The sequence below is a fragment of the Paramisgurnus dabryanus genome, chromosome 21 (genome assembly GCF_030506205.2).
Source record: "Paramisgurnus dabryanus chromosome 21, PD_genome_1.1, whole genome shotgun sequence".
Classification (NCBI taxonomy): Eukaryota; Metazoa; Chordata; class Actinopteri; order Cypriniformes; family Cobitidae; genus Paramisgurnus; species Paramisgurnus dabryanus.
This window is the reverse complement of record NC_133357.1, coordinates 20,058,316-20,202,494: the sequence shown is the minus strand read 5'-3', so window position 1 is coordinate 20,202,494 and position 144,179 is coordinate 20,058,316. Positions and strand designations below refer to the sequence as shown.

Sequence of the window (144,179 nt, the reverse complement as noted above, 5' to 3'; positions counted from 1 at the left end):
GTGGTGGGCGAGCCGTTAGAAGGTAAATCCAAACAGCCACTGCAACGAGACTTATTTTGGTCGTATTTTCCATCGCCCCTATCTCAGCCCAAGCGCAGTGGAGGACACCGGGCGCTTCCCTTGTTGTGTTGCACTTATAGTGTGGTGAGTGAGACTTGCAATTAAATAAGCTTTTCACGTTGGAGTGGTGCTGTGTATTTGCTGTGGGTTGCTGTGTGTCTTATTAGACGAAGCCCCGCATCATCCATTTTCTTCTACTGGGCAGAGGACGGAGAGGCTAACGACCTCAGAAATTACTGTTACCACACGTAGTGTGCTGTTTCGGAGTACGAAGGAACGCAGACCAAGAGCTGTCAGTGACTGTGAGTAGAACATTGGAAAGATACGTGGTGTAAACTTACCTGTGTCTGTTTTGTCGCAGAGTCAGAGGCGAAAGGGTCCGCCGCCCCCGCGGTCTCTACAAAGGGGCGCCCCTGTCCAGGATTCGATCGGCCTACGGGCAGTGGAGATAGGGCAGCGCTCGACCCGGTGAGGTGGTGTGTGACCTTCGCCCCTCTGCTGACCTACGGAGGAAAACCATACCTACCCAGAAAGCTGTAAACAGCAGAGCCGGTGAGAAATACTCGAAGTCTCAGTAACGGTGTCTTTGTGTCCTAGCGGCCACCTGTGGAGAGAGAGAAGAACGAGAGTGAATAATTGAAGAACAGACCGTGAACGTGATACCTACCCAGGAAGCTGTAAACAGCAGAGCCGGTGAGAAATACTCGAAGTCTCAGTAACAGTGTCTTTGTGTCCTAGCGGCCACCTGTGGAGAGAGAGAAGAACGAGAGTGAATAATTGGAGAGCAGACTGTGAACGTGATACCTACCCAGAGAGCTGTAAGCAGCAGAGCCGGTGAGAAATACTCGAAGTCCAAGTAACAGTGTCTTTGTGTCTTAGTGGCCGCCTGTGGAGAGAAAGGAAAACGAGAATGAACATGAGGAGAGTGGACTGTGTGAAGATACAGTTGGTGGTGGAGGAGAGCCTAGAGTGGCCATTATTTTAAGTCCCCCGTTTTCCCTTCCCTATATATCTTTTTAAGTAAATTAAATAAAGTACCTTTTTAATATTATGCTTACCTTGTGTGTCTGGTCATTGGGGTGGCTTTGGGAATCTCCTCGAGGTGGAGAAAGGGGCGTGACCTTATTTACATCTGGGTCCACCCCTACCTGTGACATATACTTGCTAAACAAGCAGTGGACTCCGACATAATATAGTTTGCGTCCATATAAACTCATAATTACTCCCGCTCGGGTTTGAATGACAGCAGAGAGACTCGCCCACCGTCTCACAGACCGTCCCCTCACAGTATTCAGGACAGATGCGGTCGAAAGTGGACAAAAGAGACGGATTTAAATACCAGGTGTAAACGTTATGTGTCTCTCTCGTCCACTTGTGATCCGATCGATGAAAACGCATGTTAATGCCAAGTGTAAACAGACAGGGTTAGAACAACTTTTTGTTATATAAAAATGACATCCTAACCCAAACCCCAACTCTAACCCCAACTCCAAGTGACCATGGCTTAAATATGGATAAAAACTTAGAGAAACCTGTATATTAAATAACCTGCTTAAACAAATGTGAAATATAACCCTAAACCCAAGCGAAAATGGTTTAAAAAACAGAAAACAAATGAGAAAACAATAAATAAAACGTCACGAAACGATTCGCCATATAAGTGAATGGGAAGGACTGGCGTATCATATGCACGCAAAATCGGAATTTGGCGTATCTATTGCACGATAATCCCACTGCGTGTCATTTGTACGCATCTTGGTGAGAACGGGTAGCTGTGCCAGTGGATGTTAAGCAATCACATATCTTTCATTTTAAATCAATTAATTTCTGCTCTTTGTTTTCTCTCGGACGTTCATACGCGCTTTAGCCTGCGATAAAAATCGGATTATTAATATGAAATGAATGTATTTTATTTAGTCTACAATAAAACTGTAGAACTGCATTAATATTTATTATATGTCATTTAAATTATTTTTTAAAGTAAATTCTTTCATTTTTATAAATCAATGTAGAACGTTTACAGCAGCATCACAGTGCTTCATAAAAACTATCAGAAAACGTGCACATGTGGATAATTTTAGAGGTTTAATTATTCTTTAGCATCGGGATCACTAGACGAGAGCTTAATAGCCTTATTTTTGTGAAAACCGACATTTCTTAAATGTGTTCGTAGTTAGCCCGTGCGCATTCATTCCGACAAATTTTCCGTCACAAATGGAGAGAATTCCAATTGGAAGTACTCATCCCTATGCCCTTTTTATTCCCTTAGAAGATCAGAGCTGTGCAGAGAGTTGCGCAATTGTGTCTCATTGCGTGACTGTGACCGTTAAAATACATTTGGAGAATAGAGCAATGAAAGCAACGTCATTTTCATTTTATCTGGAGTGAGTTTAAGCGGCGTTCCCTTACCGAAGTGCCCTTCAAGGGCGCAAAAACGCAGTTTTGAATTCGACCATGCTCTCTCTCATCAGGCTTGTCTGTGCAAGTGCGATTCCAGGTTTTTAATAATACATTATTTTAGGGACTGATTTCAATGGGGTTTTTTTTAAATAATATTATTGGATTTTATACTAACCTTAATGCAGTATTTAATTGTATTAAAATATGCGTATAACATCTGTGTGCATTTACTGACTGCCTTTAATATATTTTGTACATGACTGCATTTTCCTCTAACGCAACATCCACACAACGTTCCATTAAATGAACATAATGACCAAGAACTTTAGATAAACGAGGTTGATTTTTTTACTGTGGCTTGGAAATCTTCTATTGTTTTTGCTCCCGCATCACAGTATGTAAACTGTTTTTATAATAGCCTATTGAACATATGCCGTCAGCTCTTGTTCAGATTTCAACTGAGCGCGAGGTGACAAATTCGCTGGACAAAGATTAACTTATCAGGGCATTCTTAACACTCAAACACAGAAGGGTGGATTTCTAAAAAGGGTTCAGGTGAAATCTACGCCCGCCGCCAGGTGAGCTGTCTATGGTGCTGAAAAAACGCGGAGCCCATCGTTATTTATAAGTTCGGTTCAGTGTCAGTCAGACACTTCTTTGCTTTTGTTAAATAATTCAAGTTGAGGGAATGTTTGAGATGTTTTTTTTTAAGTCAGCCCAGACAGCTGAAAATATACTGCGCAAATCAATTAAGCAGAGAAGTTAGCGTCCATGAAGGGTAAGGGCGAGGCTTATTCCAAATATAATTGTATAGTTAATTAAATAAGGTTGGAAAATTTCTGTTGAGCTGCCTGTTCGTGAAGCTGAAAGTGCACGTAATAAAATAATATACCATTGATGCAAACCAACAGGAATCCTTGCTTTTTGCTCTATTATGCTTATGTTTAGGGCCCCGTATTAGTTATTGAAACGGGCCACCAGATGCTTAAGGCCGGCTCTGCATTAGCATATAGCATTAACTAGCTTATAGCGCTAACTCAGCAGTCACGACTTTGATTTAGCATTTAAACAACATTGAACTTAATTTAATGTGTAATTTAATGTTGGGGCGTTGATCTCGTTAACCTGTTAACATAGGGATTTGAAAATAAGTGAAAATTTCCGAACCCCCATTGGCAGATTGTTTTAAGCACAAATTCTCTGAAATTGTATTTTATTTTATTTTGTCTAAAAACTAGACTTATTTAGATTTTTGTTTTTAGATAAAGTCACTTTTGCAATGTATACCTTGGGCCCTATCTTGCACCCAGCGCAATTGACTTTGTCAGTGACACATGTATCATTCGTATTTTGCACCGGCACACAGCAGGTTTTTCCCTGCACAGACGCACGTCGGCAAACTAGGGAATGAACTTGCGCACCCTGGGCGGTTCAGCGCAAAAAAGGAGGCATGTTCCGGCGCAAACCATCCCTGATGCTATTTTGCAGTTTCAAAAAACAATTTCGCCACTGACCAGAAAAAAATAGTCTAAAGTCAGTGGCGTACACACTTTGCTTATCTAATCAACACAGATGCAACAGTTATTTTTGCAAATCATAAATTGTTAAAATAAAAAATATTAACACATGAGATAAGGGGAATCATAGTGGTGAGCATTGTGGTGATCATAAATTGTTAAAATAAAAAATATTAACACATGAGATAAGGGGAATCATAGTGGTGAGCATTGTGGTGATAGTTTTTATTTATTTTGTGTGGCTGCGTTAAAAAACTATCATGCAAATAACGATTAAAATATTTTCATAAGTTTGTTGTGTGGCTGTATTACGTTTATTTTATGTAAATAATAATTAAAATGTTTTCATAAGAAACCTTAATGTATGTGAACTTGATTTGTAAGTGTACTTTGGGGTTGGACTGCTTGCGTTTTTTGGCTTTCAGCGGTGAGGGTGGACGCAGCGATGTCCTCTGCTGGCGTCAGGTCCTGTGTAGAGGCAGATCCACCTCCCGTTACACGGCGTGGCCGATTTATGCTGGCAAGCTTGGGATTCCCCCGTCTCCTGACATCATTGTAGCGCTTGGCGCAACGATGGGGATGCCAGCTGATGAGACAATTGTGGCTATTTCCTCTCACTCCTGTTTAACCGACGCTGATTTGGGCGGGTTTCTCCCATCCCCATACAAAACAACTTCTCTGCCTTTGACTGCTCTTACAAGAACGTGGGTCTCCTCGGCTGTGAACCGCTCCTGGCGTGCGCCTGGTAAATCCGTCATAATTATAGCAACCCGCCATGGAACTTGCGCACTTGCGTTTAAAGGGAATGTTGGATGACGTTCTGATTGGTTTATTTGACGTTACGCCCAAACCACACCTATGAATAATGAACCTACTTTAGACCAACCCCTTATTGATTTGCGCCTGGCACAAGAGTTATTTCTCCCGCCGGGAAAATAGCAACAGTGCCCAAGATCCGCCCACAAAGTCACTTGCGCTTCGCACTTGCGTTTCAGATCGTTAAAATAGGTCCCATTGTATCATTGTTTGTATGGCTCACTTGCATCTGCAAGTGACTTGTTATACACATAGGTCACAGGCATTGCATTCCTTAACAGTTTCTGAGTTAAGTAGTTGCGAAAAAAGCAATGGTTCCTTACAATCAAAGTTATAAAAAATGCAAACCCAGCACATTAGTAATGCACGTGGCGGTTGTAGCTTTGCGTGAGGCTCATCATCCTCCACCCATCCTCTGGAAGCTTTTCTTCTTCTGCTTTACCAGAGGTGAATTTAGCAAGCATCAAATACGGGCAGTGGGATTTTTATAGAAAGACTAAAAATATAGGAGAAATACGGGGAATTATTTAATCGAGTGATGGCAGGATAGAATGGTAAAATACGGGAGAATCCCGGGAAAGACGGGGGAGTTGACAGTGCACAGTGAGGTACACTGTATTGCCATAAGTTTTGGGACACTCCTTCAAATAACTGAATTTAGGTGTTCCAATCACTTCCAGTGAAATACACTTTTACAGTAATGCTTAATCATACCAAGACATATTGGACAATTTCATGCTTTCAACTTTGTGGGAACAGTTTGGGGATGGCCACTTCCTGTTCCGACATGACTGCATCAGTGCACAAAGCAAGGTCCATAAAGACATGGATGAGCGAGATTGGTGTAGATGAACTTGACTGGCCTGCACAGAGTTCTGACCTCAACCTAATAGAACAAGGCAAGGCCTTCTCGTCCAGCATCAGTGTCTGGCCTTACAAATGTGCTTTTAAAAGAATGGTCAAAAATTCCCATAAACACACTCCTAAACCTTGTTGAAAGTCTTCAAAGAATAGTTGAAGCTATTAAGCTGGGCCAACTCCATTTTAAACCATATGGATCAAGAATGGGATGTCATTCAGGTTCATGTGCATCTAAAGGTAGGTGTCCCAAAACTTTTACCAATATAGTGTATGTGTTATGTTGAGATTGGTCTGTTTTCCAGTGGTTTTTGCATGCACAAGGTTTACATAAGAAGGAGAAAACAGTCGGGTTTGAGGCTTACGATACGTCATTGCCATGTACATAACTCCTATTACTCTATGCTTAGTTAAATACAGTTTAACATTCTATGCTTATTCAGTCGACACAAGTTTAAATCTAGTTTGCATAATGGTCAAATAATACATACATAATACATAATACAATACATAATACATACATACAACTTTAGTGTCTCCAACACAATCTCATGACAGTTTGTAACTATTATATGAGGTTGCCAATTCATGTAAATTTGTATGATCTAATTTACGTTTTAATACAATCTCGTCACAATGTATTGTGTATTTTTCTAATACTCATAAGTTTTTGTATGATTCACAAAGTAACATAAAAATATGTATGCACATTTTTTACAGTGTATGAATTAGCTGGCTTGTAATAATTGCATATTTCCAATGTAATCACATAGCAATTTGGACGTATTTTATGAGGCGGTTAATATGTACGACCACACTCGTACATTTTTGTAAGATTTGCTTTTGCACCTGTGACATTGGGGTTAGGAGTGGGGTTGTATTATGTTAACGTTTTTGTACGATTCACTTCAACCTAATTCATATGAATTAGCCGTGAGATCAGGCTGGTATTTATAAAAAAATCATGTTGGTCTGCCTTTGAAAGCGTTCACAGATAACAGTGTCACAGATATTGACTGCCACTATTAAAATGATGCAATCAACAAGACTCTTAAAGGACTTCAAGTAGTTCTTCGAGTGAATTTAGAGGTTGGGCAGTTACGAAGCTGATAAATGGTTTGTTGTTTAAATAAAGGTCAGATCATAATGACAGAAACACAAATGGAGAAGGGCTAATGATGGTAAAGCGTGCATGAAGGAGAAAAAGAGAGAGTAAATCAAGAAACGCTATTGCTGCAGGCTGTATCCGGGCAGACCCTTGTCATATAATTAGATCTTGTCTCTTGCAGACCCAGACCAGTGCACAATTTGATGGTATTTCCTCACTAATCCAGGGAAAGGCAGAGTGTGGGTCAGGTTTTTGTGAGATCAAAACTAAAATTACTACGGTAATGCAGCAGCCAATTGATCGCACAAAACAGAGGGTGATTTTTTTTACCAAAGTAAGTCATGAAAAGAATGGAAAGGACATTTTTAAATCCTTATAAATCTGGTGACCCAAATGGTGGTGTTACATTAACAATGCAAAGGTTATGGGTTTAATCCAAGTTTAAAAAAATGCTTGAATGCATTGTAAGTCACATTGGAAAAAAAAAACTTTTGCCAAATGCATGAAAAAAAATCTATCAAATTATGTTTTGCCCTAAATCTACCACTGTCAAAATGTTTGTGTGATTGTTAGGATTAAGGTACATTAATTATCATTATCTTACTATGAAAACCATTGTATCTTTAAACATCTTCGCTAAAGACCAATGCACAATGATATGTGCAGTGTTACTTAGACTTTTCACCTCATTTACAGTTTGTTTGTAGCATAAAGTATTTCAGTGCCTGCCACTTTACTGTAATTCTTATCCTCATACATAAAAAAACACTAAGGACTGTTTCAAATTTGGTGCGATTGCCTGGTCCGAACCCGAGTTCGATTGCTTCCCCCTCCCCATGCCCCCCATGGACTGTGTTCACATATTATTTTTGCATCCGAACCGCGGTACGCTTGCATCATCAAGCTGCAGCCGGCGCGTTCTCATGTTGCTTGGCAACCACTGTAAACGAGAAGACGACAAGTGTGATTGACGAACTCCAAGCAAAGAGATGATTTCTGAATGCCTCCGCAAAAATTGACGTCGGCGGACAGACCGTTGTCATCGAAACGACTTTAGTATGTTTGGGGCAGAGTCGTATAATAATAGAGTTACGACACTCACATAGACGTCCGTTGTAAGAATGGAATGCGGAAGTAACAGCGTTTCATGTAGTGACCGGTAGTGATGCATAGTTCCAAACGCAGCACTGAAGCCCATTCATTTCAATGGCACCTGCTGGTAAATCGATGAAATTACCGTTTCTCTTGACATTTTCGGACATTTCATTAATATAGTCAACAGTGATATTTTATGAACTCTGCTGTAGGTAATGATTATCGTTAAGAATAACTAGTAAAAAATTTATATTTTAATGAGTTGTGTATAATTTGTGAATAATATAGATTTAATGGTTTAATATTTTATTACTGGTGGCCATCTACTTTATTCTTATCTTTTTTTATATATTACGAGTAACACTAGGGGGCAACAGCGACAAGCTAAATGCCTTATAAGAAAGTCACACTGCTTACAATGCTGCTATGTGTTTCATTGTGTTTGGTAAGTAATACGAGTGATGTATCCTCGAAAATCATGTATGATTATATTAACATTTAATGTGTGTACTATAAATACAATTAAATATTAATTTAGTGTGTTTATGTTATGCTTCACTGTTACAAATAACCGCGTTGGCGATCTTTTTTGTGATTTTAATATAGTAAAAGTGTAGGAATTATGTTTTTAGCAGATTGATAGCCATTTATATAGCCATATGTTTGCTACAAAAATAAAAGATAAACTGTGCTGCTGTAGTTGGTATAGATAACCACAGTTATCTTTGGGCCACAATTAACTGTTTATCTTTATTAACTGTTTTACTGTATTTCCATCACTCCCTAGTAAAAAAACGTTATAAACATAGTAAGTATTGATCAATTCACATTACAAGCTAATATTTATCTAAAATAGCTGAAAACCTATGCAAACAGATTGACAGCCCTGCTTGGTTTGGAACTGCAGAACGTTACATGAATCACGTGACCACACGGCGGCGAGATCAAAGCGTTTCGTAACTCTGTTATTATACGACTCTGGTTTGGGGCAGACAGACGCAAGGGCGTTTCTGTATTATTTCTTTGAAAACAAAACCAAAGATTTAAAAAAATAAGAACAATGTCAAGCAAGCATTCTATGCATTTTCTTGTCAAGGTAAGTGCACACAAACACACACGTCTGTTTTGGTGGGACATTCCATATAATACGTAATTAACAGTGGTTCACTTCCGCGATTTGGTGCGATTGCGCTCAAATTAGCAGCGAACCGATCTGGAGTTCACATGAACCGGACCCCAGACCACCCTTTTTCAGCGGACTCGAGTACGTTTCGCGGGTGCGCACCCGAGTTCAGAAGACAGCGTTCACATCATCCAAATGTACCGAACTCTGATGTCAATCGAACCCGGGTGCGCAACAAAAGTGCTAATGTGAAAACGCCCTAAAGATGCTAACTTGCTTAACATACAACCCAAAGAAAACCATATGATTTCGAGTTATTAGATGCGTTATATATCCTTAGATGTCACTTCACACCCCAAATTTAAGCACTCCTATCCTTGAAAAGCCACTACAATGAGCCTCTGTGCTGACTGGTTGGCTTTGAATTCTTTAAAAAGGATTTTTTTGTGTGCATAAAAAGAATGGGAACCCAAGATAGCATAAAATGCAGACACCATTGCACTTTATTGCTGTCATTATTTAATGCTGAAGATTTGAACAAACCCCTATCCACAGTGTTAAGCTTCAGCCAACCTCTTGCCCTTTGTGCCATGGTCATAAATAAAACGTCCCATTATTCAGACCTATTGAGGATGGCGTTGTTTTGATTGGACTGATGATGTGTTAGCGGTGCAAAGGTCATGGATTCGATTCCATGGGAATGCACATACTGATACAACACATTCAATGCTTTGTAAATCGCTTTTAATAAAAGCATCTGCCAAATGCATAAATGCAGTGTTTGGTTAAAAACAATACAGTGGAGGACCTGGGGTGACCTGATAGTCAGCAACTGCCCACAAAACCTTGCCTACCACATTGAAGTGCCCAGATGACAATCCATAATACCTCCTGTACTAATGAAGGATTAGTTTAGATCGACAGCGTGATATTTTTTGTGAGCTTTAAACTTCATTGCAGTGCGGACAGCAGCACGATGACATTCAAGAGGTTTAATTAACAGTGGGATGGGGATGATCCATTGTGTGCCACTTGGGGGGGGGATAAACCAGAAAGGTCAGTAGTTTATTTCACCACGGTAAATCCTGTGAAAGAAATTATTCCAATTACGTTCACTCACACCTGTAATAGATCTGCATAAGAGGTCAATACAGGAATCACAGTAAGCAATTAGAGATTAAAAATATATCATAAGGGTATATATCAAAATTGCATCCAAGGACCTGTAAGAGGGGGTGCATGTAATTGGACTAGGTTGAACTGATTACCAGCTTTTAGTTACCACCATGGTTAGATCCTTCCACAAGCAGAACATGTATGCATTTAGCAGATGCTTTAATCCTAACCGACTTACAAATGAGGGAGCATTTAAAATTTTGACTAAGAAGTCAACAAAAGTGTATGTTTTTACTGAAGTAGATATCTACAAAGCTATGTATGCTAAAGTAGGACTTAACCCTCCTATTATCTTTGGGGTCAATTTGGCCCCATTCAAAATTTTTACATAGTGTACACGTACTGTACGGTATCGCCACAGTTTTTAATCTTTGCATAGATTGTACACATAGGTTGTGCATGTGCCTACAGGAGAAAGTAGTATGTAGGCCAAGAAATGCATTGGATTTTGTCGTAATGCGCATGCTTCGAACGTCTGTGACACGTATTAGTCAAATGGCCTATACTTTGCAAGGCTGTGCATACGACTGTGCGAATAAGTTCGCATACATGTACAAACAGACTTTACATGAATATCAGCTGACGTCGCTCACTTGTCTTCCACAATTTTGAGTACCTGAAGTGGTCGCAAAAGAATTAGAAGCTATGCCTTCAATATGTTGTGAGCATCAAAATCGCTATTTTTACAACACTAAGAAGGCTCGACACAACATGATACTTTGCTCGAAGTATCACCTGTGGCTCTACACGTGAACTCGAGCATTGAGAACATTGTTTGTTTACACAGAGTTTACTAAAAAGAAGGTTTTGAACAACTGACTTTGGATGATTTGGCGTCCACTCGCCGCCTTCTTCCCAGTCAAGATGTATCGATCTCCGAATGCGACGTAAGGAGGGAGGAGAGTAAAGATGGATAGCTCCTAAAGCATAGTTTCATATAAATGCACGGATAATTTGTTGTTTTGTCGCAAGTGACAAACAATATTGACCTTCTAGTTGAAAAAGGAGCCTCATATGAGATTCATTCATTCGCATTCGGAAATCGATTATTTATGTCTGGCAGAGATGACGAGCGGACAACATAACAGCCAAAGTCAGTTGTACAAAACCTTTCTTTTTAGTAAACTCCGTGTACACAAACAATGTTCTCAATGTTCGCGTTCATGTGTAGAGATCCAGGTGATACTTCCAGCAAAGTTTCATGTTGTGTCGCGCCTTCTTAGTGTTGTAAAAAAGTGGTAGTTCGGTAGCAGCGAACAGCAGCTGGAAGAACACATCAGGGATCGAGTAGGCATCACACCCTAACCAAGATATATTTTTTAAAGTAGCGTTTCTTTTCATGACAGTCGAGGTGCGACATGTTGTCTTTCGTAGCCATTTACTGTATCTGTAATAATCATAGACAGTAAAAGATAAGAAATCCGTAAATCGTAGCCAATGCTTGTCAATAGCCTACTGGTACTCGGTAGGTCCTCAAGATGGCGGCATGACGTAAAAGGTCACATGACTGAAATCCATCTATACTTGGGCTTTGGCACGGAAGGCTATAGTGTGAGCGCAATCGCGCCTGAACCTGATTCAAAAGGTGAAGATGTCAATTGCGAGACCACTCACCTTCATCTGCCTCCGTAAAAACCTTTTGATGTGTGCAGCGAGGTTACGTGAATGTCCGAGCTGCACACAAGACTAAACAAGACACAACTAAGCAATATGATGACATGTGCAGTGTTGGGGGTAATGCCTAACAAATAACGTAATAACATTATTTTTCTGAAGTAACAAGTAAAGTAACGCATTACTTTTTAAACGTACACATTGATATTTGAGTTACTTTTTTTAAAAAGTAATGCAAGTTACTTTTTTAGTTTAATTAATCTGATAAAAAAATTATGTACTGAATTAAACTGAACGTAGTCACATTATTCACTCTATGCATACATGCCTGTGTGGGAACAGTTAAAAACTCAGAAACTGAGATGGCAGACCAGAGCTCGACATTTTTGTGATGAAATATGCAATTTCTGAATGCAGAACTTTCCCAGCTAGCAAAAATTGCGCGGGCCGAAATCGGAACGATTAATGCTGGAACACTCGGCCGATCCTCGGCATGAATCTAGGTCCGATTGCTCTGCGAGCGCTCGGTTTTCACGCGCCCCGAGGACACGGCCGAGCACTCAGTTTTAACGCGGCCCGATTGCGGAACCCCGAGTGAGAGGACGTAAGCTCCCCTCCAATCCTGTTCCTTATTTGGGCTTGTTTAATTTATTGATTTTATTGATTGGTTAATACTAAAATTGCTAAGCAACCATTATGCAACATTAACTGAAAATAAAACACACAAGGAAGAACAAGGATTTCACGTTTAATGCATTTTTTATTCACTTGAACACACATTCTTTCTCTCTCGTACACACAAACAGGTTTCCATGTTTTGTGGGGACATTCCATAGACGTAATGCATTTTATACCATACAAACTGTATATTTTATTCCCCTTACCTACCCCATTCCCTAAACCCAACCATCACAGAAACCCTTCTCCTACTTCACATTTACAAGAAACATCATTTTGTTTGATTTATAAGCTTGTTTCCTCATGGGGACACAAGGTCACAAAAATACTGGTATTCCTATCTTTGTGGGGACACAACGTGATAATTACCAGGTGCACACACACACACAATCAGTTCAAATACAAATTTTCCAAAAATCAACATTTTTAAATTTAAAACATTTTAATTCATTGTCTGTCTATTGTCTGGATTCGGCCACCATCCCTGTCATATGCTAGCACCGACCACCTGGTGATGAGGAGCTCTATCTCCTTTTCTGTGTTATCTTTGGTCAGGGCATTCCGGCGGACTGCATCTGAAAAAAAAACAAAGATAGAAGAGGTCAGCATGACCATGTGATGTTACTCATAAAACCACCAAAACTTATTTTGGATGCAGGGCTCTACGCTTACATTTCTTTTTAGTTTAGGAGCACATTCAAAAATTTAGGAGCACATTCTGATCAATGACAAAATCATCTTCCCATTATAAGGAGATATTTGACTATAAAATTTTAACCTTATTAAATTTCAAATTCATAAATTGAGTTAGAATAATAAGAGGCAATCAGGAAGAATAAGTTACCAATCAAATGAAATCAGTAGCAACACAATTCATCTTTGCACTGCAGAGGTGGCATATAACAGAAATGTGGGATTTAGTTATATTTACAGACTGTTTAATGAGGCTCAGAAGTAGCATTAATGCATTTCAATTTATGATAATGTTATGATGTTAATGTTTTAAATAGAGTTTGAGTATAGAAATACAATTATGATCAGTCTTGAAGAAAAAAAAATGACTAACTTTTAAGACTAGTCTTAAAGGTTTATGCAACCAGCCACTGATCGAGTCAGTCGCACTGTAGAGCCCTGGGATGTCACTACAGTGCCGTTTCCAGCACTGACACTCACCCAAAACCACACTTTTCAAAGTGAGCCCTTTGAATGCAGGCGTTCAGTTGACCCCACTTCAATTGATGAGTCTCACCACGAAGAGTTCATAGTTTTTTTCAGGACCCACCCCACGGTGTCTTTAAGAGTCTTGTCTCCGACCATTCCAGGAAAAACAGTCTGAAACAAAAAGACATGTACCTTATTAGTTATTTAAGGAATATAGCATGAGTGAAAATGAGGACTGACTTTTAGGAATGATCTGATTAAACCATAATTTACCTCACCAAATTCTTCTTCTCATCTGGATTATTTAATGTCTCCTACAAACATTGTAGCTCCTCAATAGTTGAAAGTGGGAGCCCAAAATGTGTTGGGTCTGGGGTGAAGTCTGCAACTGCTGCTCTCTAATAAAATCGAGCTGGATGAGGATCTCCTTAGCAATAGGCTTTAAGCTCCTTGTTTCCTGTCTGCCATTACTGGACAAACTGATAAATCCAGGTGTGTCTGATTATTGTTGTTGTGACTACTAAGCTCAGGCACACCTGGATTAATCAGTTTGTCCAATAATGGCAGACAGGAAACAAGGAGCTGGCTGAAGTTCAGGAAGTAGTGCAGCTGGGCATAAAGCCTATTGCTGTAGAACACAAGAAAAAGCAGGCATAGCAGATTACTAGCAAAACATTGTACGTAGATATGTCAGAGTAAACCGAGAGAGATCACTTTGTATAATTCCTACCTGTAGGCACAGCCTCCTGAGAAGACCTGTGTTGTGTGTCATATACTTGTGTGCCATGTAAGGGTGGGGTGTGCTAAAAGAAAAGAAAAATATGTTTTAATCTCATCACATATACCAAATAGGAATAGGCAAAAAAAAGTGAAATTTTTTTTTTTAAATGTGGTCAATTCAATATCAATTCTCATCGTTTTTCTGTATTTATTTTCATTACATTATATCTGAAAAGCATTCCGGTTGAAGGAACTGTCAATGTCCCGATTGGGCCAGTGCTGCATGATCATAAAAGTTTACATTTTGCACGCATTTTTAAGCCTTGTCAATTTAAGCATTCAAGCGAAAGAGAACTTGCATGCGCTATGTGAGAAGAGCACACACTGGAAGCGCTTACAGCTGTGCGACAGCGTGCAAATTACGAAATTAATTCTAGTTCTCTACTTGCAAATTCACAATTTTTTTTAAAAATGCCGGCCTTTGCGAGTAAACAGACGGTTATGAGAAGAAGTAGAAAAGGAATGCATTCATTGCCTATCATAATTTGATCCGTGCATTAGTCTTAAAGTGGTAGTAACCTTCACCTGTCTGTGTTTTTAAATGTTAATCAAACTACAAAAGAGGAAGTCACTCCCTGCTTTTCACTGAATAACGATTTGTAACTTTGTGCAGATTAAATAAAGGTTAATCCTAATTAGTGAAGATATGCAGTGTTATTTTACATTTGATTACTTTTTCAATTTCTGTATCTGAAAAATACTGTTAGACCTACCTGAAATGCACAGATTTCTTCATTTGTATCTTTGTTCTATTGTACTTATATTGCATTGCTTGCATTTAATTTTTATTAACAACTATTAACTTGTCTTTAATCTATGAAATTTATATTAGTAGTTTTAGCTGTAGTATCAAAAATAGAATTGATAATTGTTAATTTTCACTGGTATTTAAAATATTGGGTGTCATAACCTTATTACAAGAATAAATGGGTAAAAACTACAAAAACTATTTCATTCATTTATTACTTTTTTTGTGGTGGGGCCAGTGAAAATGTAATCATTGAATCGAAAATCGCAATCCAATCAATTTGAGATCTAATGTATCTGAATCGATTTGAGACATCTGAAACAATACCCAGCCCTAATACCAAAGTGATTTTTTTCTCTCCATGGGCTATCTCGCCCTTCTTACTTGAAATCCAGTTTGGCCTGATGTCTGACTTCTGCCAGCTGCTGCATGGGTTGGGGTGTCTGTAGGTGTAGCACTCAGGCTGTTGGTAATGGAGATTGGAGACCACGATGGTGGACTAAGCGCTGTGATGTTCGCTGAAAGGGGAGAAGCCCGTGGACCTACAGAATTTCTACCTGTGGGCACAGCCCCCTCACAAGACCTGTTTTGTGTGCCATGTATGGGTGGTGTGCTAAAAGAAAAGTTGTTTTAATTAGGGCTGGGTATTGGCAAGGGCCTCCCGATACGATACGTGTCACGATACATGGGTCATGATAAGATACGTATCACAATACAATCAAAAATGTAAAAAATAGAGCTGAACACCTGCAGCTCTTTGAAAGATGCAGGTGTTTTTAAATTTTCTGCCATTTTCTCACTCCCTCTAACTTCTGAGACATTGGCCGAATGGCCGTATATGGCAGACAACTGGACAGTGACAACTATAGCAGCGGCGAGGAGGTCGTTTGACGCACACAGAGGGATTTGATGTTTTTTTAAAATATCGACAGTAGAAATTGAAATATCGATACACTATCGATACAGCTAACTATCATGGTAGTTAGCTGTATCGATTTTTTTGCACAGCCATAGTTTTAATCTCATCACACATATCAGTCATCAGTCAGATCATCGTCAACAAGCTTACTGTCGTTCTTAATACCTTGCAGCAAATTAGACAACGATTTAACTGCTTTGTGTCTCAGATTAGATTTAAAATAATGCATTTGATCAGCCATTCTTACCTAAGAGCAGTGTTTATTTTAGAACAGCAAAAGCAAGATTACCTGAGGAAAAAAGAAAAAAAGATTAGCATTGTACAAAACCATACATAATGTCTTATTATACTAAACCATTACAATTTCCCTTTTTTAGTCCAAGCCCAACCCAATAACCATTATGACATTACCCAACTACCAGCATAACTGCACAGTGCATAAATTAGGGTCCATCAAGACATGTTTAAGTTTACATACAAATCTATAATTGTGACATTCCATACACTGGTATATATTAATCCGCGAATCACATGCGAGCCGAACCGTGGTTCGGATCAACTGCGATTTGTCACAGCACTACCAGCTAACATTTTGTTCCACTTAATTTTCTTCCAAAGAACACTATGCTTGTAAATATTAATCACGTAAATTGCATTTAATAAAAATTGCGTCCCATTATTTAACATCCCAGCTAGTCAATGCTAGCTTCGTTCGCGCCATAAAAGTTGGAGCCACTTTCATATTATCCAAAATTTGCACTACTTTTCTCAGACATGATAAATAATTTGATGTTGTCCTAATTAATAATTCTTAAATGAATTATGAATTCTTTATGTTTGTTTCATCTGGAAAAAAGTACATGAACATGTCAAAGGAACATGAACGAATCAATAATAACCAACATGTAATCAGCAACAGTTCGAAATAGAGTTAATATATGATGTGACGGGAATTCGATTGAAACTATGCTTAGCGTGAATGTTGATGCTTTTTAAGGAAACTGAACACAAGACTTACCTCAAGTTTAACGTATGGCGTAGGATCGAAAAGGGAATGGATGATTCAGTCAGGCGTTGAGTTTTATCTCACCCGTTGTACAGACGTTACTCCAGTGATGAGCTAAGCGTGCTGACGCTTTCTGCAGTTACCGTTGAAATCGGCTTCATACTGGCAAAAGGGTCGGAGCCGAGCACCCAGTTTAAAACAGCCGCCAACGTACGGGATTCATCTTAAAATGAATTTTTTGTATTTATCAGCTTACCCCGAGGCCATCCAAGATGTATGTGATTTTGTTTCTTCAGTACAACACAAATGTAGAAACTCCAACCGTTTCAGTCTGTATGCATGTGAATAGTAACAAAATCTCAGACAGTAAAAACATGCACAGACAAATCCAAATTAAACCCTGCCGCTCGTGACGACACATTGATATCCTAAGAAACGAAACGATCGGTTTGTGCGAGAAGCCGAACAGTATTTATATAATTTTTTTTTTACCTCTAATACAGTACTATGCGTAGTCAAATGAGCCCGTGCACAGCACCTTCTTCTTTAGAGTTTTAATGGCGGGTTGCGAAGCAACTTCATAGGTGCATACCGCCACCTACGGTTTCGGGTGTCCCTGTATAGCCCTAATGCCGTGCATCCGATACAGTAGATGGCAGTATGCAACTATGACGTTGCTTCGCAACCCGCCATTAAAACTCAAAAGAAGAAGAAGGCGCCGTATTAGAGGTATAAATTATATAATACAGTTCGGTTTCTCACAGAAACCGATCGTTTCGTGTCTTAGGACATCAACGAGCAGCAGGGTTTAATTTGGATTTGTCTGACCATGTTTTGTTTTTTACTGTCTTTTGTTATGGACAGACTAAAACGGTTGGAGTTAAAAATCTACATTTGTGTTAAAGAAAGTCGCCTACATTGAATGGCATCCATTAAAACCATCCTTGATTTAACATAAGCCGAGTCATTTCCAAAAGTGGTCCAGATCATATAGCCAGAGCTGGGTTACCAGTTACGGTGAACATGAATCGGCCCAGTGCTTACAGCCAGAACAAAAATGAATGTGCCAGAGCGAGCTGCGGGGCACAATCGGCTCGGTTAACACACGCCGATGCCGAGTCTGAGCCGCAGCTGCCGCAGGGCAGCCGAGCTCGGGCCGATTATACATGCTAGCTGGGTTTCAGTCATAAAAACACCTGCAAAGCATTAAAGTGATCAAGCCTCAGCCAAGAAAAAGTAACGCTAAAGTAAAAAGCAACGTAAGCATTACTTTCCATGAAAAGTAACTAAGTAATGCATTTAGTTACTTTTTTGGGGAGTAACTTAATATTGTAATCAGAGGCGTCATGCCCATTGAAACTGAGGGGGCACGTGCCCCCTCGGATTTTTGAGCCAAACGGATTTTGCAAGCAACCTCACAAATAAAAAAAACGTCCATTAATCTTTTAATCTGTTTAAAATGCCCAAATTATCAATTTTCTGCTGCATCCGTGTCACTTTTCAGAGTTTTGATAGTGTTTTGATTGTGTACATTACTTTATTCTGGCGGCAGTCGGCGCAGCCGCAGACGTCAGCGTCTGAGCGCGCTCACGAGCTTAGCTGTTGCTGCTCGACCTTATTAGCAGGGGCGGCGTTTGCGTATGGCAGTTGCCATACCCTAGCATTCAGACAAAACACCAGAAATCAACAGGCTATAATGATGCTCATTAAAGATAATTTAAAATATTTTCAGTAGAACATATCTAAACATTGGTACATCACTAATAAGTATCATTTACACGTGTGTTCGACTTCATGCTATGACACTGGAACCGACAAGCGCATGACATCAACGTGCCGCGACAGCGGTTTGAAATCAAACTCTTCCGATGATTCCTCGAGTCACCCTCGCGGTACTTTGACGTCAACAGCCTGTCGTTCTTACAGTGCAGCTTGAAGTCGAACACAATCTATAGTGGGGGTCGCGCTGCAGGAGGTCTCATGATGACCGCTGCTTTTATAATCTTTATTTTTGCAAGCAAAATCCTTTTTGTTTTAACATTTAAACAGACTCATGGTTCTCCCCCACACTCGCGCTTTGCATATTGCATACATTATTCCAGAAGTAAAATGATTTGCTCTGTGGATAAATAAATATGTTCTCTTCCACTGGGGATTGTAACGCAGCCGAAGTGAATTGTATTAATTTTTTGCGCGCATTTTTGAATATGGCAACTTGTGGAATAAAAACTGCACGACGACAAAAGGTAAGACTTGTTTTTGCATTTAGCTCTGTTTTACTAAGAATTTTATTTAGTGTTGGATAACTATGTGTGCTCTATCACATCATTTAAAAGTCTTTATTGTGTGTTTATAAGTGATTTTGGCGGTTGTCGTGACAAGATTTGTGAAGGGATGTCACAGTATGTTTTGTTTTGATATTATCTTGTTTTAGTTTATCTGTTGCTGGAGTTGTGCTTAGTTAAGAATTATTTGAAAAGCATTTTAAATAATCATGATTTCTTTGTTCTATTGTTGTTGTTGTTTCATTTGTATTGCTTCCGTATTGTTGTCAGTAGTGTACATCCGTGCAGTCAGGTTGGTGGAATATGTACACATATGTGGTTTTATAGATTAGTTATTTGAGAATGGCCTTCTTGTACGAAGAATTTTTGCCATACCATAGCCTAGGTTTTCGTGAAACGCCGCCACTGATTAGTAGAGATTTCTAGATTCATCTTCTTGGCACAACGCCAAAGTTCGCCAGAGTTCACGGGGGCGCGGAATCACACATGTTCACATATAAGGTAAAATTTAATGCAAAGATCCGTTCCTCTAATAATTGTATCTAAAAATATTTTTTTAAATCATTATTGAACATTAAAATCAATCACGTGGCTATAGCTTATGGCATTTTCGTTGTTTATATACTTTATGGATGTAAATTACATTAATTTCATAGGATAATGCAGTTGTTGTGCAAAATGCATTAATGACAGAATTAAACAAGTCATTAAACAAAACGTAAATAGAACACATGCCGTTTCAGATGTAAATATGATGCCAATATGTCATTAATCCGATTGAATAGTATTTGAAATGAAAGTTAGTCAACACTTTTATTTTGGAGGTTTTTGCACTATGGCAGGGGCGTTTAGAATGTTAGAAATGTAAGTGCCATGGAAAAGATTGAAAGCTCTATAATATAATTCGTTTGATGTATGTGTATGCGCAAATTTCTGTGAGCTTTGCACACTGTGCCCCCTTAAAAAAAATTGGTGCATGACGCCCCTGATTGTAATGGATGGATAGTTTATGGTTATTTTCAGCCCAGCCTTGAGTCAAAGAAGGAAGAAACCAACCCGTTGGGTTGTTGATTCAACTTGTTGGATCAAATATAATCATTTTCTAGGTTAATTTAACCCAAATGTTAGGTTTGTTTCTTTTTGACACACCTGGGTTAAGATTAACCCAGCATTTTTTTTAACGTGAGCTCTTAAACTTTAGATAAGCAAAATAAAAAGTGTTTCATTAATCTGCCAGTTAAAGAAATATATAGATCATCATTTATCTCTAAATTTAAAGGGACTATTTACAAAAAATATCCCAACATTTACTCACTATTCAACACAAATAAAGATATTTTGATAAATGATGTTATGCACAGAATTTGGTAAAACAAATACTACAAAAGTCAGTGGGTACAGTCAACTGTGTGCTTATACTGTACCATAATTTATCAAAATACCTTCTTTTTTATCAACAGAATAAAGAAAGGGAGTGAAGATTGAGAATGGGTGAATTATCCCTTTATAGGTCTGAAAAGAACAATGCTATTAATTTAACATTATTAAAAAGTATGCAAACTGTTTTGTTGGTTTTTCTATATTTTCATCAGTGGCGGCAGGTCACTTATTTTTCGAATGTGCCCGATGCAAAGCTCATCACACCATGTACGTATGTAGTCCGTCATGTGTGTGGTTCGTCATTTTGAAATATGTGTTTGGCGCATATGTTTGGCGCGTCATCTCGGGTTTATGATAAAAGAGATGCTTGTGTTTGCAGATACTCGCATAATCTCATGCGTAATCAGAGTTTATAGTGTTAAGTGATTGTCTTGCTAGTTTTTTGTGAATGTGAGCGTCTCTTTTATTATAACGGTTTGGATGCATGTGCAGCAGGCACTTATTTTGACAAGACACGTTATGCACATGGTTCACATGATGCAACAAACACATATTTTTAATTTGCGCCCCTCAGAAGAGCAGTCACCAGTCACCACTGATTGTCATTTGTTAAAAAGCAGCTCATTTAGTTTTCCAAAACTTGAGTCCTTATATTAATTTCTTATTCAGTAAACGTTCAGCAAATGAAATTAATGATATCTTTGAACAACACATTGAGAAATGATCCAAGGAACAATGTCACACACTTTCTTTTCCTCAAGCTAAACATTTTTTCTAGCTCTTTGAATCCTTAAATTGCAGTCCATTTAACAATTATATAGTTATTATTCACAAAATCAGGTCCATAATTATCACCATTTGTAATGCTCACAATTATTCCAGCCCGATGTATACATATAACATTTTTCACACCCACCCAGACACTCAAATCAGAGATCCCACACTATTGTTCTCTTCTAGATGTGCTGTTCTGTGTGGCAAGCTTAGATTGAGAAAACACTGTCTGTGCGAGTGTGTGTTTTTTGCACATTTGTGTTGCAGATTGGCATTTTGACCTTCACGGCTGTCCGTCAAGCTCTGCGTCAGTGTAATTGCCTGTCTGTTCGATCTCTCTCTCTCCCTACACGTCTCTCCAACAGGTCAGGCAGATGGGCAGAGGCCGACCTGCCCACACGAGTGACGTGCGGTAGATCTGTACGTGACTGTCTGGGTTCGGGAGGGTTTGTGATTCTCCATGTGTGCCTGTATCAATGTGACATACACACTAACAATCGGGAGGATGAGAAGCTTTTAAATGCTTTTCTTTCTGTTGCTTATATCTGTCCATCGGTTAATTTACACTCCAAATAGTCCCTTCTCCTAATCACTGTTTAGTGTACCTCTCCAAAACAGAAGCCACTCAATTTTATGATAAGGGACCAACGAGACGTAAAAGACGTTTAGGGGTTTAGTTACTTTTCCAGGAATATCAAGGGATCTGTACAACACACAGTTAACCAAAGAGGGCTGTAATACCTGGAGAAAGCTATTCATTGATATGTCCTTTCATCACAATGGCAGCTGTCGATTCCGTTTGCAAGTGACAGCCTTGAAAGTTCCAAAGCTGGATATTGTCGTCTTAGGCCACGTGCACATTTTTTTTCAGCCAATCACCTGAGGCACAAGAAAATCAATATCTGCAATCATGCAGGCAAGGGAAGTATGTATGGATGCAGTTAGATTTATTAAATGTAAACAAGAAAGCAGGTAATTTGGAGATTGTCATTCATGTTTTTATACGAGAAGTGAAAGTGTGACAAGTTTGTCAAGGATGAAACACATACTCAAAATGTGACCTCTGCATTTTACCCATACACTGAGTAGTGAACAAGTCGTGAACAGTGTTGGGAGTAACGCATTACAAAATATAATATATTACAGTAATATATTAGTTTTTGCTGTAACGCAGTAATATAACGCATTACTAATAAAATTTTGGTAATATTTTACTCGTTACAGTCTTAGTAACGAGCGCGTTACAACAATGCATTTCAAAAATAGACGACCATTTTGACCAATGCGCGCGACCAGCATCCACACAGGAAAAAGCTGCGGGTAAAATAGTAATGGCTGCGTCCCAAACAGCATACTTCCATACTATATAGTAGGCGAAAAGCACTACTTATCGTACTCTTTGCCTACTATATAGTATGGAAGTAGGCGGTTTGGGACGCAGCGTATGTCTGTTTCCAGGTGCTGTATGCAGCATGTTCATTTTTACTTTAATTTTGTATTTGCCGAATCTGGGAAGTCCGCGGCTGTATAAGCATTGACTAAAGTGGTCGCAATCAGGTCCGGTAGCGCGGCACACGCAAAATTCTTCGACTGAGAGCACTAAGTAAAAGCAACAGAAAGTTTCTATCGGTCTCCTGTGCTGCTTGAACCTCAGAAGTAAAGAGACTTTTAGAAATCTTGCCAGTAAAATCCATTTCACCACACCAGCAATGACAAGGTAAGCTAACGTTGCTATGGTTACAGTCCATATACATAATAGATTGCTAGGTTATTCCTATGCTATCTACAGTTTTATTACAAACAGCAACCTAAACTACAACATAACAATAATGTAGACTTAAACATGGTTATTTAAATAGTACATTTAAACATCACTGGTTAAAGTTTTTACCAGCCTTTGTATGGGAGCCTATATTCATTGTTTGGCAAAAAGCAGTGTTCCTCTGTTTGTCTGTGTTTTATTAAGCAATTTGTTAGTCTACATGTAATCCTTATATTGTACTGAAATGAGCTGTATTCCTTGAGGCCTGATCCTCCAATAGCACTTTTTGATAAGTTGTGTCAACCCAGTGCATGCCAGGTTTGTGCTGTGATTCTGAATTTAAAGTGAATTAAAGAATAGAAATGAAAAGAGGTTGCGTGTCTTGCCATGTTATTAGTCTATAGGTTGCATTATAGTGGGCTCTAGCTTTATTGTGTTTGGTATGTGTACCATCATTTACCAGACTTTTACCAGATCATTTGTCTATGTTTATGATTCTGACAGTCATTTTTACTGTATTTTGCCATAAGTCTTCACTGTGCCTATTCAAAGCTTGATGGCCAACACATAACTTCTAGATTTATAAGCATCAATAAACTACATTTTAACATTTTAAAATGCCTAGTCATACTTCTGTTATTTTGATGAAAGTAACTCAAAAGTAGTGTAACTCATTACAGTTCAGAGTCAGTAATATTGTAATGTAACTAATTACTTTCAAATGACAGTAATTTGTAATATATAATGTATTACACTTTGGAAGTAACTTGCCCAACACTGGTCGTGAACACATACACAAAGCAGCTATTTCTTTAGCGCCCGGGGAAGAATTGGGGTTAAGGTGCCTTGCTCAAGGTCATCACATTCACAACCTGCCTGCTGTGAGATTTGAACCGGCAATTCTCAGATTATTAAACTTCTATCTTTGAGATTATCCCCATGTTTGGATACTTAAAAAAAAATAAAGACTTTTCTATTTTCTCATGCTGTTGATGTTTGATTGGCCTGAATTTTTGGAAACTTGGCAAACTATGTATACACAAGAAGATTGTCAGAGTACAAATGATTTCCTATGGTAACTAAAAATTGTGGGTCAGTGATGACAAACAAGGGAGAAGAGGAACACAGAAACAATAAGGTGAAACTGAAGACCAGGATGGTGCAAAAAAAGTAATTTTACGGATGTCTGTATTTTGTTACAGCATTTCTCATATTATACACTGAAATTCTGTTATTTTGCAGATATTTTCTGTAATTTAATGTTTTACCATTAAAATAACAGATCAAAAATCGTAATGTTACGTTTTTAACAGACAATTAAATGTATTTGTTTTTACAATTATTTTGTGTAGAAAGACGGGCTTCAAATTTTACAGATAAGTAAAATATAAGTAATTTAAATTAAAGTAATTTAACCCTCTGGGGTCTAAGGGGTTTTTAGGGCCCTGGAGAAGTTTTGACCTGCACTGACATTTGTGCTTTTTTCAGTTGCTACTTAAAAACATACTAATGGCAAAAGTCTCATAACACTGTGTTCAGCACAAACTGGGCTACAATATTATATAATCAATGTCACAGGTAGGGGTGGACCCAGATGTTAATAAGGTCACGCCCCTTTCTCCACCTCGAAGAGGTTCCCAAAGCCACCCCAATGACCAGACACACAAGGTAAGCATAATATTAAAATGTACTTTATTTAATTTACTTAAAATAGTCAATAGGGGAGGGGAGAGGGGGGACTTAAAATAACGGCCTCTTCAGGCTCTCGTTCTTCGCAGGCTGGGTTTCCACACAATTCCTTCTCGTGTCGCTCATCCTCTCTCTTTCTTCACAGGCAGCGGCTGGGACACAAGACACAGTTAGTTCAACTTGGCTTTCTCACCTCTTCGCTGCATACAGCCTACGGTAAGTATGAGGTTTGTTTTGTTCGTTTTCTCTGGCTTTCACTTTCTCTCTTTCTCTCTCCACAGACAGCAGCTGGGACACAAGACACAGTTAGTTCAACTTGGCTTTCTCACCTCTTCGCTGCATACAGCCTACAGTAAGTATGAGGTTTCCTCTGCTCGTTTTCTCTGGCGTTCACTTTCTCTCTTTCTCTCTCCACAGACAACAGCTGGGTGCGCTGCCCTCCTGTTCGAAATAGATAACAGACCTGGGGTTATTTAGTTGAATCAGGTAAGCTCGGCGGACTTACGGTACTGGATTTCTCTCAATGGGTCAGATGGGACATGGGGTTTCCCAGGCAACGTCGGGGGCGAACCCTCTCGACGGGCGCGTTAATCACAGAGGGGTGTACACGTCGCACCGTCACACCAAGGCCGAGCGCTGCCCTCTCACGTCACCATAAGGCGATCTTCCACCGGACAGGGGCGCCCCTTTGTAGAGACCTCGGGACGGGCGGGATTCCCTACACCACGTTCTCTGCACAGTAAGTATTTCGTAGGTCAAGATATCCACAATGACATCCACACTCACAACGTACAGTATAATAATGTTCCACCAGGGCCGACAGCCTCTTCGTTCTCCCAGACAAAATGTATGAAGGCGGGGGTTTGTCTGACAAGACACACACAGCAATACACAGCAGAATACACAGCACCACGCTAAAGTGAAAGTTCCCACAGCACAAAGACTCACCCACTACAATCGTGTGCACACAAAGGACGCCCGTCTTCACCCACTTTGCCCGAGTCCGATTGGCGATGGATCTCGCGGCCTCAGTGGTGGTCTCGTCACTGTGGCTGGCTTCAAACCAAAATCTCCTCGGCTCACCCACCACGCTTCCTTAGGGGTAGGGCCACTCTCCTTTCCCCGGAGGTATTTGCTAGAAGACAGGTTAGTAAATAGTGTCTGTACAACAATATGATTACTCACTCGATACTTTAAAGTGTTTGTCTCTCTCCTTTTTCTCTAATCCCCTCAACCAGCAACGTCGATACTGCAACAGTATGTCTCTTCCAAATGCTTCCACAATTTCTTCACAGGTCGTACTCACACAACTCCGTGTCTTCTCCTCTTAACGTATCTTCATTTGCATAGTTTACGTTCGTCTTTCAGCCCTTAAGGTTTACACTTACTTCCAATGTATAACTTTGACTTGAGAGAGAGAGAGTCCGACCGCCACCAGTAGCGTGTCGAGTGAACCCACACAATAACAACAGTCACAACGCCCAACAGTCACAACAAGCTCATCCGCTCCAAAAGCACTTTTCGGGGTGCTCCTTTAAAGATCCACAGCTGTCTTTCTTTCGCCTCCTGTGGCTCCGTCTTCTTTCCGCGCGCTTCCTAGCGCAGCCCGGATCAACAGAGCCTTCGGCTCTTCAAAAGGTGCGTGTCTTTCTCTGCCTTTGGCAAAGGAGCTTTCCCCGTGTCGAACGCTTCTCGTGTCTGACGTGCCTCTCGTTCATGTTTCTGCAGAGCCTTTTATGTGGTTCATCCTTCCATGGCCTCCAATCACCATCCGCTTCTTAAATATTTAACACCTGTGGCTCGTAAGCCCTGGTTGCGTTGCCCTGGAAACCAGGAAGTGAGCGAGTGCGTCGTCGAATATGGCCTGGGCGGAAACCATCTTCGAGCGGAACCGAGTTTCGCCAATTTCGGTTCCGCTCTATAAAAGTCACCCTATGACATCAACATGTATGTACATGTTTGTATTTTTAAGAGAAAAATAGTACGTGTACTTACCTTGTACATATATGGTAAATAAGTTGTACTTACCGACAAATGTGTGGTACTTACTTTTAGGTATCTACATGGTAATTAATTGGTATCATTACTGTACTTACCAGTGGTACATACTTGGTAGTTATTATGTAAATCTAGATAAGTACTGGGTAATAACAGATACATACTTATAGTGTAGGTATACTGTAACTAACGGGAACATTACTGTACTTACAAATAAATGTACAATATAAGTATTTAGTATTTACAGGCAAGTTAGGGTAAATGACAGATATTTATAGTGTACATATATGATAACTAATATCAAACACTTCTGTACTTAAAAATTGTATATACACAATAAGTGTGTACTAGTGAATGTACCCAGTAGTTAATGCGTATTATAGTCAATGGTTGGGTTTGCCTCAGAGTGACATGTATATGATGCTATATCTAAGGTGGTAGGTCCTATGTAATAACTGTGTAAAAAGCAACACTTTATTTTACAGTCCTGTTTCCATGCAGTTACCATGGATGTACTAGTGAATGTACCCAGTAGTTAATGCGTATGATAGTCAACGGTTGGGTTTGCCGGACAGTGACATGTATATGATGCTATATCTTAGGTGGTAGGTCCTATGTAATAACTGTTTAAAAAGCAACACTTTATTTTACAGTCCTGTATCCATGCAGGTACCATGGATGTACTAGTGAATGTACCCAGTAGTTAATGCGTATTATAGTCAATAGTTGGGTTTGCCTCACAGTGACATGTACAGTATATGATGCTATATCTAAGGTGGTAGGTCCTATGTAATAACTGTTTAAAAAGCAACACTTTATTTTACAGTCCTGTATCCATGCAGGTACCATGGATGTACTAGTGAATGTACCCAGTAGTTAATGCGTATTATAGTCAATAGTTGGGTTTGCCTCACAGTGACATGTATATGATGCTATATCTAAGGTGGTAGGTCCTATGTAATAACTGTTTAAAAAGCAGCACTTTATTTTACAGTCCTGTTTCCATGCAGTTACCATGGATGTACTAGTGAACGTACCCAGTAGTTAATGCGTATTATAGTCAATAGTTGGGTTTGCCTCACAGTGACATGTATATGATGCTATATCTTAGGTGGTAGGTCCTATGTAATAACTGTGTAAAAAGCAACACTTTATTTTACAGTCCTGTTTCCATGAAGTAACCATGGACATACTACTGAATGTAACCAGTAGTTAATGCATACGGTTATTTAATGCTTGGTTAAAAGGACAAATATACTGAGTACCAAAATGGCATATCAGTAATGTTTGTTCTTAGTTATAATATACGTATGGTATAAGTATGGTATAAGTATAACTTACCACACACTTATTTGTAAGTACAGTAGTGTTTCTTGTTAGTTACAGTATACATACACCATATGTGCTGGTAATTAGCTTACACTGGCCTACAGGTACAGGGGTGACCCCGAATAGTCGAAGATTCGATGCATCGATAGGAGAAGCTTGATTCGACTACCAATCTCACAGTCGAATCGTCGCAGATGTGTTATGAAATGAGGATCATTCAATTTTGGCCGTATATGGGTGCACACATTATCTGATTTCACATATAACAGCTTTCTCACAATATATTAATATACAGCATATTATGATAATGCTGCAAATAATATGTGAAGTAGCAGCTTTCAATAAATATTTTTAAAATGCGTTAATAAATCCAACAACCCCTGTGACCGGGCTACACGTCCATAAGAGGTTTATATGTTAATAAACCATTGCCTCTTTGTTTCTACATTTAAAAGACAAAGCTGGCAAATTATATTATGCCTTTCGTTCTTTTAATAATTTCTATATTTTATTTTATTTATAAATCACTTTGGGTTATCTGATTTAACTATTTGGCTTGTGTTTTGTTTCCGTGCACTTGAGGCATTTTGCATATTTGTTCTGCACTTTGTAACTTCTGACCTTATTTTATTTAAAAAAAAATATTTATTATAAACGTAAATTCTGATCTAATTTACATTTTGGATTGCTTTTCGTTGTATCGATGTTGCGCTATTGCGTGCTGGCCATGCTTGCGTATGTAATTTAGCCGAACGGGCTAGGTGCTCTGTCATATTTAGGAGTTCATCAAACTAAACATTAAAAAACGGATGTTTTTCGACGAGTATAAGTTTTTAAAATGTATTTAAAAATAGTGGTTATCTTGTCAAAACAGGTAAGCCGTTTTTTTTTATTTCGGTGATGAAACGGAAACTATCTGCACCGAACCTATTTCTGCCTGACACGAATGTCTTTCTTGTGATTTAATATTATGGTCAGTCGGTGTTCACTTTCAAATGATAGCAAAGAGATTCCTAAAATAAATAATATCATCCGGTCTTTCTGTATCTAAAGTTAATACAGATGATGATCAAAGTCAAAGCAAGCAAGCAGGTATTTCTGTGCTAAATAATAATGCGTAGTGTCTATAAAATCATTAATTTCAGTGTTTTTCTTGTTATAAATTAAAGTTTAATGAATTGTATATAAAGATTAGTTTTTATCATTTACAGTAACAATCACAAAATATTTGTCAATTCTCATTTGTCGTTTTTTTTTTGGTCATGACTGCTTGGACGCGCTATCTCCAAATTAAATAAAAACACTTAATTGTAGCCGGAGTTTGCAAGGCAGGATCACCTTTGTTATTTTTTTAGGTTTAGCTATCAAAATGTATTTTTGTGTGATGTTCTGTAGATCGTGGCTTTAAAATATTATGAGGAATAATTAAACAAATGTTGCTTTACATTTGACCTTAAAAAAAATATATAAATGTATCGTCAGTTTTGTCTTCGTTTATTACTTGAAAGACAGTTTTGGTCACTTTATCAGAAAGTTCTTTATGTGTGCTGCTTGTGAAAGAAAATAAAAGTTACCAATTTGTACCTGGTCTGACCCCCTCCCAACCCATGCACACAAACATAGATGATTCGACTATCGGTCGACTATGGAAAGATTCGACAATTCTGATTCGAATATGTAAATCCTTAGTCGAGGACACCCCTAGGTACCACACACTTATCATGTATATACAATTTGTAAGTACAGTAGTGTTTCTGGTTAGTTACAGTATACATACACTATGTATGTATCTGTTATTACCCAGTACTTATCTAAAGTTACATAATAACTACCAAGTATGTACCACTAGTAAGTACAGTAATGATACCAATGAATTACCATGTAGATACATAAAAGTAAGTTCCACACATTTGCGGGTAAGTACAACTTATTTACCATATATGTACAAGGTAAGTACACGTACTGTAAAATAAAGTGCTACCAAAATGTTTATGCGTGGTTTTTAAAAAAGCAAATTTTTAAGTCACCTCTAAGTCCACAAAACTCATTCTAAACATGTTTTCCCAAGACTTTTCAAAACAGAATCTAGTTGTCTAGAGTTTTTTCTTCAAAATGATGTGAAAATAATTCTGCCTACTTATTCACATAAAACAATATATTGATCTACAATTTCCAAGACACTTTTGCCTGGGAAAGGCTTTATGCGAAGAGACATGAAAGCTCCTGAATAATCTGTGATTGACAGCGTAGGAAACAAAAGACTTGCATAATGAGCCACATAATGAGCCTTGAACGTAACTTTCTCTGTAGTAAATCCATGGTAAGGTTTATTTGGGAATTTATAACAAACAATTCAAAAGAATGTAAACACACACACACACACACACCAAATGATCCATGTTAGATGCATTGTAAACACGAACAATACAATGAACTCCTTTAAAATAACTGTACTGAAAACTTGTAAAATGTTAATTTAACTTAAAGGGACAATAAGTAGTGTTGAAATTTTATTTTGCATTCAAATGAATAGTGCTCTCTAGTGCCTCGCTTTTCCAAATGCGTGCAAATAAAATGAGTTAACGAACTTAGCTAACTAAAAAAAGTTTTACCTCCTAACAGAGTAATTTCAATACCACAGCCTCATTTTAACACACACTGCAAATATTTGCAAGCTTTTGGTGGTTGTGATGAGGTTTATGGCGTTCAATTTGCCAGATAAGCAAAAAGGAGCAAATTTACTTTAGTTAAACATTAAATCAACAAGACCGGTTGAGGAGGCTTTCCAGTTCCCAGCATGTTTTGTATGAGCCTGCATTACGAGAGCATTTTTTTTTAAATAAGTGATATTTTATGTGGTTTTCAGTAAAAAATAAAGACTTGATAGTGTTAAACATTTATTTATGTTGGAGATTTAGAAGAGTTTGCTATTTTTCATTTTGTGACATTGTTCAGAAGTGTAGTGCCTTAGGCTGTAGGTTGGATATGTGTTGCTTTATCATGTAAACAATAACTGTGTGAAAGTCAGCGCTGAGCTCTGTCTTTTTACACTTACACTGGTTTTAAGTTTTCATGAGTCACATGATCTCTTTCTGGGATTGGTGAACAAAAACTAAATGGTAAAAAGTAGTTTTAAGTACAGTATAAAAAAATATATGTAAAGCAGTAATTATGGTTAACAGTGGTAAAATGGTAAAGTTTTTTTTTTTTTTTAAGTTAATTTCTTTAAAAGGGCAAAACAGCTTCATAAGCTAACTGATAAAATCTCTGTAATGTACTTTAGTTTTTATATGATATTTCTCAGTTATTGAACATAAAAAAATATAAATTTTAAAGTAAATTTCTGTAAAAACTGCAGAACAGCTTCATAAACCAACTGATAAAAGTCGTACATTTACAGGGATTTACCATACAAAGATACACATCTGTATAAATTGCAGCTGGGTTGCCGGTAATTTACAGTAGATTTAAATTTATGTTAATTACTGGCAAAATTTGGTTCAAAGTTGAATGAACATTTAACATTTACAAGTCTTTATCTTTACAGAGTAAAACTAAAAAAACAGCATCAAGCAAAACATTCTGGGAAACAAAATCTGAAGCAAAAAACAGAAAAAGGTTTATGATGATTTCTGGTTCCCAGAATGCTTTGCATGAGACTGTTATAGTATAGTTTTATTCTGTAAAGATAAAGACTTGTTAATATTTAAAATGTATTTAACTTTGAACAAAATCTTGCCAGTAAATAACATAAATTTAAATCTACGGTAAATTACCGGCAACCCAGCTGCAATAACATTGTAATTTCTACGGATTTTTTTTACAGTGTATTATTGTTATGCTTTTTTACATTCATGATTTGTTTTTAGGGTTTAAGGGATATTAATCAAACGGTAATATTCAATACTTTAATTAATTTTGACAGTAACATCATCTCTGTATTTTTACAGTTTATTGCACATAATTTTGAAAAATAATTTTTTCCCCGTAATTTGACAGAATTCGTCTGACAACTCTGCTGCCAGACTTTTACCCATTTATTTATAGATTTTTTTGACAGTGCAGGGCAGAGCTGGTGGCAATAGGAACCAAGGAGAAGCTAGGGATTTATGCATGGTAAACTTGGCCAGGGCAGACTTGGCTCTGGAGAGGCAACCATGTTGTGAACTGGCTCTAAAGATAAAGCTGCCACAAACACACTATTAATGTGGAACACTCAAGCTTCCACAATCAGCTTGACTCCGTGGCCCACGCCGCCTGATACCTACAGTACTCCCCCCCCCCCCCAAAAAAAAAAATGTTTTTAGGGTTGACATGCTCATCTGCCACTCCTACAGTGAATGACAGAGAATCTGCGAGACACATGGCATAGTCCATGAACTGAGCTAACGACCCCTCGAGGACCATAATGGGTTATATGATCTTTCAGAGGCTGGATCAGTCCATAACAGAAAAAGTCCATTAAGGCAAAATCTGGGAGATCTGTTATATTAGCAGTGTCCAAAAATATCTAAATGTGGTCCTCGAGGTAGCAAGTTCCTGGCTGAGACAAACAAGAGCAACTGCTAGAACCATTTGCGTTGAGGCATTTTGTAACATGGTGGATTGTAACAGGCAGGCAAGGGAAGCGGATCTAGATGCAGTTAGATTTATTAAAAGTAAACAAGAAACCAGGTAATCCAGGACATAGGCAGATGAACATAACAGGAGACAGGAGCCGCAAGGTACATCCAAAGAGTAGACATAACATACATTCATTTAATGACTCATAGAGGGCAACTGAAACCCAAGGGCAATTTACTGTACACAGGAGGAGAGTAGCATAGACGGCACACTTAAAACAGGGGAGAGATAGACAGGGATCATAACACACATGCATGCACACAGTCCTAAACATTTGACTAGCAGCTACAGAGAGCAGTGACATCAAAAATTGGTGCCATGGCTCCAGCATTTCCGCTATTCTGGATTTTCATTGAATCAGCTACCTTTGAAAGCCATATCCTCCTGAACTGAACATTTCTATTAGCCGCAAAAACAAATGCTCAGTGTAGCATGATGCTTTATATACAGTATGATGGAGATAATTAGCAATTGCTTTTCAGTCAATCTCGCTCGTGTCCTCCATTAGCGCGTCCCAGTGATTGTTTCTCGTTTTAGTTTCAGGGACCTGACATAGACAATTTTCAAAAGCTTAAAGCATTGCTGTGTGGTACAAGTGGGACACATTATTTGCTGTGCGTTGTAAATGTAAAATGTGAGGTGTGTGTGTCAAACAGGATCAGTGGTAAATGAGGCTCAGGGCTGCCAGTTGCATTGTTGGTGATGTGGGACTCATTAGTGTGGAGTCAGTCCTCTTTGTTTATGAAAAGGCCACCCATCGGCAGACTGGCTGTTTTGTTTGTCTTGTTTATGATTAGTTTAAAAGGCACGAGTGTGTGTTGGTGTGTCCACGTGTGTCTCTGGATGAGTTTGCGTAGGTGTGTTTGTAATTAGCTGAAACGGAACGAAAGCAACATCGCCTGGCGTCTGCATGACCCGTCTGACCATGGCCATAGAGATGATATCATTTGAAAATGAGCCAAACACGATACAGTCTCTGCCTGTTGTACTTCTGGGAGTGATTATACTTTGGTCATAAGGGAAAATGTGGATCTGGTCCTGAATCAGATTTGAAAGGAATAGTTCACCCTAATATGCAAATTCTCCTATAATTTACTGTACTAACCCTCATGCCATCTCAGATGTATATGACTTGTTTTCTTCAGATGAACACAATTTTTTATATCAAAATCAGTAATGTAATCCATATGTTCGACTTATTTAGCAAGCGTGTGTCGTTTATTATTGTCAATGAAGATCAGTAAGTATAAATGTAGTGTCACTGCAAATCTCATTGATTCTTGTCATAGACTGTAAAAAAAGATGGACGACGCCCGTTCGCTCTCTTCCATTGGTGAAAAGTGAAGCCACCAGGGTCCAGCTACGGCGCTCATAGATATGTATAATAAAGGCTAGATGTCGCACACGTGCTGCTGGCCAATTAAGTGGAAAGTCAGCATTTGGCGGCCATCTTACCACAGGGCGCTCGCTCACTCGTAGCATTGTGTTTAATGGAGCATGTCCTTTTAAATGACCATAACTTGCTCAATTTTCTACCGATTTTCAAACGGTTTGGTTTGTTATAAACGTCAGAGATGTACATATGAAACTGCATACTTATGAATAATGTTCAAGATGTAAAAGCATCCAGAATTATAGCCACGTTAATGACAATTGTAAGAAACCAAACCATTTGAAATTGAGCAAGTTATGGTCATTTAAATGTACATTCACCATTAAATACAATGCTACGAGTGAGCGAGCTGTCTGAGGTAAGATGGCCGCTGTAACACATCTAGCCTTTATTATACATATCTATGACGGTGTTGACATTTTGGGTCTTGAAACTGCGCAGTAGCATTCAATACTAAATTCACTCAATACTTAAAACAACATTGTGTAATTTTTAATGGCTCTGATTCTGATCTCTTACAAAAGTTATTTACAAAAATTGAATTTTCTCCGCTTTTAGCTGAAGATTTGAGAGGTGATAAGAGAACAAATAAAGGTTGGATGAAACTTTTTTGTTGTTGTCTGAAAGCGGATGGTGTGTTCTTTCAATGGATATTTTATGTTTATTTAAAGAGGATAATTTTTCTGTAAGGCATTAAACTAAAACTGGGTGGCAACTTAAAAAAAAACGCTGATGGGGAAAGAGTTAAGCATGCTTCCAAGCATATTTGATCATCACTTCAACAGTTGCACAATATAAATGTTAATGTATAAATTAGATGAATGTTGATTTATAAAATAAACACCACAGTCTTAAATCATATTTTCATTGTGTCTTTGCTGCATCTGTGTTGGTTGGGAACTGCGCTCTTGCAACAGCCACACTTGATTCTGAGGAACTACTTTGTTTGGTGGAAGAGTAATATTTGTACTAATATAATTAACTAACTTATTGTGTTTTATTTTATGAAATCCTGCTAACGTTATGCATATCAAGTAACCGTTTTATAAAAGCAATAAACCCCGCAAAGCAGTGTGGTTACAGTGCATTTTATAACAGCTAAGGGGGTTTTAGGCACTCCGCTGTCGTGCCTAACAACGCCCCTTAGCTGTTATAAAATGCAATGGTAACCCACTGCTTCTTGGGGCTTATTGCTTTAGTAAATGACAGAAACCAGCTTCAGAAAAAAAGATATTTGAAGTGTAATTAAATTGTTTAGTTATTCTCAAGTCTCATTGAATAACATGGTGGAGGTTGGGTTTATGACCTATTCTAGGATCAGTCACTGGGGGTTATTGAGACATTTTGGCTTCTTGTATGTCTTGTGACGAAATATGCAAATTAATTAAAGACATGCAAGAACCAATAATATTAGTCTTAGCACTCTACCACCAAATTCGAACATACCGCACTGATATCTATGTGAAATATGCAATATAATAACCAATAGAAAGCTTTAAATATTACTTGTCTTCTTTTACAAACGTATTGAATCACTTCAGAAGACATTTATTAACCCATTGGAGTCATTTGAATTACTTTAATGATGGAGGTTTGTGCTTTTTGGAGCTTTGCCATAAAATTATTTGTTTGTGATCAACTGAAAAAGGAAGTCATGTACATCTGGGGGTTAGTAAATTATAAGATCATTTCATCTGTGGATTAAATATTTGTTTTGGTAGTTCTCTGATGTCTGTAACTGCACACATTGTACAATGTGTAAATAAAAGATATGGTTCAAAGTTCATTTCTGTTGCTAACTAAGTCAATTTAAAAGTGATTCAGCTCAGTTAATTTGTTTTTGTAGTCATGCAAATATGTCCTAAAGTACTCAGGGCTGTAGTTGTTTAGTCAATATTGTACAAATCGTCTCCCCAGACATCATAAAGTGGTCTGAAACTTCAAATGAGGATAAAATCGATACTAACTGCAACATGTAATTATGAATGCCTAATATACTGTAATTGTTCGTCTCTCTAAGTATCTATAAATCTGCAGTTGGGTTTAAATGGAATTGACCACACTATCCTCCTCAAATGGTTGTCTGAGCTACAGCTACATTGTGTGTTTCCAACCAAATACAACGTACAGTATACACACCTTCTGTTTTCATATCTATCTCGTTGTCTTATTCTTTTATGATGCTCTTTAAACATAATAAGCTTTGATCACTCGGTGGCTTGTGTGTGCACAACAGGCTTTCCCACAGGATGTAACACTTGTCATTGTTCTGCTGATCAATCTAGGGCATGAAGCATATATAGACATGTGCAGTGTCCAATGACAACACGACAGATTGCCCTAGGACAAATTCATGATAGACAGGTGTCAGGAATTATGAGCTGAGGGAACAGATGATAAGAATTTGGGGGTGGTCAATTTTAAAGGGTAACTCAATAAGAATAAAATACTAGTATGGCAAAGTGACCAAAATGATGTCTGGAAAGAAGATTTGTACAATATTTGCCTTTAATGCCCTGTCATCTTAGATTAAGCCATCAATATGATGTATATGAAAATTGACTTAACCTTTTAAGATTTTAATTGGATGAAATTATTTGGCTAAAAAGCTAAACCGGACATATCAGTACATATGTGTTTTATTTGAATGTACAAGAAATCCTTATAAAACTCACATGTAATAAAACATACTAATGCTATCTCCTGGCAATATGTACGCATGTTACGAGGTGGCCGGTCTGTATTAATTTGTAAAACCACATGTGTAAATTTTTATATGATTTGCTTTTATGATTTATGATAATCGTGTGTTTCAAAATCATACAAATTACTGAACTCATGGTAATATTTTGTAATCACTGTCATGGGCTGTCTTATGTTAAATGGACTGCATTTATATAGCGCTTTCACAGACCAATGGCCGTCCACCGCTTTATGAGTTTTGCCTCACATTCACCCATTCATTCATACACCGACGGCGGTGTCAGCCATGCAAGGCGCCATCCAGCTCATCAGGAGCAGCTGGGGATAGATGTCTTGCTCAAGGACACCTCGACACTTGGTCAGGTGGAGCCGGGGATTGAACCACGAATCTTACGATTTGTAGACAACCTACATGAACCACCTGAGCCACTGCCCCAGTCTAAAATTTGCATGTGTGTTGTGTGTATTTTTTGGCTAATCTCCTCTTACGTTCCTCATTGGGGATGATTTAGGGATGGATACCAGGTTTGTTTTAAGGGTCAATGATGTGACGTTAATTATTTTGTGTCCGTAAGGTTCAAAGAGTTAAAAATTCAAAATAAATTTGCAGATTACTTGCATGCATTCTCTTTTTTGAGTACCAAGTCAAAAATTTCTGGTATTATTTAATTTTGAAAGAATATTTGGGGAATAATTGCAAAAATGTGAATGTGGTGTGACCGGTCTGTGTCAATTGGTGTAACTAGTATTTTTTTTACATGAAAAAATATTCATAAAAAAAGTGGAATAAAATATAATCATCTAGTTTAGTGTAATATGATTTTTTACATACATTTTTACATAATTTGTCATTGATTATTTAGAAAACAATGCTGTTTTCAGCATATCTCAGGACAAATATTACAAAAACGCATTAAATTTCACATTAAGAAATAACTAAAATTATATTTAAAATGATTTTTTTATGATTATACTTACATGCCATCAAGGTGGATAAATATTTAATATTTTATTTGTAATTATTAATTTTGTGCAATTAGCGGTTACACCATTTGACATTTTCAGGTCCATTCAGTCTTAACTTTAATAAAAATGGTGCAAATGTAATTTTTTATTGCATAAAATTATCATAAATACACTATGTGCATAGAAATAAACCTGATGCGTGCTTTTTAAACAAAATTTTCCAAACCGTTTTTGTCACAGACCCTTAAAATAATTGTTAATAGTTATTCTTTCAAGCATGCTACCAGTAAGACTTGGACAGGTGCACAACAACAACTGCATATACATTATTTACACTGTATATACATGAGTTTCAGTTTATACTCCAAACACACCAATGCAGCGTGCAGACAAAAAATTTGTATTGCATCTTCAAAAAAATATTTAAGTAAAGAGCAAAAGAAATCCCTTTTGACCACTACATATTGCTATTCATATCTCCATCTGCCTTTAATTTTTTTATCTATAATTACCATAAACATTCAGAGATAGCAAAACAAATGAGAGATAACTATTTGATTATTCTTTTTTTAAACCTTACTTTTATTGGTTCATGGATCTACATAAGTACACTCTCAGATAGAAAGGTACAAAAAGCTCTCATTGAGGCAGTACCCTTTAAAAAGCTCCTACCCTCTAAAAAATTGTTCCTAATCATAGGGGAACCATTTTAGTGCTATAAAGCACCTATGAAGAACCATCCGGGGGTGATATAGCACCACTATAGTACCACTTATGGTTCTACAGAGCACAATATGGTTCTACAGAGGTGCTATATGGCACTTAAAATGGTTCCCCTATGATAACGAGCAGTGAAACACTTTTAGTGCTATTTAGCACTGTTTGTTTCTACAGATATTTGGTATCAATATGTACATATGGGGTACTAATATTTACTCTTCATGAACAAATGTGTACTTTTTGAAAGGGTACTGCTCAAGTGACAGCTTTTGTAAAAATATTTCTAAGAGTGTGTAGAGGAGATTATTTTGTTGCTATTGTATAAGATTCAGTCACATAGATTAGTACTACAATATATAAGAAAATGTAAAAGCAACAGAGAAGCTACTGTATGAAGCATTTATCTGGCTTTAACAACTGAAGGCTAAAGAAGATAACCCTACATCTTCATTTCAAAGTCACTATTTCACCAGTATACTGTCCTTTTCTAACCTCGGCACTCCACAAACCTCGCCACTCCCCCCGCATGTCTCCCAGCTGATGTGACCGCACACATCTCTATTTCTGAAGTGCCTTCAGTTCCTTTAGAATTGACTTCATGCTGCAGTAAAGGATTCTGGGAAAAAGATGCAGCACAAGAATTAATACACATTGCTTGTTAATGATCGAGGATCAATGAAACGTCACAGTCTCTCTTGGCTCTCTCCTAACACTCCTTCATTGTTTCAGATCTTTCAGTGTTTTCAGAGTTGTTACAGCATTTAATCTCCCCTGGTTCTTCTCATCTATTATTGGTCATTTTCAGTTCTCACTGTGTCGCTCGTAGCCATTATTGTTATCAGTCATCTGCTCCTCGCAGACCTCTACTCGCTTCTTTTCATTTCAGCTCTTTAAATGCTCCATCACCTTTTCTTCACCTCTGGACATTCAATAATTCTTCGATTTCTGGGTGCGATGTAGTCAGCACTATAAAAATGATTTTAAACATTTTATCATAACATTTAAGTAACAAATAAATGCTATATATATATTTTGTTATAATATATGCTAAGAGAATCATGTTCACATACTCAAGTTCCCAGCATGCATCATGACATGACTTTATTATATGTGGTATTACAACGATACAATTTTATAGTTTACTATTTGCTGCTGTTGTTCTGTTGGTCATTTTTTGTCAGTTTATAGTAGGTGGCTGTCAAATAAGAAAACTTTAGGTGTTTAACTATTTTCACTGCAGTGTATGAAATCTACAGCTAAGCCTGTAAAAGTACAGTAAGATATCCCAGACTAACTTTAAGCTATGTCACTGTGTATTTATAATTTTGTGAATGACATAGGCTACTACACTTGAATGCTTGCCGTGTGCTAAAGAGCCTTGTGTTATAGAGAATAGGTGGGAAATTACATGTAGATTATCGATTGAGTTGTGGTAAAAAGAATATATATCTTATCTGTAACCTGTTAAATGAATCCTTATCCTATCTTAGGGAAATGACTGAACTGTGTGCCTGTTGCCTATGTGTACACAAAAGAAGGGAACATAGATATAATAATGCATTACATCAGAGATTACATCAGCACATGTCCAATCCTGCCAGGTTTTACAACACCATGAAGGATTTCATTAGCATTCGTATGGTGCAACATTTTCATATTGGTGTGACGTTTATGATGCTAACACATTTGTTATATTTAAGAAGACACTGATGATCAAATTAATTCGAACAGAGCATGCCGATAATTCCCTGGCTTGTAAAAGCAGAATATTTCTAAGCATATCTAACATTTCTAAATTTGTGCCTCATTTTTGGTAGTCGGGCAGTATACATTTAATCATTTTTACATGCTAGTAGAAAGAACTGGGGCTATTGCATATTTAAAAGGTTTTCTCCATCATTGTAGCCCATATAAAAGCATACAGTATAGTGTTTTAAACACAGAGTGATCTTTTGATGTATGGTGCATTAAACACTTTGTCTTTCAATAGGGGGTGAGTTGTCACCGTAACTGCAATTAGCAGAAAGGCTTTGTTAGCAGGGTTTAAACTGTAAAACAATTAAGGAAATCCACTCAATAACATATAAAACACACATGACAACCTCCCTTGCCCTTTAATGTATACAGTCTGAATAGGTGTTTTTATTATGATCACTTGTTGATCTGTAGCAAGAATAAAAGAGCATTGTCAATGCAATGTTGAACTGCAAAGCCCATTCTCAGTTTTGAAATAATATCATGGTCTATATTTGCAGTTTTAAAGTAGTGTATGAAACTTAAAGCTTGTCTTTTTTCGCGTTTGTATATTTCAGGACCAAGGGCAGCAGCAACCTAATCGTTATTGTATTATTAAACAGGATTGGCCACCGACTTGCTTTCTATTAGTGTACCCAGTGATTTACTTATTCCTTTAGCGCAGTCATTGGGCGAAAAACAGCTTATTATTCACGTTAATGAGACTACATTAATGCACCAAGAAGCCTGATTCCCCAACCCATGTTCCCTTTACTGACACACAAGGCAAGCAAACCTACCGACGCTGTAATTTATCACAGGCGCGTGTATACCTGAGCAAGAGCACCCCCTGTAGCCAACACTCCCACCCATACCCACATTAAAGCTCACTGCTCAAACATTTAAGAGCACCACATCTACCTATCACTGACATTTAGAGTTGATAACGCATATGTGATGCAACTGCATCCTGCAAAAGTTAACTGAAGTCAAACGTTGCATATCACCGCATTGGTGCATTGCGTTAGCAGCGCAAAATATTATGGTTTCGATCCACAGGAATGAGACTGATAAAATATATAGCCATGCAGTGTAATCGTTTTGAATGCATAAATGTCTGCCAAATGCATAAATGTACTGTAAAGTGGTAATATTACAGGATTTTACATTCAAACCACAGTTTAATAATGTTAAACTGTGCATATATGGAAATTTAAAAGACGTACGCAACTGTCTCAAGCAACAGTAAGGCATACACTCAATCACATCACTGACACCTGTTCCGGCGCGCGCACCGCTGACACCTGCATGCGCGCGCCACCGTCGCGTACTCAACGTGTGGGTTAGCGCGTGCCAGGAGGACGAAAGACGGGAGAGAGGGAGAGAGAGGGAAAGAGACAGAGAGAGGGAGGGAGGAAAAGATACCTAGTGGAGATGCAAGTCGCTGCTGAAGATTCGCAACACCAAGCAAGTCCTCAACCGCACCTCCCCCTCCCATATTGCGCTCGCACAGAAAACATGTTTGTGTAATGCCGGAGATATACAGTGATGTGAATATCTCTCACAGACTGCTTTAAACAGAGAAGAATAACGCAAACAAAGAAGTCCTCGCTTGCTTCCAGGAGTCGGACGCGGCGTTGCAAACACACACAAGGGATCCGGGATTTTGGGGAATTTCTTCAGACAGCGGTATGTGGTGCTCTGTTTGAACGCTTTGCTGCAGTTTTGCTCCCTAAAGCAATGCAGATAGAAACGATTGCATACTTTTTGCCTTGTCCGGTAGCAGGAATTTCACATACGCATGTTTTCCATATAGCTAAACGGTCTGATTTATGATGCATGCGCAAACTGTTGACAGTACAGTAAGCGGTTTACAGTGCGCCTTCAGTTTTGCTTGCGCGCAACCGCGCCTTTAGATCAACTGCATCAACAATATAATCTTGATTATATTTCTCGTACGCGTCTTGTGAGCTTGGACAATGAGCATTGTGCTGTTTTTGTGTTTGTTGTTTGCGCTTTAGCTCATGGATTTCCCAAATGACTCCAGCGGGTTTGTTGACCCCAGACACTTCCGTCTGTACAACGAGTCCCTGTTCCAGAACAACTTTAGCGCGTATAACGAGACTGACAGCTTCTTCCCTAGGGGCGTCAAGATCACCATTGCCGTGGTCTATATGATCGTCTGCGTGGTGGGGCTCGTGGGAAACTGTTTGGTCATGTACGTCATCATCAGGTAAGTTTACCTGACATGCTAAACATGATATTGTGTATATATATTGAGGCTGATGCGAGGTACTGTAAAGTCTTTGGGTTCAGCAATGCAGTATGACAACATCAAACTGTTGCGAATGTCTTCTGGAGGCCCACAAGGAAGAACCTCTACATTCTGACAGGTCAGACAGCACAGTTTGACACTATAGGCCACTGTGTCACGACCTTGTGGCGCACAGACTTCAGTGTTTGTTTACTGTCATGGATAAGTTAGTGGACATTGAAAGGAAAGCTTTTCTTTTTGTTTTACAGTTGGTTTTGCATGTTTGGATTAAATGTGAGTAGGTGACCTAAAGGTGGGAAATATTTTGGCTTTCACAGTTCAATTAGGAGAGATTGTGGCTTGTGGCACTGTCAATACTGACCCCAGTTAAGTGAAATGTGGTATTGTTAAAGGCTACTCTTTTGTAGAAAGCTTGGGAGATCTAGAATAGTGTTTGGAAACTTTTGGTAACAGTAATAGTGCAGAAATTGCACACTGGACCTTTAAGAAACACTGAAAAAACATTCCACAATAAATTGGGAGTCTAGGGGTAAACTGTTGAACTCTTAGCTCTGTGTGTGTGTGTGGTTCATCCATTTTTTTATATATAGAAAGTGCATTTCTGTCAAGGGCTTTGAACTGAACATTTCATTTTGTTTTTGGCTTTTGCCCTAGTTTTTGGATAAAACCCAATGCTGGTTTTGTTTTTATCAAGCTGTTTTCACAAATGTGGGATGTGCACATTTATGCACAGTATAATTGCAATTTTGTGGAACATTTATGCATATGAAATCCAGCCTGAATTCGGTATCAGAAAAAAGGAAAGGCACGTGTATCATGGATCATAACAGGCCTACTGTATATTAAAGGAGGAGTGCAAGCATAGTTTACTGTCCTCCTATATCCTTTCACTGATTTGGCAAAAGAGACAATGAAACTGACCAATCAGCTAAAACGCCAAACATTTATTGTATAAAAGCCCCTACCCAGTAGGTTTTATACACTATCGAAATCTCTGGAGATACAAAATTCATTTTCACTCATCACACTTTATGTTTTGTGTACATGCATTTACTCACAGTTAACACCCCCACTCATCCCTCACCCACCCCTTCCTATCTCTCTCATTTCTCTAATGAATTCCTAAAAATGTGTGCTTTTGTCCTGGAGTGTCATTTTGTGAATGTACAGTACAGTCATAGATCAGAAATCTATTCAACCAATTGTGGCACTTTGTTTCTTTCAGTGCTTTATTGTTTCTCACATTTTCTTAAGCATCAAGACCTTTTTAAAATCATTCTTCCAGATTATCCAACCCAATTTTTTTACAAAATGGATGCCACTGTAAGCAAGCGTTTTGGTAATAACAGATTTCTATTAGTACACCAATGTCATTTTATAATGAAGAAGATCCAATATGAAGGCAGCATCTACCCACAATCCTTTGGCAAGGTCACATATGCAGCCAGTTCACTTCATCCCATTTGGTTTTGGTCATCTGACCAGTTCATGTGATTGTTTCTACATGGCACACACTGACTAATCTTTGTCCAACTCTAAGTCTTCAGGCCTTCACCCACTCAAGCCCAGCTCACTCAACTTCTCCATCTGCCTGCATGCGCGGAGGCCGAAAATGTGTTTACCGTCCCTCCCTCACCGAAGGAAAGCATTTAATCATGAACCCAATGCATCATTTCTTTTGCTCGGATGACTGCCATCCCGTTTGATGAGTTCAGCTGTGAAGGTTCTGCTGTGGTTTCTGTTTCACTCACCACACACAATACATTGCTCACTCTCCCACTCGCATGCTCTGCAGCTTGTGTGAATCAATCACGCGCTTGTGAGTGGGAAAGTAGATCCTTTACCGCTTTGAGAGATGAGTCTTCCTGCTTGACCAGCGTTTTCACTGATCTCAACCGATCAGACCTATCGACCCGTTGAGGGTTGGCTGAAACAGCGCATTCATCTTCTAATCAGTTTGTTTTGCACTTGCATAAATGCTGCATCTTTCTGTAGTAGAGTCTTATTCTGACACCATCATTCCTTAAAAAGGTCTCTTAATAGGCACCATAATAAATAAGTTCTCTGAATGACTAATAAGTCATTTACAACGGCTCATATCTGCATCTGGATACATAATTCAGTTTAGCCAGTTTACTATTGTTTAGTGTCAAATGGAAATTGACTCATGTTGAGATGCTGGCAGATTGAACGGGCGTAAGCGCAGTGTTGCCACATCCATTTTTAGACTTGTTTTGTATGAATTATTGTGTCACATGTTTAAACTTATTTTGTTTTTTTTGATGAATTGTTATTGGTTTGTTTACATTGCGAAATCTGCCAACAATAGGTCACCGGTAATTAAACTGACAAATATGGTACGTATACAGTTGAGGCTTTTTATTGCTGACAGCATACCACATTCAGTGGGACAGTAAAAAGTAATACATTTGCATCACAAATTGTGATGCAATGAAAAGAGTCTAATTAAAAAATTTCTATCCGCCAAAACATAAAGAGAGAGAGAGAGAGAGAGAGAGAGACAGAGAGAGAGAGAAAGTGTACCCAAACTGTAGAACAGTAAAAAGGTTCAGACAACATATGAGGAGCTCAGATGCAAAAGCCGCTAAACGCCACCTCCGTCAAAAATGAGATAATGATATTAAAGGAACACGCCCACATTTTGGAACTTATTCACCGTATCCCTCAGAGTTAGATAAGTCCATGCATACCTTTCTCATCTCCAAGCATGCTGTAACTCTGTCTGATGCAGCCCCTGTTAGCTTAGCTTAGCACAAAGACTGGAAGTGAATGGCTCCAGCTAGCAAACTGCTTCCAATAACTGACAAAAATATGTGAACATGTTCCTATTTATGTGTTGTGATTTGTATAGTCACACCGTGTACAAACTATACTATACAAATCACAACACATAAATAGGAAAATGTTCAAGGTTATTTTGTCACTTATTGGGAGCAGTTTGCTATCTGGAGCTATTCACTTCCAGTCTTTGTGCTAAGCTAACAGGGGCTGCATCAGACAGAGTCACAGCACGCACAGAGATGAGAAAGGTATGTATGGACCTATCTAACTCTGTGTGATACGGTGAATAAGTCCCAAAATGTGGATGTGTTCCTTTAACTGAATGCTCTTGGGATGTATTATATGTTCATCAAATTCCTTTGCCCCAAATCCGCTTAATCCTGGCCTCAGGCCATTTGGAAATACCAGTTTGTTGACAGAATCCACTTAACGCCATGCTGGGAATGACCATGGATCACATTCAAACTTGCCTTATGAGTACTTGTACCTCAATACAACCCATATGTGGCAGTAACATGGATCACAGCGCCCCTCATGTGTGCTTCAGTTTCTTTGTTTTAACATTCAGACTTTTTTAAGACGTGGAGTTTTTGCCAACAAAGCTTGCATGCACTTAGAGGGTTTTGCAGCAAACGTCCAATTTGTTAAATGACTTAAGTGGCATTTGTGAGTATAAGACATTTCAATTACTGACTAATAACCTTTTTATTAGTGTCTTTCACACATACGGTAGTCTTTAATGGTAAATTACTGGTAAATTGCAGTTAACAGGTCATGTGTGAACAGAACCTTTCTGATAAATCAGTGCTGGCAATTTACTAATAAGAGAGGTTGTAAGATAACCAGTAAATTACTGGTAAGCGCTCTGTGTGAACGGAGATAAAAGATACAGGCATACGAACAGACAGCGTCAGAATACGCTGACAGCTTCGGCCAATCATAATGTTTTGATACAGATGACGCGTTTACCCCCGCACTGTTTATGGACGTTGCCGAATTGCCCACGTCCTTCACACTCTCTGTGAAGCCTAATGTGTAAACATTACTGCTGTTCAAGATGCAGGTTGCAACTCTTCCCCAATTTAGTTCAATTTGAAGTCACCTAATGCACAGTTGTTTGGTCACGAGCAGCGCGCAACTGTCAGCGTTTGGCACAAAAGTGAAAACAACAAAATAAGGACCTTGAATATGAAGTCATAACCCGCCGTTGTTTACAAATACAACACTGAGCTTGCCACGCAGCAGTTTAGAGGTAACTTCCGCTTTCTTTAACTTCCGAGTTTACCAGTATTTTGGTACTGATGTGTGAATGTAATCTTACTGGTAAAATGATGAAACGTCACTGCTTGTATGAACAGCATATTGTTGTATTTATAAATTCATGGTAATATTACATTGCATTTGTTAACTCTTAACAGCCCACCCCAAGACCTCCTTATTTTCTAACCCTGGCTATGACCATTTTCCATGAGTTTTGTGTTTTCTGTGTTTAGGTTAGGCATTAAAGTCACTGACAATTGCAGTGTGATATGTTAGGCTCGACCTCTTAAGAAAGCAACTTATTGCTACAGTATAAAAAATGCTGGGATGCTTCAATATAAACAAACCCAACCAGTAGGTTTAATGATACAAAAATGTCAACCATGGGTAAAAAAACCACAGCATTTGGTTTAAAACAACCCATGACTGGTTAATTTAAACCTAATAGTTGTTTTTATCCATATTATACCCAACCATGTGTTTGGTGTTGTTTATTTTGTATATCCCCGTCCGTCAAGCCATCTGTCCATCCACTCATCTGGGCCCTTTCATACAATGCTGTCTTCATGAATGGCCATTTGGAGAAAACATACTTTCAGTTGACTCAGCAAAGGCCCGTTAATTGGATACAGTAACTGTAATGAATTCTGCCTATGTCAGTAATCTACACACAGCAGTTTACAAAGAGGGATGAATATAAAGCTGCATAACAGTGTTAGCGCTGCCCTGCTAATCCTTGCGCAAATGCATCTTGGCTGTTGTTTGTAGTGTTTGTGGCTGTTGTCAAATCAACCTGTGATCTGGTTTTGATGTCAGGCCCTGTGTGTTTCATTTGACGTTTTTCCTCTGTTAAATGATTTTAATTTAATCAAATCCCTTTATGGCTGTCCTGTATCATGTAAGATCATCAAGAGCAAACGCAGTATTGTTCACCTCCAACGCTTTATTACTTTAACCTCCCCCACATCACATGATCCAAATTTCTGTAGTTTTTGCAATATTTAAGGGTCAGAAATGGGTTATATAAGAATCCAGTTAGCATTAATAAAATGTTTATTAATGCATGCATGTTATTATGCTTGTGTCGCTAGCTGATTTTAGTATATGGGTCAGATTTACTAAACAGGGCAAATAAGACTGCAATTTAGAAAAAGTGCTTATGGGAATGAAAATTTCAGCGGATGATTTACTGACAATGCCAACGCTTATGAAAACAGGCGCGACAATCTCATTTTCATAATGACGGATGCAATCTACCAAGAGCAGCACAAATTTTAAGACGTACTTTTAAAGGCATTAAAATGGTGCAAATACCAGTAAATTGACGACTACAAACCTTTCTAAATTGCGTTGCATGATCCATTTAAATACTGAAACTTCTATAAATGAAAATGCAAATAAGGTCACAAAAATGCCAGAGCTAATTTTTCATTACGTGTCTTCTATAAATCCTGACTGTATTTTTAATGACAATAAAGGTATTTGCATGCTGGCACAAACTGTTAGTAAATCTGGCCCTATCATTTTTATATGCAGATGCAAATAATTTGAGGCTTTTTATTAAAGTTTGTTAACCTTACAGGACAGCAATGTCCTTTGCGCTTTTGAAAATGTTTTTAAGTGCATTTTGAAACCTGTCATCAAAAGTTTGCGTTTTCAGCAAACATGTTTGAAATGTGAAAAATGAAATTATAAGTAACCCTTTCCCCGCCATTGACGAGTTATCTCGTCAATTAAGAAAAAAACGCTTTCCTGCCAGTGACAAGTTTTTCCGGCAATCTGTATTTCCGCTATTATCCACCAGGTGGTGCCCTTACCCAAGTTATAAAACCCGGAAGTATTCCCTTAGGGCAAACAATTCAAACTCTGTGTATATTTTGATGATCGTTCCGAATCTGATCTCTATCAAAAGTCCTTCAAAAAATGCAGTTATCTCAGCTTTTTGCTCAAAATTTTTTATTTTTTACAAAACCTACCCATATTTGAGAGGTGATAAAAAGAGAACAAATAAAAGTAGGATGAAAAGTTTTTTTGTGTGAAAGCAGAGTGTCTGTTTTTTTTTTTATATATGGTATGTTTATATATATAAATTTTCTGGAAGGCATTAAACTTTTGTGAAAATCTAAATGCTGGCACTGGCTGGAAACGTTTTTTAAGAATGCTGGCGGGGAAAGAGATAATAGGCATACAATTTAATGCAAATACAAAATTGTTGTTAATTTTAACAGCAGATTTTTAATAAGTTTTAGTTATAGTATTTTGAAGAAATGCTATTTAGTAAGATATTTTTGTCAACTGAATTGTTTTAGTTTTGGTCTAGATCATCTAAATGCTGTGAGATTTTACTCAACTTAAAATTAATGGGTTTAAATATAATTTAGTTCAAGGCCATTTATGTCTAGCATTGAATGAATCGTCTAAATGAGCAAAACTAAAATGAAACCGTCTTTTAAAGAAGATAATATTGTATCTGCATGAAAATGCCATTTCCAAGAGTTTACATTTCTAATCCTAATAACTCAACATTTTAGTTCATGCTGACAAATATGTAACTTTTATTATTTAAATATTTTTAAACTAGATCGTCACAGCGTAGTAGAGAGCTAGGCTTGTAACCCGAGGGTCGCTGGTTCGAATGTCACGGCGGCAGGTTGCGGCTGAGGTGCCATTGAGAAAGGAATCTTAACCCCAATTGCTTTCCAGGCAATGTGGATAGCTGCCTGTGTGTTCGTGACTTGCTGTGTGTGTGTTCACTCCTCACTGGGATGGTTAAAATGCAGAGGTCACATTTTGAGGATGTGTTCCATGCTCTAACACTTTCATATATAAGTCATAACTTTAATATTTCAGTCCTGTAATTAGATTAAGGTTGTATTCAAGTTTACACTTTTGACATTCATCACACAGACACGAGATAGTGGACTATTAATGACAGTATCAGTTTATTTAAATCATTTAAGCTGTCGTTCTGACTCAATTGCCTCATTCAGTGAAGGGTTTGTTTGTTCAGTACATTCAACCAATGATCCTTCACGGATTGCACTTGAATGCTATCAGTTTGATGAAGAGACTTCAGTGAACGAGATATATGAGGCAATGCATTAAAAAGAAGCTGTTCAATTAAAAGATTAGTTAAAAAAAGATGTTTTACGTACAATAACACAACTAACTCACATTACATGTCATTTATGTACTGTACCAGCTCAGGTTAGCTGATAAAATAGAGTCAGCAGCATATAAAAAACATTTGTGCTTGCGTTTTAGATGAGAAGTGGGATTGCTCTCCTGCAATCACGCTTCAAGTTTTTTTGTACCAAGCTTTATAATGACTTGCATACTTGGTTGCATTTATGCATGGCCCTTCCTCTAACCAAAACAAAAACAAAAAGCATGTTGAGTTATTAGGATTAGAAATGTAAACTCTTGGAAATGGCATTTTCATGCAGATACAATATTATCTCCTTTAAAAGACGGTTTCATTTTAGTTTTGCTCATTTAGACGATTCATTCAATGCTAGACATAAATGGCCTTCAGTGAGTTTTGATCAGTTACATGAATTGCGATTAATTTCCTGAACGATGTTCAGAACGTTCAGAAAGTGATGCTGTTCTTCTATCTGTTTTAAGCCTGATGAAGTGTGTAAAGTATTAAGGTAAAGTATTGTTTTAAAGTAGGGCTGCACAACATATACCGTTCCAGGATCGACATTGCAATGTGCGCCTCTGCAATAGTTACATCGCAGAACATCTAGAGCATTTCATTCAAAAGGAAAACGGATGTTTCGGTTGCCGTTTTAAACGACGGGATAAATCACAAAATCCTTTGTAACATATCTGTGAGCTATTCAAGAAATGCAAGGCAGAAATTAAATCTCTCAAACAAGGCTTCTCATCTGGTGAAGTCATCCAATATTTTTCGTCTTGCAATTTGCATAGCAGAAAAACAAAAACAATGCAATATCAGCTCCCCTCTCCCCTAATATATAATATAATATATTATAATATAATAATATACATTTTTGACTGTATGGTTCCATAAAGAAATTTTAAAGGACAAGTTCGGTATTTTAGACTTAAAGCCCTGTTTTCAGATTGTTTATGTTGAAATAGAATGGTTTTGACTGAAATTTCGACATTTTCGGCTGTCCTGAGAATTTTCGCGTGTTTGTGTTTCAGCTCAGACCTCTACAATGGGTTTAATGGTGCACTGGAACAATCCTTCCTAAAATGCATTAAACTTTCGTTTACAAAGACGTGAAACTCACCGAGTGGTCAGGGGTGTTCACTGATATGCTCACACAAAAATCGCTGCAAAAGACGCATTCCAACAGGTTTTATCGTAGTTTTTACCAGCTCCATGGACTTGTATTAGATGTCCTGTGAGGTACGGTATTACTCCGCGCCGGGAACTTTGTTTCTATTCTTGCAATTGGCAAAGGCGGATTAGCGCCACCACCTGGGCTGGAGTGTTTATTATTCAAGCTCTAAGCGGAAGAATGTACGGGTGTGAGGCGTTTGGGAAAATAGGTCCACAAGTTAACAACGAATGCTAAAACAGCTGTTGGAAAGCATCTTTTGCAGCGATTTTTGTGTGAGCATATCAGTGAACACCCCTGACCACTGGGTGAGTTTCACGTCTTTGTAAACGAAAGTTTAATGCATTTTAGGAAGGATTGTTCCAGTGCACCATTAAACCCATTGTAGAGGTTTGAGCTGAAACACAAACACGCGAAAATTCTCAGGACAGCCGCAAATGTCGAAATTTCAGTCAAAACCATTCTATTTCACCATAAACAATCTGAAAACAGGGCTTTAAGTCTAAAATGCCGAACTTGTCCTTTAACATCCACAGAAACTCTCAGCTTTACAAAATGTTTTGTAGTGGAAAATGTTCTTGAGACTGTAAAAAAAACTTTCTTTTATGAACCTTTGACTGAATTGGAAACCAAACATGATTTTTTGATGGCATTGCTGTGAAGAACCTTTTGTAGCACCTTTATTTTAAGGGTTACACTTTGTTAGTTACCCTTTTTTTGGTGTCACCTAATGTATAGTCAGGTTGTTTCAGTCATTTATTTAGTGAATAATAGGTTCCCTGACAAAGTATTTTTCTTATTGCAATAGCAGAAGAACTGATGTTTCTGCTGAGTGCTCTGCAGCCAAAACTGATGTGCTTACATTCTGAATTCAATTTAAAATGAAACGTGAAAGAAAAACTAGATAACTGCAAAATAATACAAACACAGCTACAAATATGAATCAATCCCCAAGTCTGATTTATGAAAGAATAACTCTTATGTAAATGTAACTCCAGTTGCTTGTTTTTAATAAATCAGAGCCCAGATTGCTTTGCTGAATGCATTGAACTACTAAGACCTGAACATTCCAACCATGGACCTTTAGATGGTCTAGATGTCTTTAATTTATTTATGAAAAAACGCTTGCGTAAGAGCAATTTATGATAATCTAGCACAGGGGGTTTCAAACATTCTTGTCAGCTGAAGCCCCGGCCGTGACCTAAACTAGCACATTGCCGTATTGCACAAAACCTTTATTTTTTTATCTGTTTCATCCATTTTGCATGGACAGTTCTCAAACTGTGAAAAAAATCTTTGCTGCTTTAAATTTGAATGCATCAAAGATACTGTTATTGATCTTGAAAAGAGGTTAGTTGCAAAATGACTTCTTTCAACTAGGCTATATTTTGTAAGTTATAACAACTCATGTAGTCAAGATAAATAATAGTAATGCCGAGTTCAGACTGCATGATTTTCATCGGGTCATAGATGTTTTCACACTGTGTGACTATCTGGGTAACGTTCAGTCGCTGCTGTTTCAGACTGCATATGGATTGGTGACGGGTTTTCACACGGCATTACTTTACCATAGGAAGAATCGCTGACAACTTTGTCCCAGTCCGCAAACTACGTCTCACAACCAAACGCACGCGAGGAGTATTGGGTGAGACTGGAATTATTATTAAAAATGATAGCCGCAAGAAGCTTGCCATACAAATTGCATGTGCCCTCATTTGCAGCAGAAAGAAGTGGAAATAAAGATCATGAAGGAGGAAATGTTTGGAGAGTCTCCTCCCCGAACTTCCTGCTGTCCTGTATGCGGCTCTCTCATTGGCTGTAGGTCATTGTCGATGTTATTTTCAGTCAAAATATATTTCACAGGGCATGATTTTGAATCGCCGTCAGGTCCAGATATTTAGCATGCCAAATATCTCATGGGTGTCGGTGACTCGTCGACGATTCTCTCAGATCGCGTCTTTGATAATTCACACTGTGTGATTGTCACTCTGTGTGACAGTCTGAACTCGGCATAAGTTGACATGACTTGTAAATCTGAGTTGATTCAACAAAATTTTTAAGGAAGCAAATATTTGTTTACAGTGCAGATATATTAGATATATAAATAATTACAAAATTATTTATTTACTTTTTATGATTTAATGCACTGTAAAAAAAATGCAGCATGCTTGTCAAATCAACAAATATTTTTATGTTACTATTTTATGTAAATATTTTTATGTTTTATGACGGGCCCGTGCGTCCTGTACCACGCACGGGCCCGTCTGCTTTAACAGGTTAACTTAAAAAATTAAGTTAAACAATTTCAACTTGTTTTTATAAGTTATGTCAACTATTTTTTTTTTCTCACAAACCCCATGCAATTCTGTTCCCATTTGGGAAACCCTTTTCTAGAGCATTCCAAAGTTCTTTACAAAAAGCTTTAATGGCCGACCATGTTAATCTATTAAATTCATATTATTGTGCTTGACCTAATTATAAGTACAGCTAAGATCACAAAGAATTGTAACCTCTTCAATAACATAAAATCTAGACATTCCTCTCTATCTGTTTGAATCAAATATGTAGACGCTTTTATCTAAACTGTCCTTTACAAGTGATTTTCAACACAAGGTGTGAAGGTGAAGTAAAAGAATGTGTTTCCTTTGGCATTATTCAGTTTGCTTGATTGCTTCTTGATTTATTGCAAAAATAACGAAAGCCTCTATGAGAATTTGAATTGTGTGCTCCTTTCCCAACAATTCATTATCTGTGATCAGACTGCGCACAGTCAAAAACGAACATGTCAATTGCTTTTGGGATCTAATATTATCTCAGATCAAACACAAAATATGCAATCTAAATATTTCAATCATTTCTACTGAATTAAACATCACCCTCAGAGATACGAATGTCAACAGGCATGCGCTAACCTAGATCTTTGGCCTTGACATGTTGTACGACTGCAGCATTCATTGCTGAGGATGTGTTGATACTGAACATTTAGAATATTTGTATAATGACTGAATAAGTTTAAATAAAATTATTACCATGGTGGAAAAGATTGAACCTTATGACCGGGCAGTGGAGGATAATTTCTCCATGAAATTAACTTAACATCTACTGAGTACCGATTCACCCTTTAAGAGACTAAACGTAGGCTATACATCAAATTGTTGCAGTGTGAAATCAAAAGGAGGTTGACGACATCATGACTTAACAGACGTGAAGTGTTTATGCAACTAAAAGTACTTGGCCTTGAAGCTTAACCACTCTTTTTGTGCACTATGTGTTATATAGAAAATCTAAGGCATTTACATGTACACATTTGTAGTCTTAATAATTCACTGGCTGATAAAGAATTTGAGATTGATTGCCTTGGATTTATATAAAGGCATGACTGAATAATTTAAAGGGACTGTAAGTAGGATTTTAAGTGTTTTATTAATCAAAATCAATGTATTTATTCATAAATATGTCCTCGTTGGTGTCAAATTACCTCTGCCTGATCTGACTTTTCTTTGTAAGCTTAGAACTTCTTCTCTTTACTTACTTTGAACGGGTAAGTCCAAGGAGGCTTCCATGTTGTTCCGCCATACTGATAAACTAGCAGAGAGGGACAAAAAGCATTAGCCTACTAACACGTTTCTCCAACGCGTTTTCATTCAGAACACGTGAACCAGCTAAAACGAACACGGAGATCAGTGAGTTCATAACGGCTACCGTAGTTGCAACACGCATTTGGAAAAGCGAGGCGCTAGAGAGCACTGTTCGTTTGAATGCAAAATACAGTTTCACCACTAGATGGGGGTAAATCCTACTTACTGTCCCTTTAAGGCAGGGGTCACCAACCCGCTCAGAGTCTGTGAGATGCCCGCCAAAGCACATTCTATTAATAGTCTCAACTGTATTATTTATTCATTACATATTTTTTTATATTAGCTTGGCTTGGTTTACGTATGTTCAAATTTTAAACAATACTAAAACATATAAACAAGTCAAATAAAATAAAATAAACAAGTAAAACAAAAAGTTTTAAGTAGACTATATCAAAAAGTAGCCCTCCAGATTGTTTTATCCATTGTGTTAGCCCTTGCTCATAAAAAGGTTGGAGACCCCTGCTTTAAGGTATTTACATTTTTTTGTTTGATGCTGTATCTTATCGTGCAAATTCTTTTGATTGCAGTATCTAACACTTAATTTTAACAAATGTCTTTGGTACATATATTTATTACTAAAGTAATAAAAGTAAATAAAGAACTCCGTTGCACTAAACACCACAACAGACAAAAATTAGATAAAATATTAGCCGATTTGTCTCGGCATGTATTTCCCCGCCAGCGTTGTTTTTTTTTTTAAAGGTGCAGTGTGTAATTTTTAGAAGGATCTCTTGACAGAAATGCAAAATAATATACAAAACTATATTATCAGGAGTGTATAAAGACCTCTCATAATGAACCGCTATGTGTTTATTATCTTAGAATGAGACGTTTTTATCTACATACACCGAGGGTCCTCTTACATGTAAGTCGCCATTTTCGGCCACCATGTTTCTTCAGAAGCCCTTAAATGACAAACTTTTTTACTAAGTTGTCTCCGACGATGACCCGTTTCTCTGGTGGTGGCTACATTAGCTTCATATGTGTCTCAAAAGCAAAGAGTGAGCAGTGGACTGAACAATCTCACCACTAGATGCCGCTAAAATTTACACACTGCCCCTTTTTAGTTGCCATCCAGCGCCAGAATTTTTTACGATTTTCACAAAAGTTTAAGGCTTTTTAGAAAATGTTTTTCTTTAAATGTATAAACATACAAAATATCAAATGAAATAACAGACCCTCTGCTTTTATCCTACCTTCATTTGTTCTCTTTTTATCACCTCTAAAAAATGTGGGTAGGTTTCTTCAAAAATACAACATTTTGAGCAACAAGCATTTTTGTGAAGGACTTCTGATAGAGAAAAAAACTCGTCATTGGCAGGGAAGCGTTTTCTCTTAAAGGAATAGTCTACCCTTTTGCCATATTAAACTATGTTATTACCTCAACCTAGACAAATTGATACATTTCTATCTTTTTTCAATGCGTGCACTGTACAGCGTGTTGTGAATGTGTTAGGATTTAGCCTAGCCCCATTCATTCCTATGGTACCAAACAGGGAAGCCACCAAACACTTCCATGTTTTCCCTATTTAAAGACTGTTACATGAGGAGTTATACCAGTAAGTACAGTGCCACAAAATAAAACTTTTTTTTGGTACCATAGGAATGAATGGGTCTAGGCTAAATGCTAACACATTCATAAACGCGCTGTACAGTGCACGCATTGAAAAATGATAGGTATGTATTAATTTGTCTAGGTTGAGGTAATAACATAGTTTAATATGGCAAAAGGGTAGACTATTCCTTTAACTGATGAGTGAACTCGTCAATGGCGGGGAAAGAGTTAAATGTATTATCAGTGACAACATAAAATGCAATGTAAACCACTTGAGTTTTAGGAGACCTGACCTTCCCCTAAAAGTTTAAATAACATGTTGATGTTATCACATCTGTAAGCTAAGTGCATTTGTTTGGTTATATCTAATGAAAAACATCAAATTCTTAGCATGTCCTTTATTAATCCTGCTGAGTCACGAAGTGAATTTCCAACACAATTACATTTTTTTATCAAATAAAACCCTGAAGGGATTGTTTTACACACTGTGTTGCTGCAATTACCAGTGCTTTGATTTACCATCTGTCAGCCAATATATTGTCCAACATTGACTTGATGCCTGTTAGAGATTTACAGATTGCATTTTTATTAATATAAGAATGCATGATGTGTTTTTGTAAACCAGAGTGCTTACAGACCTTTACCGGACAACAAAAAGTCCCAAGTATTAGAATACATTAAATATAGAAGACATATTTTATACAATTTAGATTTTTCTGATGGTCCAGCAGTCCTCATGACTGCACAGCTACTGTATTGTGGTTTATTAAGGATATGAAGGACATTTCACACAAAATGGCAGCTGTGAATGCATACTGTAACTTCCATTACACATTTAGCCATTTGTGTTAATGAAGCCTCAGAGAGCACTAGATCTGTAAAGGTAAATTTCCTATTTTTTTATACTGATGATTGTTTAAGCCTAAAATTTTGAGCATGTTTCTTCAACTACAGACATTTTTGGCCATGCCAACTTTTTTAGTAAAACAAACAACACACTTTCACACTCAGTAGTCTGTTTACTGAACATGTATGATAAGTGTAACGCACGCAGTTATTAAAGTAGACTTCAGTTATTCACATGGTTTTGGGGGGGGGAATTATTTTCACAAAACAAAAATATTAAATGTGTAATGTATTTATGGTGAATTATTATATTTTAAAAAAGTCTAAAGAGAAAAGAAAATACTTAACTTATCAGTATGCAACAGTTTTTTTAAAAGTAGATTATATTTTAAAAACTTTATAAAGTACTTTAATAATATAAGTAAAAATAAATGTATAATTAATCAAATCTCTACGAGAACATTGAATCATGAATGTTTACAGATAGCTATCACATAAAGCTGATGAGAAAAACACACAGAGGCAAGCTGATGCAAACACTTCAATACACTTAGACAGTAAATTATGATTTCTATCTTCTTGCCAAATGAGAGACATAACAATTACACAATCGTGCTCTTGTCCTATTTGGATTTGTAAATCATTAATTGGGAACTTTCAGGATCTAATTCAATTTACTTCCCTCTGAGTTTCATGGGAACTGCGTAGTCATATTTTCCAGGCTGTTTGTTTTTGAAATCACTAAATGCGTTATAATAAAATGCTACAGGTTGCCTGCTTGTTTGCAGTCTCTATGTAATTGCTTCGAAATGTGAACTCAGCTAGACTCCAGACAAAATTAGCACAGACTTTTTCATTTTGACAAAGTAATCGTTCACCATAATAAAGTTCTTCCATAATTTACTCACCTCATGTCCAGGGACGGATTATGACTTTGAAGTGCCCTTGGGCACGGACATCTCAAAGGCAACCCAGCACAACATATTTTCAACTACAGTGTTGCACCTGTACCATCATACAGGATTTACAGTTACACTAAATAAAACATGTAAAATGCAGACAATATTGGCTTTCATGCAGACATGACATTTTTCTGTATTTACTGCGCCAAGATTGAACATCTAAAAACTGCTGGCCTTTCCAAATCATAATACAGGGGAATATTCCTTATTTACCTCTTGGCATTTAGCAGATGAGCATTTGCATTCCAGGCATAACAAAACAAGAAGAATCACCAAAGTATGCAGATAACACACGACATACATGCTGGCAACTCTTATGTCACAGGGAGATAATTTCTTTGGGCTGCTTTACCATAACAATACCAGTTCACAGCGTGGCCTCCTAACATCTCCTAACGTTGCAAGATAATTAAGAACATGACATGAGAAATAAAGACATTGCACAGTAGAACGACGTGACAGCCAGGACTGGTTGTTTCTCTGAACTGAGACCTGTCTTCCATGAATTTTTTTTTTTTTTTCAGGAAAACTCTTCACAACATCATCAAAATTCAGTTAACAATATCTGTTTATGAGACCATTCAAGACAGTGAACTAAAACATCTAAGGACTCCAACCGTTTTGTACCCGTGACGTGACTACAGACAGTGTACTTGTTTATTTTACTCGCTCTCAACAGTGATGGAATGCATTACCATAATTTATTTGTTAAAAAAGTATTTCTTATTTATTTATTTATTAAAAACACTTTATTTCATAGTATTCAGTGCGATTTTATTATATAAAGTTATATGAAATATGTACACACAGTAAATTTGTCAGGGTGCCCTGTTTGTCCAGTGCCCTGGGCACGTGCCCTGTTGGCATATGTGTTAATCCGTCATGCCATCACAGATGTACGATATATAACTTTCTTTCTTCCGTTGAACACAAGCAGTTTTATATTGAAATACCATCATGTTCTCTTCTTACAGTTGCCTTTATGGGAGGCAACATGTCAAACATACAAAAAAGTTTCATAGTTTGAGCTAATTTAGCGATTAATATGTCTTATATTCATGAAAAAAAAACAGTGCGGTCAAAAACTTTAAATCTTATTTCATATTTGGAATAAAATTTGTCAGTACAGTGTTAAAGTCCCCATGAAATCAAAACTGACAAATCAAAATTGTAATAAAATATTGCATTGTTCATTATAAACAATTTATCTATTTTGTATTTTTCATTATAATTTTCATTATTGTTTTTCTTATTCTTGTGCCCTTAAAACATTAAAATCTGAAAATGCCTTCTTTCAGCAATCCTTTTTTGAATGATGTTGGCTTGACAGCTTGGGCAGAGCATCCATTAACCCCGCCCCCTCCATCCATCAGTCTGTTGCAAGTTCCATTTCTGAATGAAACACTTATGTTTCTATATTAAATTAATTCACAATATTTGCATGTATGTAGGCACTTTGAACTATATTTTACATGTAACCCTAATCCAAAACAGCAAAACATAATTACAATTTGCTGGTTTCACTTATCTTTGCAGTATCCTATTTTGTTTTGCTACCCTAAATAGCCTTAAACAATACTCTCAACAATATTGATTGTATTTCATTTAAAAGCGCTTGTGTTGTGGTTTGATATAACGTGCCCACACAGAATGAATTGGGTTGTTTGTTGTCATTGCGTTCTCTTGCAATGCTCTCCTATGCGCTGTAATCATTTCAAAGCCTGCTGGGTGTTTTCTGAACCGCTGGATTAGGCTGGTATAAGACTTTAAGTTTTTATTTTTGATTATAATCAAACAAAGCAGAAGCTTTACAAGCAGTGATGGGATTCATCAAGCCAAACACTAAACGTACTGTATATGAGCACACAGCGAGTCTGATTATACAGTAGTTAACTGGAATCGGGTCTGTTTTTGAGTTTGTGCTTCTCATCCGTTTCATTATTGACTTGATTTTATGCTATTGTTTATGAGCGTGGTTGGTTCAAATACATTAACATGAACATCAGTCAGACTAGCTGTTAGACATTGAGAACATTGTACTTAGAATATAAAAGCATCTACACTAGAGCCCGACCGATATGCATTTTTTGGGGCCGATGCCGATACAGATATTAGGGAGTAAAAAAAGACCGATAACGATATATCGGCCGATATTCTTTATGTGTATATTATGGTACAGTACACATATACTACAGTATATTATACTACAGCAGGCTACTGCACTGTTAGACATTTCTGTAATATTTTAATATTAATATTAATATTAATATTTCTGTAACTATTTATACAGTACATAACTGTAATTCGCGTTGCATTTTGGCAATTTTCTGTGACATCATACATCATATACAGTAATTTACTGTATTTTTGAAAATTGCTGTATGCTACTGTTTCTAACAGTCTTTTGACGGTATTTTCCTTATTCACACAAATCCTTATTTTATTTTTCTCAAAATCATCATTTTTGACAATTATATACACACAGGTGTTGACTTATTTTAGCTAAGGAACCATGTAGCAGCACAGGTGATCAGAGGACCGATTTCAGGTGTGCACATAAACTGAAGAGTTTTCAAACAAGACTTTATGGACTTTCCCTGGGACAGCGGCGCTTTTCAGTTAAAGATACACGAGAGGAGAGAATGAAAAAAGACCAGCAAGGTAAAATAATCTATATAAGTCAGGGGCGTAGGCAGAAATTGTATTTTGGGCGGGCCGGAGCAAAAGTGAGTGGGCCTATAGTTTATCAGAATAAAATTACTTAAATAATAAATAAACCTTAGAGTGGAAAAAAACAATAGACAAACTGCAAAAACAGTGACATCTTTACTTTTCAATTTTTAACGAAGTCAATAATAAAACACTGTCTAAACATGTTAAACCAACAGAGCTCAATAAAGGCTGGACAAACCAGGCTTATTCAGGCTAGTCAGCAGTGCAAAAACAGTTCACCTGAAATAAAGTAAGTTAGGCTAAAAATAAATTGAAATGACGAAAACTCTCAGCAGAGCACGGTTTGAAATAAATAACAACACACTGCCTAAGTTGCCATATACAGTGCAATCAGCCTGTTGGAAATTAAGCTTTTGTGCCAAAAATAGCAACTCATTTAAATTAAACAATGTAAGTTTAACCTATAAGGCTGGCATACATCTATACACAACACACCACTTAGTTAAATCACTTCACGAGCAAAAATAAGGAAATTAGTTAAACAGCATGCCTACCTTTGTTGTTTTAATTCTACAAAACAAGACGCAAACGCCTGGGTTTGATGTTGAAAACAGAAATGATCTCATTATAGTCCGAAGAGTCACAGAGTTCTTTTTTAAAAAACAAAAGGTTGTTGAGGCGGGTAGTAACTCATGGATGCAAATTGGGTTGTGAAGGTGGTTCATCAATTGCAGTTAGATCGGCGGGTAACCTGTGTCAGACTGACCGGGAGAGAGCACTGAAACTGCCGCCAGGGAGCAAGCGGCAGCCGGCGCCACCAGCGTCTGAAGAACTGGGCTGGTAATACTCGGTAGATGGAGGCAGTGGCGTATCTTCTTCGTCAAATCTTGCTTTTTTAAATAACACATTAAAGAAACTTTAGCCATTATTGTGGCAATGTTAATATTAGCTAAAAAAGCAGTTAGCAAAGTTAGCTGGCAGACTGCCAGAGCCCGCCGGCCGCCGCCCCCCACAGAGTCTATCTATCAGAACTCCTAGCAACCAAGCAACCAATTACGTTTCGGAAGCTTCCTACAACTTGCTTCAACAATTCCATTTTATTTAGAAAGCAAATTAAACACACACCAGTCAATAATAAATCCGGTTTATGTTAATATATTTTATTAAATACATTTGAATAATAAAAATAAACTAAAAATGTATTTTGGTTAAACTTGCCTGGGCGGGCCAGGGAGTTATGTGGGCGGGCCAGTGCCGCCCTGGCCCATTACTGGCTACGCCCCTGATATAAGTTATTTATTATCAGACCCACGGTTGTTGTTTACACGAACGGGACATTTTAAAACCGTTAACCGGACGCGTTGCTTAACGTATAACGGTAATATTAGTTTACCAAAGTCAGTATAAACCTAATTAATAAATCATACTATGTGTATGCAAGCCTACGAGCACGCGCGGTGCGTTAAATTACACGCTATGTTTTCCTTTTATAAAACTATTATGAAGAAATGCTTAACGTAGCCTAATGTATACGTCAATGATATGAAAAGATCAGATTTAGTATATAACGTTACCACAGAGAATAATTTATTAATATAAAAGCATATTTAAAAAAGTGTAAGTTACCACGTTGTGTTTATATTCTCATCCGCTTGGCTTTACCTGTTACATAAATTATGCATTATTAATAAGGTGTATAACTAAATTTTATCTTTCAAATTCGTTAAACTACGTTAAACATTTTAGAAAGTCCCATGTGAACATAATAAGAGTTTCCTTAACATTAAGTTTTACATACGACTTCAACGTATGAGCGTATGTTATGTGTGTGTTGTGGCCAATCGGAAAAACATTATAATGCACATTAGACCTGTGGCCATGTGCAGTGATTCGAGTAGTGTACATCTACTCTGGTTATCATTTCAAAACAGTATTTACTAAAAAATATGAGTGTTTAGCATCATGTATTAAACACACACGTAACATACGCTCATACGTTGAAGTCGTATGTAAAACTAAATGTTAAGGAAACTCGTATTATGTTCACATGGGACTTTCTAAAATGCTTAACGTAGTTTAACGAATTTGAAAGATAAAATTTAGTTTGAGAAAACAACTTGTATTAGGTGAGACACTTCTCAATAAGATACAGTATGTGCTGCATTTATGGGTTAGTTAGGTCTCCCTAATTAACTAACAGCTGTAATAAACAGTACTGTAAAAAAACTGTGGTTCAAAATAATTATGACCATCTTTCTTTTGCTTACAGGACTCACAGGATTATTTTATAACAAGACTGATTATTTTATACCAGAAGTATGGTATTTTTTTGAAGCTACTGTATTATTTCTTATGACAATTCATTTTGATGTGCATTCAGAACTGTAAGTTGGTAAGTACATTTACTGTATAGGTAAAGGCTAAAGAGTATATCTCCTCTAGTTCTAAGTTCTAGTTCTAAGTTCTAACAACGTTCCCAATAATGTTAAGCCAACATAAAAGTGTCCAGTTTTTAAATTGTTTAGGAATGTTTCTTGATTGTGCGAATGTTAGAGGAATGTTAAATTTTATTTTCATACAATGTCATGTTTAAATGTACTCACAATGTTTAAAACACATGTTTAGTATATTTTATGAATGTTTATATGCAATATTTTAACAGAACATTAAGAAATAATGTTTTACAACAGTTTGTAAATAATAGAATGTAATGTTTTTTTATCATTACAAGCAAAAACATTAATAACGTTATTGGGAACTTTGGAAACTTTCAAGGAACATTCTTAGAACCTTTCTCTGTGGTTGAGCATTGTGTTAGCACCATTAAACACCATGGGTTCGAACAAGGGAATGCACATGCTGATAAAAAATTTATACTTTGCATTGTACTGTATGTTATTTGCCTTTTTCTGTAAATGTGAAGATAAATGTAAAGACAGACAGTCATTGTTTCATTTTAAACCAGTTCTATTTTAAGAGAACTTAACTAGACTAAATAAAAGGGTCACAAAAATTTTAATTTAGCTATTATGATGCTGATTTTGTGGTGTTATGGGTTTTCTGGTTACAGTGGTAGTGGATCATGATCACCTCTCTAGCTTCAAAAGTAGGATGCAAGATGTATAACACCAAATCATTATAGCATAACTCCATGTAACTTGACATAATTTAAAGTCGTCTAAAGGCAGACATGATTGCGTGTGAAGTCCTATGCCAAAGACTCTCTAAATACTGCATCTACACATTCTTCCTGATGTGTATATTTTGTTGGTATATCCTGGTTGTTGCAGACCTGACAGTAAACTTGACTGTGAGCATCCTATCTATCAGGTATAGCTGTTTACTTGCATTACTCATTTAGAGAAATGACGGGTCAAAATTGATTATATGGATTATATTTTCATCAACCCTTTTTGTATGTCTTTGGGACACTTGAAATATATAGCACATATAATGTGGAGCCATTTTATAATGCGGTCACAGACTACTCCCATTGTAACTGGAAAACCAAAGAAAATCATTGTTTAAATTATAAAATTATAATTTTTGGATTAACTAAACCTGTAATCAGTGTTATATGTATGTATGTTTATAATTTGTGTTATTTTAAATGTATTACTGCAAATGATTTGAAATGTGTATGTTTTAAATGTAATTTCACACAACTTCTTAAAGTATTTGTATTATTTTAAATAAAGGCTTCAATATTTTAAATTGTCTCTTTGAATTAAATGTTAGCAGTATCTGTAGGTTAAAATGTAAAAATTAATTTGATCTAAAAATTATAGCTAATTTAAATATAATAAAAATGAATGTATAAAAAAATAAAAAGAATAGTAGTAGTATACAGTAGTATACTGTAAACCTGGTTTTTTTACGGTAGCACACTGTATTACATATTTACAGAAGCATTTAAATACTGTAAAATGGAAATACAGTTTAGAACTGTAAATCTTATTTACAGTAACCTACTGGCAACAGTGTTGCCAGTAGGTTACTGTAAAAATCCTTGAAAATGTCTAACAGTGTGTACATATAATACACTAACAGAATATACTATATAGAAATACTTTTTTTGCAATGATCACTCACAAATGTGGTGATCAAACACTTAAAATGACGTGACAAAGATATATAGGCAAGTGTGTTTTACAAGTTAACAATAAACTTTATTATCCAAAATGATTCTAATATAAGTGCACAAAACAGTAAACTTGACTAATTATAAATAACTTTAAAACACAAACAAAACAAAATACATATAACTTAAATGATTGTCAGTTTTGACGAGAATAATGTTATATTGGGCTTATTTTGAAAATGGAAACTTATAATGTCATTGTTTATTAGCTTTACAATAAGTTATGTACTTCACAAATTAATTAAAAACTTACCATTAAGACGACAATGCTTGACTTGCTGACAACATATTGATGTAGGCTTATGTTTAATGTACTGCACAACGTTTTTATTACACGAACCCACAGTGTTCTGCCGGGACTTTAAACTTTTATAAAACTAAAGCGGCTGCTCTCCGCCTCTTTTATTTAGCGAGGGTGTAAAGTTGCGCGAGCTTATTTAATCAATTGCTTTGAAATGAGCATGTTCAGTAACAGCACAAGCAGCTGTACTCCCACAGACTGCGCGTCAGTTAAAGCGCGTCCTTTCTCCGCCTCGCGTCATTTCTTCCGCTTGCGTTTTAAACAACTCGCAAGTGGACAAAAGAGACGGATTAAAAACACCAAATGTAAACCGGAATGTGTCTTTCTCGCCCACTTATAATCCAATCGACCAAAGCGCATCTTAATACCAGGTGTAAAATGTTGTGAAGAAACCGCGTGGCTGCCTCCACCTGAACTGAGAGACTGACTGAAGTGAAGGGGGGTTGGCTGGTGTCACTACAGTGAGTGACCTGGGTCACCATTAGCAACCAGTAGGGCGCACTCTGCTGGACAAACAAGTACTTACATCTTTCAAAGGATTTAATGTCTTCTGTAAGGAACGTTCATATCGGCTTCATATCTGCGGCTTATACGCCGATACAGATATATCTGCGACAGGCTCATATCGGCCGATAAAATCGGCAAAACGATAAATCGGTCGGGCTCTAATCTAAACCCATCTTCTGTTGTCTACGTCTTCTGTGAAAGTTTATTCTTTGTTAGAGACCCTGTTCATAAGCGATGCTAAGTGCAGCTTGGGTCATGAATATTCATTACGTTATGTGACAACTATTTATGCTTGATTGGTTGACGGCAAAAACGTGTAAATTGTCCGACTCAATGCCATATTTTTTTTGCACCTGACAAACTATGTAAACCTCTTTAAATAACTAAGATAAACAATAAAATGTCCCTCAAACTTTGCTGCTTCAAACTTTCACCCACCTGCAATGCATGCTGGCTAACCTACAGTATGATTCTACAGTATCTCCTTACATGTTGTATCTATGGCTGTTTTCAAAATTGCATACTGTGACAGTAGGTACTGAATTACAGGAAGTACCCACTTATTAGGTTATACTGGTCAATTAAGAGAAAACGCATCCTTGCCAATGACAAGTTTTTACGGCAATCCATATGTCTGCTATTATCCACCAGGTGGCGCGCTTACCCAACTTATAAAACCCAGAAGCAACCCATTTGGTCAAACAGTTCAAACTCTGTGTATGTTTTATTAAAAGTCCTTCACAAACATGCAGTTATCTCAGCTTTTGTTCAAAATGAGGTATTTTTGAAGAAAAGGTGATAAAAAAGAAATGAAGGTAGGATGAATTTTTTTTGTTTGTTTGTTTGAAAGCAGAGGGTCTTTTATTTGATATATTGTATGTTTATATATTTAAAGAAGAACATTTTCTTGAAGGCATTCAACTTTTGTGAAAATCATAAAAAATTTTGACGCTGGTGTCGGGAGGTAAAATATAAAAAATGTTATAGCAGTTTATATTATTGCAATAAATAAGCATACTGCAATAAAGTTTTTATACATTTTAATGAATAAAATTATTAAAATGAAAATGTTGCACACCAGAAATGATACAAAATTTAAAACATAAGTCTAAACTAGTTGTGATCAAAATTTCAAGTTAAAATCACAAATAAATGAGGTTTGTGTCACACTTTTAGTGGTTTTACCAACAACGGCCACTAGGTGACATGGTTTGCTGCATACTCTTGTCAGAAATAAATAAATTACTGTCACTGCATTATTATTACTGCTAAACGGCATTCTGAGAGCTTTCCAGTGATATATAGTTTGTCAAGGTTTTTTAGATTTAGAGTAGGGTTTTATGTTATAAATATGTTAACTCTTTCCCCGCCATTGACGAGATATCTGGTCAATCAAGAGAAAACGCTTCCCTGCCAAAGACGAGTTTTTCCGTCTTTCCGCAATACCCTTCCGCAACTTTTTAAACCCGAAAGTATTGCCCTATGGCAAGCTGCTGCATGTCCGTGTCTGTTTTAAAGTTCGCTCTGAATGGGAACTCTATGAAAAGTCTGTCACAAAAATGGAATTATCTCTGCTTTTTGCTCAAAATGGGGTGGTTTTGCAGAAACCTACCCACATTCAAAAGCTGATTACAAAAGAATACTGAAGGTAGGATGAAACGGTTTTTTTGTTGTTTGAAAGCAGAGGGTCTGTTCTTTCATTTGGTATATTGTATGTTTATATATTTGAAGAAGAACATTTTCTGGAAGACATTAAACTTTTGTGAAAATCATGAAAAACGCTGGCGCTGGCTGGCAACTTTTTAAAAAACGTTGGTGGTGAAAGAGTTAAAACAAAGTGGGCCTATCTGTAGCCCTATGACATTTTAGAAGCAGATTTTTACTACATAATAATGTTCCCAAAATGGGGATGAAATATGAAAACTACCCTCTTAGTGCTTTTAAACGTTATATGTCATTATTAGATAAGAACTCACATGCAAAACACTGAAGTAAACGCAGAGGCGGCCTTAGCTATGTTTCAACCGTTTCAATTGAAACGGGCCCCGCCCTAAAGGAGGGCCCCAGCCCGGCGCAAGAATGTTTGAACGTGGGGCTATGATTCCTGCACGGGGGAGCTCACATTGTCAGTGCCTGTGGATGTTAAGCAATCACATATCTTTCATTTTAAATCAATTAATTTCTGCTCTTTATTTTCTCTCGAACGTTCATACGCGCTTTAGACTGTAGAAATCGGATTATTAATATGAAATGAATGTATTTTATAAAAAAAAATATAGAACTGCATTAATATTTATTATATGTCATTTAAATTATTTTTAAAAGTAATTTCTTTCATTTTTATAAATCAATGTAGAATCATTTACAGCAGCTTACAGTGCTTCATAAAAACTCTAAGAAAACGTGCACATGTGGATAATTCTAGAGGTTTAATTATTCTTTAGCATCGGGATCACTAGACGAGAGCTTAATAGCCTTATTTTTGTGAAAACCGACATTTCTTAAATGTGTTACCTGTCGTAGTTAGCCCGTGCGCATTCATTCCGACAAATTTTCCGTCACAAATGGAGAGAATATCAATTTGAAGTACTCATCGCTATATGCCCTATTTATTCCCTTCAAATATCAGAGCTGTGCAGAGAGTTGCGCAATTGTGTCTCATTGCGTGACTGTGACCGCTAAAATACACTTGGAGAATAGAGCAATGAAATACTTCCCGAAGTGCCCTTCAAGGGCGCAAAAACGCAGTTTTGAATTCGACCATGCTCTCTCTCATCAGGCTTGTCTGTGCAAGTGCGATTCCAGGTTTTTAATAATACATTATTTTAGGGACTGATTTCAATGGTTTTTTTTTTATAATATTATTGGATTTTATACTAACCTTAATGCAGTATTTAATTGTATTTAAAATATGTGTATAACATCTGTGTGCATTTACTGACTGCCTTTAATATATTTTGTGCATGACGGCATTTTCCTCTAACGCAACATCCACACAATGTTTAATTAAATGAACATAATGACCAAGAACTTTAGATAAATGAGGGGTGATTTTTTTTTACAGTGGCTTGGAAATCGTCCATTTTTGTTTTGCTCCCGCATAACAATGTAAACTGTTTTTATAATAGCCTATTGAACATAGATGCCGTCAGCTCTCGTTCAGATTTTTATTGAGCACGAGGTGACAAAATCGCTGGACAAAGATAAACTTATCAGGGAATTCTCAGCACCCAAACATAGAAAGGTGGATTTCTAATAAGGTTTAGGTGAAATCTACGCTCGCCGCCAGGTGAGCTGTCTACGGTGCTGAAAAAACGCGGAGCCCATCCTTATTTATAAGTTCGGTTCAGTGTCAGTCAGACACTTGTCTTGTTTGCTTTTGTTAAATAATTCAAGTTGAGGGGATGTTTGAGATGTTTTTTTTAAAGTCAGCCCAGACAGCTGAAAATATACTGCGCAAATCAATTAAGCAGAGAATTTAGCGTCCATGAAAGGGCGAGGCAACTATAATTGTATAGTTATAATTAAATAAGGTTGGATCATTTCTTTTGAGCTGCCTGTTCGTGAAGCTAAAAGTGCACGTAATAAAATAATATACCATTGATGCAAACCAACAGGAATCCTTGCTTTTTGCTCTATTATGTTTATGTTTTATGTGGGTAGGGCCTCCTATTAGTTATTGAAACGGGCCACCAGATGCTTAAGGCCGGCTCTGAGTAAACGTAGGCGTCGCGCTGGTGGGACAGTCAGTGACATTTAGCAGGATATAAATGTTTTGAGGCACACTTTCTTCATAAATAAATCAATTACTCTACATCATTTATTTTTTTAAACACTGTTGAAAAATGTATTCTAGATTTTAGACCATTACGATATATATTTTTTGTGATAGATTAATTGCTTGTCATTGCCATGGCAGCAGTGCCGGCTAGTGAGTTTGCTTTGTCCAGGTACACAAAATATTATTCGTATCCCCACCATGGTGACTGTACTGTCATTCTGTAAATTTCATCTGTCTCTAGATCATTTAGTCTATATTGAGATGATTAACGGGGTCCTCATGGACTGTCCCTGATATTGCCTGATGTTGGTTCAGATTCTGCTCCATTACACAGGTTAATTGTCCATGGCTTTTTATATTTAGAATGAGATCACCGCTACAGTATTACCGTCAATTATGTAATCGGTATGCTCAAAGTATACGTTTCCAATTTATTCTAGATATATAAGAGAATTTTGAATGGATGCTTTTATTATTGCATTTTCTCTTTGTCACTGTCTCTCAAATATGACATTGACTTTGAAGTATGTGCATATGATTTATACGCATTTGCGTCATTTCTAGTTCAATTTCTTGTCCTCTAAAGCATCTTTCTCAATGGCAGACTCTCTATAAGCTCAATACATGTGACAATACAAGCCAGTTCACACAATTTCAGTGCCAAGTGTAACCATCTGCAGCTTAAAGGAAAACACCGCCGTTTTTCAATATTTTACTATGTTCTTACCTCAACTTAGATGAATTAATACATACCTATCTTTTTTCAATGTGTACACTTTTAATCTTTGTACAGCACTTTGTGAATGTGTTAGCATTTAGCCTAGCCCCATTCATACCTATGGCTCCAAACAAAAGTTTTATTTAGTGCCACCATACTTAGTCGTGTAACTCATGTAACAGTCTTTAAATAGGGAAGTGTTTGGTGGCTTATAAATTCATCCCTGTTTGGAGCAAAAGGTATGGATGGGGCTAGGCTAAATGATAACACATTCACGAGGCCCTGTACAAAGATTAAAAGTGCACGCATTGAAAAAAGATAGGTATGAATTAATTTGTCTAAGTTGAGGTAAGAACATAGTAAAATATTGAAAAACTGTGGTGTTTTCCTTTAAGGACCACTTTCAGTTTCTGTTTTCAGTTCTGAATACGTCAGCCACCTGTATTCTATAGGGACAAAATCGTTTGATGATCCTCAAGTACCAACTTTATCTACTTGATCAACGCTTACGATTGAGACATGAGACTGATCCCCACCCCTTTTTTTCTGCTTTTGTCTTGGCGGATCGAACAGGTGGCTGCTTAAAAAACATCAAAATATTTTAGATATTTTGACTTCTTTTTTTATGAAGTATGTATTGTCTTGGATGTCAGCAATCAAAACAAGTAATCTATTATTCATGAGCCAAACTGTCTTTTGCAAGCTGAGACTGAAAGACAGTAATATTGTATTTCACTGTCAAATGGAAGGTTATGCATTGATAACTGAAACATTTAAATGGCACCGTGGCATCTGCACAGTCACAGTAACCACCAGAGCTGTGATAAATGTGTCATAAATCATGACTTTACTTCAGGAACTATTTACTGTTAATTGTTTTATTATCCTTCCTACTTGTTTAATAGAATTTTGTTTCGTTCACAACCATGAATCATGATTTGTGCCTTGCTACTGGCTTTGTCACATCCGGAGCACCAGGTCTCTATAGCAACTATGGCAGTTTTTACTTAGTCACTTCAAGATGTACCTACAGTATAGGGTTGCGGTCAACGACGTGAGTCGATTTACCCAAGCACTGTATAATACATTGACAGCCATAAAGAATAGTAATAAAGAATAATAATTTGCCTATTTTAGCTACCACAAATTAGAAATAGACCGATATATCGGGCCGATATTTGCGAGTTTTATGTGCGTGGCTGCCGGGTTCGCCGATTTTTTTCCGGCATTATTTACAGAGAGAGTGCTAGAACCCGCAAGCAATTGCAGGTCATGTGACTAAAAACAACCAACCTTTCCATGACAACATCAAAAGCTCGGCCTATCAGCTGATCATAGCTGCACAAAGCGGGTTTTTATCTCTCATCTCTATATATATTTGTAGTAGTTAAGTGCTAGAAATCAGTATCCTTTGCTGATAGTTCCTCGTCATTCCTGAAAAATCCATATCGGTGGATCCCTACCACAAATTATTTAGCAGTTATTATTCCATGTCGTTTTTGTATGTCAATGGTACATGTTTGTTTTTGTACTTTGTTGTACTTCCTCAAGGCTTGACACAGATGTACACAACAATGCTCATCTGTAGTGCTGCCGGTTCGTTACAATTTCAACATTTCTTACTAGACATGCCGATATCGATTGGTAAAAAACACACCAGCACTTTTTCATCTAATGGCACACACTTTTATCATTTTAATATGGGGAGCCCATAAAAATTGATAAAGAAATTAACCAAATAATTTGGTATTATACGTTCATAAATTATATTTTTTCAAATCCGATTAAAGGCTGAGGGCATGATATCCGAAAAACTATTTGGAAAAGAGAGTCTGGCCGAATACCGAAACACACTTGTAGCCAATCAGCAGTAAGGGGTGTGTCTATGAACCAACGTCGTTGTTTGGGTTGCGTATTTGTGGGGTGGGTCTATCAAAAGAAGGTCCAGATTCTATTGGGGTAGGGGCGTGTTTGTTTAGGTGATTTCAAATGTCAACATTGGCTTTCAGAGATCATGGACCCTGCCTTTACCCCCTGTCTAAGGTAATTCTGTAATACCAGTGTGTTGGTGGAATCCATTAACTCTTTCCCTGCCACTGACGAGTTAACTAATCAATTAAGAAAACGCTTTCCTGCCAATGACAAGTTTTTATGGCAATCCATGTTTCCGCTATTATCCATCATGTGGCGCTCTTACACAACTTCTAAAACTCCAAAGTATTCCATTAAAGCAAACAGTAAAAACTCTGTGTAAGTTTTGATCATCGCTCTGAATCTGACTTATAAGTCTTTTACAAAAATGCAATTATATCAGCTTTTTGCTCAAAATGTTTTATTTTTTAAGTAACCTACCCATATGAAAGGTGACAAAAAGAGAACACATAGAGGTAGGATGAAACTCTTTTTTTTTAAGCAGACTTCTTTGAGTTTATATATTGTATATTTAAAGAAGAACATTTTCTGAAAGGCATTAAACTTTTGTAAAAATCATAAAAAATGCTGACGCAAGCTGGCAACTTTATATATAATTACACAATTCTTCTAATTTGTAATAATGCACACATAGTTTGTCTAACACTAACTTCTCATGTCTAACACTCTTACCTATTCAGGTCTTCAAAGAAACCGGCGAATCTCTCAGGTGTCAAAGTGAGAGTTTCTACAGAAATACTGTTGAACTGACACACACAGTCACACACTGTGCTGAATAATGCTGGCTTGATAAAGATTTAATATATTTCACTGCAGAATATGAAATGAAATTCTGGCAACCGCCACTCTTTCCCTAGTGGCTTCTGTGGCAGAAAAATTACAGAAAGTCAGAAAAATGATATAATTACCATAAATATATCATCATACATGCCAGATCATGTAAAATTTACAACACGGATCAAGTGATTTATCATTGCATTTTTCTGCATGGATATATAGTCTATGGAAAGACTGCTTCCCAGTTTTCTCTGCATTAAATGCAGTGGTTCAGTCTATTCAGCAAGTTATTTCACAAATGTTGAGTGTTTTTGCTCTTTGCTTTATGCATATTGCACTCGTTGCATTCGTTTATTTCATTCATTTATCACAAATTCTCTGTGAAAGACATATGAGATGTCGTCTTGAAAATCAATACGATGTATTTGCTTTTGATATGTCAAGAGAAAAAGATCGATACTGTCTCTGCTACGTTAAGTTTCAAGATTTTGTCCAATACTTTAGTCAATGGTGCATTGCAATACTTCTGTACTAATTTTAGTTTTAACTGACTAAGAACTTAGATGCTCATTCTTGCTTTATAGTCCCTCATTACCCTAATACCAATCTTCCTATTTTAGCACCAGCTGACACTGAATTCAGCCTTGAAAAAAGCTATAGACATTCAAGCCAAAAATGTATAAATGAGACAAGATTAGAGAGAGAGGGGGGGTGTATTTGAATGTATTCCCATCGGTTGTGTTCTCACTGCAGCATTGCCAGCTCTTCAGTACTGAACGTCCTGATAGTGCAACCTCCATCTCTCCATTATATTGATCTTTCCTTCCATTCCTCCACTCCTCTCGATGCTCCAAGATGATCGGGGTCTAGTTTCAGCGTTGTCTGATCTCAGGCTGGTTATAAAAAGTCAAAGTGCTGTCAAAGATCAACCACAACTCTCCCGAGTCCCTTCATCTATCCAAACCAGAGCTTCAGCCTTCAGTCTTCACATTTTAACGTAAACCCTCTTCGTCCAGTGAGGTTTGATTTTATTCATCCCACTTCGTGTTTTGCTATAACCAGCTCGCTGTGCAATATTTCATTGTCTCATGTCAATTTGACAGAGCAAGCTATATGGGGAAAAGAAATTTAAAAATAGCTTAGCTGGTGACCAGCCTGAAATATCTCATTCTGCCTGCAACTTTTACTAGCTTAACCTTAATGTTCTGTAGGCCTTTTTAATATTACAACATATACATTGATACATCATTGGTTCAACAAACAGTAATTCAAGCATGCTAAAATGTTGTCCATATAAAATGTTGCCTTACTATTTTTTGGGTTCTCTAAAATATAACTGAGTTTGTTGAATTTTCACATGCTCAGATTTTCAGTAAGTTTGGATCTGTTTGAATTTATAAAATGAGCTTTCAAGGCCCAGGAGACAGTATTGAGTTCTCAGAGTTAAACTGTATCAACTTTGTCTAAGATATTTTTCTTAAAACCCATAAAATAAATACAAAGAGAGACAATTGTTGGCAGTAAGAAAATAGAGGTTTTTGTACAAGAAATCTGGGCACAGTCTGGTAATGTTTGTTTCTTTGGTGGTATATGAAGAGCTCAGGTGCAAAATCCCTTCAATGCCACCTCAATCAAAAATTACACGTTTATCAAATACTTCAAATCCACTAAGTCCCGGCCTTATGCCATTCAGAAATGCTGTTTTGTTGGCAGAATCCATAAACTCTTTCCCTGGCAGTGTTCTTTAAAAACGGTGCCAGTCAGTGCCAGCATTTTTTTATGATTTTCACAAAAGGGAATATTTCTGGGTTTTATAAGTTGGGTAAGAGAGCGCCAACTGGTGGAAAATAGCGGAAATGCAGATTGCCGGAAAAACTCGTCATTTGCAGGGAAGTGTTTTCTCTTAACTCTTTCACCGCCATTGACGAGATATCTCGTCAATTAAGAGAAAACGCTTCCCCGCCAATGACGAGATTTTCCATCTTTCCGCAATACCGCAACTTTTTAAACCCGGAAGTATTGCCCTATGGCAAGCGGCTGCATGTCCATGTCTGTTTTAAAGATCGCTCTGAATGGGATTTCTATGAAAAGTCCGTCACAAAAATTTAATTATCTCTGCTTTTTGCTCAAAATGTGGTGTTTTTGCAGAAACCTACCCAAATTCAAAAGCTGATTACAAAAGAACCACTGAAAGTAGGATGAAACGTTTTTTGTTTTTTTTTTCAAAGCAGAGGGTCTGTTCTTTCATTTGGTATATTGTATGTTTAAATATTTAAAGAAGACAATTTTCTGGAAGGCATTAAACTTTGGTGAAAATCATGAAAAACGCTGGCGCTGGCTGGCAACTTAAAAAAAAAACGCTGGCGGTGAAAGAGTTAATTGACAAAACTCTTCATTGGCGGAGAAAGTGTTAATGGCCATGTCGGTTTTCAAGTGGATGAAAGACGAATGTAAATTCAGGGCTCCAGACTGCCACCAAATGGTGGCAAAATGAGAGTGTGCCACTAAATTTTACATCCATTCACACATGTGCGACCAGTAAATTGGACTTTTTTTGTGATTTCACACTGAATTTAAAACAGCACATTGTACTTTCTGCATCTATCATCGAAGTATTTATTAGTAATACAGTGTATTACTTAGTAGAAATGTGAATATTTGGTTAGCATGTTGATTTATGGTATGTGCACCCAAATTTTCTGGTTGCGCCCCTAAAATTTTCAGTTGGGGGCCATTGTGCTCCTAGTGAAAAAAGTTTGTCTGGAGGCCTGGCAATTGGGTCACATTCAAACTTGGGTCCTTAGTGAGTACTTGGACCTACAACCCATATGTGGCAACCACATGCATCACAGCGCCCCCTAGTGTGTAGTTCAGTTTCTTTATTTTTACCTTTTAAACTCTGACTGAATTCATAATTTGCCATGTTTCTACAGTAGTTGCATCTTAAGTTGTTTTACAGCTGTGGATTGCACTTAGCGGGTTTTGAAGTGAAAGACAAATTTGTTAAATACCAATGAAATTACTAAAGTGACATTTGTGAAATACAGGCATTTTGATTACTGACCTAAAACCTTTTCATTGCCATTAAAGTGAAATTACTGAACCTAAACAAAAGAGCCTGATTAAAATGCTCATTTAATAGAAAAATATCAGATGCACTTTTTTTATTTTTGCTATTGTGTCAAAATATGTACTTTAAAAAATATTTTAAACAGACATTTATGTAAAGTTTTGCCACAAAAGATAACACATTAAATACTTGTATTTAATTTGTATTTGCTGGGTTGTTGGCAAACAAAGCAAGTTATCCATCATTTATGAGTCAAGCTGTCTACTGCCTGCTGAGAATGAGTTTTAGAAGATCCTTAGATCTTAAGTCTCATGTCAGTTTACTGGATTCTGTTTCTCATGAGAATCATTTGATAAGCAGATGCCTGAAAGGTCAATTTGCATTCCATATATAAAAAGTAAACTTTATCGTAAATTTATATGGATTAGGTGAGAGAAAGAATCTGAAAGAAAAACAAGTATTGCTTCAGTTTTAACATAACACAGTTAGAAGCTTCTTGGAACTAATCCAATCTGTTGTTTTTTTTCAAGAAAATTAATAAAGCCATTTAATACTGTAATCAAAATTAAGCATAATCTTGTTATTTTGACAGCTTGTTAAAGACACATTTTTCAGTGAGTTGTTATCACTTGCTGGTTCTTTTTATCACAATCAATGAACCTGAAGGGGCTAATGAGCAACTTGTTTATATGTGTGGTATCGCTCTCACTGACCTGGGCACACGGCTTCAAAATTATGGCTATGAAGTCCAGTAAAAATTATTTTTACTTGTGTCAGGTTTGCTGCCAATGCATTTATTGTCCTACTGCTATAAATATAAAAAGCAATTGTGAAAATGTGAATCAGATTTTATTGATTTATAAACAGTATCAGTAGGATCATTAGTCAACCTCAAGCTTAGTCGGGCAGATTTATTGTTCTTTCAACCATATATGACAGCAGAGGCGTCATGCCCATTCAAACTGGCATGTGCCCCCTGTTTTTTTATTTTTTATTTGACCCAAATGGATTTTGCGTGCAACCTTCAAATCAAAGAAGTGTCCATTATCCTATTACTTGTCTTTTTCTCTGTTTAATATGCACAATATTATCAAATCTGAGCTGCAGACGCAACAGCGCAGTGGCACACGGTCGCACGCTCCTTGCTGCTGCATTTTCCTATCTGAAGAATTAAAACATTGTTGGAAACGCTCACAACATTTCCAAACATTAAAATCAATAATATGACTGTTGCGTATGTCATTTTTTATATACTTTATGGATTTAAAAATTAATAATTGTATATCGTAACGCAGTGCATTTAATGCAAATGCATTAAAGGAACACTCCAATTTTTTTTATAGTTTAGTTAAACATTTGATTCTTACCGTTTTGGATTCATTCAGCTGATCTCCAGGTTTGGCGCTACCACTTTTAGCATAGCTTAGCATAATTCATTGAATCTTATTAGACCATTAGCATCGCGCTAAAAAATAACCAAAGAGTTTAGATTTTTTTTCCTATTTAAAACTTGACTCTTCTGTAGTTACATTGTGTACTACGACCGACTATGCTAAAAGTGGTACCGCCAGACCCGGAGATCAGCTGAATGGATTCCAAAACTGTAAAAATCAAATGTTTAATTCCAGGGGAGCTGGAAAATGAGCATATTTTCAAAAAAGTGTCCCTTTAATGACACATTTGAAGTCATTAAACAGAACATAAATAAACAAAAAATGCCATTCATATGTAAATATGATGCCTATTCTGATTGAATTCATTGATTTATTTGATATGAAAGTTAGTCAACACATTTATTTTTGTGGATTTTACATGAAGGCATGGGGGCTCAAATTGTAAGAAATGTAAGTGCAAGGCTCATGGAAAGCTCTATTATATATATATACAGAAATGTATCTGTAAAAAGATTCCGTAGAAATTACAGTATTACTGGCAGCTGGTTGCCAGTAACTTACTGTAGATTTAAATTTATATTAATTACCTGCAACAGTTTGTTCAAAGTTAAATGAAAATTAAACATTAGCAAGTCTTTATCTTTACAGAATAAAACTAAAATAACAGCCTCAAGCAAAGCATTCTGGGAAACAAAATCTGAAGGAAAAAAACAGAAAAAGGTTGAGGAGGATTTTTGGTTCCCAGAATGCTTTGCATGAGGCTTTTCTTTTATATTCTTATTCTGTAAGACAAAGACTTGTTAATGTTTAATGTTCATTTAACTTTGAACAAACTGTTGTCAGTAAATAACATTAATTTAAATTTACAGTAAGTTACTGGCATCCAGCTGCCAGTAATACTGTAATTTTTACGGAATCTTTTTACAGTATATTTTAATCTCTATGTATGCAAACATTTCTGTGAGCTATGCACACTGTGCCCCCTTAAAACAAATTGATGCACGACACCCCTGTATGGCAGTGAAGCACATTGTGAAATGAGAAGCATTAGGACCATGGCCCTAAATACTAAACTTCATAACAACGACTAAAAAAGTAAATTTTATAACCTAGTTACATAAAGTGCATGGATGCAACTTATTTAGACATGAGACATATGCATAAAATAAAAAGAATTAATAAAATAGTGCCAACCACTACAGTTTATATAGCCATAACAGATTGCTTTTGTTTTGCTTTTTAAGTATAGTTAGCATAGTTCATTCATTCCATATAATATCAGAAACTGTTTAATTTGGATTTAAAAATTAAAGGTAGCGAAGATTTTTTTTTTCTTCGGGTGGATCATCAAGACTATTGGCCATCCCAGTTGTCAATCATTCTAGTGATATGTTGACCTAAGGCCGTCGTACGTGCTCGTCCCTAGGTTCGCTTTCTGCACATGCACACTTTCAGGTGTATATGTGTGGTGGGCTACGGTTTCAGCCATTCATTAAAGCTTGCGTTCTCATTGTGTTTTTCAAAATGTCTGAGGGTCGCAAGAGAAAAAGTGTTTAAGAATTGTATGACAAGAATAGAAAGGACTATGAAGAAAGAAACAAGACCAGAGTGTTTATGGGAGAATATTTACGCTAAAAGCACAGTTTGGGCTTCCCACGCAAAGTTTCTCCTCGACAGGTAAAGTTTGGCATGTTATTTGGAGAAATCCATTTAAAGTCACTGCTAGTAAAAGTTGATGTAAGCTATTATTAGCGATGCTAGCCCTGGCACAAGTCACGAACAGTGCAGACACGGTAAACATGCCGGCAGCAACTTGTAAACCGAGTGAATAGAAGAACGCTTAGGTTACTCACGTAACCCCGGTTCCCTGAAATAACGGGAACGAAGCATTGCGTCAGTTAGCTGACGCTATGGGGGAAACTCCTGTTTACTCCGTGACTGAAGCCTATTGGTTAACGTCTGTACAAAGTACAGACCAATGACGTTTGAACCCGCGCGCGGGAGGAACGCGTCCTTATATAAGCGCGGTTCAATCGTCAGGAGCTCATTATATTCGACTGAAGCGCGCAGCCGAATAACACTCGCTGCGTAGACGTTTGTAGCACGGCAAGAGACGCAATGCTTCGTTCCCGTTATTTCAGGGAACCGGGGTTACGTGAGTAACCTAAGCGTTCCCTTTCAATACGGTTCACTTCGCATTGCGTCAGTTAGCTGACGCTATGGGGGAACGTAATCCCATCACGCCGTGCATACACAACGTACTGAAGTGCCTTACCGGAGAGACACTGCGTGTGGCCCTATACCCGGCATATTCACAGCTTAAAAAGCAAATGTGTAAGCACCATATAAATTGTTGACGCGCACACGGTGGGGTTTTAAACGCACCGGGGGCACATAACATAGCACAAGACGGCGAGGTACCGAGCGCGCCGCGGCTGTGCGAGATAAGTAAATTCAGAGTCACGTTGGTGAGCTCGCTGAGCGCACCGTGGTGTACACATAAAACGCATGAGCGTGCATGATTGAGCCGAGAGAACCTGCGCTCGTAGGGCAGGGACGTCTAAGCTGTACAATCTGACAACGTAGACGGCGAAGACCAGCCGGCCGCGTAGCAGATATCAAATATAGATATAGATACCCCTGTAGACCAAGTTCATGAAGAAGCCAAACTCGCAGAGAGTGGGCTCTATATAGGACATAGCTCATAGAGGGGCGTGAGCCAGTGCGATGGTTTCAACGATCCATCTAAATAACCACTGTAAGCAACAGACATACGTAGTGAGTGATCTGCGAAGCTCACGAACGGCCGATCTGACTATAATATGCGGCAGAACGGTTCGTAGCGTGGGATTATACAGATACCACAATAGTGTGAACCCAGGTGCACCCTCGAGCGCATCGGGATGCATATAGGTAGTATTATAGTGCACAGATCGGTGAGCTTTCCAAGCGCGCCGTAAATGTGTATTGACTATAAATTGCACGGGCACAGGTGAACACTTGAATACATCGTGAATGCATATAGATGAATCAGAGTGTTATAATGCACAGGCCGGCAAGATTCTCGAGCGCGCCGTCATGTGTTCTGATAATAAATTGTGCGCACACGGGTGAACTCTTCAGTGCACCGTGAATGCGTATAGATAAATCAGTGCACAGAACGCGCCGTGAACGTGTACCAATATGATTGATGAACGTAACGGTGGGCACCCAACGCACCGTGAACGTACACAGATGAACAACAATGTATGTGTCACAAATCATAACACAGCTGTGTATACAGGTGAGCTTTCCCAAGCGCATCTTATTGTATACCAGAATGTTATAGCGTGTACATGTGAGCTTCTCTGAGCGCACGGTGGACGCATATAATTAAAAACCATATCGTGCATACAGGTGAGCTAATGGGCGCACCTTTAATGCAACAAACCTCAGTAGTGCGAAGCAGGGATGTCGAAGCTGTAAACTGACAACGTGGACGGCGGGGACCAGCCGGCCGTGTCACAATTGTCAAATGAGAAATCTCTAAGACCATGCCCATGCTCTAAGACAAGTGAGCATAATTGTCACGGGAGGTGATAACGTCAACGATCCATAAATAGCCTGTATTGACAGGTGCTCTAGTGAGTGATCTGTGACGCAGATGAACAGCTGATCGTCTGATGTACGTCAGACGTATGTGTCATCCAGGACCTTGGACAGTTCCAGAGCGCTGTGCCTCGGGCACCGTCCGCATCTGAGAAATGACAGGCTTATGAATAAAGTGAATGGCCAGCCGTAAAAGCATGGTTCGCTGTTACCGCCGCCGTCCGCATCTGAGAGATGACAGGCTTGTGAATTAAATGAATGGTCGGTCGTAAAAGCGTGGTTCGCTGTTATCACGGCCACATAGATATAGGTAGGGGAGAGAGCCGCCGTGCCTCTGTAGTGAGGAGAAAAGTGTTCCACCCACGATTCGCGGGGGGTATTGACTTTCAAATGTCACTAGACAGAATGGATCAGACTTTGCATAAGGACGCCTCGTGAAAGGGGTCCTAGCAGCAGCAGCTTGTGTCAATGTGTCATAAGGCACGTAATGTAGGTCGTGTCCCACGGATGCCATCTCCGCACGCCCATCGTAATGGGTTAATATTGGTAGTTTAAGCATGAGATGCGTATCACTCTGATTGAACATAGCTTATAAAGCGATGCAATGAGTTTATAAAGGAGATGACTCGTCAGCTTGTTCAGGGGGCGAGATCTCAGTCTGGTTGTGTAAATAATGAAACCACCGTAGATTGCCCGACCGCATTATCACAATAACACGGTCGAGAGTGCTGCAGTGCTAAATCATCCTCTTAATGTACCGTATTCACAGTACAAGGTGATTTATATGAGACAAACGGCGTTCCACGCGCCGAAGGCTGATTGCCGTCGTAAAGCGTGTTCAACCCACAGCAAATGCTGGGCTAGCTCGTAATGACAGCACTTCATGCAGCAGTGTGTAACTTAAGCAAGCTTCCCGGCCGTCAGCTCGGGGCGGGACCTTTGCTTAGTCAAACTGAAGTGGACTTATGAACAATGCCACGATATTCAGCTTTCTGAGGCTCGTTAGAGGGGTACGTGCGCCCGTCTTAAACGAGATGCCGCGCGCGTCTGACTGTGCGCGCGCTTTAAGCTTTGAAACTTATTGTGGCGGGTAGCAAGCTCACTTGAGGTTGATATTACCCTTAATATCTCCGAGTATTGGAGCGGAGGTGTGAGCGTCTTCGGATCCGCCAATATAAATCAGCTATATGGCCGAAAAACGTCATAAACCGCTTGGCTGTAAGCCTTTGAGTGGCCGTCCGGAGAGGGCGCGATTCAAACGCTTGGAGCCATGCAAAAGTCTGAGGCTGTCCTTCCTCTAGGAAGAGAGAATAACAGCCGTAAGACCGTGCTCGTTTGCGCCATCAGCATCGTAGCGGAGAAACTGAGGTGGGCTGCGAGCGAATTTGGCAGAAAGGTGTTAGAGACACCGTACAGTCGTGGGGTGTCAATACACAGTATATGGCCAAACCGGGGTTTTTCGGCTAGCGTCGATAGAATTATGGACAGCGGGCCGTGTGTGCGTATTACTGATTGCTTGTCAGTAAGGCGATAAAGTGTTTAGAGACACCGTACAACCGTGGGTGTCAATACACAGTATAGTAAGCACGGAAATTACTCTTTTTAGAGGAATTAAATACCGTTCGCCACTATAGTGAGGTCGCATAGCCGACAGTATTACACAGTATGTTTGGATAAACAGCACACAGAAAACATTTCAGGGCAGTCCAGCCGAGGCGCGACATAACCCCTTTTTCCCAGACAGTTTCGTTCTCTGTTGATGCAGCTATGCTGTGGGGACCAGAGCTCAGCCGTTCAGGTGCACAAGCCTCAGTAGTGACGGTGACCGAACGGCTCACGGAGCAGGGTAGTATGTCTAGGTAGTTTAATGTCAGACTGAACCCATCGCAGAGAGGAAGTCTGCCGCGAGGCCCGCGGTTTTGCCGTTTATTAAAAGGGCAGAAAAACCGGGTATATATATATAAGAATGTACCAATATTCAGCGCACTGATATAGGACGGGACTGAATAAAGGGAGGTATTCGGGCCTCAGTATATTATAAACAAATTCGTTCTGCCTCTGATTCCGTCTAAACCAGAGAGAAATTACCAGGCAGACGAAAAATGAGCTATCTGAAGTGAGATCGGCTCAGGCCAGTAAAGCTCTATAATAAGTGTTTTAGCGCTCCAATAGAGGCGTGTCCGCCTTATCGAGCAGACGAATGAGATCGTGCCGCTCCAGGAGGGGAGGGGCATGAAGCTCTCTTATAATGAGTGTTCTTGGTGCTCCAATAGCGGCGAATCGGCCCTATCGAGCAGACGAATGAGATCGCGCCGCTCCAGGAGGGGAGGGGCATGAAGCTCTGTAATCGTTGAACACTGGACAGCTGCATTTAGAGGCAGCGAGCCGTAATACCGCGTGCTAGCTAAGCCGTTAAGAGACCTCACCACTGTGGGGAAAGGAGCGAGGGACTCCTCGAGCGTGGAGCACGAGTGGCTGTGCTATGACAGAGACAGGGGCAGACCGCCCGTGTTTGCTTGTCGTATGCATCTATCCAGGTCTACGGTTCCCCGCTTGTTCATCTCAACAAGAGAGGAACGGCAGAGGGGAGCAGCAACACAGACAGAACAGCCATGCGTCGTGACGGTATCACCCGATGCACTCGGGGGATTAATATATGTGCCAGAGATCTCGCCACTGAATGTGATAGGAGCGAAGGGACTCTGTAAGCATGAACGGTTGCGGTGTGACAGAACACAGGGGGGGTTAGTCCGTGTGTGCTTGTCTATGCATCCATCTAGTCTCATGGCTCGCCGTGTGTTCATCCCGGCGAGAGAGGAACAGCAGGGGGAGCACGAAACATGGATAAGACAACCAAAGCATAAGCGCGGTCCCGGCGTGGGAGGTGCCAGACCGGTAACGCGCTCGGAGGAAATTCATAGCAGAGAGGCTCACCGAGCCGCTGTGCTGGACGCTATTACAACAGCGCCTGCTCTTTTAGCTTATAGCTTTATATTAAAAATATTGATCTTACCGGGCGGCCGCAGGGGAGACCTCGTCAGGCGTGTGTCCGCTGCACAGGGCTCGAACCACGGCAAGCGAAGGCTATCTTCGGTTCTCGGCCGGAAAGCGGCAGGGGAAGACGCTAGACCTGGACTCTGCTATCTTCGGTTCTCAGCCGGAAAACGGCAGGGGAAGACGCTAGGCCTGGACTCCGCTGCAGGGCTTTTGTCAACGGCGAGGTAAGGCTTCTTCTTTTTCTTCGGAGCAGCGAGAGGTTCGCGCTGAAGGAGAAAATAATGAGCTCCTGACGATTGAACCGCGCTTATATAAGGACGCGTTCCTCCCGCGCGCGGGTTCAAACGTCATTGGTCTGTACTTTGTACAGACGTTAACCAATAGGCTTCAGTCACGGAGTAAACAGGAGTTTCCCCCATAGCGTCAGCTAACTGACGCAATGCGAAGTGAACCGTATTGAAAGGGAACTAGGCTCGTGCATGCTCTCTCTCTCTCGTGCACACGTTCAATAGCCGGTAGACTGTTGCGCATGTGCATTTGTGGAGGGGTGGGTCTTTTAAAAAATTCTGGAAAATCCGTTATACCTTTAATATGATTTTCATCATTTCATAATCTTTGGTTACCTCTTTCTTCTTTAAATCTTGACTGGGCTTGTCGAACCCCACTGTACAGTATCTGTAAGTTATTGTTGATATCGTCTCTGGTTAGTCCTTTCGTTTTGTCACAATGTTTTTTTTGATGTTGGGTGAATAAAATGGTTCAACACCTGCATGACTCACGACTGGAGGAGGATGTGTTGATTTAATTCTTCTCTCCACAATACCGCTTCTGGCTGTTTTTGTTGCATAACAGTCTGAGAAAACAGAAGAAGGAAAATTTCTGTAGTATCTATTCTTTCTCCCATTAACACCTGAGGTACTTCTGTTACAGACCAATATACTGCTAAACAAAACCAAATAAGAGTAAATCAAAATAAATAAGGTAGGAACAACCCATTTCAACTACTGAGAAAACAAAACATGGAAATTGCAATAATGCTACAGTATGTGGTTAAAGCGTTATCTTTTTCAGAGATACAAAGCAGACAGATCCTCTCGATGAGCACAGAAAAGGCAGACGATGTGAGGTCAATATATGACAATAGTGAGAGACACTCTTCTCCTTCCCTATAATACGTTTCGGGATATAAGAAAGAGGCTTTGAAAACTCCCAAAACTCATTTCAGATTTTCCTCAATAGCCTTGAAAAAAACACAATTGCCTTGAGAAAGGGAGGAAGCGTGCATCCATCACAGCCTGCACATGTGAACCAAAGAGACCAGTGCCTGCTCTTGTCTCCAGGGTCATATTTTTCATCACCTGTACAGCCCTGCAATCTTGAAAGTTAATTTTATATGGCATATTTCATTATTTTATAAGCACTACGAGTACATTTTCACTATTTTTTTACAATTTTTGATGTGTTCTGCATTTGCAATACTGTATATAAAGCAATCATGCCAATTTGAACATTAAACAAAATTGAGCGAGAGAGATACGGTCTGTGTAAGTATATGTAAATGGTTCACAAAGTACAGATGGTGCACACAGATGTCTGAAAGAAACCCTCATTATACTAAATGTACTGTATTCATACTTTTTCACATAGTGTGAAAGCAGCCTAGCACACACGCACACGTAAGGACAGACAAAACACTGAAAAGCAAAGCGGATTTGTCGTGAAATGTCATTTTAATGCCATTGTTTCCCACTACCCTGGGGAGCACCTTCATGCAGACACGACTGATTTGTTTTTTCACTTACACTGGATCTGACAGAATAATCGTGTTTAGCCGTTCTCCTTAGTTTATGTTTTTCATTCTCACACTCTTATTGTTTTACTTTCCCAGGTATACCAAGATGAAGACAGCCACCAACATTTATATCTTTAACCTGGCGCTGGCTGATGCTCTGGTATTGGCTACGCTTCCGTTCCAGGGCACCGATGTGTTCCTCGGTTTCTGGCCCTTCGGCAATGCCCTGTGCAAGGTTGTTATCTCCATCGATTACTATAACATGTTCACCAGTGTTTTCACCCTGACCGTGATGAGTATGGATCGATATGTAGCCGTGTGCCACCCGGTCAAAGCCCTGGACATGAGGACTCCCCACAAGGCAAAGGTGGTCAATATCTGCGTGTGGGTCTTGGCCTCGGCCATAGGGGTCCCGGCTATGGTGCTCGGAGATGTGGAGGAAGACCATGGTGAGCAAGTGTGTATGTGTGCACGTACAGCTATTTCAATGGATGAAATCGAATTGTTTGCATAACATTTACATTTTGTGCATTTAGCAGATGCTTTATTCAAAATGATTCGTCTTAGATGAACATGATCGTGTGTGCACATTTCATTAGTGTTCATTATTACAAAAAATGTAATAATAATCAATTAACTATTTTACACGGTGGCTGATTCATTTAAAAAATTGAATAATAATACGAATTTGTATGATCTTATTTGTACGTTGGTATGATCTGTCTTTGCACAAGTGACATTGGGTTTAGGGGTGCGGTTTTTCGAATCGCTGCTTTGTCTCTGAAATGACCTTCTCTTTAGGCTGATGTCATCTAGTCAGAGTAATATAGCTGATAGCTACAGTAAATAGTTATTTAAGCAGTGTTTTATGGTGTGTAATGCAACCTTTATATATCATGCCAATATTTAATGTAGTAATTTTACACCAGTTAACGTTAATGTAATAAAGGTCACAGCTATGATAGCAGAATGTTTCACAAGGACAGAAGTCCTTCACAATTCATGGCAAACTTATATTACGTTCCACTTCCAATTCGTTCCAGATGGATAAATCCATGTCCTGCCCTGAGTGTACAGTTGCGTTCGGAGGTACTTTAAATTAAGTAAACTTGAACTTCAATGTAAAAAATGTGTTCTCCCGCAAAAACACAATAACACCGCTTTCAAATACTGTAGCAAATAAGATCATTAGGGCTTGAACGGGAATTATAATGTGACAGTATATACTGTGTGTGTATTTGTATGTCAGTAATAGATGTTGCATTAGAGGAATATTTTAAGCATTTTAGGATTGCATTTTAAGATTGCTTTAATAATTCAGCTTTTATCAAATTCAATTCATTTAATTGCTCGGCACTTCATTCTCAAAGCCGAACCATAGGTGATCCTGACAGCTCTCTCTCTCTCTTCCCTGTGGCTTGGAGTCCTAATAATCATAGCATTTTATAATTTAATGAGAAGTATTTGCAAGAAAGCATGAGAGGTCTTTGCTGTGTTAATCGCATCAGCATGAAGCACTTTTAAAACCATACAAACTTATCCTTCATCTTAAGTGTATATAATTATACACAAGTATAGACATTAAAGGAATACTCCACTTTTATTATAAAAAAATCTGATAATTTGCTCACCCTCATGTCATCCAAGATGTTTATGCCTTTCTATGTTCAGTCACAAAGAAATGTAAGTTTCTTGTAAAATGAAATTCAAGAGGAAAACATTTCAGGATTCATTCCAGGATTCCAGGACTAATGTCACGGAAAGTCGTGTTATAGTCACAAAAAATTGTATTAATGTATTTGTGTCAATGGCACAAAATTCAGCTTTTTGGTGCCTTGACACAAATGTTTTTTTCGTGTCACCCACACAAATTTCTATAAATAGTTTTTCATGCCCATGGCACGACTTTCTTTTTCGTTTCATTTTATGTATTGTGTTCTCATAGGTTTTTTCTATTTTCTTACCATTGTCGCTTGGGGTTAGAATCATTTTCTGTTACATTTTAAGACATCCTAACTCCAACCCCAACTCTAAGCCCAACTTCAGACGAGAATAGTTTTAAAAGAGGAAGAAAAACATGTAGAAACTATACATAAAAGTACATCCTAACCCAAACCCCAAATCTAATCCAAATCCCAAGCGACAATGATTTAAAAATAGGGGGAAAAAATTAGAAAACAGTACATACAGTAAAATGACAAGGAAAAGAAAGTCGTGCCACGGACATAAAAAAACAATTTATAGAAATTTGTGCGAGTGATATAAAAAAAGCTGAATTTCGTGCCATGGACACGAATAAATTAATACATTTTTTGAGACTATAACACGACTTTCCGTGAGATCATGTTGACTTTATTGGACCTTAATACAGCTTTAAAGGGCTCTTAACGATCCAAACCGAGGCATAAGCGTCTTAACCAGCAAAACGGTTGTCATTTAAAAAAAAAAACTAGCCATGTAACCATGACCTTACATATTACTTAATCACGTCAAAAGATCACGCATGTTGTCGTATGTGGAATGATACTTATTAATGTCTTTGTGTCAGTTTAAAATTTGGTCCGCAACTGTGCATTTCACATATGTAACATGTGACCTATCGACATGATTACTTAATACATAAGGTTGCGCTGACGAAAATAACCGTTTCACTAGATAATTCAATTACATTTAATTTATATATATATAGCACTTTTCACAATTATGTAATAGTTTCAACGCACCTTCACATTTTATAAAAGTAGGAGAAAACACAGAAAAATCGGTGGACAAAATAAGAATCAGAGTAAAGCGACTAAGATTAAACTGTACTAGCGAACATATGATGTAACGTTTAGAAGAGTGTTCTAATTTAAGCCAATGTCAGCTGACTCCCCAGGGGTTGAAAAAACTCCTAGAAAAACCCAATGGGAAAAGTCCTAGGGAGAAAAGTAAAACCTTTGAGAGAGAGCCCGACCTAGCTGATTCTATAGAGGATATACTATACATCAGATACTATTTTATAAAATTGTATGTGAATTAAAACATTATATATTATATATATATATATATATATTGGTGGTCACTGGTAGGGATCGACCGATATGGATTTTTTTGTGCCGATGCCGATACCGATTTTTTCCCATCAGCCTTAGCCGATGACCGATACAGGCTGCCGATTTTCTTTAGCCGATATTTGGAGCCGATACTGCTTTTTCTCATTCAGTTTATATCATAAAAATGACACAATGATAAAACCAAATGTTACAACTCTTAATTTAAAAAAGGAACATTTACTGAACTATATTTAACAAATAGTAAGAAAAGGTGAGGTAGAACAAGTAAGAAAATTCAGTGCTGCTTAAAATACATAAATAAAATAATAATTACACCATTGCACACAATAGCAGCAACCAAGCAGCATAACAAGGGGAACACTTTACTTTATCCATGAAAGTAACCAACTATTTACAACCTATTTAATGCTTAGGTCTAAGTTTTAGTGCACTTCACTTAATCTCTTGTAGAGCAAATGTCTTTAATAAGAAGACAAGGAAAATGTAAACAGCAATACTGATCAAAAAACAACTTAAGAATTCTGAATAACATGCCAATTGCCCCACTTCTGTACCTCACACACCCTAGTGCCCTATAATAAATGCGAGGGATAGTTAGTTTGCCTCAGCTCGCTTAAAACGCATAAAACTGAACAAAATACATGAGGATTTGTGTACGGACTTCGGTCAGTGCACGTGGGAGAGGTGCAGTGAGAGAGACATGGATGAGAGAGTGCATGTATCTTTGCGCTCCCAGTGAACGGAAATGTTGACAAAACTTACAAAAAAACACTTCTCCGGTCACATAAAAGTCATGTGTGAACTGTTTGGAACTAAGTGCTTTGGGTCGAATTTCTTATTTTCGCTGACGAAAATTCCGCGAAACTCCGCGTTAACAACCATAAACGTATGCAACCATGAACTGCGCTCTCCACAATGACGAGAAACTATCAGCAATGGATATAGATTTTTAGCCTTTTACTACTACATATATTTATGGAGATGAGAATTAAAAACCCACCCTGTCCAGCTATGATCAGCTGTTCGGCTGATCACATGACCTGCGTTCGCTTGCGGCATTATGAGCACGCGTCGCGTCCAAACGTCAGACTGGTGGTCGCTGAATAAAACTCCTATAAATACCACGAAATCACGGAACAACGTCAGCATTATATAATCCTATGACCAGTGTTCGTAACAGCTGCCGTATGCATACGGTTAGCCTAAAAGCTATTTGAAGCTCCCTAAATACAATGGCAAGCAGTTTTATAGGCATTCGCGTTTTCCATTAGGACCACCAAACTTTCTTAGCTATGGTTGCACGCACATATAGAGCAACGTGTTTACACTTTCAAAGTATATGGCAATATTTCAGTCTAACAGTTAAAAGATGCTTTGAAGTTTAAAACTTACCAGAGCAGTCTTTGAGCGCTCCGCTCTGCTAGTGGGGGGAGGGGCAATGCACGGGCTGCAGGCAGCCTCCAACAACACAGAGCTGCCTGTGGGCGCCTGTCTGTAATTAATGCCGGGGAAAAACTATCGGCGAACGCAAGCCGCGAATCGGCCGATGCCGATACACCTAAAACCGGCTAAAATCGGCCCGATGTATCGGCCGGCCGATATATCGGTCGATCACTAGTCACTGGGCAGACATCTGGGCATCACGTTGAAGGAATGGTTAGTAGATCAGTTGTGTGATGACCTTCACAGCAGTACTGTAGGAATTAAGTTTGTTAGTCTCAGTGTCCTCGGGATCGAGGACAAGACAGAGAAAGAGAAACAAAATCTTATTAGCATAGGGTCTGTTCGTATGTAGTGCAAGTATCATACGGTATTGTGGTTAAATATCTGCACGGTTCCAGACAGGCTAATTATTGCACCATAAGTATTTTCCCAGATGAATTAAGTGAATGTTTTGTTCCGAACAAGCTAGCTATTGCGGCATAAGTATATCTACTAGACAAATTATGGGAATGCATTGTTAAATAGAAAAATCTTTAGTTTAGATTTAAAGTGATCAACTGTGTCAGATTCTCTAATAATGTATGGTAAATCATTCCAGAGCTTAAAGGATTAGTCCATTTTCTTAAAAGAAAAATCCAGATAATTTACTCACCACCATGTCATCCAAAATGTTGATGTCTTTCTTTGTTCAGTTGAGAAGAAATTATCTTTTTTGAGGAAAACATTGCAGGATTTTTCTCATTTTAATGGACTTTAATAGTGCCCAACCTTTAATACTTAACTCAACACTTAACAGTTTTTTTCAACGGAGTTTCAAAGGACTCTAAACAATCCCAAACGAGCCATAAGGGTCTTATCTAGCAAAACAATTGTCATTTTTGACAATAAAAATAACCAATATACACTTTTATTCCACAACTTCTCGTCATGTAGATCCGGTCGTGATGCGGCAGCTGACCCCACGCAATACGTCATGACGTCAAGAGGTCACAGAGGACGAACGCGAAACTCCGCCCCAGTGTTTACAAGCGTCTTGAAAGAGGACCTTTCCTACGTTGTTGTATGTCAACTGATACTAATTAATGTCTTTGTGTCAGTTTATTGTTTACAATGGTCCGCAAATGTGCGTTTTATATATGTAACACATGACCTCCCTACGTCACTACGCATTTACGTTAGGTCGCGCTGGACTTGACCTAGACGAAATGTTGTGGTTTAAAAGTACATTTTTTTTTTTTCTTGTCAAAAATGACAATTGTTTTGCTAGATAAGACCCTTATGCCTCGTTTGGGATAGTTTATAGACCTTTGAAACTCCGTTGAAAAAAACTGTTAAGTGTTGAGTTAAGTATTAAATGTTGGGCTCTATTAAAGTCCATTAAAATGAGAAAAATCCTGCAATGTTTTCCTCAAAAAACATAATTTCTTCTCGACTGAACAAAGAAAGACATCAACATTTTGGATGACATGGTGGTGAGTAAATTATCTGGATTTTTCTTTTAAGAAAATGGAATATTCCTTTAAGGGCTAAGTAGGAAAAGGATCGACCACCTTTAGACACTTTTTATGGATTGTATTCTGATGGTAGTTCTTGAAGATACGAAGGTGCTAGGCCATTTAAGGCTTTGTAGGTGATTAGCAAAATTATTTTTAAATGTATGCGATATTTAACTGGTAGCAAGTGTAACGATGCCAAAATGAGGCTTATGTCGACATACTTTTTAGATCGAGTAAGCACTCTTGCAGCGGTGTTTTGAACTAGCTGAAGCTTGTTTACCTGATTTGCCTGACATCCCCCGAGTAGCGAGTTATAAAAGTCTATTCTTGAGGTCATAAAAGCGTGGATAAGCTTCTCTGCATCTGATGCAGACAGCATGTGGCATATTTTTGAAACATTTCTAAGATGGAAGAATGCTGCGGGGCAGACGTTGAAGATATGAGTATCGAAAGATAGATTGCTGTCAAACATCACACCTAGGATCTTGACTGTGGAAGATGGCAGTGCAGCTGTCTATGGGCAACTTGTAGTCTGATATATTTAGTTTAGAGCAATTTAGTTTGATAATAAGTATCTCTGTCTTATTGGAGTTTAGCATAAGGAAGTTATTTGACCATTATGCCTCGGTTGGGTTCGTTTAGAGCTCTTTGAAACTGCAATTTTAAACTGTATTGAATCTGTTAAGGTCCACTAAAGTCTACTATATGGAGAAAAATCCTGGATAACATGATGGGGGTGAGTAAATTATCTTGATTTTTGTATGAAAGAGAAGTAATCCTTTAATGTGGATAAGCAGATCTGTGCCTGTAAGGTGATTCTGATTATTATTATATTTTTAAAGTAAATCAGCATCAGATATTGACCATCAATCTATTTTCTTTAGGTGTGAAATACGACCTTGACAGGTGTTATGGAGTTGCATGTATTACCAGTTTGTATGTGATCATTTGACCACTTTGCCCTTATCTGTTGAAGGCCATCTTATTTCATAATCCATTATTAATGAGCTTAATAGATCCTGAGGAATAATGCAGAAGCTCATTTAGCTGTTTACTTTCATTGTAAAAGACCTCTGATTTTGGCTGTCCTACCTGTGAAGCCATTACCAATCAAAAAGAAATTACAAATAATTTTTGCAAGCAGATTAATGCAGTGGCGGCAGGTGACTTCTCTTTCAAGGGGTGCAAATTCAAAATATGTGTTCGGAGTGTCGTGTGTTGCTCGTCATTTCAAAATATGTGTTTGTTGCATTATGTGAACCATGTGCATCAAGCGTCTTGTCAAAATATGTGCCTGCATGCACATGTGTCTAAAGGATTTATGATTAACTCTTTCACCGCCATTGACGAGATATCTCGTCAATTAAGAGAAAACGCTTCCCCGCCAATGACGAGATTTTCCGACTTTCCACAATACCGCTATTATCCACCAGGTGGCACTTCCGCAACTTATACAACCCGGAAGTAGCACCTTATGTGAAAGAGAAAGAACTCTGTGTATGTTTTAAAGATCACTCTGCATCTGATCTCTTTAAAAAGTCCTTCGCAGAAATGGAATTATCTCAGCTTTTTGCTCAAAATTTAGTGTTTTTGAAGAAACCTACCCATGTTTGAGAGGTGATTACAAGAGAACTAATGAAGGTAGGATGAAACAGTTTTTTTTTTTTGAAAGCAGAGGGTCTGTTCTTTCATCTGATATATTGTTTGTTTTTATATTTAAAGAAGAAAATTTTCTGGACGGCATTAAACTTTTGTGAAAATCATGAAAATGCTGCCGCTGGCTGGCAATTAAAAAAAAAAAAAAAACGCTGGAGGGGAAAGAGTTAAAGAGACATAAATTGTATAGTTAGGGTGCATGGGCTATTGTATAGGCAACAGTATAATTAATCCAATTTCCCAGAAGTAAACACAGAAATATTTTTAAGAGGACTGAGCTAAAACCCTGATACTGTCACGGTGATCCGTGTCATGTTTTATGTCTGTTCCATATTGTCATCACCTGGACAATTCTTAATTATTACCTCATTAATTCCACCTGTGTGTCATTAGTCTTTGTGTATTTATACTGCTGTCTGTGTCACACTTGTTGCCGGAAGATTGTCATTACTACCCAGTCTGTTTCCAATGTCATGTTTTGGATGTTCCTGTCTTTGCTACCTGTTCGTCATTTTACTCCTCGTGTTTTTGGTTTCCTATTTTATCATTAAATGTTATTTATTTTTGAACTCTGCGTTTGCGTCCTTACTCCACTTCCGTGTCGTGACAGAATCTTCCGGCCATCATTGGACGCAGCGAGTTCGGGGAGGGCTGCTTCCCCAAGAATTTAGTTGAGGGGGAGTAGTGACATCGGGGCGTGCTCTGAGAGAGATCGCTCGCTCCGGCAGGAAGGGGATCGGCCCAGACGGTCTCCGCACGGTTGAGTCGTCATCTCTGGTTCCTCGGAGGTCCACCGCTGTGCTCGACTGGGGCCCGGAACGGACACCACGCCCGATCATTTCCCCGGGGTGGTCGCCACCGTGAGGGAGCCCGTTCCCCGAGATGGCGGGACGCGACTTCCGGGGACATTGGATCTCCGGCGATTCCCAGAAGGGGGTAATTCGTCTGCCTCAGTCCTCATGAGGGTCGCTCCGGTTCGGCCAGGCCGGCTCACCGCCCATTGGCTTCGTCCCGGCGGCTGCCGGTTTCGTCAGGGTCTCCAAGCCCTCCATCCCTCCCCTGGACCCACCCTACCAGACTTTGTTTGTTTTTGTAATGAGTGTCTGGTAGCCACTCCTAGAGGGAGGGGTTATGTCACGGTGATCCGTGTCATGTTTTATGTCTGTTCCATATTGTCATCACCTGGACAATTCTTAATTATCACCTCATTAATTCCACCTGTGTGTCATTAGTCTTTGTGTATTTATACTGCTGTCTGTGTCACACTTGTTGCCGGAAGATTGTCATTACTACTCAGTCTGTTTCCAATGTCATGTTTTGGATGTTCCTGTCTTTGCTACCTGTTCGTCATTTTACTCCTCGTGTTTTTGGTTTCCTATTTTATCATTAAATGTTATTTATTTTTGAACTCTGCGTTTGCGTCCTTACTCCACTTCCGTGTCATGACAGATACAGTGATGTGTAGCATTGCATAAAAATAGCTAAAACTCCTTGGATAAACATTGTACTTTACCGTCTTTTCTTCAGCAGAATGTTTATACAGCTTTCCTCCGTAAACACTTTTCGGGCGCTCTTTTTCTGTACTGCCAGCTTGCAACATGTTTATTTATTCATCCCTTCATGCGAGTTTGCCTTTGACAGACAGACAGAAAGAGACGAGGGAGAATAGAGATGGTAACATAAGTCTGTGAACAAATGTCCAGCCAGTATGGCTGACAAATCCATGTCTAATCTCTCAGAGAAGCTGTTTCAACATAAGCAACCAAACAAGCAAACAAAAAATGTTTATTTTACACCACTCCGAGAATGCAGTTGTTATTTGGTAATAAACATTGCATGATAAGCATACTGAGTTGTACTTACATTGTGTATGCAGTTAAAGAGCCAGGAAAAATAAAACATCACATTATTTAAAAATGAAGCTATGACAACCGGTTGCAAACCACATCTTTTCCCATGACCTGTTTTTTTGTTTTTGAAATCTATTAATACCAATTTTTTGTCCATTTGACCAAAATAGTTCAGATAAGTACTTCTAAGAAACATATTACTAGTATCTGAAAGGTACATATTTGAACCTGTATATCTGTTCCTAATAGGAATGTTCATATTGACAGGTTATTTGTTAACCAAATGTAAGAATTTATGACCGAATAATATTATCAGTTTTTCTTTGGATGAGAAATCATTACTGAATGTCTGTGCTTAAGTATTGAGTTTGGAAACTGCACAGAGACATTTGTTTTGATTTTGTGTCTTCTTTCTCTATTTGTGCAAAAAGTTGATGTTTATGGTCAGGGTTTAGGGACAGAAGCAATCAGCAAAGGTCTGTCTGGACCGCGTCATCTTGTGCACAGACGATGATTGCCTCTGTTCCTAAACCCTGACCATAAACATCTTTTTTTTTTTGCATAAAGAAAGAAAGAAGACGCAAAGCAAAACAAATGTTTGCCGCTTTAGAAATGGCCACTGTGGTAGATGAGAAAGAGACAATCAAAGTTTTATGAGAAGGAGAAAAGATGGTAGTAAAAGGGATAGTTTACCCAAAAATGAAAGTTCTGTCATCAATTTCTTTATTCTATTAAAAAATATATATTTTGAAAAATAATGGAAAGCACACAGTTGACAGTACCCATTGAGGAAGCGTGAGGAAATTATGACAGAATATTTTTTTTGGGGGGGGTGAACTATTTCTTTAAGCCAAAGACCTCCATTTGTTTTACATTTGAACTCATTGGTGTTTTAAAAAAAAAATTTATTAAATAAATAGCTCACTGCAATTACCACTTGCATCAGAGAACAGCTTTAGCTTCAGAACATTGTGATGCAAATCTGCACGTAGCCTTATACACAAGGGTCTACAAAACACAAGAGAGTCTTGCTTTGGCTGAGAGAGATAAATTACAACCTTGTACAAAGCATTGCTAATAAAAAAGGATTTAACATAGGCCTACTGAAAGAGTTTGTTGTAGTGTACACTACAAGTTTGTTGACTTACAGATTACTCGCACACTGTTAAAAATGCAGCATTTTTGTCAAATCAACATATATTTTTATGTTACTTTAACTTAAGTTATGTCAACTTATCGCAGGAATAACTTAAAGGAACACGCCCACATTTTGGGAATTTAGCTTATTCACTGTATCCCCCAGAGTTAGATAAATCCATAAATACTTTTCTCACCTCTGTGCGTGCTATAACTCTGTCTGACGCAACCCCCGCTAGCTTAGCTTAGCACAAAGACTGGAAGTGAATGGCTCCAGCTAGCATAATGCTCCCATAAAGTGACAGCATAACAATAACATTTTCCTATTTATATCTTGTGATTTGTATAGTCACATCGTGTACAAATAATTATTATTATCATTATTATTATAGAATAAGTTAAAAGTAATAGCACAAAGCAAATTGTTTTTGCACAATGAACCCACAGACAGTAGCCAACTATTTTACAAACCAGGTCACTGTTTGTCAAAAATGTAAACTGATTCAATATCAAGGCGAATGGTACAGTCATGAGTTACCTCAAGCACCCCTCTTTTGTTACTGGGGTGATAGAGCGCGTTCGTGACAACATAATAATTACTAACATTACATAGAGCCCGGGAACAACTGCAATAGTAGTGACCACCCTGTTCACGTTATAGTGTCAGTAATATTACATTACATCTAGCTAATGGCACTGTTACAGTAAACTAGTCATCTAAAAACATAACGGAACACTTACTGTAGCCGCAGGTGATCCATTTTGTCCTGTTTGTACGATCGATGGGATGGCTGTATCCTTCAGCACATGTTTCATTGTCCGTGTGGCAAATTCCGTTTTTTGAAAATAGTCGTAATACATTAACTATCTTAACTATCGCTAACTCCGTTACTCAAACTCTGAGCAAACTCTCTGCTCCTCACCACGGGGCTTCTCACTCAGGTAGCAGCACTGCTTCGCCTGAGAATATAGTTCCCAGTATTATACGAATAAAAGATGTCTGTGTCTCATATGACCTTGTTATTTGTACACGATGTGACTGTACAAATCACAACATATAAGTAGGAAAATTAGGGTTAGGGTTAGGTGTATTTTTTACTTAATTGGGAGCAGTATGCTAGCTGGAGCCATTCACTTCCAGTCTTTGTGCTAAGCTAAGCTAGCGGGGGCTGCGTCAGACAGAGTTACAGCATGCACGGAGATGAGAAAGGTATGTATGGACTTATCTAACTCTGCGGGATACAGTGAATAAGCTAAAGTCCCAAAATGTGGGCGTGTTCCTAAAATAGTAGGATGACTTTACTTGCAAAAACAAGTTGTTTTAACTTCATGCTGCATTTTTGAACTATAAACGACTTTTCGAACGACTATTATTAGTGGTGTAACGTATCGCAGTTGATCCGTGATCCGTACGGATCACGACCCACGGTTCGGCTTGCATGTGATTCGCGGATTAATACGCAAATTTAAATAGGGAGAGTTAACATTCGAGTGATTTTAAACAGTTAAACTGCAAAAAGGTGCTTAAGTGAGCAGTTTACTTTACGCACAAACGCACGTGCAGTTGAAAGCGTCTGGTCCAGCTCGAGTCAGACGTAATCATCCTTCAAAGATCAGAACTCTTGATGTGTAAACTTCAGAGAGTTGCGCTACTCTCTCTCATACTCTAGTGTATTAAAATACATTTGGCTAATAGAGCAATGAAAAACAATGTAACGTTTTTATGTGGGAGACTGTTAATGCTGCGCCGTTTGTAATTCGCCCCCTGTCTGTGTGTGTGCGTGCGTTTAAGGGGACTCAGTAGTGCACGCAGAGAGATATGCAGTCTGTGCATATTTGGTCTTAAAGAGACCGCAATCTCAATTGACCTACTTAAGTGTCATTAATGTTAATCAAACAACCCAAGACGAAGAGAAAATCACTTCTGAAGCTTTAATAAATAATAATTACATTTAATTAATACAATAAATGTTGTGTTATTTTTCATCTGATTTCTGTACCTAATGATTTTGGACCTTACTTAATGTGCAACTTTGTTCTTTTTTATAAATGTTTGTAATTTCTTGATTTGTTATTAAATTTTTCCCATCCTTTTTTTTGCTGATCCGAAAAATTATCCGACACATGCCTCAAAAACCATAATGTGATCCGAATCGTGAGTTTTGTGATCTGTTGCACCCTTAACTATTATCTACCAGCAGTGGCCACTGGTGACTGCTCATCCGAGAGACGCCAATTGAAAATAAGTGTTCGGAGTTTCATGTGTGTTGTTGCGTTTTCAAAATATGTGTTTGTTGTGTCATGTGACCCATGTACATCACGTGTTTTGTCAAAAAAAGTACCTGCTGCAGATGCGTCAAAACCATTTTTGTTAAAAGAGACGCTCACGTTCACAATACACGCAAGACACTCCCTTAACATTAAACTCTGATTACACATGAGATTATTCAAATATTGGGCAAACGCAAGCGTCTCTTTTATCATAAACCCTGCAGACGCATCTGCAGCAGGCACTTATTTTGACAAGACACGTGATGCACATAGTATCTCTTGATGTGCAGAACACATATTTTGAAAAATGCTTGAATCACACACATGACGGGCTACATACATTTTGTGGCAAACTTCACATCAAGTGCCCTCGAAAAAAGAAGTCACCGGCCACCACTGTCTTTAATAATAATAATAATATGTTTTATTTATATAGCGCCTTTCCAGTGCCCAAGGACGTTTTACATCGAATAATTAACAAGACAATGATAAGGGACAATGAAGTACAGGGATGCAAATAGAGACAGAGACGAGTCCAAAAACACAAAACAGAAATTAAGAGACATAACATAACATTCAGGGTGATATTGGTTAATAAATACAGAGTAATCAAATCAATAGGAATAGCATTCAGAAAATATAGGGGAACTATTGGCGGTGATGTCACTGCCTGCAAGAAACCTGACAATTCAAACGCAGTTGTCTGCCAGCTTATTAAGTTGTATGTAATCGCATAAAACAGTTTTCTATAACAGGGGTTCCCAAACTTTTTTTCCTGCGCACCCCCTTCTATGTCCCAACCGGGTTGGCGCACCCCCAATCCCCATTTAAAAAAAAATCCAAAAAAACTTTGTTTTCTCACCATAAATACTCATGTTTAATCATGCGCAAATAACCAAGGGCCGGTTGCACTAGCCGGACGTTAAGAAGTTGGGTGTAATAGTCCTACGTCGGGCTTAGCTACGTCCAACATTGTGAAAAATATTTACGCCAATTGCACCATCTGAAACTACGCTCAGCGTAGATGATGCGCGCCCCCGTGTATGCGTTTAACCACTGTGATATTTAGACACCATTCGAGTTTACTATGGTAAAAAACATACACTTACTGCCGTCAGCTAATAGATGACATATGAGAGGTTTCCTCATGTTTACCAGTGCGTCACGTGCAGACCCATCAAACACATTAACGAAAGCCTTTACTGTTCGCACAAAAGGTGTATAATAGTTTGCAGATTCATTATAACAGCTCAAGTTTCAAACAAAATTAAATGAAAGCTTTTAATAAGTTCTCTACAGTAAGTATTTATGTATTTTATTATATAATTCATTGGCGGTCTCTTTACCATGCATGAAAACACATTGCTCGCGTATCCTGTGCCCATGTCTCGTCACATTTCATTATTTCTATTTTTGCCATTAAAAAATCCCACTTAAAGAAACAGACCGCCATTAAATTTTTCCTCTCGCGCACCCCCTGGTGGCAGCTCGCATACCCCTGGGGTTGTGCGTACCACACTTTGGGAATCCCTGTTCTATAATAAGCAGATTTTTGCTAGTTATTCGCTTATTCATGTAAACGCACTTAATGTTACGGTTTTACAAAATTTATAATAATAGTAAAATAATAAATTTGTGGAATGAATGCTACACCTTCATACCTATATTCCAATTATTTTTTTCTACTTAGAGTAATATCGATCAAGTTATTTTATGTATGTATGCTGTTTTTTATATAGAAGTTGTCTAAAAATGCTGCATTGTTCAGTTCATTGTTGGGTCCCCGTCTGTAAAATCCAGTCGTAAGTCTCATGATTTCATTGAGTTTGTGAGAATCAAAGTTTGAGTTGAATCATTGATCTAACTGCCTTACTCATCATTATTAAAGATATCAAGGTTATATTTTCACTGAATGTTCTTTACATTGTGAAGGATGATTTTATGTAGAAAAATGGTGAATCACCATGAATGACTTTAGGTGGGTTTTCACAGACTTGGCTTACAAATATGGACAAATCTATTGAACTAGAGAATCTCCATATTTGATCCAACCATGGTTTGAAACAACCCAGCATATTAATGTATGTAGGCACAGTTCATATTTTTTAACCAGACAAATTGAATGCATTTAAAGCCTTCATGAAGGTTGCCTTTAAAAATGCAAGCATTGTATCTAATTTACGTTTGATCACATTGTATACAATTCAAAGTTCTGCTTAGTGCCGAATACAGGCAGTCCATTTACACTGCTCTTCTTTGATATATAGCTCAGGTCAGGTCCACTGAAAATGTACTTAAAAGGTTTGCAGTAGCATTAAGGCTTCACCTTTATGTTCACGATAAATACATATCCTTCAGCATCTTCACATAGTTTTAAAGTCACCGTTTCTCTTTGCTATTGGCCAGACTATAAAACATATGTGGATCTAATTAACAATCAGAGGATTTTTTCCAAGCACATTCTGAGACTCCAGGGACCTTATTTATAAAATGCTGCACAGAAAACGTCCTACATTTAATCGGTCATTTCTCAAGAGCATGCACGTGTGATTCATAAAATGAATGTGCTTTTAGAAAACATGTGTATGCCTCACCTTTAGATGTGAACTCTATATACATCGCAAATAAGCTTGAAATTGTGCGCAGCTGAAAAGTTGCAGATTAAATTCATAATTGCAGATGCATAATTAATATTTAAATTTAGGCTTTAGCAGTCGCTTTTATCCAAATAGATAAGGAAACAATCAAGCGTTTTGTCATAGGGAGGCAATAATGCAAGAGGTGCTTATACCAAGTTTTCACAATTCCGAAACAATAGCTGTTGAGAGCGAAAGAGAGTTAATTATTTATTTATTTATTTTAAGATAGAAAATGAAGACCCTGACGTGACCCTAAACCTTTTTTTTACACCAAAGACAGTTTTTATAAATATGAACGCACGCTTCATAAATGAGGCCCCATGTATATGAAGAACCCATACAGTATGACAACCTTTCAGCTGCAGCCAAGGTGCTGTACAGGTGAAAAGCCTCTCTTGGCACCAGTAATTGACAGAGGTATTATGGATGTGTTTTAGGAGAACTTTCTCAAGGCTTTTAATGTTGTCTCAGGCAGGCTGTCAAAAATGTCAAGAGGAGTGGCAGGGAGAAAATGATCAACTGTGAAAAACAACATTTTCTGTAAAGGGCATGTTGAAGCTCTTTAAAAGTTCAATATTGTGAAGGGAAACTCTGCGGGGGATTTACAAGCAACTGAAGATTTGATGACAGATTAATTTCATCATTTCTAGCGATGCTTTCAAATGTTGGCATATTTACTGCCAGTTACTGTCTCTAATGTGAATGTTTAAATAGCCACATTCATATTTTTTAAGCATGGAAGACATTGGGCGATTTCCAAATGGAAGTAAGCAACCTTGAAATAAGCTTTTTGAAGGGTGTAGGGCAGGGGTTTCCAACCCTGTTCCTGGAGGGCACCTGTACTGCAAATCAAGTTGTTCAGAAATTAGATACAGGACAGGTGCCCTCCAGGAACAGGTTGAAGACCCAGGGTTTGCAGGGCAAGGGCGATCCTGTACTGCAAAGTTTAGTTCCAATCCTAATCAAACACCTGATTGTCATTTCCAATTAATCCTGCAGCCTTTCATTAGGATTTTCAGATGTGTTTGATATAGGGTTGGAGTTAAACTTCCAGGACCAGGAAAGCCCACCCCAAGGATTTATGGGACAGACCAATATGTTACTGACATCGCTGCATGTGCGCATGAAATCCTGTTGCATATAAATATTTTCTTTTGTCAAAAGTTGTTATTTTTGTCTTACTGCAAATTGATTTGTTTCGCTTTGCTGGTGTTTAAAGTAGATACAGCTTCTTATTCATTCAACACAGCAGCTACTATTAAACACTTTCCTATGGTTAATTTATGGGGTTGCTGTGAAGAACCCTTTATATATTAGGGTCATTCCACCGAATCGGTGCCATTTCTGTCCCCAGGTCATTATATGTATAAACATGCAAGAAAACTATTATTAAGCAAAGTGTCCTGCATGTTTCGGATGAGACGTTAAACCGAGGTCCTGACTCTCTGTGGTCGTTAAAAATCCCAGGATGCCCTCGAAAAAGAGTAGGGGTGTGCCCCTACTTACCCGTTGGCCTACTTATCGTCCCCCCATACTAATTGGCTATATCACTCTGGAGCTGTTTACACTTTTTACATATTAAGATGTGTTTTCATCGATCGGATCGCAAGGGGACAAGAGAGACACATTACGTTTACATCTGGTATTTAAATCCGTCTCTTTTGTACATTTTCGACCGCTTCTGTCCTGAATACTGTGAGGGGGTGGTCTGTGAGACGGTGGGCGAGTCTCTCTGCTGTCATTCAAGCGCGAGCGGGAGTAATTATGAGTTTATATGGACGCGAACTAATATTATGTCGGAGTCCACTGCTTGTTAAGCAAGTATACATGCTGCACAGTGTTTTGTACGTTTATATGTTAGAGCTTTCTCAGAATTTTCTGCGCAATTGATGAAATAGGATCGCGCAACTTTCACACGCTTTCAACGAAACTACGGAGATCCTCCGCTTTAGTTTTATCAATGAAAGGCTAAAAATAGCACTGTTCACCGTGTGTGAACTTGTGTATAGTACCTCAGATTAGATTTATGGGCGGAGAGAAGGCGGTCGCATGTGGCTGTTCGAACACATTCAACCACATGTGCGTTTAAACAAGAAAAAGCAATCTGATCGAAAGAGGTTTCAACTACCTCTAAATGTGGTTGAAAGTGGTCGAAAGTGGACGAGCTCAAAACGTTTTGAACACCGTTTACACCTGGCATTTAAGTCATCCACTTGTGATCCGATCGATGAAAACGCATGTTAATGCCAAGTGTAAACAGCCTCTCTGTCTCCTCTCCACTAATAAGCTGATTCTGGCACAATATGGCTGCCGTCACATCATCAAGGTGGATGCTGCCCATTGGTGGTGGTTGAGGAGAATCCCCCTTTCTCCATTTCCCCCTTTATAAAATAACAAATTATTATTAGTAGTAGTATGTAAATCTAACACCAAATTTAAACTTAATATTTTAAAACATTAATAAAAACTACACAGAACACTGAAAAAATAGTATTTTTATCTTTCCCTGCTCTCTATCTCTATACTTGACATTTAAATATAAACCAAACAATTCTTTAAATATTTTAAAAAAAAATGCATTTTTGTGTGGGTCCATATCCCATTTTTTTTTTACCTTTTACATAATATTTTAGATAAATGCACATTTTAGTTATGTCCCCAGAATTTCACTCAGTCCTGTTACCCAACACGTTCCCCCCTCAAGTTACGTTTTCAAGTGGATGTGATATCATCTAGATCTTCTGAAGGTCATGTGAAAATCAAATGTCTCTTTTCTCATTTTCTTTTCTGTATATTTTATGATATTGATGCTATGACTGTGAATGTCAATCTTAATTTTCAGTCCTGTTACCTATATTATTTCTTCTTTGATGTTATCAGATTATTTTAAAATAAAACCTTTTTGGTAAATAACTAGAATTTGCTATTAGCCCATATTTACAACAGCTTTATATTATGTATTTGCTAAATCTATGCTAAAAACTCCTGTTACTTTCAGTCCTGTTATCAAATGCCTCCATCCTCCATTAAGAAACCATGTTAAAAAATAAACGTAGCTGAAATTGACCAATACTCATTTTGAAAACTTAAATGTGTGTTATTAGATGTAGTGTTAAAAAAAGAATAAATCAACTTCAATTCTGACGAGGTATAACATGCAAATGGCACCAATTCGGTGGAATGACCCATTAACATCTTTAAGTTTAGCACTGCACCATATTTAAATTATTGCCATTTCTTTTTGCATAGCCACACTGTTGTGCTCATCCTCTACAACGTAATACTCTGGACTGGTCTGCAAGAGGGAATTGTTGGACGTGTTATCTCATTTGCATAATATATTTTGTAAATCAAGCACTAAATCGGCTGGGGCAGTGTATGCATATAAATAGTGGGCACAGTTCCTTCTTAATGAATTCCTGCCATAATGATTAGTAGTGCATAAGATTTCACACTTAAAGGATTATAGTATTATTCACCTGAAATGACAAGGTAATTATATTCACAATTGAAGCGTCAGTCATACAGTAATTCTATGCATGGTTCTGGTGCTATTAGATATGTAGTGATTTATTCAAGTAAAGCACAATGTGACCAATGTGAAGTGCAATTAGGTCTTAAGTTCGGGTTGGAGAAGCATTGACCTGCTCTTTCACTGAAATCCACCCATGTTTTTTCTTTTAGGCATCGAGTGCATCTTAGTTCTGCCCGACCCTCGCAGCTACTGGGACCCTGTGTTCGGCACATGCGTTTTCCTTCTCTCCTTCCTGATTCCTGTGGCGATCATCAGCGTGTGCTACAGCCTGATGGTCAAACGTCTCCGGAGCGTCCGCATCTTGTCCGGCTCCAAAGAGAAAGATCGCAACCTTCGGCGCATCACACGCATGGTGCTGGTGGTGGTCGCCGCCTTCGTAGTGTGCTGGACGCCAATCCAGATTATGGCCCTGGCCCAGTCGTTGGGCTTCAATTTAGGCAGCGTCCAGACGGTCGTGTTAATGCATTTCTGCATCGCTCTGGGCTACGTCAACAGCAGCCTGAACCCCGTCCTCTACGCATTCCTGGACGAAAACTTCAAACGCTGCTTCCGGGAATTCTGCCACCCATCGCCGTTCGGCCTCGACGCTCAGCAGTCAGGCCGCATGCGCAACATCGCACGCGAGGTTGCCTACAACTGCAAGACTGCGGATGGGAACAGTAACCCCGCATGACTAGGCGTGGAGCTGCCCCTGGTCAGCCCAGAGCCACGACCCAATCCAGGGACAGGAAACTCAAATTCTGAGCTCACTCAGATAACAACTCTCTAGCACCATCGTCACCTCCGCCAGGTGGGCGGGGGAAAGGGTCGGGCTAGGAGTGAGGGCGGGGTCAAGTTAATTGACACGCCCTTTTAGGGACAAAGGGGCTCAATTTACAGTGTCTTAATTGGATTTGGATGTCCTCGTCTAGATTAATCATTTTGTTCTTATTACACGTCGTTGTTTAATGTCGCAGACTTGTATAGATGCTTTTTTGTGTCATTCTTTACAACAATCAACATTTCTATTTGAAGACATGGCCTTAAACAATCAGAACCTGTGGGTATCTGCCCTTTTTGTGGTATTGCCAAGTGCTGGACTGTACTAAGTACAACATATACTGTATGAAGACTATATATTGTATATAACCATATACAGTTAATGAGACAAACGCTACAGAGACTTATGAAGCCTGATTGTTATTTTCCAAAAGTTGCTATTTTTCTTGGTTGGACTGTACATACAGCGAAAATATTTCATATTATGTATATTGAGTAGCACAGGTTTAATTTAGAAAATATTTGTAAAGAAACCTATTGCTGTATTGTTCTGTAATATAAATGTGCATACAATGAAGTCAGTCGCGTTTATGGCTTAGCATTGTTGAAGATGTCAGTCAGCGTTACCTCCATGAACTTTTCTCGAATGTTTTGTGCTCCGCTCGACATCTTGTTTTTTAACGACACACGGACTCTTGGCTAAAGAGACATACAAGAAAGAGCCAGCACTACTGTACATTGGGTTTACATCAAGACCATTGAATGTGAAAAGATGCCAAATTTAAATGAAAAAAATATATTAAAAGTGTCAGTGAAATATAGAGATATTGTATAATTCAGTCAGTGCTTCTTCCTGTAAACTCTAACTTGATATTGTGTTGGTTTGTTGTTTATTTGTTGGTGTTTATTGACTTGTTTACTTGATGCATTGACTGGCTGATCATTTAATCGCATATTTATTTACAGGTAAAATTATATTCTGATGGACTGAAATGAAATGCCAACTAGTGCTATGGATGTTTACAGAATCTATATCTATTAAAGAGCAGTTATGAAAAGGAACTTTCTTTGTCACGATTGTTGTCAAATATAAATGAGGACAAGATAAACAACACAGACTATATCGATAGACTATAATTGTGTCATTCTTTATTTGCTTTGGCAAGTTAAAATAAATTTTAAATGCTAGTAAATCATAAAATGTTTGCATGTTTGTATTATGTATTGAAGTGAACTTGATAGCTTTGCACAACATGAAACCTGTAAGGCTTAATTTATTTTTCTATTTGTTAGAAAGCACAAAGCTGTGTTTATGTTACATTATTTTGGTCACTAGATTGTCTCTTGGGTGAAAGCTCATTTTTTGTGTGTACTGTAATGATGGTAGCGCTGTAATTCTTTACGTCCCTTACCATAGATAGAAACACCATCGGTTAGGACAGTCTCATAACCCTTAGACCACATTTTACTCCTTCAATCTGTGCTGGACATGTTCAGAGGGACGTTCATACATTATTTACAAAACTCCAGTTCAGCTTCACCATAGCTGCACTCAGTGCCTGTATGTTTAATACTTAATGCATATACTTCTCAATGCAGCAACAAGTGTGGTATAGAATTTAAGCACACAGCAAATAAATAAATACTGTTTTTCACCCTCAAATCAGATGTTTTCCAGCAGGTATAACAGCAGTCTAGACAGCTGTAGGTACACACATGTACCTCATTGTACCAAAAGTGTTACCTTTCAAATCAAACGGCTCCTAAAATGAGACATATGCCCAACTCCAGCAAGCACTCGCTCCTGTTGCATTTCATCAATATTTGATGTTTTCATTTCCATTGCCATGGCAACATGATTTCCCATCCCCGTCTAATTTCCCATTTCGGTACTGTATGTTTTGAGAATATATTTAGGCCTGTGATCACATTAGACGTAGGTGTCAAGCATGTTAATCTCAAAACATACTTTTTGTGTTTTATATGTATGCAGAGAATTTTTTCCCGGTGAAATTTAAATCTCACATGCACTGCAGTTTACATGTGGGCACCCAAATGTGTGTTTTTGATACCAGTGGCATTAATAAACACTTGCTGTTTCCTACCATCTTTCTCTTTTCAATAAAGGCCTTTCACTTGGCGTCGGACCGAGACTGCAGAGATTTTTCAGCATTCGCATTGGCGAGGCATGGCATTGTGTTTGATCTGGCTCACAGTTGGCGTCCCAATTCATCCCAAAGGTGTTTGATGGGGTTCAGGTCTGGGCTTTGTGCAGGCCAGTCAAGTTCTTCCACACCAAACTTGGTAAACTTTTTTCATTTGTGAATAGTGGAGAACCGGGGCGAAAGTAACGCGGGATGAAAGAAACAAAGTGATTTTCTCTGAGCCCTGATAACATTTGCATCCCAAACTATGACACATCTTTAGCCCAGACTAATTTGACAGACATGACAAATATTGCGTTTTTCCTTACCGTTTTGCTCGTCTAGGTCTAGCCGTTTTCAACCATGATAAGTAAATTCCTAAAGCAGTCATTTTTCATATAACGCTTTGTTGTTCTTTGGTTCATGTGGTTCAGTACTGATCAATCTACAGGTTATTTAGTGCTTTAACACATCCTGAAGTTTGACTTCTCAGAGTTTTTCAAAATAAAAATAAATTGGGTTTGAATGTCAGGAGTTCCTGTCTGGACGAAAGTAACACTTGTTAATTTTGTCCCGTTGCTAATACTTAATAAATATTTATGCTAAATATTTATATTTTTCTAATTTGATTAAATACAATTTTATAGTGTCCAAATGGTTAAAAAAGTTTTATTTTCAACAATTCAAGTTTGTACTCTCAGGTTGGTTTTGAAACATTTGACAAAACTGAAATTTAAAATGAAAATTGTATTATTTTTTGCATAGATAAAAGACAAAATATGTTTGCAGTTACATATAAACAAGGTCACAGTCATGTATATTTACTAAAAACAAGTGTAACACAAAATTCTATCTTGTTTTGTTGTGTTACTGTTGACCCACCTGTGTGTTACTTTCGTACATGCTGACAGGGTCAAAAGTAACAATGCGATACTGTATGTTTAAAGTAAAATTATACTGAAGTCATTTTACATTGGTCCAAAATTCCTTCTGGTATTGATACACCACACTTGTTATTGACCACAGCAGAAATATATCCCTGTTACTTTTTCTGAAAAAATATTACCCCTGCTCTCCCCTACATATAGTATGATGTCACAAAGTTGGAAATACACAATTCTCTGTATACGTTATCATTCTTTATACCATGGGCTGTTAAATGCTTTATTCTGATTGGTTGAGAAATGTTCCACATGTATGCATTATTTTTTGATAAAACGCACACCTGACCTAACCAGACCTAAAATAACCACTATGTCTGTGGTAACCATGCTATAAGCTGAATAATTGACTCAGGTCCTTTGAATTATTTGAAAATAATGCACACTCGCTGTGTAACGACATTTCTGCTTTGGGTGTGCATTATTTTCGAACATTTTAACGGCCCAGCGTCAATTAGTAGCATTAAGATTTGTCCACTGGAAGTAAGGCGACTAGCCAAACATGTTTATTAGAAACGGGTGTCCTCAAACATCGGACCATGTACCAACTTTGTGTAAATGTTAGGCTCCTTCCTCAAAGTGGATACAAAATGGTCCATGGTGGTACGGTGTGTACACAGAGCTGTGACTTAATTACACTCAAGTTTATTTACAGACCTTCTTTATGACCCGTTCACGCTCTCTTGATCTCACAGAACCATTACGGTGGTAACAAGCAACCTTCACTAATGCTTCAATTAGGAGCTTGGATCTGGCCACCTGCCTCACTGAGGTAATTATATCACATTTACGCAAGCATGTGTTGGCGGTTGCGTGGAATTGAAGAACTTTGCATAAGATCTTAGCTGTGTGATTTTCCACCGGTTTAACAGACAAAGTCATAGACTAAAATACATAAATATAACTTTTGCCAGTGCCATTGATTACACACCAGTAACATCTTTTTCTAAAGCATGTTTATAAAGATGCTTCAACATCTTAATGTAACTTAGGCTTAGTATTGGCTTTAGCTAAGCCTTGTATGTGAAACCAGGTCTTTATGCATAGCTTGCATCTAGTAAATCCTCAGTATATAAATTCTAAGAATCCACCTGCTGCTTGTTTTATTCTCTCACATCTAGGTCTCTTTTTATCTCACTGTATCTATCTGAAGTGCTTTGATGATGCGTAGATCAGTTCCACCCCAGGGTTACATTCCAGACGCCCACAGATACCAACATCAAACTGTACAGTATATTGCACCAAGCACCATTATGTTCATGTTAATCATACATGTACAAATACACACATGCACTACACATTTATTCAGTATTATTACATGTGAATGCTGGTGGTTTAATGTGTCAGTGCTAATAACTGACCCCATGCAGTCTTGTTTTGGCTTTTCCACACCCATTCTGATTAAAAATTGAGTTTTAATGAGGAGTCTGTTGGCTTTGGTCTTTTTGCACACACTCACATAAACACACACAAACAAATATGAAATGTCACGTCTAAAGTCATATTTCCCCTGTTGCTCATTAAGTAGTCATATCCTGTTTAATTTGTGCATCTCTTTCTCTCACACTCTCAGACACACAAACACACACATTCTGGTTTTCATATTTTGTGGGGACGTTCCATAGACGTAATGGTTTTTATATGGTACGAACTGTACTGTAACATCATATTTCTAAGCTTGTTTCCTCATGGGGACCTCAAAAATGTACTGATGTTCTTTTCTTTGTAGGGACATTTGGGGGCTACGTGATGACACACACACACACATGTTGCTATGACTACTTATTATCCATGCAGCATATTACAAGGTTTTTATAAGACATTTACTGCATTAAGAATGCCCTTATAATGCATTACAAATACAGGCTTCTTAGAAAGTGTTACCAATCTTTTTTTATTACTTTTTTGTGTGTGAGCCACCTGCAAGGAACTTGTACTGCCTGAAAGCAAACACAAGGTCATCCAGGCTCACTGAGTGTACCATTGTGTGAGCCCTGAGCTATTCTTGCAAGTTATAGAGGTAAGTGTAGTTGTATACTGTGGTATGCACAATGCAGTGAAATGTTATACTTAACACTTTTTCTTTTATGTTTAACAATAGAATAATCAAAAATTCCCTGATTAAAAATATATACCATGCAAGCATGTGCAATTGGTTTCCTTGTGCAATTCCCTCTTATTATCTTGTTAAAAAAGCCTGCTAAAGCATTTTAGAGCCTTGGTAAAGAGAGCATTTCTTACAAACACAATAATTGATGATTATTTTATTTCCTTTCAATGAGGTTTGATTGAGGTTGCCAAACTAAAGTACACAGAATCGCTTTTGCAGTTGTTAACTATAATTTTCTGATACATTTAACTCAGACCTTTCAAGCGACCGTTTGGAAAACTCAACAGTCAAACACTTACTGTAAAAACCATCACTTTTCCTGCCAGCAAATACTTGCACTTTCATTTTCTTAGACCACGCATCTCTGACTGATGCTCTGCAGTATGTTTGCACCATTTCTGTCCAATGTCAAATTACTGGGCAGTGAAGACCCCATCTTCCCCCGCCTTTTCCCTCCTCAGGTGTTCTTGCTTTACAATTGCCAAGTGACAGAAAAGGCCAAAGCAGAAGGTCAGAAGGTTTTCTTTGATTATAAGCTTTAACCACCTGTTCTTGAGTGTGTTAACTTTCTTTAAGCTCTTGAATTCTTCAGCCCACGTCTGTGTTTTATCTTTGAGGGATTACGATGAAATTCACAAACGTATATGTGAAAGGCATCTCATTACAGTGAAAATTCTGGGAAATCATTTAAAAGATCATTCAACAGTTCTTCTTTTCAAGTAAAATATTTAAAAATGTTCAAATTCAAAAATAAAAGCATTCAAAAACGGCATTACAGATCATAGAGTTCATTTTGCACCTCAGCTTCTCATCAGATTCCAGGCTGTGAGGTAAAGTAAATGCTATTGGCTATTTTAAAAGGGGCCATGGCATGAAAATCTGACATTTTCCATGTTTAAGTGCTATAATTGGGTTACCAGTGCTTTTATCAACCTAGAAGATGTGGAAAATATCAACCCAGTCACTTAGTTTTGGTAAACCATTCTCTGCAAGTATGTGAAAAATAGGTCATTGAAATTTGCCTCTCCTTATGATGTCTTAATAATACCGCCCCTTAATCTGCACTATCCATGTAAGGATTTAACAAGAAATGAACCCAAATGCAGACGTAACAAAAATAGAGATTTATTGCACAAAAACAGGGAAAACAAAACCGACGATGGGGCAAAACAAGACAGGGAAAAACCATTACTAAACTAACACTAAACTAGACATTAAACAAACAATAAATATACACTACAAATAACAGGCTAGACTAGATTTGATTACTCTTGATACTAACGGATATAAACACAGGAATACAACAAGGATAGTAACAAGACGCACGAGCACAGAACAGCAAACACAAGGACAATAAATAGGGACAAAATAAATTACATACAGCTGGAAATCATTATGAGTAAGGGATCGGGGAAAAAGAGAAAAGACCCGGGAAATGCGTGGTCAGAATAAACCAATACTAAAACCACGCATCTCCCACATAGAACATGGTACTGCCAGGACCCTGTTCACAAAGACTAGATATAATTTAACACATGATTCAGACGGGTCCTGACAATCCAACCACGGCACAGCCATTTAGTGCAGAGAGAAAGAGAGAGAGAGAGAATAATTGACAGCACAATTGAGTTTCAATTCCAACAAACCACCATCATTGCAATCAGTGTTTGCATTTCATCAGCTCAATTGCACACCCAAAACGGCACATTTTTGTTTACACCTACAAAGTGTCAATTTTAACATGTTATAATAAATTATCTATATGGTATTTTGAGTTAAAACTTCACATGTGTACTCTTGGGACACCAAAGATTTATTTTACATCTAAAAAAAGTCTTGTGACATGGCCCCTTTAAAAGGGGAGGAGCCACACAAAATGACCCGCCCCATCTTCATGTTTTAGTGAAAATTAGATCAATGCATTGAACAAATCTTAAATCAACAATGCTGGTGTATATATGGGGACCGCCAGGTCTGCTGTGTTGAATTAACACTGCTGATTTTGCTGTGTGCGTATGTTAGGGCACTTTAGAGGGTCTTTAATTGACATTAAAGGGACAGTTCACCCAAAAATGAAAATTCTGTCATCATTCACTCAAACTAGTCATGTTGTTTTAAACCTTTATAAGTTTCATTCATCTGTTGAACACAAAAAAGATATTTTGATAAATGATGACACGCACATAGTTGACGCGGTATCTGACTTTCTTGGTATTTGTTTTGTCATACTATGGAAGTTGGGTACTGTGTTGTTACCATCATTTATCAAATATCTTCTTTTGTGTTAAACAGAATAATGAAACTTATTTTCATTTTTGTGTACTATTTCTTTAAAATATTTTTACTAAAAAACATTGCAACATACATGGCTGTCACATAAATTCATTCCAATAGCAGTAATGGGATTTTTAATGGATTTTTTTATAAAGATTACATAATATCCAAAGTTTATAAGAGTAGTGATTTTTATTTCTTATTTTTCCCATTTGGATCCTTTAATCGATTCTAAATGTATTACAGTAGAAGACCAATACACATTACTTAATTTGATTTTTCATATTTTTTGATTACAGCACTGTTTCTGAAACAGTGTAATAACAAGAACGCTTGGCATTTAGTTTAGAGACTAAACCTATATATTTCAACCAAGCCAGACCTTTATACTGTACCATATGTTATTTTTTAATGTTTGGCCTGGATGATGTTTAATGTATATGCTGATCTATCAGTCACAGATCACTGAGTTTAAATGCTTCCGGTACAGAACTGCTGTAACGAGGAAACAGACGCCCCACATGTGCTTAATGATCCTTAACACAACACCCTCTGTAGACTTTTACTGAGATATTATATTATTATGCCTAAAATTGATTTACATTTAAACACATTGCCAATCTATAGGTCTTATGTTTGCGGAGTTAAGTCTGTGTACTTGGTAAACCCTGTGGCCTGTGGTCCCCAATGAGGAAAACAGCTTTATAAATCAAAGTAAATGATGTTTATTTATAAATATAAAAAGCAAAGTTTGAGGTAAGGGTTAGGGGTCATGTCAGGAGAAAGAATGTACAATTTTTATCTCAAACGTTTAAGTTTGAATCAAATTGGCTATAAAAGTCATTTCAAAATAATACTTTTAAATTAGTGATAAAGTTACTGCAAGCTAACTTATACAAATAAATACATTTCTGTCTTAATGTGATCTGTACAAAGCATAAAAAAGTTCATTGAGAAAAGAAGTGCAGGTTGTTATTAACTGTAAGGCAACAAGAAAATGTGCTGAGCCCGTCCTTGGTGCATTTTTGGCATTCTGACTGCAGTATTTTTCTATAACATTGGAGAGCTCAGGGCCCACAAAGCAAAATCCCTTTAGCCCAGTGGTTCTCAAACTTTTCGGCATGCATACAAACTACTTATCCATGATCTTCCATAATCCTGTACAACCGAAAGGCATCTTATTTGTTGAATTATTAATGTAGCAAGTTGCAAAAATGAAGCTTGCCAACTTATAGTTTCACCATATCTACACAAGACATTTCAAAACTATATCGCTACCATTAGAAACATATCGCTGTATAGATTATAGTTTTTTTTTTTTTTGCTTGCTGTCAGATTTTTTCAATCATGCGATGGAAGCAGCTCTGCTAGTTGACACTTTTCTACTGTCACCCCGCCTTGCTCCTATAGACGTTGTATTGCATGTTGTCATGTTAAACACGGCATCATACAAGATACATGATTGGAAGTGCTGGTCTATGTACATACACGTGCACAATGAACCCACTGCTGTGTTCCCTCTCGCTGTTTGAAGTCTTGTAAATTGCTATTTCAATTGAAAAACTTGGCAAGCCCCATATGTCAAGAACCTTGTTCTTGTCCATTAGTGTCTGTCTAGCTTTCTGGATGCATATGTCCTGTGTGAATAGCTCCTCTGTAAATCTGTGTTGTATGTGTGCTTGTACTGTAGCAGTAAGGCTGCTCTACAGCTAAGGATTCACAGAAATTGTGCTTTAGGCTTGAATTGCTTTTGATCATTTCTTAGTACTGAATTTATACAGTAACATTCATATTAAATAGTTTTAATGAATCACACTATTTAAACCTTAAAATAATAATTTGAGAAGATTGTAAAAAAGAGACACAGTTGAGGACGTGGTGCTTAATGAAGCTCAGTTTGCTGCATAACTAATGTCATGTAAAGGGTCTTGTGAAATAAAAAGTTGTTTCGCTTAGTGTCATTCATCTGAAACTTGCTGATCACAGTACTGTATCTGTCTTCATTCTGAGGTAAAAAATAGAGCCGAGGACAGCACACATTTCCTCTAACCTGTTTCTTCATTTCAACTCCTATTGATCCGGGTGTGCCTGTGGTCCGTAACTGAAACTCAATAGTACATTTATTTATTAAAAGCTAAGTCAATTTAGGCAGACGCCAATGTACTGTACAGGGTCTGGCATTTATACTCAAAACCATGGGCAAAAATACATTATACTAAAGGACATGCCATAACTTGTTTGATAATTGACATTTAAAACCAAGATATTTGCATATAGTTGAACTTGTGCAATACGTGATAGATGGAAAAAATGTCACCCTGCTTGTGAAAATCCAGCTAAAGTCATTTGTTTGCAATTGTTTTCTACATAAAATCATCTTACATCTTACAAGGTCATTTTAAAGATTGAGTTAAATGTTTAGGACTGTTTTGATGCTTTTGTTCTTATAATTAGATTTGTATAAAATTATATTTTGTTTCCGTTTTAATAATTTTGGTATGGTGTGCCATTGTACCATGGGATTATGGCTTTTTGAAATTGTCATGCCATAGTTATTCAGCCATATAAAACGTTTAAACTACCACTGGAAGATTTAGTTATGAATATTTGATAAGCGTGTTGTAGCCAGGCAGCTATTGTTTTGTGTTGTGTCAACTGATTTGCATATTTCATTACCAAACATTGTTTTGTCAGTTTATATCTGCCCGTGGTTCATGCCCGTGTGTGTTTGAATGTTATATCGCTTCTGTATGCTCCTCAGTGAATTCGCTCCTATATACAAACACAATTTAGCATAATTCAGATTGCAAATTATAGATTCACACAGGCAGTCAGCAAACCAGAGTGGCTCCATTTTAAGTCCTGATACAAAGAGAAAGAATAAGTAAGAATACGAGTAAGAATCTCGTAAAATTCAGCATTACACAGTTCGAGCACTCCCATGAATAAAACATGCAAGAGTCTGAGCGGAAATAGGAAATGTTAATCTTTATGGATAGTATAGTGAGCTACATCTTCTCACGCTCCAGCTGGCATTAAGCGTTTGGTGGGTGAAGTGGAGAGGAAGGAAATTATGGGATGAGAGAAAGATTCAGTATCTGTGATACTGTCAGTTTAACCCTGATTTACCACCAGAGACGCTTCTTAACATGGGATTAGGACCTCCAACATGCAGGATTCATGGTTTGCTTTGCAGGTTCTGTTTTGGATGCAGAAAATAAACCCTAACTCTCTTGTTCAAAATGGCTACGATAAGGTCTTCAATATGGTTAAAGAAATAAAATAAAAACATTGTTTGACAGGTATGATTATTATATAGTACTGTAACATATAAGGAAAATATGAAACAGGTTTTTATAATGTCATGTAATATTATTTTTATAAATTGGAATTCTTAAAATACAAAATAACAAGATTTACTATACAAGTTTGCATGTCAAGTAAAATTGCAAAAAGGGTGTTATTTGAAGACAAGTTGTATATAATTGAAAATAAAGAGTGGAAAATAATAACACAGTCTCACCCCATTTCGTCAATATTTGACGACACTTGACCATTCGTCATATGTTGACGTGAAGGGTATACCTTTCGCGTCATTTTTTGACGAACTGGGGACTTCAATACTATTACGTCCGTTGCATTCTCTTTCCTATTTTATTACCATTTGCGCGTCGGTTTAGGGTTAGATTACGCAAAATTAAACAGTGTACGCGAAATTAAACAGTGTACGCGAAATTAAACAGTTGTCACTTGGCGTTGGGGTTAGAAACAGTTGTCACCTGGCGTTGGGGTTAGAGTTAGGTTTGGGTAGGGATGTCATTATGTAAATCTAACCCTAAACCGACGCGCAAATGGTAATAAAATAGGAAAGAGAATGCAACGGACGTAATAGTATTGAAGTCCCCAGTTCGTCAAAAAATGACGCGAAAGGTATACCCTTCACGTCAACATATGACGAATGGTCAAGTGTCGTCAAATATTGACGAAATGGGGTGAGACTGGGTAAATAACAGTAGAGCATGTACATGTAAAATGTGAATGAATAAAAGATTTTAAACTACTTCATGCAATAAGGTCAATAGGTCAATTACTAAAGCAATAAGCCCCGCAAAGCAGTGGGTTACCAGTGCATTTTATAACAGCTAAGGGGCGTCGTAGCTAACCCCCCCCCAGCTGTTATAAAATGCATTGTAACACAACTGCTTCGCAGGGCTTATTGCTTTTATGAAACAGTTACTTCATATGCACAGCAGGATTTCATAAAATAAAACATAGGAAATAAATTGTAATTATATTAGTACAAATATCTTCTGCCAAACAAAGTAGTTCCTCAGAATCAAGTGAGCCTGCAGTTCAAGCAGCACAGACGCGTTAAAAAGACACAATGAAAATATGATTAAAGACTGTTTTCATAAATCAACATTTATCTAATTTATACACTAACATTTATATTGTATAAGTGTGAATCTGTTGAAGTGTGGATCAAAAATAAAAATAAATTTCCCCATCAGCTTTTTTTATTTGCCACTTTTAGTAATGCCTTCCAGAAAAATTTTCTTCTTTAAATAAAGATAAAATGTGAAAGAACAGACCCTCCGCTTTCAAGCAAAAAAAAGTTTCTTCCTACCTTCTCTTATCACCTCTTAAATGTTCACTGTAAAAAAAATCCGTAAAAATTGCAGCTGGGTTGCCGGTAATTTACCGTAGATTTAAATTTATGTTATTTACTGGCAACATTTTGTTCAAAGTTAAATGAACATTTAACATTTACAAATCTTTGTCTTTACAGAGTAAAACTAAAAAAACAGCATCAAGCAAAACATTCTGGGAAACAAAATCTGAAGCAAAACCCAGAAAAAGGTTGATGATGATTTCTGGTTCCCAGAATGCTTTGCATGAGACTGTTATTGTATAGTTTTATTCTGTAAAGATAAAGACTTGTTAATATTTAAAATTTATTTAACTTTGAACAAACTCTTGCCAGTAAATAACATAAATTTAAATCTACGGTAAATTACCGGCAACCCAGCTGCAATAACATTGTAATTTCTACGGATTTTTTTACAGTGTTGAGCTAAAAGCTGAGATAATTCCCTTTTTGTGTAGGACTTTTGTTAGAGATAAGATTCAGAGCGATGATCAAAACTCTAAACATTATGAGTTTTTAGTGTTGTGAATGCGTCAGTGTTTAAGGTGGGTAAGATCGCCACCTAGTGGATAGTATTGGAAATATGGATTTGAGGTAAAAAAAACTCTTCGGGGAAGCGTTTTCTCTTAATTGACAAGATAACTCAACAATATTTATTGTTATCTGGATAAGTTATCGCCATTAATTGTACAATTGTAGAATTTTTAAAAAATATGATTAAAGACTGTGGTGTTTATTTTCATAAATCAGTAGCAACAGTGGCGCAGTGATATGTAATGCGGTCTGAACCGTGGGTTTACCTGGGTATTTTATCATAGCTTAGAACGTGTTTCAACCAATCAAAATGAAGGACCAGAACTGCCTGTTTTATAAAGTACATTCAGGTGCTTTAAAGTAATGTCCTAAATTGATCAGGTTTAATGATTCGCAAAAGACAATTTTAACTAGCTCTTACATATTTTTACTTATAGTTTGTTAATCAGTTATTTATTTAACTATTATCTCTACATTCCTATCTAGAAGGTGGCAGAAATGCCTTTATGCTATATGTAGCGTTGTGTTCCTATTCTGATTACATTCAATATACATTGATGACACATACTGTGCAATGCTGTATAGCATGATAGGGTAGCTCTATTGTAATAGTAAATAGCACTAATAAGTGCCCCTATTATAGAAATGCGATTCTGATCGATTGTTGAAAATCAGCTCAAGTACCTCATTCAGTCACTGCACTTCACTTATCCATCATGTTTTATTCATCATGCCACTCATGGCTCTGAACTCTTTATCTCCTTCATCATCATCTGTCTCTCTCTCTCTCTCTCTCTCTCTCTCTCTCTCTCTCTCTCTCTCTCTCTCTCTCTCTCTCTCTCTCATTGTTGACCCCTCATTTCCTGGGAGGAAACTACTGGACTGCACATGTTCCTCCAGGCAGACATGGGGTGTCTGTGTAAGTTCTTACTCATTTCACCTCACATCTTCATGAAAGAACATCAGTAACAGTTAAACATAATAAATAGTCTGGTTTTAGGAATAGTCAAAGTGCCTTTAGGAAAGTTGAACCAATAGGCAGCCACAGAGGCGTCATACCCATTCAAACTGAGGGGGGAACCCCTCTGGGTTTTTTTTTTAGCCAAATGGATTTTGCATGCAACCTCAAAATCAAAGAAGCGTCCATTAATCTGTTATTTGTCTTTTAATCTGTTTAATATGCATAATATTTTTTGGAGATTTTTGCCGTTTTGATCGTGTTACATTACTTTATTCTGGCGGCAGGTGCTGCAGACAGCGCAGACGTCATCAGTGTCTGAGCGCGCTCACGAGCTCTTTGCTGTTGCTGCTGCATTTTGCTGTCTGATGAATTAAAGCGTGTAAGAAACGCTCACAATATTTTCAAACCCCAGTACGGTAATGTGCAGTTAACCTCCTCTGTGTAGAAAATGTATGGTTTAAAATGTAACAGTTTTGATATTATATTAGTAGATTTCTAGATTAAACTTGGTACAACGCCAGAATTCACGGGGGCGTGGAATCACACATGTTCACATATGAGGTAAAATTTGACGCAATAATGCGTTCCTCTAATAATTGTATCAACACATTTTTTAAAATCATTATTGAACATTAAAATCAATCACGTGGCTATAGCTTATGTCATTTTCATTGTTAATATACTTTATGGATTTAAAATAACATTAATTTTATACGATGATGCAGTTGTTGTCCAAAATGCATGAATGACACAATTAAACTAGTCATTTATTAAAACTTAAATAAATAAAACATGCCATTTCAGATGTAAATATGATACCAATATGTCATTATTCAGATTAAATAGTATTTGATATGAAAGTTAGTCAACACTTTTATTTTTTAGGTTTTTCCATGAAAGCAGGGGTGTTCAGATTGTTGGAAATGTAAGTGCCATGGAAAAGACCGAAAGCTCTATAATATTTTGTTTGATGTGTATGCACAAATTTCTGTGAGCTGTACACACTGTTCCCCCTTAAAAAAATTGGTGCATGACGCCCCTTGGCAGCCATGTTTGCAATGCCATAGGGCAGTTATTGCAGTCATGCAAGACATTCAAGTAGATAGGATATCTCTAAAATCACAATTAAACCAATGTTTTTTAACTTCAAATTGCGCAGGGGAGAGTCCAGGGATTTTGGCACAGAAAAAAACTGACATTGTCATTGAAAAGATATACTAGCAGCAATGTATGTACTTTGGGTTGCTGATCCACTGTGTAGTTAGTAAGGCTTATCTTGACATTTACTAGCCATACAGACAAAAATATAAACCATTTTCTTTCACTAAATGACTTTTCACGTCATTAATGGGTTTGGGTGATGAGTGTTTGTCATACCAAAATCATTCATCTTGGTTCAGTTCTGGGTTCATGCAGACCACGAATAGTCCTTTTGTCCATACAGTACAGTGTCACACAAATGACAAGACTTAAAAACACATCCCAATTTTTTTTTTTACAACAATAGCTCGTTCTGATACTCGCATCTGAATAAGCCATGAAATATCTCACCAGTATTACCAGAGGAACCATAAAGCCGTGTTGTAGGTGGGGCACCTGGGTTGGCCAACTAGATTTACTTCATTCAAAATGTTTACCATTTTTTTAGGAAATGTTTGGTATTTGGATTTTTTTTTTTTAACGGGTGAATTTATAAACGTATACATATGTAATGATATTTCTCATCCCATAGCCCAATCTCTAAACATACTGACCTCAGAAACCAATTTGCCTTTAAGAAACTGTTATTGACTTTCGTATTTATTATTCAGTATGTCAATTTCCTTGTCAGGATCATTGGCTGGTCACCAAAATGTCGATGATTTTCTGGTTTTGCTTTTATTGAAGGGACATTTGGCTTTCACAATACAGGTGAAGCTTGACACCCCAACACCTGTACTAGCAAAATGAGCAATTTTACGTAAAAGCCTTGGGTTGACAAATAATCCACTATCACACAGCACCGTGTGGGACAGCCACAAACAAGACATGATTTCTAATCCTATTACTCTGAAAAAGCTTTCAGTATCCATGTGTATTTTTTCCTGCGTACCGGAGAGCCTACTTTACCAGATGTGTCTTCTACAGATGTGGACACAAGAAAGTCCTGATTGACACTTATTGAATCTGGCAGTCTTTGGAGCTACCACATCTGCTTCTCTTCCACACACAATGCTTCCCAATTACAGAGAGGAAATCAATTTGCATTTTATTTGCTTGACCCCTGCTGATGTGGACAGATATGTCAGGCATGAATAAATTGCTTTCGCCTTTGCCTGGTATCCTTATACCTAAAGTGGATGATATCTATTTCTTGGCAGGAGTAAATTAATTTTCATTAGATGGGAACAGCGTGCGCATCTCTCATTAGCATACCTGCATAAGTATGGCCGGTTTAAATGCAACAGTGAAAACATCTTGGGATCCGTTCAGGACCCGTGTTTTGGATTTGTTTATCCTGTGTGAAAGCCTGTAGGGAATCTTTCCAGGATAAACTCTTGAGAAGAAAATGAACACATTTATTTCTTTGGTAAGAAACTGTCCAGGGAGGTAGAGGAGATTATGTCCTTTTTTCCCCCAATGGCTTAGCTTATCACCTGCTGCTACAGAGAAGATTATGTGCTTGTGTATGAATGTGTGTGTACAACTTTAGCAATATTTATAAAAGTTGAATTTCTGAAACCCAACTTGTGAGAACGTTTTGGTGGTTCTCACTATTCAAAAAGGCTATAATAAGTTGTGGTCTTTCCTTTAAATAAATAGCTATGAAAACACTTATGCGTGTAAGCAATAGAGGAAGCCAAAAATGTGCAATATACAATAAGGAATAAGGAAGAGTTTTTCAGTGAACATCCCTAAGCCTCTTTGAGATATGAATATTGTCCACATGTGAACACCGAATGTGTGTGAAGAATTGTGGGTAATGACATGAATTGTGGTTGAATGACATGATGCAGGAGTGATATAAATCCTGTCTTGCAGATGGTAGCAAGTGAATGACATTTCGTCTTGCTGTGCCTGCCGTATAAAAGTCATTACTCTACAGAGAGATAAACTGCATGATATCCGAGTTAAATCAACATTGACAGTGCATCAGGCGCCTTATGAAAATGCTCTGTCAGAGTTGCTAACACAATAAATAAATACAACCAGGGTTTTCAGTATGTTGTGGTGATAACATTACTTCAGCAGTCAATATACAGGATGTGTAACAGTGCATATTTTTTAGTTAACATATTTAACTTCAATAGTAGTGGGTACATAAAACTTAGAGCAACATCTTAGAGCAGGGTTCTCAAAGTCCAGGCTCCGGTCCAGATGCGGACCCGACGGGAAATTGATCCGGACGTCCACTTAATATTGCAAGTGCATTTATTTCTATGTGATTGATTAAATGTGTGCATTTGCTAATTTTCAAATGCATATTAAACTTGTAAAACATTCGTTTTTTCTTTTTAGATTTAAGAGTATTCCTGGTCCGAAAATAAAACGAGTTATTTAAAAATTTCCTGTGTGACGCTGTAGCCAACACATCCAGATATTATGCACAGCTACTTCATGTACTACGGCTTTTGATCAGTAAGTCCTTATCAATCTGAAATCACTGTTGGTTTGAGTCGTTTAAAACATGCATTTGAAAAAGCAACACTCCTCAAACATAATCATTATACATATTCTTTATTATCATGAAAATACCTGAAAAGGTTTTAAGAACAGCAATATAAATATATCCTTAAGACATTTCCTGGAGCTCCATGTGTCTGGTTCTTTGTCTGCAGCGCATATTGAGTTTCTGCACGAGAGCGCCCCCTGGCTTTTGGATGTAAAGGCATTTCACCGTTATTCATTGAGAAGCATAGCAAGCATCATTAGCCAATTTATAGGTGCACCCCTAATTTTTGTCAGTGTCTCCGCCAACCAACCACACTTTTTTTGCCATGGTTTATGCATCTGATGGAAAACAAACTGTGCCATTTCTCTAATTAGGTTGCTCTGATTTTGCACCTGGTTACTTTTGGCATATTTCTTGTGTTTATGTTTAAAAAATGTTTTTACTTTAAATGCAAAATACACTTGTTATGTTTTTCCCAAACTATTTGTGTTGATTTGTTATATAAACAAGTGATTTACATAAAGTTATTACCATGCTTGAAAATTTTTGTAATAACCAGTTTTTCCGGACCTATGAAAATGATGAGAATTCAGATTTGGACCTTTGAATGTAAACTTTGAGAACCCCTGTCTTAGAGCATCCTGCAATCCATAAAATTGTTTGGTCGTTCCCATTCCCCCAAATACGACCAACAGATGCGTTTACTAAATTTGCGCCTCTACTGGCAGCATGTGAAACTTAATATACAGTATTAGGGTATGTAATTACATAGTAACAACCAAAAAAAAGCCACTCATGGTTAGTGTTTGGCTGAAGCCATTTATTATCAATCAACCGTGTTTACTCTTTTAAAATAATACAGAAATTACCCAAATTGCCCAGTTTAAAGGTTTACATAGCCTTGTGATTTTGGCCTGATAACATGCACACAAGTTGGAACTGTGAGGGTTTGCAGGACAGATGTACCCAAGAGCAGACGATGTCGGGGAAAACAGAAAACACTTTATTGTTACAAACAAAAACCCACGAGGGGGTGCACAACATGAAACATAAAACTGACAGATGACACTAAGACTCTGACTAGATAGCTTGACTAGATAGCTAGACTAGAACGTACACGAAACACGAGAACACAACACAATGATCCTGCACAGAACTAAAGATACACTGACATTAAACAGAAGAAAGCAAACTAGATAACGAGCGGGAACAGGTGATGGGAGAAAACCAATGATTACTAATAAGCAGGAGAACGAGGGGGCGGGGTCACAGGACAAGACACCGGAGGCACATGCCAAACACAAAAACAAGGCATGAACCTCCACACAAGGCCAGGGACTGCCAGAACTCTGCCACCATGACAAAATACAAATATAACAAGACTTCAAGGCAGAGTCCTGACAGGAACAAATGGTTTGAATGCTATTAAAGGTAACAATCCTCACCTGTGATCTGTTTGCTTGCAATTATTGTGTGTGTGTGTGTGTGTGTGCGTGCGTGCGTGTGTGTGTGTGTATAAAAGGTCTGTAATTTTTCTATAATAACATGTATTTGAATATGATTTTCTATTTAAACCGCCAGGATTAATTGTATTTATATTACACATTACATTATTCAGGAATTTATTATATAAATACCCATTTGTTTATTATATGATATACGTTAAAACATAAGTATACAAAACAGTCACAACTTTTTTCAAAAAGTAATTGAAATAATTCAAGTGTACCGAGGTCAAACGATCAATTTATATGAGGAAAAGACGCAAAAGTGATCACCGTAATCTGCTGTAAATATCAGATCCGGTGTACACTGGTTCAAAAACTGCCACCAGAAGAAGCAATCATATGTCATCTTTGATTGGTAAATGGCATTGGCTCTCATGTGTCTTTGGACCAAATTGCCTCATTATGTAGCAAAGAATGTGAAACGCTATTGGCTGTGGTGACCGATTGCATCATGCGCTAATGTTCAGGGCTGCGTTTGGCTCCGACAAAATGTTGCACATTGTTTTTGTTAAAACAGCAACAGTGATGCTTCAAGCTACTTGTTCTGATGACGCAAGAGTTGCTACTACAGTAGCTGAGAAGGTCATTCTTTGTCTTCTTTTTGAAAATAAGCCTGATGAAATCTGTATAAATGCACTCAATGTTACAGTCACTGCCCTTGCCGTCCAGAATGAAAGAGATCATTTCAAATTGTGCGAGCTGTCTCTTTAGTACCGCGTGGTTTATTTACATATTGTCGCTGCTGATTGGACTGCAGTTCTGAAACACCCACCAAACAACAGAAAATTATCTCAAACCCTGTTGCACACCAGTGAAAATACGTTCAACCCAGAAATCATAGCTAAATGTTGTGCACCGTTTTGAACTTAAACTTGCCCCAGATCTGACTGTGTGTTGCATTTATGCATGGATTTCTTCATATAAAGTGATCATATGAGTTCAGTTGCAAATGCTTGTAATATGTTTATACTGTTTTTTTATGAAATAATGCAATAAATACCTGTTGACTGTACTTGCCTGTTGTGTTTTTTATATATGAAAGCATTAGCTTAATACCAGGAAGACTCTAATCCCACGATATTAATTGATAAAGATCTAGCTAACCAATCACAGCCTACTATAAAAATGCTAAACTAACCTTCTCTTCCTGCTGCCTGTAGGTGTCGCAGCTGAAGAACCCCCCATCGTCCCCACCACCACCACAACCAGGTTGGTCCCTGTCCTTTCATCTGGGGGTAGGCATCGCCCCTGCCTTTATCTTCAGGCAGGATCTGCCAGAATACAGCTAGACCTGGATGAAAGGCGGGGCCTATGCCAAAAGAAATGTACAACAAGGCTCTAGCATCGGTTTCAATAGAGACTGTGCTCATTAATTCACCTTGGAATACATTTTATTCAAACAATCATTTACCTTATGAGTCTAAATGGTGGTTAAGAGTGGTTATCTTTAGGGTAAGGGTGGGATTAGCTCAAACTGATTTTGCCAAGTGTTTTGCAAAGTGGGGTGGTAATGGGGCAGTGGATAAGACACAATTCCTTTTGGTGTGAGAGACCCAGGTTCGAATCCACTGTGAAACACCTTGTTGCTCCAGAGGTGTGCGACCTCAAACATTGACATATGTAGCAATTGCAAGTCACTTTGGATAAAAGTGTCAACTTAATGAATAAGTAAGTAAGTAAGTGGTTGATGTCCTCAGGGTTACATTTTGTGTTGACCCAAGGACAACATTTTTCTAAATAAAACCTAAATCCACCTCAAACCCCACCCCTAACCATAACCAAACCCTAAAATCAGAGGGACATAATAAGTGAAAAACAATGGTGTAGAAACAGCTAACCATGGTTGTAAGCTCAAACTTAAAACAAACTGTAAACTTATTTCTGAAATCTGATTGGTTGATTAAAATGTTGTCCCAAGGTCAACATAATGTTGCCCTGAGGACATCAACCACTTGTTAACATAAATGTTTGTAAAACCATTTCTATATTTACAAATGCAGAAATTAAATTGGTCTAATCTGATGCGTAAGGAAAAAACATAATCACGGGTTTTAAGATACTGGCCGCTAGAGGGCACTTAATCGCTCACACGTACCTTGCCGTTGTAATAAGACGCTTGCACAAACAAACTATTGGGTTGTTATTTTTGGAGGATAGCCTTGTGAGATTAAAAATATAGGAATTTATTACTTTTTCACACTTTGTGATAATTGACAAGAAAGATACAGTTTTACACCATCTTGCTGTTAACATTTCTCAGTCATTTTGGCGTTCCTACAGATTGAACCACTGTAGTGAATTCACCCTTACAGTCTCTCTAAAACCCCATTCACACAGACCTTTGGTCCCAGAAAATAGTCGTAAAATTGAGCGTCTGTATGAACACCTAGTCAGATACACGGAAAACCAAGAAGTGAACAAGAAGCCGAAACAATGCCATAATGGGCGTGTCGTAGTGAGGACGCGCGTGTCATCACAACAAAAGTTATGGTTCAGCTCCTTAAAACGAGAGATAACATGCATATAAACATTCACCATGAGAGATGTGCAAACTAGATTGAAGCAGTTATCAGGAAATGATAAATGAGATGCATAATCAATGACGCACGTTCGTAGTGAGGACGCGCGTGTCATGGCAACATGAAGTTGGTTCCACTCTTTTAAATGAGGGATTTACAACATTCACTACGAGAAATGTCAGCAAACTGGACTGAAGCAGAACTTACTGCGTTGAAACGGAGATCATTCAGCAGCATAAAAATATCGCGTCACGTGCTCATTTGAGCTATAATAAAGGAAAATACCCGCGCGTCATCCCAACAAGATATATTGTTCAGCTCCTCAAAATACGGGTTTTAAATGCATATAAGCAATCATGATGAGAAATGTCTGAAAACTGTTTTAAAGCAGAGATCAGGGAGCTCGTCAAATATCCACTCAGTGTCACGGTGATCCGTGTCATGTTTTGTTTGTGTCTCCGATTACGTCACCTGGACAATTCACGGACTGATTCATCACACCTGTTCCCTGTTAAGTGTTGTGTATTTATACTGCTGTCTGTTTCTCACCTGTCGCCGGATCATTGTCATTGTCGCCGTTCCACGTCTGTTCCTGTTGGTCTCTGTATTGGATGTTCCTGTGTTGCTGTTTTACTCCTCGTGTTTTGTTTCTGTTCGTTTTATAATAAATGTTATTTATTTCATGTTGAACCCTGCACTTGTGTCCTGATTCCTGTTCCCAGTCATGACAGAATGATCCGGCCAGACTGGACGCAGCGGGTTCACGGAGGGCGGCTCCCCCAGGAGTTTCGTCGAGGGGGAGTAGTGACATCGGGGTTCATTCCCCATCAGCCCCGATGTCTCTTGGGGACCACCGTGAGCGATCGCTCGCTCCTGCGAGCATGCGGGAGGAGGATCGGCCCAGGCGGTCCCCCAACGGTTGAGTCGTCGTCGACGGTCCCTCGGAGGACCACCATCCTGCTCGCAGGGGGATCCAGAACGGACCACGCCCGATCATTTCCCCGGGGTGGCTACCGAGAGAGGGTCCCCGTTTCCGCGAGGGGATGGGAGATGACTTCCGGGGGCAGCTGATCGTCTGCGATTCCCAGGAGGGGGGTAATTCGTCTGCCTCGGTTCTCGGAGCGATCGCTCCGGTTCTCCTGGCGCAGTCCGGCCTACCGTTCCTGTTGGTCTCATCCCGGCGGCTGCCGGCTTCGCCAGGGTCCCCAAGCCCTCCACCCCTCCCTTGGACTCTCGCTACCAGACTTTTGTGTTTGTTTTGTTTATGTGAGTGTCTGGTAGCCACTCGTAGAGGGAGGGGTCATGTCACGGTGATCCGTGTCATGTTTTGTTTGTGTCTCCGATTACGTCACCTGGACAATTCACGGACTGATTCATCACACCTGTTCCCTGTTAAGTGTTGTGTATTTATACTGCTGTCTGTTTCTCACCTGTCGCCGGATCATTGTCATTGTCGCCGTTCCACGTCTGTTCCTGTTGGTCTCTGTATTGGATGTTCCTGTGTTGCTGTTTTACTCCTCGTGTTTTGTTTCTGTTCGTTTTATAATAAATGTTATTTATTTCATGTTGAACCCTGCACTTGCGTCCTGATTCCTGTTCCCAGTCATGACACTCAGAAGCTGAGATCATTCACCAGCATAGAACGGCGCGTCACACGCTACTTTATAATCTTATCATAAACAAAAATGCATGCGAGGGGTTTCTGGAGAGAGAAATAATACATAATATGCAAACTTCATACGCTGCGTAGAAGAGAAGGCAGGACTTTCAACAGGTCACGTGTCTTTCCGGGACCTTGCAGATGCCGGCTAATCATGGCAGTGTGAGTGAACAAAAAATCTAATGATCCCGGAAAAATCCAGGATGTTTTTCCGTGTATTTTCCGGAATGTATGTGTGAAATAGGCTTAAGTCAGAATGGGTTTGCAGAGGAAGTGTTGCTGAAAATGACCGATAAAACAAAGGATTTACTCTGACTAGAGCATAACTTTAGAAATATTTTGACTTTGAATTGGACATATGAACTAAATATATCCTTCTGTATATTTGTGGTATATGTGGGTTTTATTTATATTCCTGGATGCTGTGGTTGATAGTGTCAATGGCAAAGGGTCTGGATATGGCGAATGACTCATCGTCACCATGGTGAACAGCTTAATAAGCCTACAAGTGGCATCAGTGTGACACGCAACTCAAATCACATCATTTCCTCTGCATCAAGGAAGTGTGTGTGTGTGTGTGTGTGTGTGTGTGCTTGCCTGTCTTCCAGATCTGTGACACTATTATACACACAGCGTTTCATACTGGCTACATTCACACAACAAGAAGAATATGATTGCCAGTTCTATTTGGAGGGCTAAATGTGATCATGCCTGTATAAACCCAGCTAAAATCATTTTGGTGATCATCCTGCATAATGTAGAGAATAGTCTGTGAAAATATAATATAATAAATAATATATTTCTCTGCTTGTTTTAGCATTTTGGCTTTCAGTAATTCACAGAGACGTAACTGTGTCTCTATTATTCAACCATCTGCTGCTGGTTAAGATTTGATGGATGAGCTTATGCCTATATAACTTCTTTACTAATGAGCCATCTTTGATGCTGTCAAAAATGGGACTGTTGCAAGAAATTGAAAGGGGGTTGACTTCAGTTATTTGTTCACACAGATGTAATCTGATCTGCTTCTGGAAGCTTTATAAATTTCATGAGTCACACTTGTTAGTAAACACTGTTTACGTTGGACTTCGAAACCCAAAGGCTGCTTGTACAGTACCTACCACATCCCTCCCTTCTCAAAGTCGCTTCCTGTCATCTGCAGCCAGCTATCATTTACATTAGCACAACGGCACAACATTCAGTGACATTAACCAGTGTCCGGATATCATCTGTTCCCTTAGTGGGAGCTGATTGGATCAGACTGGTCTGAAAATGAATCCCACTTTACTCTCTTCTGGGCCTATGAAGCTGCTCTTCAGCAAGAAGAATGGTCTGGGCTACGTGCAGGTCCCCACAGCTTTTAGTAATTGTAATGTCTGACAGAGAATGAGTGTAATGGTGTGCTTTAAGAGCTTGTTTCTCACTTTTTTGTTTTATGTGAAGCTATAAGGAAGCCATTAGTAGGTAGACTACGCTATAAATCATGGCTCTGTTTGTTGTAATTATCCATATGGTAACTTTTGGTTCAATGAGTTTAAGGTTGGGGTGCGGTTACCTGTTTGGACTGGAAGGGTGCTGGGAGTGTATTTTTTCAGTTGGATTCGGCACAGTAATTATGCTTTACAGGTTTAAGAAGAAGGACAGCTGCAAGAATCATAAACATTATATTATATAAGAAAATTAAAGTGGTACTAGTCATTAAAAAATAAATAAAAAGGCGTTTTACTTTTGAAAAGTGTAAAAGTGTATTATTTTATTATATTTAATCTTAAAAACAAAAAGGTAACAAGAAAAACTATATAAATAAATGAAATACAGTATGTACACACCATAATAATACATAAAACACAAAATAAATAAAAAACGACATTCCTGAAACTATTTCGTAAGTTATATACGAGTTTTATGGTGCATCATCCCAATGCTGGTGTGAAAGTATCTGACGCCTCATTTTGGCCAGTGGGTGCTCTCGCTCCAAATATTTCAGAAGTGCCCCTGAATTTACAATACAGATACATTTACATCACACATGCATCAGTACCCAATTAAAATGACCATAATACACATATACAGTCAGGACGTCTGTGTGAACTCCGATGGATTGCGCCCTGGGCATTCGCCCACATTGCCCATAGCAAAAACCGGCCCTGTACCAGATGATAGGTAGGGGAGGCAGTGGGGTGGAGGAGGGATACTACAAAAAACGGGACAGGTGAGTGACTGCTATAGAGACCTCTTGGGTCTTTTTTGATTGGTTGGATAACAACATGATCAAGCTTGTCCTGAGCTTCGTTAAATGATTATTTTTGCATTTTTTTTATTTATGCTTTTACTTCTCTTTTGATATTTGGTCAATTATTCCTCATTTGTTGAGATCATATTCTAATAACATAATGCAACATATCTGCTTAGAATAAGATGAATCAAATTGGGCCTTTCCTCATTCAAATGTTTTTTTTACCCTTCCTAAGTTATAAGACAGCCTTGGGAACTCAGGGCGCTGCTGAATTCAATTACTTCTTCGATTCAGTCAATGACTTACGATTTCACTTCTGATTGAGACCATTTGTTGTCCACAAAACCAATTTAGGGACACAAGCTATAGGTCTCATTGCTCCAAGGACTGTGGATGTCTATGTAGAAATAAATAAAGAACAGAACAGAAACTTTAAAGCACAACCCACACTTGCAGACAAAATGGTAAAAAGAAATTGGTCCCAAGCCGTCACTGGGGCAGTTCCCTTTAAACATTTGGTACCTATATGTAACTTAAGGGTAATATCTACCTTTAAGGTACTAATATGCACTATTTGGTCCCAATACACTGTAAACCTGGAAGGTTGTTGCCCTAAAAAATTGTCAACTAAAACAAGATAGGCCTACATTTCGCTTAAAATTTCTATTAATTCCTACTTAAATCAGCAACCTAAGTGAACTTAATTTTAATTTTCATAAGACTGACATGACACATTCATCATCATGACATGACACGTGCTATGAACATGAAGGAGATTTTATGCACGTTTATGACAACTGTCATTAAGTGTCATTTGTTTAATTATGTCATTTTTAATGCAAAGATGACATTGGGATGTCTTTGACTTGACATTAACCAATACAGCATAACTTGTCATGACAACTAAACATTACCAAGACAACAACTGACCAATTTTTACCATTGATATAAATTTAATTTGTCATTAAAATGTCATAAAGTGTCAATACTCTGTCATATAGTTTTATAACAGCGTCATAAATAAAAAAAATTAAGTTTCCTCCATGTGTTTAAGAAAAAAAATCAATCGTTCAATATAAATAATAATTATATTTTATTGCATTTGGAGACAGATTCACTTAAAATTAAATGAAAACAGTACAATAATGGAATAAGCTATGCAGCGTTGGGTCCATATCACTGCAAAGTTAATTACATTAATTTAAATTAATTAAAACAAAATTCTTTTGTCAGAAAATGTCAGAACTCTCTGTGTGAAGAAGAACAAGTTCTGTTAGCTGTCCATTTTTTATGTATTGTGCACATACATAAGTTAAGTAATCTTTTGATGTGTCTGTTGCATTTTGTCTATGTATTTAAAATTATTTAACATAGTATTAACACTTAAATGACAGTTTAATGTAATGTTAACCCATAAAGCTGAGTAGTTTCCTAGGTTTGATGATTATTCTGCTATGTCATGTTTATGACAGATTTATGAAAAGTTATGATGTATTTGTTTATAAGTTGTCATAACAAATACATTTCAAACAATCTTTGCATTAAAAATGACATAATTGAACAAATGTTCATCAAATGTAAAATCTCCTTTATGTTCATGACACGTGTCATGTCTTGATTATGAAGGTGTCAAAGTTTCTGTTTGAAGTGAGAATAGCCCTTAGCTGGCAGTATGTGTTGTATGTGTATGTGTGTACTGTAGTGCTGAGGGTTGATGCTGGCTTTGAAGAGCTTGACAGCAGCCTGACATTTCTCATGGCATCTGCCCACATCAGAATCTCAGTTCATACTCAGCAGTGAATGCAATGAGTACAATACAATAGCGTTTATTATGTAGAGGTGTCAAAAGTTAGGAATAGTATAAAATATAATGCAGAACTTATAAGCTTGAATGTTTTCAGCCTTTGAAATTTAAATACATTAATTCACATGTACAGTTTGTATAATATCACCCTGTCTGTGGAAATCTACCTAAAGTATTTTTGTTGATTTACTGTAGATTCATTCTACATAAGAACATTATGTGAAAATGTAACATTGATATCTTTAATATTGACTAAGTAAGGGCATGTCAAAGATTGAAAATAAAGTAAAATCAATAATTTAAATCAAACTTTGGTGCTCCTAAATAGATTATGTGACTATAGCCTGAATTTTACAGACAGGGTAAGAAATCTGTGGTCTTTACTGTTCACAAATAAATGCTTAGCCCTGTTGCTTTCTGTGATATCATATAAATAGCCCACATTTATCTTCTGCTTCAACAATAAACATGTGGTTTGAGTGGTTCAAGTCATGTCAATTAACTTTGGTAAATTACTATAATCCTTTCAACAATTATTAACTTTTTTCATCCGCTTGAGTATCAGAAAAGTTTTGTCCAAGAATAACGCTAGATTGAATCTTAATCTCAGTGTCCATTTCTATCAATGCATTTTTATCCTATCGATTGGCACTAGAGAAAGCTTTGTATTCCCAGGCGATAGTATAGCCTATGTCCGGATAAAGCAGCGATTTTCCATTCAGAATCATAGGGAGGAGAATAGGTTTGTGAAGGAGAGAAAATAGCCAGCATGGACAAGACTTACATATTATAATGAAAGGACAGCATGAATCTGAGTATGAGGGAGATGAGTGCAGACTCCTTGCTGATCGACGTCCTGCAGCATTATCATTGCTTTGTTGTTCATCCTTTCCTGTCCACTAAAACTTTCCAGGGCTTCTGACAAAAAAATCTTGGTATCTGTTTACATCCAACTTTTCTTTTCAGCACATCTGTCTGTATTACATAAACTTTCTCATTTTGTTCCCCAGAATCTTTCATTAGGGTGACCACCTGCTAATAAGCCCAAGGGGGGACAAGGGGTGTGTTTCTGAGGGACAATGTGGGACACTCCCTGGCCCGGCGGTGCACCCGACCCACGGGCCGACTTATTGATAATGTTTTACCCATTTCTAGCACATACCACCTTATACTGCAAAAAACTTATTTTCTAGAAAAAAATCTTGTATTTTTGTCTTGTTTTCAGTAAAAATATCTAAAAATTCTTAAATGAAGATGCTTTTTCTTGATGAGCAAAACGACCCAAGAAAATAAGTCTAGTTTGTAGACAAAAAAAAAAAAATCAAATTTAAGTGATTTTGTGCACAAAACAAAAAAATCTGCCAATGGGGTAAGCACATTTTTTTTTTCTAAAACACTAAATTCAAGATTTTTTCCTTGTTTTATGCACAAAATCACTTAAATTTGATATTTTTGGTCTAAAAACTAGACTTATTTTCTTGGGTCGTTTTGCTCCTTAGGAAAAAGCTTCTTAATTTAAGAATTTTTTGATATTTTTACTGAAAACAAGGCAAAAATACCAAGACATTTTTTTCTTGAAAATCATTTTTTGCAGTGTACATGGCATATTAATAATGCCCTATTCCCCTAAACATTATGTATGCTCATGAATAGGGCAACCAATGTGTATTTTTTTAAATAAAGATTCATAATATTTTGAACATTCAATGATTGACAGATGCACTTTCACTTACGATTTACTTTAGCTATTTAATTTATTTTTCATTATAATTTATTCACTTTAAATACATTATAATATAAAATTATAGAATTAACAGGAATTGAAGTTGCTCAACAACACAGAAACAGTTAAAAAAAAGTCTTAACTCACAACTCCAGGGGTTCACGGAACGAGAAGAGGGAGGAAGGATGGTGAACTTGCATGTTAGTAAAGGCAGGCGCAGGAAAAAAACTGTTCAGTGTTCTGGAAACATCTTTAGGACTTTCAGCCACAAATATTTATTTTCCCAGTCTTTCTTGTACCCACACCTTCTCTTTTTAATTGATAATGGCGGTGCAGAGTCAGACTCAGTCTCTTTCTCCATTTTTCGAATAGGAAAGCGCGCATCTAAAAGGGATACATGTGCGTGGCTGCGTGCGGACTGCGCTGTCATGACAACAACGAAAAGTTGACAACAACCTAGTCAGCAGTTCAGGTGAGGGGCAACAGTAGCGTGCGAGTAGCGAGTGGCGAGCGAGCCTGAACTGTCTAGTAATGTTCGTTTGGATGCCTGGGGCTCAAGGATATAGAGCGACCAACTTTTTTTTAAGCAAGCATTGATTATGCGTGACACAGTCTCAATTTGCGGGACGCATTAATTGGGCTTCAAACGCTGTGCATTCACGCGCTACGCGGGACGGGTGGTCACCCTATCTTTCATGTTATGTCAGCTTTTTCAAATGCTGTGTATATGCTGTTTAATAGCTAAAGAAAGATCCTACAAGAAAACTTTTTGTGCAGAGAATATCACAAAAAGAGTTTGGTTGGCCAAATTGATGTCCTAACTGGACTTGTATTGTGGTGCCACCTCTTCAATTTAATAAAGGGAGGCAATGTCAGAAAAGTATGGTCCCTAGCTGTACCTTTTCAGAAAGTACACACTGTAAAAAAAGTCTTTGCTGATTTTTTGTTTAATCAACTCAGATTTACAAGTCATTTCAACTTACTATTATTTATCTTGACAAAATATTAGTTTCTACAACTTATAAAATTAAGTTGACATACAAGCTTACAAACATTTATTCCAGTTACAGTTATATAATTGATATTGTCTTGGAGTGCGCACTCTCAGCTTTACTTAAAGGGTATTCACGTCCAGATTGGATGAGTGGTTTAGGAATTACAGCCGTTTAATCTGTAACTCCCCCTTTTTAAAGAGGCCAAAAGTAATGGAACGGTTGACTTAAAACCTGTTTTATGGACATAAAGCTATTTTATTTGTTAAATCATTTCCTCATATATGAAGAAAGTTAAAGGTCTGGAGTTGATCTGGAGGACAAAACATGACAATGACAAAAACAGAAATTCGTAATGCGATCATGAAAAATGCGTAAATTCGTGACAGTATCACAAAAAAAATCTAAAAATTACGTGACTATATGTACGTAATTTCATGAGACTGGGCTGTCTGAACCCACATCATCTCCATGCTAGTGATACAGACCATATTAAAAAACAAAACAAATCCATCAGTCAGACAGGAGGAACATTAGTAGATAACAGATCAACAATTTGGTACATTTTGAGAAAAAACACACACTGGGGAGCTCAGCAACAAAAAATAATCCTGGATGTCCATATAAAATAACAATGGTAGATGATCACATTTTCCAGTTCATGCTAAAAAAACACCCTTTACAATGTCCAGACAAAAAGAACGCACTACAGGAGGTAAAGATGGCATTGTCAATCAAAACTAAAAGAAGATATTACAAAGAGAAATACAGAGGGTTCACCACTTTATGCAAAAGACTCCTAAAAAAAGCCAGAGAAGCTCTATAAAAACTTTTTTGGAGAGATAAAACGAATATCAAACTGCTAAGAACATCTCATGATACGAGCAGACAACACCTTTGGCAAAATAGTGTTCAGGCAGTGTGATTGCATTTCCATGTATGGTTTCTTATGGCAGTTGTTCTAAAAATTTTTCGGCGTGCACCCTGTGTATGGTGACCCCCACTTGTGCCTTTCATGGCACATAAAACATGACATAAAACACGCTAAAACTTAAAATTTTAATTAACCAAAACTTATTAAAATATACAATGTAGTGATGTTGGTTAGTAGCCTTGTTTTTCTGAGGTTAAATTACACAGAATTCATGATAAATTAATGCATTTTATTAAATGTCATAAAACTGGGGGCCCCCAGATGGCCACGGCCCCCTGTTTGAGAACCACTGTCCGTAGGCACTGGGTTGCAGGTGTTTTGGTAACAGGAGACAGTAGCATTCAGATATATTTTTCACATGTCTGGACATTGTAAATGTCAGAATGTACCAAATTGTTGATCTGACTTCTACTTACATTCCTCCTATCTGACTGATAGACTGATTGTGTTTTTGAAACCAAAATATGGTCAGTATCACTTGCATGGAAATTCATCCATTCTTATAAGCAAGATTGCCATCTCACCCTGAGATAAGAATATAAAATGAAAGTAATTACCTGAAATTAAGAATGATTAGTATTTTGAATGAATACTATAAGCAGTTTTACACATCAAAAGGTGTTTTCTTTGATAGCTCCTTCAGCTTTGCTCTTGATGTGGCCATAAATGGCATTGTGAAAATATATAAGAGAGAAAGAGAGAATATATAAGAGAGAAAGAGATTTGTGTCAACTCTCTGATGTTTTCTGCTGTTAATGAAAAGTAAACTGACTGAAACAAAACACAGAATGCAGCAAAATGTTGAATGAACTCGCCCTTAATGTTATCTCAACAATGATGCAATTGCTTTTTGAAGCAAATGCAACTAATAATTAACCATCACATTTGCGGATTGCATGAGAAAATAAACGAGAGCTTCTGTAAAAAAAATTAGCTGTAGTTATGCAGCAGTTTGTGAGTAACTTACTGTAGATTTATATTTATCTAATTTATTGCCAACAGTCTGTTCAAAGAAAATGAACAGTAAACATTAACAAGCCTTGTCTTAACAGAATAAAATTATAAAAGACAGCCTCATGCAAAGCATTCTGGGAACCAGAAATCCTCATCAACCTTTGCATGATGTTGTTAATTTATAGGATAATGTCTTGTTAATGTTTAATGTACATTTACCTTTCAACAAACTGTTGCCAGTAAATAACATAAATTTAAATTTACAGTAAGTTACTGGCCAACAGCTGCCAATAATAATTTCTACAGAACAATTTAACAGTGTGGGGGAAATTTATTTTAACTTGTTACTGCGGATGAACTTCGCATCGAGCACCCTAGAAAAAAGAAGTCACTGGCCATCACTGATACTTTTGTGTGAATATTTTTTTATTTAATTGAATGCTCATTGTTCATTAATTGTGCATTTGTGTCTTTATAGCACCGAAACTAAAAAAACAGTTAAAGAATGCGCAACAATGAACGTCGATTTCTCTTCTTCTGTGAAAGAAATAAAATGCATCTGATTTTACTGCAAAGCATCCTGTAATCGAAAGCGTATGCACAACTCGCATTAAACTTAAGTCTGTATTTTCTCTCCTTTCTTCGGCTCTGTATGTCTGTGATGATAGTAATAATATCTTTCATTTTTCATATAAATGCATGCTAGGTTCCCATGCACAGATTTTATTCAGGAAAAGTACAAAAAGTTTTTCGCCGAGTGTAGGATTGCATGTGGCGTGAAGTATCTGAGGCGAGATCCAAACGTGCATTTTAAAGTGTGATCATCTGGAACTGATGAAAGTGCAGCACTTGAATAAGCACAGAGATGAAAAACAGGTTGTGCACTTGAAACAAGTAGCCTAGATTCAGATGAAAACTGAGCTGTTTATAAATCTGCTGGTCATTCATTCACCAGGGTGCAGGGTGCGATTTGTGAAAAATCTTAAATTTTTATTTATGAAAATAAATTATGAACCATGGGCTTATATTGATTATTCACGGTATTAAAGCTCCCGTTCTTTCTGTGTTTTTAAAGATTTGATTGTTTTTACAGCGCGCAATATAACATGTGTTCATGTTTCACGTGTAAAAAAACGCAGTATTTTTCACACAATTTATACCGCTGTTTTCTCTGTCTTCAAAACAGGCTGATGTCTTCCTTTTTCTATGAAGTCCCTCCTTCAGAAAGACGTATTGAGTTCTGATTGTGTAGTTTGTTTAGTGTGTTGTAATTTAATAGCAGCTTAGCTTGCCGTAAGCTTAGCCGCCGACTGACGTATTCCTGTGGGCGGAGTTTAGTCAAAAAACTGTTCTACTGACGTCTTTAAAGCAGGAAGTAGAGGGCTGTAGTCCAAATCGGCCATTCACTGTAGGTTTTGAAAGGGGAATTCTGTTAAAGAAAATATATCGCCTGGCAGTGAACTTTGAGCTTTATCATTTTACAGGTATTATTTATGCTATTATAGCAACATTACAAACTAACTAGGGTTTAAAAATTGGGATCAGAAAAAAACGTGACCTTTAAGCAATTTCTTGTAACTTTTGAAATAAAATATTTATAGAAATGTAACCACATCTACCCTTAGTGAGATTCGAAACATAGACGCGCTATTGTCAGAGGAGTGGATGCACTGACAGTAATACTCAACCCTGTTTCAACAAATTTCGTTAGTCACGTAAATTTTTTATTCTTTATTCGTGATACTATCACGAATTTCCGTGTTTTGTCGTGATCGTATAACGAATTTCTGTTTTCGTGTGATTATCATGTATTGGTTACACAACTGTTTTGTCCTATTTCTTACCATTGTCACTTCTGTTTAGGGCTAGATTTACATAAAATGACATCCCTACCCAAACCCAATTCTAACCCTAACGCCAGGCGGCATATAAAAAAATAAATCAGAAAAAAATAGTATAAATCAAAGTCACAAAGTGACATTCTAATGCATACACCAAATCTAACCCTAAACCGAAGGCGACAATGGTTTGAAAATATGAAAAAGCAGTTGAGTAACCATTACATGGCAATCACATGAAAACAGAAATTTCTTATACGATCACGGAAAAACAAAAAAAAAAAACAAAAAATTTGTACGTGACTATATTACAAACCTACGTGAGATGGTGTAGTAATACTCCATTCCTGATTTTTAGATTGTTTGCAGTATTGCGTGGCAACATTTTTACTTAAAAATTATTAGGTTAAATTATTAAAATAACTTTATTTTAGGCCGTTTATATGGCCGTTTGATGACCATTAATTATGGGGGGGATACATTTTGTCCCCACCCCGGATAAAAAATTATTAATCAAAGGCAGGGATAATCTCCCATCCCTCTAGCAAATTGCATCCTGGCTGTATGGTATAAGAAAATAACTTATTTGATCAGAAGAGCAGTAACAACTCAAAAGAAATGAACAAGTGTTGTTGGCTGCTTCAGTTCGTTTTCTCTAACGCATGTTGCAGCCACCATCATGGTAATAGGTCAGATTTCTCATATAAGAACGAAGCAAAAATGTTAAACATGAAAGCACTGTAGGTTGCTTTAGATAAAAGCCTCTGCCAAGTGAATAATTATGAATTATGAGTAGGCATTAGCAAAACCCAAAAGATTTATTCATCTGACTGAGTAGTATCACAATCAATAATGTTGAGCTCTGTCCCTGCTTGATATGCACAACCAACATGTAGGTCACACATTAACAGATTGGAGAAATGCTTCACCTTGTTTCTACAGAGAGAAACGGTATTTTATTCAAGTGCCACCCTTAGCCAGTCACATAAGGACATTTAATTAGCACACTAGCACTCTTTACTCCTCTTATTAGTGCAGGCTACCATATGGTGGAACCCTTGCCTCCGTACCGATTCCTGCATAGTCTTCATCTCCACCTTTTTCCAACGAATCAGCCCTTAACTTTATACTTTTTACCAGGTAAATAGTACAGTTTATGACTGATGCTTTGGTATGGCAGAATATTGACCAATGTTTGATGTTGTGGAGGTCTGGACACCATCAAGCAATGAAGGGTCAGGATGGATGGACTGATTCGCTGATGTAAATCTTAACTTGTGTTTGTGCTGTGTGTGTGTGTGTGTGTGTGTGTGTGTGTGTGTGTGTGTGTGTGTGTGTGTGTGTGTGTGTGTGTGTGTGTGTGTGTGTGTGTGTGTGTGTGTGTGTGTGTGTGTGTGTGTGTGTGTGTGTGTGTGTGTGTGTGTGTGTGTGTGTGTGTGTGCCACTATATACGCCTCTAGCCTAATGTCTTAGTATCAGCTATGTGGTGACAACAAGAAGACATGTGGGGTAATAAAATGCATAGCAGACTAATGCATATATGGCCTCTCTCACACATACCTTCATATCCAAAGGCAAAGCAAAATGAGACAGCAACCATAACTCAAACGTCAGAAGGGGGAGGTGTATTTCTGCTCTCTGATGTGGACGTATTTGTTGTGTACAGGGTCTGCACAGAAGTCAGGAGGCTGCGTAAGGGAGCGGAAATCCCACAGGGATGGAAAACCAGGAATTATGAGGGAATTTTTAAAGTTTGATTTCCAGGCATGGAAAGTAATAGATAAATAGCATTTTGAAATCCATGAGAATTTTGGGAGTTTTATTTCAAAATCAGCTAAAAAAAATTATTGAAGAGTGTGAAGAGTCTCAAAAAAGTAAAATCTTTAAAGGATTAGTCAATTTTCTTAAAAAAAAAATCCAGATAATGTACTCATGTCATCATGTCATTCAAAATGTTGATGTATTTCTTTTTTCAGTCAAGAAGAAATTGTTTTTTGAGGAAAAGATTCCAGGATTTTTCTCATTTTAATGGACTTTAATGGACCCCAACACTTAACTCAAAACTTACATATAACAATTTTTTTCAACGGAGTTTCAAAGCACTCTAAACGATCCCAAACGAGGCATAGGGGTCTTATCTAGCAAAACGATTGTCATTTTTGACAAGAAAAATAAAAAATATACACTTTTAAACCACAACTTCTTGTCTTCCTCCGGTCCTGTGACGCACCAGCGTGACCTCACATAATACATCACGGATGACGTATTGAAACTACGCCCCAGTGTTTACAAGTGTAAAGTCCATTAAAATTATAAAAATCCTTGGAATGTTTTCCTTAAAAAATATAATTTCTTCTCGACCAAACAAAGAAAGACATCAACATTTTGGATGACATGGTGGTGAGAAAATTATATGGATTTTTTTTATTTATTTAAGAAATTTACTTTATGCGGTAATCAAAATTAAAGCAATTTTAATGCCAACATACCGTCCAGAAAACTTAAAATTTTTTATTTAATTATTCAAATGCACCAGAGTGGCTCAATGGGTAGCAATGTTGCCTCACAGCAATAGTCCCTGGTTTAAGCCTCGTTTGGGTCTGTAGGTGTTTCTGTCTGGAGTTTGCATGTACTCTGTCAGCGTGAGTTTACTCCGGGTACCCCGGTTTCCTCCCACAGTCCAAAGACGTGCAGTTTAGGTGAATTGGAATTGTCCTTTCTGTAACGTGTGCGTACTGTAGATTAAGTTGTTGAGACTAAAGCCCTGTGACGGTAATTGTTTTGCATGGGGACGTATGGTATTTTCATTATTTACAGAGGAGATTTTATTGCCATCCGAATCCAGAATTTCAGTGTTTTTCTCCATCCACCCATGTAAAAATCTCCGGCCGAATTACCTGCTGTTTTTTGATAAACACCGAGGTCGTGTGGATATTTAATTGCCGTCCTAATTCAGATCTCCGAGTTTATAAAGGGGATCAATGCAAAAGTCGTTCTGCACTTCCTTTAGACCACTGAAAAGCACCATATGGTCACGTCCTTCACCATTATTCTGCATCAGTAAAGCGTCTTTGTGTGCATTTTAGACATTGACACCTACATAACTAAAATGAAGTATATGGGAACAAAGTTTCATCATTGCTACACTACATCGAGTTGGAGCTGATATAAATAAAGATAAGAAATCACTAAAATGTTTGAAATGTCTATTAGCAGCAACAAATGCTAAATACAATAAAAAAGTTTTCTATATAGCCCAAGCCTATATATAATCAATTATCAGGGTCATAAACATTATCATGTATCACTTATGCAAATTTACCTTCATCCATCCGAATGCATGAGTTTTATCACGGAGGATGCATGCAAATATTACAAACAAACATCCTCATGAGAAACAATTACTGTATCGAATAGATTAGCTGGTTCTCGCCATTAATATCCATAGATGCTGGAATGGCGTTAAGTAATAAATAAACAAACAAACAAAATTAACACATGCTTTGACCATTTCATGATGACATATCACTTAGGCTACTCCAGGTAAACACAGACATTTCCGGCCCTCATTGCTTTTCCTATATCATCCAGTATCACTAGGGAAACCAGATAATAACACGCAAAGCATTTCCTTATTAGATTTTGAAAATGAAGCACATAAAATAAACACTTTCTGTTGACACATTTCAAACGTCAAATAAATATGACCGAAATTGCTGATCACATGACAACACAGTGTGAAGACTTCAAATCAGTAATGAAGAAACAATGTACCTAATTTGTTTTCCACAACATACCAATTACACATTAAAAACACAATAAATAAATAAATAACTTCGATTTAGACTTATGTCCTTCTCGCTGTTATTTTTACCTTACTTGAGAGCAGATGGGCAGATAACTTGCGTTTAAATCAATATCAGTGCTGGACTTTTAAAGTGTTTTTTTATCTGCCACACTAATCGTATCGTATGCTGTGCAGAAACAGTCAATTAAGGTTTCACCAATTTCATAAGGAAACTCGGAAGGCAACCAAAGGCAACCCGCAATTGGTTTTGGGTTCCATGGCAACACTGTTGTCCTTATGCATTATGGAATTACCGGCAAGCTCATTTGTCTTCTTTGGATAAGGGCAAACTGCCTAGGCATTGAACAATTTGTAAGTTGGTAATCAATTTTGTTTTTAAATAAGTTGTCCCCGATCAATAGACAGAAGCAAATGCTACACCGGGAGAGGAGAAAGGTCTCTATCAGTCTTTAAAATTAAGTGTGCATGACTTGTTGACATATTGGGTTGCTTTTAACCTTTCAAAAGCATTATTTCTTAAAATATGGCATCTTATGAAATGTTATGTGGGCTTTTTCTGCTTTGCTTACGGATGAATCAATGTCCCAAAACAGAATTGTTAATTGCACTGAATGGATGTGAGCCAGACAGACTGGCCACTTGTTCAACCACATCTGCATGTAGGCAACATGAGTCAGTCCAGACAATGCAATACGCAATTGATTTAAGTGTCTCTCATGTTAGTGGACACAATTGGTTTCTTTTAGGTTTAAAAAGTAATTGGACATTGAGGGTTTTTCATACTTGAAGGCTCTTGTATGTCTTCTTTGTGACTAATAGGAAAATACTCCCATCAGCACTTTTAACAAAACAAATATTTTCATGCACAAAACTGAACTCATGTTCCTGCAGAAGTGGAAGCAGCTGGCAGATGACAAAGCATAAAATGCGTGTTGAGATGAGTTTAGGAAAGGCGTTTTAATAATGGATGTTACCTTCAAAGGGCCATTGCAGGAGAAACCCATGCCAGCTCAGCTTCTGTGTAAAGATAACAAGTGCTCACACAGAGGGAGGCCAGCTGACACTCAAGTCCCCAATCGACTGAAAATGGACCATACAGACAGATCCAGACACTGCAAGATGAAAATAGTTGAGGAACGTTGAGCTTGATTTGCCGTAATGTAATGGAACAAAGAAGACCTGGTATGTTTTTACACTGTCAAAAAAAAGATCAGAATGTACACAATGTAAAAAAAAAAATGCAGCACGAAGTTAAAACAACTTGATTATGCAACTCAACCATGGTGCATTTTGTTTAGTGGCATAACAGTGAGATTGCGATTTGCAACCAAAAGCTCACCCCTTAATTTAAAAACAC

At 37.7% G+C, this 144,179-nt stretch overlaps 1 protein-coding gene and 1 long non-coding RNA gene across 8 annotated transcripts; one reads left to right on the top strand and one right to left on the bottom strand.

The window, feature by feature from the left end:
• Positions 1 to 12,197: 12,197 nt before the first annotated feature.
• Positions 12,198 to 17,615, bottom strand: LOC135753581 (uncharacterized). 7 transcript variants are annotated; one of them, XR_012335641.1, is made up of 9 exons: positions 17,552 to 17,615; positions 17,316 to 17,390; positions 17,072 to 17,221; positions 16,301 to 16,342; positions 15,519 to 15,747; positions 14,337 to 14,409; positions 13,880 to 14,234; positions 13,619 to 13,777; positions 12,198 to 13,020 (listed from the first exon to the last, which is right to left on the bottom strand). It is a non-coding gene; the product is annotated as an uncharacterized lncRNA (long non-coding RNA). The 7 variants fall into 7 exon arrangements; XR_012335639.1 differs by having other exon boundaries at positions 17,072 to 17,390; positions 17,552 to 17,572; XR_010543924.2 differs by lacking the exon at positions 17,552 to 17,615 and having other exon boundaries at positions 17,316 to 17,545.
• A 24,168-nt stretch (positions 17,616 to 41,783) lies between these two features.
• On the top strand, positions 41,784 to 107,543 carry oprl1 (opiate receptor-like 1). The gene is made up of 4 exons (XM_065286181.2): positions 41,784 to 42,104; positions 42,437 to 42,648; positions 85,837 to 86,189; positions 104,973 to 107,543. The coding sequence occupies exons 2-4, from the start codon at positions 42,440 to 42,442 to the stop codon at positions 105,494 to 105,496; spliced, it is 1,086 nt and encodes a 361-aa protein (XP_065142253.1). The 5' UTR covers positions 41,784 to 42,104; positions 42,437 to 42,439; the 3' UTR covers positions 105,497 to 107,543.
• The last annotated feature ends 36,636 nt before the right edge of the window (positions 107,544 to 144,179 follow it).

Excerpts from the sequence above, each read along its gene's own strand:
- oprl1 (XM_065286181.2), top strand. The coding sequence starts at position 42,440 with ATGGATTTCCCAAATGACTCCAGCGGGTTTGTTGACCCCAGACACTTC. Across the intron at positions 42,649-85,836 it reads GTCATGTACGTCATCATCAG|GTATACCAAGATGAAGACAG; the intron begins GTAAGTTTACCT and ends TTACTTTCCCAG. Across the intron at positions 86,190-104,972 it reads AGATGTGGAGGAAGACCATG|GCATCGAGTGCATCTTAGTT; the intron begins GTGAGCAAGTGT and ends TTTTTCTTTTAG.